At 41.1% G+C, this 135424-nt stretch overlaps 1 protein-coding gene across 1 annotated transcript; it reads right to left on the reverse strand.

Annotated features, from left to right (window-relative positions):
• Positions 1–13877: 13877 nt before the first annotated feature.
• On the reverse strand, positions 13878–119068 carry LOC121872514 (connectin-like). The gene is made up of 9 exons (XM_042375299.1): positions 119050–119068; positions 118626–118663; positions 57557–57772; positions 50732–50908; positions 48836–49144; positions 48476–48676; positions 48123–48282; positions 15791–15803; positions 13878–14004 (listed from the first exon to the last, which is right to left on the reverse strand). Exons 1-9 carry the CDS (start codon positions 119066–119068, stop codon positions 13878–13880), a joined length of 1260 nt encoding a protein of 419 aa, XP_042231233.1.
• Between the last annotated feature and the right edge of the window lie 16356 nt (positions 119069–135424).

Here is a 135424-nt window from a genome sequence, read left to right on the forward strand (position 1 = left end):
GTGTTTCCGTTGTGTGGCATTTAGGGAGGAAGACCAGGTAGGGGAGGCATAGGTGAGTTTGGGAAGTATGAATGTTGAGTAAACACTAAGTAAGAGGAGCTCGGGCGCAGGAACTCCGAGGGACTAGAGTCGGCGGAGGAGGTGGAGACGGAAACTGGATGATTTGGCAACTGTACTGACGTGTGTTTCCCAATTTAGTTTATCTATAGTGACGCCGAGGAGCTTAGTGGAGTCCACAACGTGGAGTGTGTTGGGGCCCAAATTAATGGAGGGAGGTGGGACAAGGTCGGGGGAGGTTGATGTGTATAACCATGGTTGTTTGTGTTTGTGTGTGTGTGTGTGTGTGTGTGTGTGTGTGCTAGGGTTTAGTGTTATGATATATATATATATATATATATATATATATATATATATATATATATATATATATATATATATATATATATATATATATATTCCTCGAACATTTCTTCCTCTGTCCTTCTTCAGGAATTTTTTTTAGGAAACCGAGATTATTAAGGGAACAACAACAACACACATTAGTGGTTCAACAGTCACACACAAAAACAACAACAAAAAACTCACACATTTTGGCTCACAGTTCTCCCTCGTTTTATTCATTGGAATTATTTGGTACCTTGCGTCACACCCCATACACCGATGCAAAACGATATGAAATTTGTTCATTTTTGTTCACGCGGCAGAGAGGGGCCGGAGGTCAAACGCACATAAAATTAGGGTTTTATGTTCGCTGTCACTTTATATTTTGGCCCATCTAGACGCGATTTTTGCTCAGAGATTCATTTTGACAGCCGCTACTAAACGATGCGAAAAGAGATGCGCACAAGTGAAAAAAGTATACTTTCTAGTGTGTAAGAGAGGTCAAGGTGACAAATAATAGCAGGGGGGAGACACCCTGCATTCCTCGCCATTGTTGACGCTTTTAGTTCTTGTAGTCGTTTTCAGTGTTCCCCGCTGTTTGGACCCTTTGGTATTCGATTTGTGCTTTTATGCGTGGCGGCGGCGGCGGCACTCACACCACAACCACTCTAACGGCGTGAAGACGACGGCAAGTTCAATCACCTCCCTTGAGTCTCTTGCTCCAGCCACCACTGTTAACCTCTACCTTATCATACCGACAACAGTACTGCCCCCATTCCCCCACACTTGTACTAACGTCAACCCCCTCCCCACCTGTACTAACGTCAGCCCTCTCCCCACATCTGTACTAACGTCAGCCCAATTCCTCCACCTGTACCAACGTCAGCCCGTCTTCAGTATCAGCTTAACATCCTGGTAAAGTATGTATAAACTGCCCATAACAATACGTGGATTTGCATATCCAAAACTATACTAAGTAGGAACTGGATTGATGGTATAAACAAGTATTAGAAATTATTACTTCCTGTCTTAACGTGACCATCAGACCATACTGTTAAACGCTACCTCAAGTAAGGCCATACAGGCTCACTGACCGTACCAGTATACTCCCTCCCGTGATTGGATATAAAATAAACTTCCCTACCAATGGACTGACCGAGCATACAAGATATATACCTACAAATAAACAGACAGACACAAACATTCAGACGACGTTATTAAGCATAAAATTTAATTGTTTCAACCAACTTATATAAAACAAACAAACATAATAAGAACACACTAAAAGGTTATAAAAATAAGGCATAGGGATTTAGATACTCGGGTAATCAAGCAAAATATAAAATAATCCATGATAACCTAACCTAAACTCTGTTCAAATTTATCATTATACTATCAAACCAAAGAATTAAATGGTGATATATTTCTTGTTGTCTCTATGTATGATTGTGCATTAAATCAAACGCCATCATTTGATTCTCATTTACCCCATTAAGAAATCCAGGTGTGTTCTGTACATTATCTCAACAAGTGGACGACGTACAGGTAACTCCGGGTACTGAGGTTATATCTGACTGCCAGGTGTACGATAGAAGTAATTCGCTATTAAACCTTTATTTTTCAAAGACTAGTCAACCGATCGTAACCATACGTACGAAGTTAGACAGGAGAAGTTCTATTTAGGCAGACGTTCTATTAGATAGTAAAAGTTCTATATAGACAGAAGTTCTATTTAGACAAGAGAAGATCTATTTAAGCAGGAAAAATTTTATTTAGGCAGGAAAAGTTCAATTTAGATAGGGAAAATTAAGTTTAGACAGGGGAAGTTCTTTTTTAGACAGAAGTTCTATTTAAGAGGCAAAAAATGATTTCCAAATGAGTTCGTAAACGCACCACTGCATTCAGTAACTTCTCTTGAGTGAGTTGAAATCCCTTCGTTTACACCTAATATGTGAAGAACAAGTTGGTTCATGGTGCTGATGTGAAGAAGCAGAGGAACACACACATTACCACCATCCTCTGTTGTCAGTGTTAATTACCTTTAAATTTTTACATCAGCAAAATCAACAGAAGTAGAAACCTCAAAAAAAATGAAAAGAAATAATACAAGAAAGAATAAAGATAATAAATGTTGAGGTGAAAATAGGACAAGAAAATTGTGTAAGGTGACAGAAAAGGTTTAGAAACGTGGATAGAATCTTCACTTTATAGGTACAACACATTTCATAAAATAAATCTCCGCCAAGTCACCATTTGAAGGTTAAAATAAAATATAAAAATAAGCTATATTAAGTATGACTCACCGACACAACAAGGGTGCCGCCCGGACCTGTTGTCTTCTGCTTATTAAGTCTTAAAAAATATGAGGAGAAAGATGGGTGGGTCGTCATGGTGGAGGGCGGGCACCTTAAACCCAAGGAGAGACTTCCTCCGCCACTCTCTCTTATGATACACGTTCACTCCACCACACTCCACCAAGCTACACGTTTACTCCACCACACCTTTATTAATCTACACGTGTATTCCACCATACTCCACCAATGTACACGTGTTCACCACAACTCCATGAAAGCTACACGTGCACCCCACCACACCTTCACCATATCAACACGTAAAGCAAATTAATAGTCTGTTCCACCACCCCGCCACCACAAAACATCTGCAACAAGCTGCTGCACATCTGTTCCTTCTCTCCACCACTACCAAGTTGCACAGGTGTTCTTGAAGGTCCAGAAACACCTGTCACCAACCACTAAAAAAACAGAGTGATTACAAATGTGATCTGTCTGAGCACGGGTACCAGGACCTTGATGCACAAAGATTCCTATGTTGATTTTTGTCACTTGTCATTGAAGATGAGAAAACGTAGACCTATATGGTAGAGCCCAGTAATCCTGACGCCATTAAGGGCTTCCTCCTCCGTGGCATATCTTAACCTAAATAGAACTTCTACCTAAACAGCTGAGGGGTGGGGGGGGGGAGAAGTTAACGTAAGGGTCTTTTCAGATTCAGTAAGTAAAGCGTCATCGTCCTCTTAGAAGTAACACACCCAAGACCAAATGACTGTCAGGTACTTCTCCCACATCTGATAGTCCTAACTGATAGATATATTTGATGGATTAAATAGTCAAATATGTATAGATATTGATAGATTAGATAAATAGTTATGAATAGTTATTTCTATATAATACAAATATCGTCATGCTACTCAAGATAGGATGATAAAAATATATCGTTTTTAAAGCCAATGATTGCTTATAACACACATTCACCATTATTGATGTAAAACTGAATAAATAATGCTGGACAATCTCATCAGATAATCCAGAGATGGTAATAAGAAACCATTTATATTTCCATTACTGATGTTGGATATTTCCTGCTTGAGATAGGTAAAAGATAAACGTAGGATCAAAGTGCAGTAAGTACACACAGACGGACAAACAGGGGGAAATCAACATGCCCCCACCTTTGTGTATACAGCGGGAGACATAAGACTTCAGCATACAGTATCAGTCACCTCAACTTAATTCACCTGAAGATTAATCACCCTAATGCTAACCTAACCTAACCTAACCTAACCTAACCTAACCTAACCTAACCTAAACCCACTCGGATGCAACAGGGTGGTTAATCTTCAGGTGGAATAAACTGGGGTGTCTAATCTTCAGGTGATGCGAGACAGGTGCCATCATACTTACAGTTTAACACTAAGAGCATTACTTGTCATAGTATAACACTGGATCTGTGTGACTTTTCTATTTATCTAATATTGTGAGTAAGACGAACACGACGAATACCTCAGAGAGAGAGAGAGAGAGAGAGAGAGAGAGAGAGAGAGAGAGAGAGAGCACAGTTTTCTTGTGTCTGTACCATTGACAATAAGCAACTGACCTGCTACCAAGTACACTAACCCCTTGAGTACGACGACCCAAACCCCGAGTAAAAATAATATAAATTAATTTTATTGGAATTAGTTAATCTTACCGCCACACCACCCCGTAAGTACTGTACTGCGGTGTCCCTCAGGACTCATTTAGTTTAAAACTCGGGTTGAAACACGACGACCCTCTTCAAGGGAAGATGTTGTTTAATGATACGGGCGTTATGGTCTATGTATAAGACCCACGACTTGTATCTGTACAAGGGAAGTGAGAAATGTCGCAATGGAATGGCTCAGGCTTGGCTTGTTTGAGGATTACTGGCCACATGGCCTTTCGGCTATTTGGGCTGGAAGGACTCGGACAAACTCTAATTATTTTATATCAAAATCGAAAACTCTGATACTCAAAATTATTTTGAACATTTAAATGATGTTAACTTGTGCGACTTTAATATTGTGTCGGTGAATTTTTGTTTACCGTAAGCAACCTTTGAGTGCAGCAAATGTGGAAATTCCTGAGTCCTGATGATGGTCCTATTGGGCGCAGGATCACACACTCGGAATTTTCAAGTGTGTAACATGTTATTTTGTGCAGTAATTTTGTGGTCAGTAAATATTACTTATAAAGCTACAACTACTACTACAAATTATAATAATAATAATAATATTAGTAATTATTGTCATTATTATTATTATTATTATTATTATTATTATTATTATTATTATTATTATTATTATTATTATTAGTCGTAGTAGTTGTTGTCGTAGTATAAGTAATATTTACTGACCACAAAATTACTGTATAAAATAATAATAATAATAATAATAATTATTATTGTTGTTGTTAATCCTGCTTCCCGTCTCAGCAGTGTGCTGAGGAGGATGATGGGGGTGAAGGAAGGGCGGATGGGCGGCACACATCTGCTCTCAAGAGAATAAACAGGGCAGCCGTCGCCCCGACCACGGAGGTCTTGGTGGAGAATAGCGATCATTAGGTTAATACTTTAAGAGGGTGGCCAGACGCTGTGGGGACGGTGTATGTTCCCTCTGCTGTGGCCCTGTCTACTACACCCTGGACACCCACTGTACCTCACCAAGAATATTTCATGAAAAATAAGAAGTTTCAACATACTGATTATTGTTACTGTTACTCCTAGTTGTTCATCACGATGGGAGCAACATTGTTAGAGTTGGTTTTCTTATTTTTGGGTGTTTTCAATATACCAGGATCCCGGGACAAAACCCGTCCTTGTCCAAGGAACTTGAGAAATCCCGCTTTACGTAAATAAGAATACTTAAGAGCGAAAATGAACATAACCTGTATAGTTTCATTGACAAAATAATACTTCAACACAGTACAGTACTGCATAAAATTTATACATTCAGTGTTATAATTGTGTTATTAGAATAAATATGATTTCATGAAATTTAACACAAAATATTATTATATTTCTTGGCAAAACCCCCCCAAAAAAATCAATAAATAATTTTGAACTGAGGAATAATGTTAGTTATCATATTTTCTACTAATGGAGCAAAATTAATTATCCTTTATAAATTTAGGCAATAATTTTCATATGGCACTCAGCCATTCACAGATATATTCAGAGTCAAAAGGAAACATTATTTTCTTGCCTTTGAAATGGGGGTGGGGGCGAAGTTAGGACGGCAGCTCCCGCACAAATTAGTCGGCATAGCAGGCGACAAAGGTGTGAAACGGCATCAGTGCAACACGGGCTACAGGACTCACCAACGAACGCTATGTGAACGTATTTTGTTGATTATGTGCAGTAAGAGTTAACGGGTGTGAAATATAAAATATTTGACCAGAAATATATATATATATATATATATATATATATATATATATATATATATATATATATATATATATATATATATATATATATATATATATATATATATATATATATATATATATATATATATAGTATTTCTACCATAATTTTATTTATTTTTATAATTTTCAATATTTTGCAAAAACCGGGAAATCCCGGGATTTGGGGCATTTGTCACGGGAAATAACGTAATGGTTCACCCTCCGGGATCCATGTTGAGAACCCGAACGTGGAAGGTCCCTTTACCTAAATGGATGTGCACTTTTAAAGGCTCTCTTGGACAATCCTTTGTTAAATCAACATACTCTTGGCCAATCTTTATATATGCTCACACTGTCTATATACTGTACGGGCTGAACCATCTTAAATTATAAGAGAGAATCCCTTCATATATCTCTGGGTGAGGTGTGTTAAGCCTCGAGGCACGGATATAATAGTGATGGCGGGAACAGCAGCAATAATGTATAATTCAACAATTAGGAAGCATTAAAGACCTCGAACTGTTAAACAATAATCACAGAGAAACATTATTTCATTATTTGTCTTTCATTTTACTCGTCTGATTAAGAGCAGGATAATGCGGGGAAATGTACACAAGTAGAAACTTAACCTTCACCTACACTGTTATTTCTATAAAACTCTCGAGGACACACAACCGTCATCATCATATTACAGGGGGGAGGGGAGGAGACAGGTGAGGAGGGGAGGAGACAGATGGGGAGGGGGAGGAAAGGAGACAGATGGGGGGGGGGAGAGGGGCCGGTGGGAAGGGAGGAGAGGGGGCTGGTGGGAAGGGAGGAGAGGGGACAGGTGGGGAGGGAAGGAGAGGGGGGAGGGAAGGAGAGGGGGGCAGGAGGGGAAGAGGGGACAGATGGGGAGGAGGGAAGAAGAAGGGACCGGAGGAGGAGAGAGGACAGGTGGGCAGGGAAGGAGAGGGGACCGGGGGGAGGAGAGGGGACAGGTGGGGAGGGGAGGGACAGGTGGGGGGAGGGGGGCAGAGGAGACCGGTGGGAGGGGAGGGACAAGTGGAGAGGGAGAAGAGGGACAGGTGGGAAGGGGAGGAGAGGGATCGGTGGGGAGGAGAGGGCACAGGTGGGGAGGAGAGAGGTGACATTTGGGGAGTTGAGGAGAGGTGACAGATGGGAGGGGACAGGTGGGGAGGGGGATCGGTGGGGGGAGGAGAGGTGACATTTGGGGAGTTGAGGAGAGGTGACAGATGGGGAGGGGACAGGTGGGGAGGGGAGGAGAGGGGACCGGAGGAGAGGGGACAAGTGGGGAAGGGAAGGGAGAGCTGAGAAGAGGAAGGGAGGGGAGGTTAGAAGGTAGGAGATGGGAGGGTGGGGGAAGGGGAGGGGCGGGGAGCAGTGGCCGCCTCACGTTAAGCACTTTGAAGTGCTCTAATCAGTATATTATTAGCGATCCAGTCAATGAATATCAAAGATTGTAAATCCGGGACGCCGAGCAGGTGAATCCAAGCGTCTGTAATGGACCCGACAAGTGATCAAATACTGCCAGGCTCGGAAACAAGGCCGCCGAAACACTTTGATCCGCCGCGCCGAGTGAACCACATTCTCGTTTCACTGACACTTAATTCGCTCATTTATGTTCATGAAATGGCATTAATTAACACAATACTCGGCCCTTATCCCCAAAAGGCCGCGTATCGGTATTCAATAAGATTCAAGCAGACTGAAATAATCGGATTAAAATAACGTGTGCCTGATTGAAGACCGAGATCGTAGCGTAGAGGAGAAAGGGGTCACGCCAGAGAGAAGTGGTGAGGTAGAGGGCACGGTACTAAGATTATTCCACATTTCCTCCGTCCTCCTCCCCTTCCTTCTCCTCCTGTTCCTCCTACTCCTCCTCCTCCTACTCCTCCACTAAGACACACACATTCCTTGATTCACTTCCTCGCCTGATTAACTCGCCTCAATTATAATCAAGTTAACTCTAATTACAGGCCCGTCCAGCACATCTTCCTCAGCGCCCAGGGACGGTCACCTATGGGGGGAGTTGGAGGAGATTTAAGACGACCTTACAGTAGGGAGAAGGTGAAATAAAATATCTAAATGTGGGTGAGGGGAGGAGAGGGGAGACGTCTTTAAGTATGGAGAGAAGAGTAGAGGACCACGAGCTGAAGGAGAGGGGAGGGGGAGGGAGGGGAGTGAGGGGAGGTGAGGGAGGGGGAAAGGAGGGGAGAAATGAGGACCTGAAGTTGAAAAACGGGAGGGAAAATGTTTTAACGTGGTTGACAGGAGGGAGGGAGGGAGGAGACGTGAGGGGTAGAGGAGACGTGAGGAGGAGAGGAGAAGTGAAGAGAGGAGGAGACGTGAAGAGAGAAGGAGACGTGAAGAGAGAAGGAGACGTGAGGAAGGGGGGAGACGTAAGGAAAGGAGGAGAGGAAGAGAGGAGACGTGAGAAGGAGAGGAGACGTGAAGAGGAGACGTGAGGATGGGAGGAAACGTGATGAGAGGAGGAGAGGTGAGGAAAGGAGGAGCGGAGACGTGAGGAAGAAAAGAGATGTGAGAAGGAGAGGCGACGTGAGAAGGAGAGGAGGCGTGGGGAGGAGAGGAGGCGTGGGGAGGAGAGGAGGCGTGAATGGGAATTAGAGAATGAACTGAAGAAGATAACGAAGCAAGAAATAAAAGGTGAGAAGATGACAGTTTAGTGGGAATCGGAGAAGAAAGGTCAATATATAAATAAAATAATTGGGAGGAAGAGGAGGAGAGGAAGAGGAGACCTTGCGTGTGAAGCGTAAGGAAATCTCACTCCAGAGTATGATGCAACTAACACAACCACCAAGAGGAGGAGTAAGATAAAGAGGAGAGGAGAGGAGAATGAAGAGAAGGAAGAGGAGGAGGAGGAAGGTAAAAGGGAGGGGGTGGGAGAGAATGAAGAGAAGGAAGAGGAGAAGAAGGAGGAGGATAAAAATGAAGAGGAGGAAGACGATGCATAGTGTGGTGAGTCTGAAGAGCATCAGAACTCCCTGCCCAGAAGAACGACTGTCGCAAACGTAGAGTGTAAAGTTAAATAAATAATTTACAGCTGATAGAGCATATTGACTTACATGTGCGGAGATTAAACACACACACACACACACACACACACACACACACACACACACACACACACACACACACACACACACACACACACACACACACACACACACACACAAACGATGATAAAGAGTGACATTCAACACCAATTACGTCGTCAAGATATTTGAAGACTTTCGATTGTCTTGTATTGATCACCATGAAAACAGGTCCTTAGCAACGAGAGAGAGAGATACGTGTATGCAAAGATTGGCAAATATTACATAAGAGGATCAGACCAGACGACACCCGGAGTCTCACTTGACATAAATGGCCAGTACCTAAAGTTAGCAGTATCTTGGGGGTATGTAGATGGCTTCTCAAGGCAGCCGGCCACCTCCATAAAGCCTGAATCATCAGGGTGTAAGTGTCTGGCTCGACCAAGGATGATGGTCCGTCGATTACCTCTCTGTAAATGCCAGATGACGGTCTCCGAGATGTCCACGAGCGTGCCACCACCCCTGACTGTCTCTCTTTGGTTGTGTTACATTCACATATGTCTATAACGCACGCACGGGTCAGCCAACAGCTCCGGGCCGAGGCTTTATAAGCGCTAAATAACCCAACAGGAACATTCTCAAACTATATCCGCCTCCGGATGTTGGTTTATGCGTAATAACAATAATTGAAGCAGCCATAACCAGAAATTATACAAATGATAGAAGTACTAAATATACGCCAAGGGGTCATTAATAAGAACAGAAGTGAGATTGGCAAGGAGTGAACACACAAGTTATCTACGAGTTGTTGTTGATTTTTATAATGGTTAGAACGGGGCTGTTCTTATAGTGACCAGTACGTGGTCATATGGGATGGATAAGGTTGTGGTGTGTCGAACAGCAATTCAGGGACGTGGGTTCTCAGGTGGTAGTAAAAGTTGGCGGCGAGGATGGTGTAGTAGCGTCGTGTCAAACTGACATATGAGGTCATGGTGATCAGAGAGAGTTGAGAGGGTCAGTGTAGTGAAAGCCAATTGATATGTGGTGTAAGAGATGGAAACAATAATATTGCACGCCCTCTTATGTACTCCCTCTAATAGTCCTCGTTGTGCAGTGTTTAAGGAAGAAGTTCAGACAGGGGGAAGCGTTGGTAGGCTGAGGAAGTTTCAATGTTGTGTAAACATTAAAGAGCTCAGACGCAGGAACTCCGAGGGATTTGAGACGCCGGCGGATGTGGAGACGATAGTTAGAAGACTTTGTGTGTGTATGTCATTAAATGACCCAAGTCGCACATGTAATTAATCAGAAATAATTTTTAATCCAAATTGAGTTTTTTCAGCCCATTAATTTACACAGTAAATTAGAGGATGTTTGTCGTATCGTCAAAACTCTTGGTGAGACGCAAGTGGTATACGGCAAATTATATTCTAATAAAATACTGTATAGATCATTTAAGTTAAATTTATGGTTATTTATGTTTCGGTATTCACTCAAGTGTTATATTCGAAGCATTTCACACAGAATGAATCGAAGTTATCTGAAGGCAGAAAGAAAAAAATAACCGCAGGCGATAATGTAGGAACCACTTGCAACTTAAAAGTTATTATGGACAGTAATATACCCAACCATGTCCCCCCCAAAAAAGGGTATTTTACATATCTAGGGGTATTTTGTAGTAATGATACCCTTTTCGCCTAAAATACCCATATTATATCCCACAATTTTTACAGTATGGCAACAACAATATTATACATACTACTGTACGCGACTACATACTGTATACTGAACCATCATGTATCTGGACAATGTTGACATGACCGTCGGGATTTCCAGCTCAGATAGCCTCCATGCTGGTGAACGTAGTGGCCACCGGATGTGACGTCACGGCACTGAAACAAGACATCTTTCTCGTTCAATGGAACAGTCACTCCAAAAGGTTTCTTTACGGAGGGGTCCGATGAATTTCAAAATGAACACTGCAGCTCCTGTTGTCTCGGTAGAGCTGTCAAAATCCCTCGTAGGTTGTGTTATATTGTCTCACAAAATCCTAAAGATAACCTTTGGAGTGACTATACATTAATGTAAATATTCTTCGTCATACCAGTGATAAACTCTCCATTCAAAAGTTAATGTATGTCTTTAAAGATACGCAGAAAACAATTTGTTTTGGAATATCATTATATTGACTACAAATTTCACACATATGCATAAATTTCCTGATGAGGGTCAACTCCGTCAACAATGAACTAAGTGTGAACACCGGGCAAAAGATTGATTGGGGATATAGACATACTTGTTCTTGTACAGTTAACAGACATATTGTACTGGTTTTTGTGTTTGCGGATCTGATTTTAATTTTTTTTTTAAATACGACCATAAGCTTCAGTCGAGTCCACAAACAATAATATTGATAGCTGGCGTAGATCTCACCATACGGGAGTGTATCACTGTTTGTCGTGGTGTAATTTGCGCTTTATCCAAGTTTTTGTAAGCCATAATTAAGTTATAACTTTTAAAGTAATCTCTAATTGGATGCCTAAATTTTACCGCAATAAGGTATTTTTTATCGTATTTGTTAAAATGTTGGTGTAACCTAAAGTCAGAGTCACTATCAACATAAAGGAAATATGAGACCCACGTCAATTAATTTCATGTATTTCCAGAATATATTATAAGAGATGAAATATTTCATTTGTTATAAGCAGAAGCATAAAATAACAAATAAATAAATATGAATGAATAAATGTTCTCTGCGAAGTAAATGGATCTATTTAATTTAGTGTTTCATCGTGAATAACATTGTATAGAAATTGACCAATACACCTTCCCTCCATGGAACAGGTGTTAACTCTTTGAACATTTGTGATCGTCGTCATTTAGGTCGTATCCACTTCACTCATACTTAATCAACAAAGCTAGTCAGAAACTGCTTCAATAACGTCCACTTCAGATTGTGTATCTATTTCAGTTGTGTTACTCGTTACTTTGTTTACATCGAGAGCTACCCATCGTTCATCCAGTGTCGTCACAACATTGCCGCTTGGATCAGCTGAACCATTCAAGATATGGCACGAAATGACTTTCTTTGAATTGTTTATTCTGAAACTTATAGCTCCGAATTTTACTTTAATATTTCACAGAATAGACTAATGGCTTATCATTCTCTAGCGTCTTTACGGCAGAGCACTATTCGTATAAGGATGATTCACCAGGTCAGGTCAGTATTGGAAGTTACTCTAAAATTTGGCCTTTTTCGACATACATACATACATACATACATACATACATACATACATACATACATACATACATACATACATACATACATACATGGGTGTAACTATAGACAACAAACTTGACTGGAAGGCCCATGTAAATAACACAGTCAAGGCAGCCTCGTACCGCCTCTACATGCTACGAAGACTTAGGTCACTTGGGACACCCACGCCAGAGCTGAGGACCATCTACAACGCCTTTATTCTCCCCAAACTAACGTATGCGTCACCAGCCTGGTCGTCTTCTCTCAACTCCACCCAACAACGTCAGCTAGAGAAGGTACAGAAAAGGGCCTGCAGAATCATGCTCGGCGCAGAATACTCCGGCTACACCAACGCTCTCTCCACCCTGGAAATGCCATCCCTCAGTGATCTCCACCACCAAGCACTGGAAAGGTTTGGCAGTGGACTACTGCACCACCCTCGCCATCGCCACCTCCTGCAGCCCCCCACCCAACTCGCGCAGTCCGCCACTACAACAAAATACAGCCCATAAGAGCCCGCACCGATAGATATAAGAACAGCACCATCCCATCTATTGTTAAAATAATAAACAACTCCTGATTTATGTGCTGTACAGCCCTGTAAATGTATTCAATGCATATTATATCATTATGTCTAAATCAAATGTAAGTCTGTATATTTTCAGCCACCGGCTGCAACTCTATTAATAAACCGTTTATTATTATTATTATTATTATTATTATTATTATTATTATTATATACATACATACATACATACATACATACATATATACATACATACATACATACATACATACATACATACATACATACATACATACATACATACATACATACACCAGTAAGAAAGAGACACTCGGTTATATAATAAAACACAATCATGGTAAATAACGCACAAGACAACATAAACCACAGCTACTGGAACACAGCAGCCTGTGGGGCAGAGCAGCCTGTAGGGTAGAGCAGCCTGTGGGGCAGAGCAGCCTGTAGGGTAGAGCAGCCTGTGAAAGACAGCAGCCTGCCGGACAGAGCAACTTCTACAACACATAATATGCTATACTCGTAAGTCAGTGCTGCAATGTGACGCATTAAGTAAATTTCACAGTGCCGATGTGACTATCAGGATAAACCAGAAGGTCACAGGGAAGGCCGAGAGTACACCCCCAGGTCCAAAAGCTCCCGGGGGCTGGTCAAGAGAGCACCCCCGGGTCATGAGGCTCCCGGAGGCAGGTCAAGAGAGCACCCCGGGTCATGAGGCTCCCGGGGGCAGGTCAAGAGTGCACCCCCGGGTCCTGAAGCTCACGGGGGCAGGTCAAGAGAGCACCCCCGGGTCCTGAAGCTCACGGGGGCAGTCAAAGAGCACCCCCGGGTCCTGAGGGGGCAGGTCAAGAGTGCACCCAGGTCCTGAAGCTCACGGGGGCAGGTCAAGTGCACCCCGGGTCCTGAAGCTCACCAGGTCAAGAGAGCACCCCCGGGTCCTGAAGCTCACGGGGACAGGTCAAGATTGCACTCCCGGGTTCTGAAGCTCCCGGGGGCAGGTCAAGAGTGCACCCCCGGGTCCTGAAGCTCATGGGACCTCCAATACTGTGGCGCCTCACAAAATATAGTATTGGAATATACAGGGATAAAGTGGCTCGTTTGTCTGTCTCTTAAAACGGCCGGTGCTCCAGAGTCGTATATTACATGGAAATGAGAGAGAGAGAGAGAGAGAGAGAGAGAGAGAGAGAGAGAGAGAGAGCAGAAAATAAGGTGAAAGGAAATGTGGTACACGAAACGCGACAATTTGTTTTCTAATATTACCCAAAAAACGGAAGAAGTGAGGAAGGAGAAAGGGAGGGAATGAAGAGGGAAAGAGTGAAGAGGAAGGAAGGAGTTGAAGAGGAAGGAAGGGAATGAAGAGGGGATGGAATGAAGAGGGAGGGGGGAGGAGGAAGGGAGGGGGGGGGAGTAGGAACGGAGGGAGGGGATGAAGAGGAAAGAAGGAAGGGAATGAAGAGGAAGGGAGGGAAGAAGCTGTACCAGTATACAGCAGGGCCACCATCTCCCCTCCTTGCTTCACCTTCACACACAAATACAGATCAGTGCCAATGAAAGGTGCTGTCCTGTGGCTCTCCAGTACTAGATATGACCTGTCAGTAACCCTTGATAAATGTTAACAGGTTCAACTCATGGATTCAAAGTGAGAATGACTGTTTTATTTAACCCATTTAGGCAATATACACATATTTAAACACACAATGGTTCAACTCATGGATTCAAAGTGAGAATGACTGTTTTATTTAACCCATTTAGGCAATATACACATATTTAAACACACAATGACTCCAAAAAACAGTTCTGTACCGACTCAAGACACCTTATTATGCCCGGGTGGGGGGGAGAAGATAAGCAATTGAGGCTGCCAGGGAGGGGGGAGACGTCAGCAGTTGAGGCTGCTAGGGGGGACGTCAGCAGTTGAGGCTGCTAGGGGGGACGTCAGCAGTTGAGGCTGCTAGGGGGGAGACGTCAGCAGTTGAGGCTGCTAGGGGGGGACGTCAGCAGTTGAGGTGCTAGGGGTGACGTCAGCAGTTGAGGCTGCTAGGGGGTGACGTCAGCAGTTGAGGCTGCTAGTCAGCAGTTGAGGCTGCTAGGGGGAAGACGTCAGCAGTTGAGGCTGCTAGGGGGAGACGTCAGCAGTTGCGGCTGCTAGTGGGGGACGTCAGCAGTTGAGGCTGCTAGGGGGGGAGACGTCAGCAGTTGAGGCTGCCAGGAGAGGAAGAAACCATCATCAGTACACGAGACTTCTTCTTTTAAGGCAGACGAGGAGAAAGGAAGACTTTTTCCCCCAGGAGATAAATTTACGGCCAAGATCCACCCGAAATTATGCAAATGGTAACCGTTAATTAAACAATAAATACTCTCGACTGACAAGAGCATAACCTTCCATTCTGGGACTCTAGGAGGGGGCGGCCACGCACTCGCTCCTCCCCGGGTCATCATTATGCAAACAAACTGGCGGCCACAGAAAGAGAGACCAATTTGTACAGAATATTTATAATAATTGGCAGATTTACTAGAGAATCAGAAGGTAATGCAGGGTGGTGGTTTAGCAACGGTAGAGTGAAGGGTCGTTATGTCTCTGTCTAAGGTTTACACATCATAAAGAAACATAGCTTACCATGATGGTTTACGTTCTCTGCCCCCACAGTACCAAGAGTCCCCCACAGTACCAACAGCCTCCACAGTACCAACAGCCCCCACAGTACCACCAGCCCCCACAATACTAACAGCCCCATAGTACCAACAGCCCCCACAGTACCAACAGCCCCCACAGTACCAACAGTCCCCCACAGTACTAACAGCCCCATAGTACCAACAGCCCCCACAGTACCAACATGGTCCACCTATACAAAGGGAACACTCATCAATATTACCATCTTTGAAGACGGTAAATCGGTACATAATTAAGAGAATAGGTAAATATGTCGTAAAGTCCTCTAATACGGGTTATGGTGTAGATAAATACTTCTCCATACAACCATCAATAAATAACAATTATGCTATTGAGATGTGTAAATAACTCGCATGTAAACAAGTACATCTTGGGAGGAGATAAATAATATATTCTAAACCTCAAAAAACATAATAAAAAGGATATTGAATATTTTAATGGGTTTGTTGAGGGCCCCTGCTTCTAAGTTTCCGTCAACACATGTGTAAGTATGTCGATTGTACCCACTTATTCCCTTGTATTTCTAAGAGTCACAGAGTCACACCTAACCTATTATTCTCAACTCAAGTTCCTTAAAACAAAACTAAATTTAATAGCTACAGTACTACCAAACTTAACCTAAAATGTATCACTATTATACTGTTGGCATAACGAAAATAAAATCAGTCTTCAAGATGAGAGACCGCCGTATGCACTGCTTATCTGATCACCTCAGTTACTTGGGCGATTACGTAGTTTAACCTGACAGCAAAACTTGGTGTCTTTAATGTACACGAAGTTATAAATAGCAAAGGGGAAAATACATTAAATGAGTGACGTTGTCCTTTGTATTGTATAACTTTCAATTGCCACCAGGTAAACTAAAATTAATTAACCATTGAACTCAAATCTTAGCGAAGTTATTAGCTATAGTACTCAAACGATATCAGTCATATTACTTAAACATTAACAAAGATATCAAGTTAAAGTACTCAAAACACTAACAAAACTATCAGCCATAGTACTCAAAACACTAACATAACTATCACCCATAGTACTCAAGCACTTACAAAGATATCAGCCATAGTACTAAATGCACACTATTCCAAATGCCTGAAGGCATCACCACAACACAGCTGTTATCTTGCCTAGGAAATAAAGAACACTGGGGAAGGAATTAAGTGCGTAAACATTTTACCCCGATGACGCGACGAAGAGGCGGAGGAAAGGAAGAGGAGAGACCAAGGTCTTCAAGGGCAGACGAGCTGATAAATAACAACATATCGAGGAGCTTTACAATACTGTCAGGAGTAACTTGTTTAAATGTTTCTATTTTTCAGCTTCGTCCCTGTCCAGACTAAAGGGGTGTGACAGGGGCACAATCCTCACAAAAACTAATCCATTTATTCTCAATTCCTGTCGAGTCGAAATAAAATGAACCAAGTGTTGTGCAGGATTACATGTTGTTCACCCATGTTGACCTCCGTTTAGAATTTCCACGAAAGAAAAACGGCCACCAAATCGTCATTTTTAATCTGGTCCAAAAATGCGAGTAGCGTTAATCAGAATATTATCATGCTAAACACTTGTACCAAACAGAAGTAAAATCTGTTCTGTAGTTGACATACTGACGCTGTTTAAGACACACTACTGGCTGGGCGAACGATGGTCAGACCCACAGTAAATTCTCTTCAGACTTTTCTTAACAGTGAACACATTAAGGTTTGCACATTGCTCACCTGACTATTTACAAGACTAAGTTCACTGCAGTAGTTAGCGAGGTCTCCGTCCCTACTGGTTCTGCCACACTCATTTATATTTCCTCTTTACGTCGTACCACTCCCTGGCAAACTCCCACAATTACTGAACAGTATACAACTTAACTCACCTTCTAAAGCACTCTTGTTTTATATTCACCGTCTTCCATCACACGTTCGAAAGGTTAAACAGTCTGAATTAACCTTCACCCACGAGAGATTTACCTCCATAACACATTATCGTCTTCACATCTTCACACTTTATCCTCTTATTTACCAAAAGCGAACTGAAGTGCTGCCTTTCCTTACAGAGAGTTGGGAACGAGTAACAAGTTGGGACTACTTCATGTAAGCTTCGCCGCTGTTTCGGTGGTCAAAAGGTAATTGTTCTGAGGGTTCATAGGTCCGAAGATTCACTAAATCGAAGATTCATTAGTCAGACGCTTGGGTTTAGACTAAGACAGTATACCTAAGTCAGGAACGAGCGATGTATATCGGTCATATTTCTGCTTGACACGTTTTCCTAGTGTGACGTCATTCCCCGTATAGTCCAGAATTCAGATGGCGCTTGAGTCGTACAAATGTGGCGTCACGTTGTCGTGTGTAAAAGGGGCGGACTGTTAAGATTCAGCCAAGGCCGTTAATCCCATCCTTGTGTTATATTTAAGAAAAAAAAAGATAAGCATTCTAATTTATTTTTTCATAAGTTTCTTAAAGAGATAGATAAGTAATGAACTATTATTTAACGATAAGGATGCTGTACTGTAGGTTATACTAAAACTTTCTCACTGTCGAAGCACTAACCTAACCTAACCTTATTTACTTTTATACCCATGTGTTGCGATGAACTCCAAAGTACTGTACCTGTATTTACATGAGAATAAATTTACCGTCAAGGAAGTCAGTATTCATCACCTCTAACATACACAGGAAATTAACTCGGGTAATACGCCAGTAGCCTCTGTTTGTTGGTTTTAATATTTTTTGTTTGACATGTTTGTTTCATTATATTGTGTTGAATAGTTTTTCAACTTTTGTTTGTCGTAACAAAGAACGTATTTTGTTGAATGTAGGTTTATGACACCTGTTCCACTGTTTGTTTTAACCCATTGGAAATACTTTACTGTAATTGTGCATTATATTATTTTGCTAAGTGCTTTTGTTAACAAGTGTGCATCATTTGTCTATCATTTGTAAATGTTTGTGTTTATAATTGTTTACCTTATACTATGATAGCATACACCAAAGTTTTTGTTGCTGTTGAATTTCCTTTAAACTCTGTAAAATTGCTGCAATATTTGCTGTGTAATATATGTGTGTGTGTGTGTGTGTGTGTGTGTGTGTGTGTGTGTGTGTGTGTGTGTGTGTGTGTTTTATATTTGCATGTTTAAAGTTATTTATTTATAATATACGACTGAGCATGACATTAGTGTTTGTGTGTTTGTGTTCATCTCTATGAAGGTGTTTCTTACCCAAGGATGTTATGTAGACCAAGATACTGTATACATTTAATAGAACTGTGTGAGGGAAAAACTTAAAAAACAATTCCTAATCTACAGTAATACCTGATACTGATATTGGTTAAAGAGAACATTGTTCTAGTGCAACACAAAGAGTACAACAATATTCCAAACTTTTTCACTTGTAATAAACTGTAATTCTCAAATAACATATCAGGTTTAAACCCTCATTAATGTTCAAGGATATAATGATTGCGTTCTCATATATATATATATATATATATATATATATATATATATATATATATATATATATATATATATATATATATATATATATATATATATATATATATATATATATATATGCAAGTAAATCACTGTAGGTGCGCGTGATCCAGGTATATGCTGATAACCACAAGGAAAGAAGAAAACACGAAGTTCCCAAGCGCTTTCGTGTAATTCACACATATATATATATATATATATATATAACGATAAACATACTATATTTCTGTAGCGGTACATGTGGAAATGCAACATTGGTAGTTTCAGTGATGTAAGAGTACTGAGTTTATTAAAGACTATAGCTGTAATGAAAACAATTACCTCCACACATAAAAAAATATCAATTACCTCATATGTTTACCCATTACGTCATAAGTTAGTTTTGGACTACTCCAACTGTTGTCGGTGTTATCGTGGTATTTTAACGGGACCTTCCTCATCTCCGGTTTACTGTACAGTACAGTCCTTGGGTTTAGTTAATGAACCAATGATCCTTTGGAATTTAGAGGAGTAACCAAACCAGATTATTTGAAGTTATCCCAAAATTCCGTTATAATCCATTCCAATTATCAACACAATAAGACTGTTCATCGTCCCCATGGCTAAGACATAAGCTTCACTTATATGCCGTCGCATTTAACATCCTCTTATGTACTTCACCAAAATAATTTACCAAGGAGCATAACTTATCATCTAACTTAGCTCATAAAATATTTCAACCCCGTTTGTCAGGTGACGCCCATAGGGATGCAACTTACTTTCACACGTCTTATTCATCTCACAGAAATATTTCCAACATTACTATATATCATCTCTGTCATGACATGAAACCAAAATCGTTTCTGACTCTCCATATTCTCAAGGTCCACTGATGCACCATATATCTCAATCTTTTCCGAAAATATCTCTACACATATCCTAGTGCAAGACTAACTCACGCTATCACTCATTCCTCTAAATCCTCCGGTTTCTTCAGTAATAAAGGATTCTATTATCCCTTCACATAATCCATCAGTTCCCTACCATATACAGCATACCCTGACAACTCTGATAAAACCATTTATTCTCTCGTACATAATGCTTTCAATTTTGCGCCTGTATTCCTTTTACTGCAGAATAATTGTTACCTGCGTTTAACTCCGCTCCTCACTACCACTTTACTCTCTCTCTCTCTCTCTCTCTCTCTCTCTCTATCTCTCTCTCTCTCTCTCTCACACACACACACACATAGCAGCAAACACTAATACAAGCCCAAGTACTGTTCACACTCCATTTACATAACATTAAAGCATGTCCACCCCCGCCACACACACACAGTCACTCTCTCAGGTCACCAAGAGTCTAGACAAGAACATTTTCCTCGCTATCCACCGTCAAGAGTTTCATTCATGCAACAGGACGGAGGACAAAGTTTGTATTGAGTACCATTAAAAAAAGGTTAATGTTAGCTTCATGAAAAAGCTCTTAAAAAGTTAGGTACATATATTAATTGGAAGTTGAGATACTTGAGATTAATTCGGTACTGCAGTGAGGTCTCTGGGTTTATATGCGTTTGAAGACGATCCTGTAATGCTAATTATTGCCATAGTGTGTAATACCTTAAATATTATGACGAACTATTATTTCTCTCTTGATTCATAGTCGATGTAGTATGGCAGGTGTTGTGAACAGGATAGGTGTGGTGATGAACGGGATAGGTGTGGGGGGATGAATAGAACAGGTGTGGAGTGAATAGAACTGGTATTGAGGAGAAGAGGACAAGTGTGGTGGAGATTATAAGGCAGGTGAGTGATAGTACAGGTGTGAGTGAGAGAGAAACACGACACATTATCCACACCTTTTAAAGGAACAATGTGATCCCCTGGAGATTAAATACCACAGCTTATGATTAAATACCCTAACTCCAACCTTAATCTTACCTAACCTAACTAACTTAAATATAACCTAAGCTAACCTAACCTAACCTCACCTAATCTAACCTAACTTATTATATAACCTAAAGTACCATAACCTAATCGTAATCTAACCTAGCATAACGTAACTTAATCTAACCTAGCATAAACTTACCTAATCTAACCTATCATAAAGTAACTTAATCTAACCTAGCATAACCTACCCAACCTAACTAATCACTCTAACCTAATCCCTCCGAGGTAGCATTAGGGTGTTTAATCATCAGGTGATATAAGCTGGGAGTGTCTAATCCTTAGGTGATCCGAACCCAATATTAATCATGCTTCAGGCTTATTGCTCCAGGAGACACACCTCACTCTCACCATCCACACACACACACCAGAGTGCCCCCTCGCCGCTCCCCGCATCAGCTGCTCAATAGTCCTAAATGAAGCAGTAACTAAGGTTATTCATCTAGTGAGTTAGTTATAATTACTAGAGGTATGGCAGAGAGAGAACTAGCGTAGGTGTGTCAAGTTTTTATGGCGAGCAGCACACACTTGTGGATTACATGTTTATTCCATTTATGTTGTTTATTCATTATATAAAGACAGTGTTGGTACTGAAAAATGAAGGCCTAACTTAACTTAATTTAACTTAACTTAACTTAACTCAACTCAATAATAAATATTTAAAATTCAATAAACAAAAACGAAGGCATTCTTTTTAGTACGTGTATCCGATTAATTTCTCAATATCTCTGGATGTATGTCACTAACGTTCGTATATAATTGCAAAATCACGGACAACCTCTAACGGACGGTCAAGGAGGATGCTCTCATTGACCCGGGAGCCGTAAAGTAAGCATCTGGTACTGGGTAAACACTCCATCAGATATGTAAGTTCGAGAAATTAGAGCAAACCAGAAGGCCCGAGTGCTTGAATGCATGAGTCCGTGAGTGTGTTAAGAGGATATCACTTACCGTAAGTGTTTTGGCAAGTGAGTGAGTGTTAAGACCATAATTAGTTGAGTGTAGACTGTAGAGGATGGTGATAGAGCAACACATGGGTAATGCTTGGGTAGGTCTCCTGCAGTATGACATCAAAACATCCACACGAGAGATAACAAACTGAGCGGAAAGCCTCGACCCCTGACTCCAGCAGGTGACTAGGGTGATGAACAGCACGCCGGACCCTCGCTGTCTGGGCTGCTACCCTTCACTGGCCGCCTCACCTCGTGCTTCTGTTGCAGGCAAATTACCGATTATCGTGGGCAGTGTGGAAGCCTGAGAGAGAAAACCATCACAGTGTTGTGAGTAACAACTCCGTCAAGTCGTGCCTCTACGCTGCACTTATTTGAGACGCCGGTCACGTTTTGCCAGACAGGTCGTCCAGACGGTGTGTGTTTTATAAGCCAATTAAATGGACAATGCACATAGTCGGTCCGACGAAATTTTAAAATAAATGGGAATATTATATATTATTTGTCCTACTCGAATACCTGTCGATATCATACGCCATCAACACCTGAAGAGGAATATAAACAAATGCGGCAGGTGGAGGTCAAAACCATACTGACAACTACTAAGAATTCAGGACAGGTAGGTCACCACTTAGCACTTATAATATGCAGCGCTAGAGTTAGTGTCGAGGTAAATAACCGAGGTATGGTCATCATGAAAGTTAAACATAATAATGATTATATAAGGGGCGATAAACACAGTGAGCACCAGGTGTCTGGACCCTACGGGGAGGTGCCTCAGGTACACGACAAAGAGTGAGGGTGGGAGCCGGGAGGGAGGCTAACCTCCACTACTCTTTATACCACCAGTGATAAAACACGCCGTTCTTTACACCACCTTGAACTGTTAACACTAATCCGTTTCATTTTAATTTGATCTCACCTTTGGTACAGGGAGGAGTGGAGCTTCAGATAAGCTATGATGTCGGCACAATTTGCCGGACCATCAGCCACCAAGGTACAGGTGTTCAACTGCTTCGTGATATTGACCATTAGGTGAGGCATGCAAACATTTCCTGCTCAGCTATTGAATAATACTCTCCGCCAAATAATAATTATTCTTTCAGTTTCACCAAATTTTCCAAGCATTATATATATATATATATATATATATATATATATATATATATATATATATATATATATATATATATATATATATATATATATATATATATATATATATATATATATATATATATATATATATATATATATATATATACAAAGCGCGCCAGTCTGATTTATCAATAAAACGTATCACACTTACGTTACAAAACAAGAATTAGTTCAAGGAAACTTTCTCCAAGAATTTTAAACGAACAAGTACAGTACATGTGTCACACACCAACCATATAAGGCTTGTATAAAATAAACTTAAAACAAACAAACAAAAAATCAAGGGTGATGTGGACCTCGGGCCAGGGTTACGACACTCATTATGCAGACAAGATGGCCGGGGACCAGCCTTCATGTTTACATCCCGGCCAGGGTCGAGGCCACCACCGGCACCCTGCCAGGCCACCACCGGCACCCTGCCAGGCCACCACCGGCACCAGGCACCCTGCCAGGCCACCGGCACCCTCTGCCAGGCCACCACCGGCACCCTGCCAGGGTTGCCAGGCCACCTGCCAGGCCACCACCGGCACCCTGCCAGGCCACCACCGGCACCCTGCCAGGCCACCACCGGCACCCTGCCAGGCCACCACCGGCACCCTGCCAGGCCACCACCGGCACCCTGCCAGGCCACCACCGGCACCCTGCCAGGCCACCCACCGGCACCCTGCCAGGCCACCACCGGCACCCTGCCAGGCCACCACCGGCACCCTGCCAGGCCACCACCGGCACCCTGCCAGGCCACCGACATTCTTCACTATACCCGCTACCTGTTGGTATTTTGAATTATTTCTTCATTCCTTAGAATTAAACTAAGAGACGTTAATGTTATTCAAGTTAGTCATTTTGCTGAGCGAAACAAACGACATGAGCAACACTCCTCTCGGCCTCCTGCAGGGCGTCGTGTGCACGCCATCTGTTGATCTACCGTGAAATATTTTTTTTTAACATGGAGGCGCCCATGACTCTTTAATTCTCAGTTGATTAAAGTAAAATCGTTATAACAAAATATAAGTTTACAAAGGAAGATAAAAAAATGGTTACGCCAAGTTTTGCGAGAATTCCAAGGCGAGGATGAAGGTGGAGTTACGACTGGAGAAAATCTAACGAAGCAACAACCAAAAAATCCAGACGTATGAACCAGTGAGCAAAAAAGAAAAAATACACTCCAGCCTTTGAACCGTGTATGATGCCCGGGTTAATTATAGCTTGCTTTGGTCCGTAGTGGACAGGTGCGGAGGACCTGGTATAAGGATAGATAACTAATACCGCCTTAAAACACCTTACAGTTTCACGATAATCTGAAAAATTGAACGACTAAAATTGTGAGCTGGCTACCCCGCTATGAGGCGCGAGGCAAAGTAAAGGAGAATCAAGAATTACACAACAAACCAAATTACTATTTAACTTCCGTAAGGGGGGGCGGGTGATTGATGCCCCCTCTCTGGCAATAACATCTACAATGAAGAATGTTTGCCCATTATTACAATACTGTATATCTATGAAAACCGAATTAAACAACAAGTATAAACGACAAACAAATAAATCAAATTAAGGTAGGAAGTTTCAGAAGCACAGCAAATAAAGTTAAGATAAAGAACAAAACGTCTAATTACATGTTTTGTATGTTGGACCTTGTGTGATGGAATATTTCCTTTGTCGACCACTGGAGGCGTGCGGCTGGCAGGGTGGCCACACTGACTGCCATGGCCTGCACCTCCATTACCATTGTGTTCTCACGTCAAGATGGTCAAATAAATGATATAGGGAAGGAAACAATAAAGATGGCTACACAAAGCTGGTCAATAAAGCTAAAGATATATGATTTGAGGAAAGAAACGTGAATACAAGCATAAAATAAATGTTCATATAGGTTTTATCTAACTTAAGTGTGTGTGTGTGTGGGTGTGTGTGTGTAATTAATTAAAACCAATTTCAATCTTTCTTAATCACACATCGTTATCCTTAGTTGTCTCTGGTGAACGCATTTAGTAGTTTACTATTAACTGTAACGGTAGGATGGAGCTAAAGTGTATAATCAAAAACGTACCGGAACAAACTCAGCCACTCACAGACGTCGGGGTCACACCTAGAGCAACGGTTTTAAACAATACTAATACAAATTCATGAAGATTAGTCCCAGCATATTTCACCATAAGATTAACTACTCTGACGCTGACCTAACACCCCCCCCCCCCTCCAGGTCATTGACACCACCATTGGTAGGAAAATGATACACAGTGCCCCATTCTGCCCTGCTAGTGGATGTATCTGAACCTAATTTATAAAAAAAAGTTAAATTTTCAAGCGTGTTCAGACAAAATTCAAGCGAGTCGTGGAAAACGTTATGCTCATTAGGGGTAATACTCAGGCCGTTTAGGCTCCCACACGCAAGAGCTCTTTCAGGAGAACCAACTTCTGATATGAATACATTATATACAATTACAGGTCTAGTGTAGTATACAAAAAGATTATGCTGTATTTTCTTTGAGACGTCCATTGCTACTTCTCATCACCCAAATTACACTAACCTAACTTGACCAGACCTGAACTAACGTAACCTGATCTGACCTAATCTAACCTAAATCAACCTAACCTTTTCTAAGCTAACCTAGCATCCAGGAGGCGTTAGGACGATTGTTGTTCAGGTGAAGTAAGCTGGGGGAGCGAGTCTTCAGGTGTTTTCAACATAATTAGGCGCGCTATTCCCTTTATGACGTAACACCTTCATTCACACCATCTGTTGTCACAAGAGACCACTTATAGTCAACAAAAGAACACTAACAACAGATCAACAGTATTTAACAGATAAACATTCAAACAACAGACCATCAACAGTAAATAAAATAACCCCAGAACATCAACGGTAAAAAACATAGTGGCAATATTTCCTCAACAATAATCAAACACAATAACAACAGTCTATTAAGAGTAAACAAACTTTTATCACCTAAAGATTAACCACTCAAACTCTAACCTAACCTAACCTAACCTAACCTAACCTAACCTAACCCTAACCTAACCCAGGCAGGTACATTCTCTTACACACACTCGTATAAAAAAGTCATCCTTCTTGATACTTTTGTTTGTTTTCCTCCTTCTCCCTTTCTCTCTCACTATATAACTCTGGGAGTCTCATGACCATTACCTGTGAGTCGAAGTTGATTAGCATTCCCCTCCCGGCACCAGGTAAAATCACTCCCTGGCTCCCACCAACCATATCCACACACCTCCCCACCTACCCCCTCTCTAGGCCTTCCTGCCCCGCATCTCAACGCCTTTCCCCCTCGGCGTTCTTTTTATTTCTTTTTATTTTTTTTTCTCTCCCTCAAAGTAGTTAAGATGTAGCCCATCAAACGAGGATTAAACCTAATCTTGTGAACGATCGAACGAAAAGTCATTCTGGCCAATCGGAGTCTACGTCGACCTTCTAGCCGATCACCTCTAACATTGATTTCCCTTTAGTCTGCATATTGCTGTTCGTTCTCTCACATTTTTTGTCACTGCCAGTTTATGAGTTTATCTATTTATCGACGTTCTATATCACCCTTCAATCAGGTTTATAAGTTACTTTATCTCTGTTAACGTATATAAGTATCTGTCTCTCTCTTTAAGTACGGAATATTGAATATAATTTTAGAATATCGAAGGGGATTTCGTTGTGGTGTGGATGTCTAGCTATGTTTAAATTCTTATTAAAGTGTAATTGTCTGTCTGTGTCTTTCCTTATATTTATATATTTAAAAATTGTATATGAAAGGAGGTTATTTATATTTAAATATACCCTATTTCCAATATTTCTTAATAAATTTGATTGTGTGTATATATGATGATTTTTATATTCCTGAATCTATACTTGAATTAAAATTTAAAGACAAATTTACCGACTTTGAACATACCACAGTTGTCTTTATCAACTCTATAATTCCCTCTAAAAAAGTCATAAACAAACTAAAGAAGAAAAAATCATCCCGGCTCCTTAAACCACGCTAGAGATGAGTCAGACAAGATTAATGGATCCTGGAGACGGCTCAGGTTGCTGGTTTAATTTGTCTATGGATCATTTTAGCAGATAATGATCCGATAGAGTTTCTGTTGCCGGGAGGATAATGGTGAAGGTAAACAGGGTGGCTAACATCCATGGTGTGTTCCTCTTGACAGCCAACATAAGGGATAAGTAGAACACACCACCTCGAGAAGGCAACTCACTCAAGGTGTGTGTATATGGAGAGAGCAGTTTATCCAAGGCGTGTGTATATGGAGAGAGCAGTTTATCCAAGGCGTGTGTAAATGGAGAGAGCAGTTTATCCAAGGCGTGTGTAAATGGAGAGAGCAGTTTATCCAAGGCGTGTGTAAATGGAGAGGGCAGTTTATCCAAGGCGTGTGTAAATGGACAGTTTATCCTGGTCTTATTCGCTCTAACATGAGACTTGATTCAACTAGATTATTTTTACACCTTTATTTCACGCCTACACGACCAATAAGTGTTTTTCACGCAATCATGCAACCCGTTGTAGATATGAACATTTTACGTATATTTATATTACGTAAATTGATCGGCTCTATCATTTCATAAGCATATAGTCAGTTATGCAGTTGGTCGGTGAGTCTGGACACAAGATCGAGCTATGAATACAACATTCCCTCACTGACTTGTTCCTCTAATCACTACACTGTACCCATTACCCCGTTACGTTATGTACTGAACGTCAGATCAGTGTTATCCTGACAGTGAATATCATTAAACTGATGGAAACACTGTCGATACAATAACAATTATGACGTTAGTACTTCTTGAAAGACTTAGGTTACGGTTTGAAAGTCCAGGTAGGGATGATTGTGGCGCCGCGGGCAAGTCATCGCCTCCATCTTTCCCTCAAAGAGAGCTCAGGTTCTCAACTGGCTCAGCCATGTTAATATTGTTATTATTATCCACTCTGTATCTGTGTTTTTCTGGCTAAATAAACTGTTACAATTCAATTCAATTCACACCTCTATAAATTTTTACTTTGCTAGGGGAATAAATCCCTGCCATAATTGGTCCCTGCTCACTGGTCTATAATTAACAGTACCGCCCTCCTCCCGCATCATCCCCCAAAGGACTACCTATTCTCTCCTGTACCCTTCATGGACCGCCCCGGAAGTTCCCCCCCCCCCTTGAGACACTAGCTCACGCCAACACCAGAACATGGCCAAACCAACTACGTCGTCTGGCCATGATGACCAATACGTCGAGAAAACACAACGTCTCAAGTCTTAACGAGACGATCATGAGAGGTGTTAGCACTGTGGCAGTTAATCAACACACCAGAACATTAGACTACATTAAATATATCAACCAGAGGTCATATTAGACTACAGGTCACATAAAGCACCATCAAACACATGGAAACGCCTACAACGTGACTGACAAATGTCAAATAAAATGAAGTTCATCATCCTGTTATACACTCGATGTTTCTGACCTGGTTATACCACAAAAGGTCAAATAAGGTCGGTGCCCGCCCAAAGGCAAATTCCAGCCGAGTTTAATACTCAAAAGAAAATTCCATCAGTTTTACTGAAGAAGAATAAAAACAACAACAACTGGAGGATCATCGTGCGTGAGCCTTTAGAGAAAAGGTCATGAGAGGTCATACGCTAAAGACTCCACAACACACTATTACGATATTTTGATAAATTTTAACAAACATAAAATGATTCACCATTAACCCAAGGATCATACGTGACCTTATTAATGATCTGATCCTTCATAAACGTCATGCATGATGAGGGTCTCTATAAAGGTCATGCGAGATGAGTCTCCATCAAGGTCATACAAGGTGAGGGTTGGGAGGGGGGGGGGGTGCAGGAAGAGAGGGAGGGGGAGGGTACGTGACAAGGATAGAGCTGAGGACCGTGATGACTCCACCAGATGACTCCCACCTACACCTGACTCGTCATTCTTGACTCACCGTTTCTCGTTAAATACAATTGATTCACTACCATCATCCCTTACCCACAACCACCACATCTCACCCACTACCACTACCAACACCACCCCCGACCCACTACCGCCACCACCACCCCTGACCCCCTACCAGAACCATCCCTGACCCACTACCACCACCATCCCTGACCCACTACCACCACCAGCCCTGACCCACTACCATACCTGGCCCATTGACACCACCATTCTTGACCCACTTCCACCATCCGTGAGCTATTAACACCACCCGTGACCTTCTCCCACCACCATCCCTGACCCACTACCATCCTTGACCCACTACCACCACTTACTGCACCGGCCAGCCCACTTCCCTCGTGTCTGAACCTACTATCGTAAATCAACACGGGTGAGTTAGATGATAAGCAAATGCAAATATCACGATTTTTCTCTGCATTTTTTGGGGGGCTGAATTATATGAACAACTTTCTTAATCAGCTAGTTAGAGTAATTTATTACGGCCATTATCCCATTGTTAATCATTTTACGCACAATTATAGGTCATTACGCTTAATTTATTAAATGGAGATAAATGGAGCCGTATTGTTCATTGTGTCTGGGTGTAGTGTTTCCCGGATAACAGTTGTTGTCAGTTTAGTCAGCCCGAAGTCCTCCTTTACTGATCTGACTGATGGTGATATTTCTTTAAGTGGGGTTAATGTAACCAGCCTTAATGATCGGTCACTTCCTAGCTTATTTCATCTGATGATTGAACACCGCAATGGTACCCGTGGGGTTAGGGTAGGTGAGGTCAGGTTAGCATAAGGGTGGCTATCTACAGTGAACTGAAATAAGCTGTTGGGGCCAATGTTCAGGTGATCGCTGTTTAAGGTGTTATCTCTTGTTATATTTGTTGGCGGACACATCTGTACTTTACTTGTTGAAAAATCTTTAAGTACACTTAAGTGTTTGTTCAGTAAAAAGCTTACCTGCGTTATCTCGTAATGAGATATTTACAAAGGTAGTATTTGTTGACTAATGAGAATATTGGCATACTGATAACATTACGAAGTTCATATATATATATATATATATATATATATATATATATATATATATATATATATATATATATTATATATATATATATATCACGCGCACCTACAGTGAATTTACTTGTATATATATATATATATATATATATATATATATATATATATATATATATATATATATATATATATATATATATATATATATATATTATCATGTATATACAAATATTTATGTACAGTAGAAATTCTCAAATATATAAATATTTGCTGAAGTTGTCCACTCTCATCTTGATATCAAAACACGTAACACCGGGAAGTAACAGTATAATTGACTTGATATACCAGTCTAGACCACCACTAATGAGTATAGTACCTGAGAACAATGTAAGAAGAGGGAAGTGATAAATGACAAGTGAACAAATGTAAGGACTCAGTGACACGCGAGGCTGGTTACATCATTGACGAGTACAAGGAGTCACCGTTGTATTACTGGTGCAGTCAGCGGGTGTTAACTGTGAGGTCGACAACACTGATAGTCACCCCCAGCCGGAGCAGTAGCCATATTCATTCTAAAAAAGAAAACACCAAAAAACAAAAAAAACTAATGCGAGTTGAAGGCGTGGACAGGTAGTAGGGGGGGCGAGGCGGAGATACCGTGTTCATATCCGCGCATATTAAACAAAAGCAAAATCCCTCACACACAATTCTCCACGAATAACAAAAAACAGAGTCTGTTCCCGACCGAAATAGCATCAGGATGTGGATTTCTTTTTTGTGACGACATATCCTGAACGAGGGAGGAGCGACCCTGACGTCACGCACAGAATTTAGCAAGCGGGTACATTGCCTCTTGACTTAACTCGAGAGATAGAACGCTGCCCAGGGTGTGAGGTCACTGAAATTACCATAACATTACCTGAACGATTGGTAAGCAAATATGAAGCTTAACTAAACATACCGGGAATAGGTACACAAACCGTCTGTTACGACTCTCGCCTCGTTACAATGCAAATTAAACGGAATAAAATTGATTGGAAAAAACACCCTGAGGGGGAACTGATGAGGTCTATGAAAACGGTACAAAAAGTCACGTGATTGTCGTGGCTGATGGCGTCACGGTGTCATTTACTGGGGGCGGCTCATGCTGCTGCTGCCTCTGGTGGTGTCGAGGTTAATACTGCCGCTACTGTTAGTTTACCGTTAACTATTGTTCATAAGGCTTTGACTTTAAAGCTCTATCGTTGCTGTTGTGCCTCTTGCTGTTGCTGCTGCTGTACTTAACTACTGCGTCTCCCCTTCCCCTCATAGTTCTGGACACCACGTCACCCGAGAGAAGTCCATCCAACGGTGACCGTTTGGTGTCGACTGTGACTGGGTTTGTTATACAGACAGACACAAATACATAAATAAAACACTCACGAGATATATACATTAAACGTATAAATAAAACACGAGCATTAAATCCACGAATCAAAACACATATACAAATATAAAACAAATAAAACAAATTTATAGAACACACATTATACACACTTTATATAACACGTGTAAACAAACAAACATACACAGAGTTTAGGGGTCACTTTCTTGTCTCAATAATATACAAACAGGAATTCTTCTCTGACCAATAGGTTACTTCTAACTTCTGAGTGTTCGTTGGTCGTAAATACTTAGGAGCCTCACCATACTTGCCACCACTTGTGCATCGTATCATCATCTACTATCACCATTAATCATATTATCGTCATCATCATTCCTATTGTCATCGCATTAACACCATCATCCATTAAGAAAATGGTGTTAATGTGGTGATAATATGAATGATAATGAACAATAATATGAAGGACGGTGATGATGATGAATATTGATGATGATGACACACACACACACACACACACACACACACACACACACACACACACACACACACACACTATAAAGAACTGGATACAGATGTTCAAAGAGCAATACATCAAGTCTCCCCTAAACAGAGATATGAGAACATGCCTTACAGGGCCACTTCAGCTACGCCAAAAGGATACCAACCACAATAAAATCTTAATTGTACTGGAATTACCCGGATTCGATGCCTCACTTTGCTCTCAGTTAAGAGGAAAATAATCATAAGGATCTCTCAAAATCCAACCCTTTAGTCTGCTTCTGGCTACGACATTGAGGGTGGTGAAAATAAGTCTCTTCATTCGAGAGAGAGAGAGAGAGAGAGAGAGAGAGAGAGAGAGAGAGAGAGAGCCTGGCTAACATGATCAGCCACTGAGCTGCCCTACACACCTACCGGTTATATTCCCCTCATCACCTGATCCACCTAACTCAATTTGATCAGATCCAACACACGACACCCAATACGCTGTACTCAGAATGCTATCCTGAAGGCCATATCAGCTCTGTAGACGGACGGCAGTAGTACCGACTTACAGTACATATGCATCACTTCCACCGTCTTATCCTTGTTTATGTACCAGAGTGAAGCTTCTCCCCCCCCCCTCTCACCCTCTCACTCTCTCTCTCTAATGCCAATACGACACACACTTACGTTATCTCTCTAAGAGATGCCATCTCACTTTTTTCTCAACCTTATCAGTTCACACCGACAGGAAGTTCCAGACACAGGTAGTTAATCTGGTGTTAACATATGTCGGGGGCGGAAGAGGTTTTAAAATGCGCCCTCGGCATCACCAGCAGTGATGGGGAGGCAGGAAGGGGAAAGGAGGAGGAGGAGGAGGAAGAAAGGAGGAAGAGGAAGAAAGGAGGAGGAGGTAGGGGGAGGATGACGTCTACTCCTACGCACGTGGTATTCATTAGCGAGAGTGACACAATCTTTTATCTGAATACATTATTCTTTGTGCATTAATGTGATACACCCTGCAAGTCTTCCCTTTTAAGAATGGAGAGATGATGGACTCAATGTGGTGGTCCGAGAATGTTGTCTTGAGCGACACGAGCCTGAAGGTACCTAGAGCTGTGAGACTCGCGGGGAAGATTAATTGTCATACTCAGAGGAGAAGGTATGGGAAGATCTTATAATAAAACGATATGTCTATGTTATACTGAAGGAGGAAGTTATATGTATTTATTATACTCAGTAGAGAAGATACACTGACTTGTTATACTCAAGTTAGTGTAACTTTATGATAAAACTTGTTATGCTAAGGATATGAAGTATGCGTAGAATTCACATTTAGGAGAGTATAGAACTGTGACAGTGTTATACTCAGGGGAGGATATATAATAAACTTATACTCAAAGGAGAAGATATGCGGAAGTGTTATATCCAGGACGGTAGTGAACATCTGTATGACGATAATAAGAACAAAATAGTGATTATTAACTTCAAATCACGTCGGGAGTTCTGATAGGTCGTGAGATGGGAATGACAGCTCGTATGTAAACAAGTCATACTCGAGTGGTAAGGACCATCTGAGTATGGTAATAAAACCGCAAGAGGATTTATTGGCATAAAGGTAAGGTTTTCCCTGTAGTAAATAACTTTGGTATCAGGAATGGTAGGGGATATGGCGTTCAGGTGGTTCTAAGGGAGGTATGAGTCAAGATAACAAGGGAGGTGTGTGGAGGCATGATAACAGTGGAGGTGTATGGAGGCATGATAAGAAGGGATGTGTATGGTGACATGATAACAAGGGATGTGTATGGTGACATGATAACAAGGAATGTGTGTGGAGGCATGGTAACAAGGGATGTGTATGGTGACATGATAACAAGGGATGTGTATGGTGACATGATAACAAGGGAGGTGTTTGGAGGCATGATAACAAGGAATGTGTGTGGAGGCATGGTAACAAGGGATGTGTATGGTGACATGATAACAAGGGATGTGTATGGTGACATGATAACAAGGGATGTGTATGGTGACATGATAACAAGGGATGTGTATGTGTGACATGATAACAAGGGATGTGTATGGTGACATGATAACAAGGATGTGTATGGTGACATGATAACAAGGGAGGTGTTTGGAGGCATGATAACAAATGTTGACGTAGGCGCAGAAGGATAAAAGGACAGTGACGAGGTTAGAGTAGAAGCTAATCTCCTGTAGGGGTGGAAGATCTGGTAGCAGGAGAAAGTACAACAAGAAAACACGAGAGAGAGAGAGAGAGAGAGAGAGAGAGAGAGAGAGAGTTTATAATTGTAGTAGGTTGTGCTGCTTAGACTTTGTACTTTCCACTTAATTTCCTCAACCTGAATGTGTTCCTACTCCACCCTCTTGCCTCCTCACCTACAATATGCTACTTGCCTATCATTACCTTCATATCCTTCTTAACAACCACCAATCTACTTGCACACCTTCCCACTAACCTCCTCTTTACCTTTCTAACGTCTTTCCTTGCTGGCAACTTTTTACAGGAAATCACGTGTTTTTTATTTTAAGATCATGAAGTTCTGTAAAAAGCCTAAATCAAACTAAAGTTATTTGAGTCTAACTAATGCTTACTGACATAATGGATACAATGCTGTCTATAGGGTCACTGGTTTGCACTCGGGGCACCTCCAGTCGACCAAGATGTGGCTGGGTGCTTAACTTTATAAGATGGGGAATTGTAGGCGGTCATGTTGAGTGCCATCTATAATGCTTCCTGTTATAAAGCCCTCAGAATGTTCCACAGCTTATCGGACCCACTCCTTTTACTTCTTAATTGATGATACTTTATAAATCCCGAAGACAACAGCAGTGTTAAAGTATAGGTTTCTGGATATTGAGTAATGTGACTTTGTACTGTCGAGAACACGTGGCAGTATTATTCACATATAATTAGAGAGTACTGATTCATTTACATAAGTCAAAATATTCCATCCATTTAATTGAAAAGTGTGTTAATGAATGTGGCTGCCATACAAATAAAATCAAGCGACGTCTCGTATTACACTGGCAGGGAACGAATTTATACCGTGTGATGGCGCTGTGATGGTACCTCCTGGTCGCTGGCAGTCAGGGTGAGGCTACGTCTGCCGTACCACCAAATTTAGAAAGACGGAGGGTTTTTTTTTGTACTATTTAAAGGCAATCATAACAAAGAACGATTAACGAATGGACGGACAAAGCGAAATATACATGACTCTTTCCGCTAAGTTAACCTGGAATACATTTTACACTGGACACAAAACATCTACAAGTCTGCTGGCCCCTGTTAATACTAACGGCCAGGTCGAGGTATTTGGTTACTAACAAACAGTTTCAGAATTTCAAAGATATTACCAGCACAGACGACAGGAGTCCAAAATCAATGTAATATCGGAAAATCTATCGGAACACTTGATCCCCGGCCCCGTGTCACCCGACCACCGTAATGATTAGGGAAACTTATATCCTAAAAATTAATCCCCAAAAGATTTTTTTTTTTTCATAGAGGGAAAATTATATAGGATATTTTGGTATGATACCCACGAAAAATACATAAATTATCGGATCACAAGAAGATTAACCACCCCAGCTTATTTGATCTTAAGAATAACCATCTTGACGCTAACCTAACCTAACCTAACCTAACCCCCCCATGGTAGCCTTAGGGTGTTTAAACGTCAGGTGGCATAAGCTGGTGGCTAATATTCATGTACAGGTATTCCTATATATCCACCTGTGAGACAACTAAATCAGAGGTAGTTCAGGGCAGGTCAGGTTACAGACGGATAAGATTAATCTGGCTAAATTTGATTTAGACTAGTCTAATTATTCTTAACTTCAAGGAATTTAAGCCTGGAGTGGAATACTTGATAGGTTAAGTCCGTTTAATAACCACCCACACACACACCCACACACCACCCACACACCACCCACCCACACACCACCCCCACACACCCACACAAACACACATTCTGGTGGTACTCTTGTTTGGTTCACCACTAACTGTAGAAGGGCTTGACGTGCGGTAACCCACCCGGTCACTACTCTACACCCACGGCTTTGTGTCTTAACCTGCAATGTTGGTAGTTCATGCAAATTATTAAAGAGCAGAAAACAGAGAAAAAGAGAGACTTAAAATTTTTTTTTGATGAAATGGAATTTTTATGTTTTATGTTAATTACAAAGTTAGTTTTAATATATATTTTTTTCTTTTTAATTCTTATCACTTTTTTATCACCAGTAGAGCTGTCATCAAGTAATGTTTACACCACATTCGACCTCTTCCTTCATCACCATTCATCATCGTTACTTTTCCTTGTCGTTTTTACCTTCGACTTATTACGATGATTCACTTTCACGCCATTACTCTTATCGTTTATCTACAAGTAATTTTAAAAACCATTATTCTCACACCATTTCAATATCGTCCATCTTCAAGTCACATCTATTATCCTCAAAATTTCGCTCGCTTCTTACCACCATTCATCATTCTACCATTGTAAATGTTCCTACAGTGGCTGGGCTGACGGAGGCCTTTATATACAGTTTACTGGAGGTCATTGTAGTGTCTTGTGGGGTTTGATTGCCTACAGGGAGCTTGATCCTCTACGAATCAATAGTTTACGCCGATTTTTATCCTTATTATGGTGTCATTCCTTTATATAACGTTAGCCCCTATACTAAGGGGACGCCACTTTTAATATTTTACTTTGCTAACGCCTGACGGTTTTATTCAGCTCAGCGGGGACTCCATACACAAGGGTTACTAGACTATCTCTCTATATTGTCAGTCCTCTTTACAGCGTCAATAGTTTGATAGTTATTACGAGAGTCGATTCTCTAGTATCAATATTACTGTCTGATTCTCTTCAACGTAAATCCAAAGTCACCTTAACACTATTCGATCCATTACCACCATTATAGTACTATAGGCCAGTCAATGAATATAGGTTTAATAGTTAAGGTGTCAGTGAGCCTTGTTGTGCTTCATAAACATCTGTATGTATTTTCTTCAGGTAAATTACTATATCTGACTTTCAACATTAAACTACTGTTGTTCTCAAATATAATATTTTAAGGTACAGTACGTTAAAGCACACACACACACACACACACACACACACACACACACACACACACACACACACACACACACTCATGTACGCACGCACGCACAGACAGCCAGCCAGACAGAGACATCAATACACATCCCATAAAGCAACACATCATCCTCATTAGTAACACTGACCTCGTTATCAAAACAAACCAAGGGCCGGGCTTACAAAAGACGATATTTGTCACCCCTAATTGTCTTGAGCGATCTGACCTTTGTGGGGTGACCTTTGGGGGTTTCAAACATGACCTTCCATTGATTATATCGGGGGAGGTTAGTGTGAGAGGGTGGAAGAGAAATGAAGTTGAGGAGGAGGAACAAGAACAGGTAGGAGGATGTATGGGTGATAGAGGAGGAGGAGGGGGAGGAGGACGAAAACGTAGCGAGTAAGAAGGAGGGGAAGGAGGAAGAGGATAATGTAGACTTATAGAGAGTAGGGGGGAGGAGGAGGAGGAGGATGTAGATTGCTCAGGGTGAGGCGGGGTCAGGGGAGGGAGACGTAGACGAAGGACACCTCAGGTTTATCACATCGTTGGCTGTCTTAAGACCTCAGGTGGCGGACACCACTTCACCCTTTTATTGAGTGTGGCGGTCAACCTGCTCCCCCCCACCACCACAACCACATTACTAAGAGTAGTGGTCAACCTGCTCTCCCCCACCACAACCACCACTAGTGTTACAGTAGCCTCTTGGATCACGTAAACCTTGGAATCGTTACAGTATCATCTATCAAACACAAAACTTAAACTTCACCCCCGACAACCACAATAAAATTTCAGATGTAGTTTGTGCTGAAATCAGGTGGGAAATGCTATATGTGTTAAAATCAATCAGAGGCATTATTATACTATATGATACTAATACCTTTATGCTTAACTGTTTTTGAGGCAAAGGGATGTTGTCACCCTAGAAACAAAGAATATTGTTTGTAATATTCTTTGTTATTATTGTGACAAACAAAAACAGACACATGAATATCTGAGACACCGGTTTTTACCAATTATCTATTATGTGACTTTAAGTTAAGTTAAAGTAACCATTATTTTCAGTACCAATTTCATATACACGATTACACTTAGCGACATTGTTCTAAGAGTGAGTGTTGAGACTGTGAGCGGAGTGAGGTACGACGTGTCTCTTTAAGGGAGGGAGTGAGAGGTCCTGGCACGGTGTAAATCCTCGGCCGCTACACACACGGAATAATTTAGTGAACAGTTTACCACCTATTTACTACTGAACATCATGCCTCATAATGCTCATAGTGCAGTAGTGTGTTACCGAGCAGGATATTATTCAGCTGTGGTGTTGATAAGTACAATGTGGTACAGTGAAGCACATGCACGTAGTTAGTGCCACTCTGACCATGCAGTAGGTGGTGGCGGGATGGTTATTGCACTGGGTTGTCAGTCTTTTGTTCCCGGATTCATATTTGCATTGAGGAGGAAGCATGTGGTTGATATCTAAGTGTGGGTTGCTACCATTAGTATCGCCACCAGCTTGTAAAAACCTAAGATTTAGAGGTAATAAGTAGGGACCTAAAACCTAGACAGTAATGCGTTTATGAACGAAATAAGGCTAACAGAGTACTCGTGTTCACATCTAGAAACGTTAGTCAGACCATCTGTGTTATTTTACAACTATCTAGTGTGAGTCAAACCTCTCTTAGATTATGTGGTTCAGTTTTGGTCGCCGTACTGAAGAGTGGATATAGATTCCTTGAAACTATTCAGAAGAGAATGACAAATCCTGGGCATTAGGAAACTTCTGTATAAAAACAAAATAAAGAATCTGTATTCTCTTGAGAGGCGTTGAGTGAGGGTCAATATGATCAGGGTGTGAAAATTATATTACTAAGGTACTGTACTTAAACTATCAAATCAGGAACGAACACGTAGCAATTTAGATTTGGGAAGGAATTAAGTTAACACTGGTTTGGAAACAGTTTTGTTTGAGTGGAATTAGTTGCCAAACACCATCAACAACCAACCCGAACTCGCTGGCAAGTTTCAAATATAAGATGGGCAGATATTATACGAGAGTAATAATTAGGTGTAAGCAGGATCAATAGGCCTACTGCACTTAGCTTTATCCTATGTACTTAAATATCATAGGGAGAGGGAGGGGGGGGAGGTATATCCTGGGTAGAGTCATAAGTTCCATGGTGTACCAGGTAAGTCTAGCTTCAGTATACTGTAGGTCACACTGTCAGGGGATAGTTTCATCTGTACCTCTGTTAGTCCATTACAACGTTAAAAAACAAACAAAAAACAAGTGAGTCCCTATGGAAATAAGCTTTTAGTGGTTCTCTTGGGCTATCACTAGTTGACTCGACTTATACATTGTCATTTACTTGTATATCTGCACTATCTATTTACATGTTAAACCATTGTAAACTTCAATGACGCTTTTACTGAATAAACATCCATGCACTGTACCCTTGTGCAGGTCACGACCGTCTGGTGGAGCAGGTCTGGCTGCAACGCCCCATCGCTCCCCCCTCCCCCTCCCCCCGTCACCCTCAGCTGTGACTGTCCTGACTATCATTATACCCGGGGGTGACTGATGGTCCGTTCCGCCACCAAGCTGCCCGGGTACCACAGTCACTCCATGGTGTGGCAGGGAGGACAGGGAGCACCAAACAGTGTGGGGCGGAGTGAGAGGGAGGGTAGAGAAGCACCATACTGTGTGGGAGGGAGGGGAGAGAAGGACCACACACTGTAGGAAGGAGTCTAAGGCACAAAACACACTAAAGGGGGGGAAGGAGGGAAGGAGGGAGGGAAGGAGTGTAGTACCTGTATGAGTGGACCCTACAACAAGACCTTAGTCCAGCCTTTAGTCACGCTCAACAACACAAACGACCATCATGTACACACACACACACACACACGAGGCAGGAGAGCGTAGGTTTTTTTTTCATCGTACTAAAGGGCTTAGCAACGTACTGCAAGGGGTTAAGAGGGCTAAGTGAATCATACGACCAACGAGTTTTTGACAAGATACTGTCATGTTACGTTCGATCAATGCTCATGTATCTTTCTTCTTTTCAATATCGTTATAATAAGGAGAAATTATGGTGAACGTGTGTGTCGTGTAATTGGGTTTTTATATATTAAATTCTCAGTTGTCATAAAGCCACTGTCACCATTACCTCACAGCCCTTGAAAACGTAACAGAGGACAAACAACAACTTCTCATTTTGTCTATTCCCGTTATTTGTACTCAGAATGGCTACGATTCACATTATGTCTATTGGTCTTATGTCTATAAGTTAGGTTAGGTTAGGTTAGGTCAAGGAATCATTTAACAATCTTCATGTAAAGTTTTAATGGTCATTAACCGAGAATACGTGATGTTTTCAGAGTAGACAGAAGGGGTAAAATGAAATGGGAACTTCAGGACTGTAGACGAATGGGAATAAACCAAAACAAATAATGAATGGCACAGGTGGTGGTGGTGAGGCATTGAGGACTCGCACCATATGTTTACAGTGCAGTGTGAGGAGGAGGGAAGACCTGTTGGTTGTCACGACTTCGTGTATAGGAACCAGCTTTGATGTTCCCCTGTGTCTTCTTTATCCCTATCAGCCAAGCTCTAGTACCGAGATATATATCACCGGGATGATCTATGATTCTATGTGTTCCTAAGAGACACAGCGACTCAAAACGTTCTCTGTTTAGCTACGGACATATCAATGATAAGAGTGAGTACTGACTATCCATAATACTAAACACGATTACTGTTTAATTTATCTCAACTAGATACTGTTCTCAAGAAACAGAAATATATAGAAATAAGTTCAGCACTGTATCACTATTACTAAGCAGTAGGAGAAAGATATAATATTTTTATTACCCTTGTCAGGTGTGTTTATACGTTATTATCGACAGGTAATTATTCTCATTGTAAAGTAATTTAAGCTGCGTTTACGTGTTACATGAAAGCTTTTTTTAGGTTAGGGAGAATTTTCTTCTCTGCTGGAACATTTGCTGCCAGACGTACTATCAGTCCGGCCCTAAATACCTTTGTTTCCATGGTACACACATTATACAGTTCCCTGAGTCTGTACTCCATTAGTACCTTATGAGAAAACTGTTGAGTAATAATCAACGGCAATAATCTTCACCCCCCACACCCCCACACACTATGTTCATCGTGTCACTATCGCGTGTAAGACTTACGATCAATAGAGATTACTGCATGTCATAGTGAGAGAGAGAGTCACCACCATTAGCAGCTTCACCTTCCATTTCATTTATTTCGTCAACAAACCAGCCAATCGGATAATTTTGTAATTAACCAATCAGAAGCGTTCTTCTGGGCAGTCAAGCCATTTAGTGGGTCAAGTCAAGTCACTGCTGGACGTCTTAATTTCTCTTATTGCCGTCGATTACTGTCATTTTGTCCTCTTTTCATTTTTATTCCTGTTATTCTTTTTCCTTCATTTTTCTTTGTCATTCCAATTTTTTCATCTTTTTTCTTCCGATCTTTCTTCTATTTTACGTCTTGTATTCATTCCGTTTTTCTTCCTATCTATTTTTTCATTTGTTTCATTCCTCCTTTTTCTTCTTCCTCTTTTTTGCCTTCCTGTCCTACCCTATTTTTACTGTCCTTCCTTACTTCTTCCTCATTATCTTTCTTATTTATTCCTGTCTATCTCCTTTATTTATTTCTGGGTTTTTTTAGAGCTTTTGGTACATCGTTGAGAAATATCGCAACATAAGTCAATCTATTTTTTTTTCGTCTCCCCAAAAAGTGTAAATAAATAAGGTAAATTAATATAGTACATAAATAAATAAACCTACAAGAAAATAATGAAAAATAATAATAATACCTGCGAATAAATCAGAACAGAACTAAATGTAAAAATAAATGAATATGAACAAAAATATATAATTATGAATAACTCTGAAGGAAACAAGACTAAAGATACTAATAAATCAACAAATTTATCAGAATGAGATAATAAAGCAACAAATGATAAAATGGGAAATAACGAAAGTGTGGGAAATAATTCGGTAATCCCCCCTCCCTCTCAATTTCCCTCCAACCCCTCCCTCCTCCTTCCTCATCCCTCCTTTTCTCCCTCCTGTCCAATCCTCCCCCTCCCAACCTTTCCCAACTCCCGCCACACACAGCGATACATTTTTATTTCAGGACCTCGACGGATCACCCTTCCCTCCACCACCCCCTCTCTGCCCCTCCACCTCTCCCCCCTTCCGTCCACCGCCCCTAGCCCCTCCCCCTCCCTCACAGGTTTACAAGGCCCCGGGGACTCATTCCATCTGACCCGTTATCCGAAACTAAAAGGTGAATGTTACGAGCGGATCACATACGGGCCAACACTCCCTAATATATACTCACAGCTGGGGGAGGGGGGAGGGGTGGAGGCTACTATTAAATGATACGTTATTACAATAGAGCAACAACAATTTTTATTTTAGTGTGTGTGTGTGTGTGTGTGTGTCCACGGCCACGCCCGTCTGGTGGAGGTAAATCATTCATTTGTCACAACTGACTGGGCCAGGTGTTGCTTCGTCATATTGCTTCACTAGAGGAATATTGTATTGTGGAATCCCGTGCTGGGTTTTCTACTGGGGGTAGTTACAGTATCTGAGGAATAAATACAAAATAAAGATCTCGTCCATCCTCAGTTAAAACACTAGATTACTGTTACTATCGATAAAGTAAGTCAAAACTAATTTCCTTGATTCTAAAACTTGTAACTAGCGTCGGCTCTATTAAGAAATTAAAAAAAAAATAAAGTTTGTTACCCAATCAAACTCACTTGAGATTAAGTATTAAAAATAAGCCAAGCATGAAGGTGTGGCTGTGTGGGACGCCGAGTAAATCCGCCTAATAGTGACCGAATAGTTTAGATTCAGGACGTGGGACATAAGTTGACGTAGGCAGCGAGAAGCCACTGAAACATAACAGTTAAAGTCAGTTTATTTCACCTGATGATTAAACACCCCCTTTTTTTATGGGGATTAGCCCACCCGGGCACAGGTCACTGACCCACATCAGGGCCTGAGGGGCGAAAATATAATAATAATAATAATAATAATAATAATAATAATAATAATAATAATAATAATAATAATAATAATAATAATAATAATAATAATAATAATAAAATATATTATTATTATTATTATTATTATTATTATTATTATTATTATTATTATTATTATTATTATTTATATTATTATAATTCAAAAATTAATAACAAAATACTAAAAATAATAATAGCCATAAATAAATACAAAAACGAAAAAAAAAATGAGAAACGTTATACATTATGTATGTTGTGTTGTCAAAGTAAGAGAAACAATTGAGACCCTGCAATTGTGTGTAAATGAGGCAGAAAGTCAGATCAGCAACATGGGACTTGCTCACAATTTTCGTGATGCCATACAGCAGCAGGGTCTACCATTAGACAATACAATATGCTTCTAATATCCACCCAGGTGGTAGTACCTCCCTGTTTGATAGCTGCCTGATACCTACTAACTACTACTGTAAGATAACCTAATCTACCCTAGCCCTCAGGTAAAAGTAGTGACTATATTCATTAAGAATAACAAGCTGGGATGTCTGATCTTCAGGTAATCCAAGCTTTGTAACGAAGTACCCTTGATGATAAAGAATGGGCAGTACATACTTTCGCTACATCAGCTGAGAAAATTTCGTCAACATGACTTAATAATGTTAGTTGTGGAACATGACATTTATTGGTGGCTTTTGTCAGAAGTTAATCAACAACCTAGTGTCGAGGTTTTATCAAGGACGATCGATTGTGAAAATGTCACAGAAAACGATTTGTACTTGTTGACCCTAAATAAATTGTCTCCGGATATAGGATTTATGGTTTGTTTATAGGAGAAGTCACACACGCACACCCAAGAACAGAAAATATCTCCTGAATAATTTTAAATAATCTCATGGAGCCTTAACACAAACGATAACTAATTACGGGTACCAAGTGTGAAAGATGAACGTGATCACAACTGTTACACTCTACAGTAGTATTTGTAACTAGAAGATATCAGTATGCCACAGTCTAACCTCATTTGTTTCCGTATAAATGCTACTGGTATCAACGTAAAGGACCTTACATAACCCAAAGGACCAGTTATGTCTATAATTAAGATAGTACAGAAAAGGGAATAGGAATTTAGAACTGTAGCACCCACTGTATATCCCGCCACACGAGGAACAACAGACAAAAGTAATGTCACAATGGCAAGCCTTTCCCTACTGGCACGTCTGCATTTCTTAGGAGCATTCATAATATTTCAATTTAGCTGCTTCTGATGGGCAATTAATCTCTCTCTCTCTCTCTCTCTCTCTCTCTCTCTCTCTCTCTCTCTCTCTCTCTCACATACACACACACATACACACACACACAGAAACACACAAACACACATTGAAAAAACAAACATCAGGAGTTAGCGTTCATAACTGTCGACGGCCCCGCATGTGTTGATAGCTGGTAATAAATAGGTGAGGCAGGTGTACCCAACAGGAGAGTTTATGTCCAGTCAACGTGGTTAATAACTGTAAGGTTCATCTGTATCTCTAACCGTCATCTAATATACTATAGGACTAGGCGTGTGTCTATTTGTCTGTTTGTGTGTCTGTTCTGGGCAGCAGAAACGGCACAATCGTTTTTTATCAAACTTGGTGGAAAAATTGCAAAAAAATTCGTAGAATGGAACAAAACTGGTCCCATGTCGATGTTTTCTTTAGGAAGGCATTAGTTAACAATTTTATTTACAATGGAAAACGATGCAAGTCTACGGACTTGGCGCACCCTATACGCTGTCACGAGCGTTCAAACTCTCACAAGGGCACGAAAGAGCCCGTTATCACTAGTTATCCTTATAGTCGTGGTCGGTGTGTGTTGAGTGTGTGTGTGTGTGTGTGTGTGTACATTCGGGTCTTTGAGCATGTGTGTGTGTGTGTACATGTGGGTGTTTGAGCATGTGTGTGTGTACTAATGAGTGTGTTTGAAAACATTTGTGTTTACATTTCCCTTTTATTACCAACACCACTCTCCCTCTATGTCTGTCTCTCTCTATGTATAACCTTCTCCTACTCCCCTTTCTGTCACCCACACAGCACCCATAACACCCCCCAAATTAAGGTGTCCTTCGGTGTAGTGCTACGCCTGTAATATTTGTTTTGCTTTCCTCGCCTGCCTTGTTGACCTAAGCTTAACACTTGGAAGCACGGCCAAGTACGAAAATCACCGTGTCAACACTGGCAGTATATACAAACTTCAGGGGTGTAGCCAACTGAATGCTAAATATACCTGTTGGTTTAGTCTGTGTGTACGTGTGTGTGTGTGTGTGTGTGTATGTTCTTGTGTGTGGGTATTTGTGTGTGTGTGTTTATTGGTATATGATGGTGTGTGTGTGTGTACGCGCGTGGTAGTTATTTCATTAATTATATAGCCTCCATTATATAACCTCTACTCTGCTCTATTTCTAACTTGAATTTCACGACCTAGGTACTAAATATATATCCCCGCATCCATTTTATTTCCAAGTACTCGAAGTATATTACGGTATAGTTCACGTAACCCAAATATATTTTCATTTTCACCTCACCTTCCGTTTCCAGAAATATACATATTATCATGTATTTGACCTTCCAGGGTTTGATATATCTATATTTGCATTTCACTTCTAAGAAATCAAATTACATTCCCATTCAAGATATTTTCAAGTCACTCAATAATACAATGCTTCCAGGTTACATAAAACACGGGTACATCTCACATTCATCTATAGGAGAAAAAATATATTTACCTTCATAGATTTTACGTTATTTTCAGATTTACTCTTGGTGACTCCTGACTTTTGCTTCTTCTCACATTCGTTTCTTCCTCGGGTCATTAACATGTATTTCCATATTCCTTTAACTTTCACTTAGAATATATTAATACTATATGTAAAATGTCATTGTTCCTGAGGTTATTGACCCATGATATAGTGCTAGAGCTACACTAACTCTCAAGATCTTGCACATGGATGGTTTAAGTAATAAGTGTGGAGTAAATATATTCTAGTTGCATTAAGGTGGTTTATGTGTATATATTCAGTATACTACTGAGGGGTGGTGAACGAGTGGATACAGCACTCGCATTCTGACGCAATGGTGGGTGGTTCAAGTCCCGATACAGAACACCTCAGTCGGGCGTCCTATAGTCGTCCCAACTGCGTACAAGGCTTCGTGCAGTGTGTTGTATTCAAAGTGCCCAGGCAGGATGAAATATCTCAGTCAGTCTCTCGGTCAGTCGGCCAGTCAGCAAGTCTACTAGTCGATCAACAAGTATCTCAGTCAGCCAGTAAGTCTCTCAGTTGGTTTGTGTGTCAATCGGTCAATCAGTCAAGACAAACACAACTATAAATGTGTTATGGTTAATGATAAATACTATACATGTGTTCTCCCGTGGTTGTGTTCATTCGACAAAGAGAACACAATTGATCACGAAGTTATTGTTTATATAATGCAAATTTAATATATAATATGTAACATACTGACGTAGTATAACACCGGCTCGAATGTGTCTGGTTAAATGTGTGAGGAAATATATTGTACTAGTATATGTATAAAGTATATGGAATGTTATGATATATGTATCACCAACGACATAACAGTGTGTGTGTGTGTGTGTGTGTGTGTGTGTGTGTGTGTGTGTGTGTGTGTGTGTGTGTGTGTGTGTGTGTGTGTGTGTGTGTGTGTGTGCGTGTGTGTGTAGTTCTAACAGTAATTATAGTTCCCGACAATATAATAAAATTCTTCCCAGCCCTCTAAGTATAGTATTTATATGCATATCTACCTGTCCATATCGCTATATAAATATATATTCCCGATTATCTATGCTTATCAAGGTATATAAACTAACGTCACGTATAATGTCCACGAATATGTTGTGCTGGAATAAGAGACAACAGCCGTGAGTGAGGTTCAAGCCTTGTATGTGTATCATCATTGACTTGTGGAGGTACCAGGAGACAGGGTATAATTTCGACCCCAGCTGCATTTGATAAGCCTCGACCGGAGTCAGATATACAACACGTAAAGAAAAGTCATACAATGAACAGTAAATCGTATTAACTATGTTACCTTCAAGTGCACAGTCTTTAAATAATAGTAAGATAAGATCAGTAGTATTGTTATGGATGTTTCCCAACACGGCAAAAATAAACTCGTCTATTTCTGATCGTTTACCGCATATTGTAAGAGGTCTGGTGATTTTATTATGTCAACGGTTTACAAAAAATTATTTAAAGTTCTATGTATATGATGCTGTGTATGACTCAGTTTATGTTTTTCATTGGTATTTATTTAATTCTGAATTGTTTATATGTTCGTTTTCATTTAAGAATTACCTGAACTCCAGACACCAATTACATAAAGCACAATTGTAATTTGATCCTTGACGATAATATCCCTCAATTATTAAGTCAATTACTCCCATCAACGCTTTTATTATATCAAGTGTTATCAATATTAGTACTATTAAAGCTATTATTACTTCTCAAGAGTTTTTGGCTGGAGTGGTTTTCCACCTTAACCTTTATTCACCCACCAACATACACCCAGAAGGAAGCCATAAATGATAATAACAATACTCGTAACACCGGTGTTTTGTTCCTTAGAAGAGGAAGTTTTCTTTAAAGTTTAGGGTCGTCGTAGTATCAAAGATGAAGGCCACTATTGTGCAGCCAACCGAAGAGATTTCTGGGCTCTATGCGATTCATTTTTGTTCTTTTATTGTAATTGGAAGGCATTTTGTTTTTCTCTTATTTACCACAATTGTTGCTGTTCTATTTGTTATTAAATACATCTGTGCACAGAAGCACTTTATACAGAAGAAAACAACTACATATAGTATACTTCTCTATTCCAACTTCCCACGACAGGCCGTAAACGAGACGCCTTTCCGGATACACAACCAATGCTAGGAAGAGTAAAACATGCAGGTGTACTCACCTTCCATGAAGAAGAGCATAGTGTCGTTGTTGAGGTTGTCCATGAGCGGTTGCATCGTCTCCTGGGTGAGAGTCTCCAGCACGTTGGCGCGGATGTCCAGGTGATGGATGTTGGGGGCCATCTTGAATACCTCAGGGCCCAGTGTCAGCAGCTTGTTGTCCTGGTAGTCACGAAGATAAAATAAACCCTGAGCATTAGTACTCGCTGATAGAGCCTGACATTAGTTAATTACTGGAAATTCTATGAGTGTATTGGCAGCAGCCTTTGATCTTTTTCATTCAATAATACGTGAAAGTCATGAGCTGAAGAACTTGTAATAGGAATAGGGTAAACCCTGTAAACACGTAACATACCTGGAGGTTGAGCTGCCTCAACTTTTCGAGTCCGCTGAAGCCTTTAGGAGCGATGTACTTGAGGGAGTTCTCTTGCAGATCCAACACTTGCAGGGACTGGAGGTCGCGGAAGGTCTTATCGCCGATAACTTCAATGCGGTTTTTGTGGAGGTCGAGGCGTTCCAAGGATCGCAGGCCCTTGAAGGTGTCTGGGGTGATCACCTGAACGAAGGAGAAGATAAAATATAAATTCAATCTTCGGGGAAAATAATCATACGGCAATTACCTGTACTAACAAACAGGGTTCTGCGATATTCTTTAACATACTATGTAAACAACAACATTAAACAAAAATAATCACAACCAACAACATTTCCTTACATGAATCTGGTTAGAGAACAGCTCAAGCTCAATAAGGTTGTGGAGGCCCTGGAAGGCTCGTTCATGGACAGTGGTTATGTTGTTGCGGTCCATGTAGAGTTTAGTGAGCTTGGGAAGATCGACGAAAACGTGGCGGTTGACCTCAGTGATGTGGTTCTCGCCCAAGGAGAGGATGTCCAGGGAGGGCAGGTGGGTGAAGGCGTTGCGTGCTAGGGTGGCTATCGAGTTCCTGGAGAGCGACACTTTCGAGAGGGTGGTGGAGTTGCCAAAACTGAAGGCTTTGACGGTCTTGAAGGTAGCGTACTGCACCTGGTGGACGAGGGCAAGGAGGGACAATAAGAAGCTACAAACTCTGTAAACTGTGTAACCCAATTAGATACTTGTTCTGAACTTCCTTGACAAGTTCCTAACTTGTGGGATGTTATTGATCCATTTTTCTTAAAACCTAAACTGCTAATATTAACTGTCATTAAAGTTCATACACGACTACAGCTGTTATATTTATTTCCAACGTAATGTTTCGTGAACAACTACACCACACTATTAGCATTTTAAGGGAGTTAACAATAGTCAATATTAATCTACTAACTCTGAAACAAGTCACGATAAAAGAGTGAAACTAGTTACAGAGCTCAGTGTTAAGAGAATAAATAACTCGCCCCTTCACAAGTTTCTATATCTCTCCTAAATAAAAATGCAAAACACAATCAAATGAACTTCAAAATTATATGAATGTAATATATCGCAGATCAACTTTACACGAACACTACACCAGCGTAAAACAGAAACACATTTACTCTGTCCGTGAATGAGTGAGACTTTTCTAAGTCAACTAAAGATAATGATAAAAAACTAGTACTTTTACCTTCACTCTACTTGATAACTTTTACCTTCACTCTACTTGATAACTTTTACCTTCACTCTACTTGATAACTCTTACCTCCACTCTACTTGATAACTTTTACCTTCACTCTACTTGATAACTTTTACCTACACTATACTTGATAACTTTTACCTACACTCTACTTGATAACTCTTACCTGCACTCTACTTGATAACTCTTACCTGCACTCTACTTGATAACTTTTACCTACACCATACTTGATAACTTTTACCTACACTCTACCTGATAACTTTTACCTCCACTCTACTTGATAACTTTTACCTACACCATACTTGATAACTTTTACCTCCACTCTACCTGATAACTTTTACCTACACTCTACCTGATAACTTTTACCTCCACTCTACCTGATAACTTTTACCTACACTCTACTCAACCGGTGATCACCTACTGTACATCAGGCACATTAGTTCTAGTACCAAGTTTTGTGCTTTCTGATTTCATCCATTGCTAATATTCCGAGGCACAAGGACACGGACTAACAGACAGACCTACAAACAATATGTAGCCCGTGATTTCGATTTTTTCCTCCAGAAGAGGTCATTAATAATTTGTAGCATACACACACACACACTTGTCAACCACCAGCGATACAAGACGTGCCCTTGAAGGCGCTCCCAGTTTGAGCAGCCAGGCCGAGTCTGTTTGACCCCCCCCCCCTCCCCTCCCTCTGACGTCACGGCTTCACCTGACCTAACCTGAAGGATGGAGCACACCTGCATTGCCCCAAGCTACTGTCCTGGCCACACACCTGCCCAACCGCATCCAGCCCATACGAACACGAACTGATTGCTATAAGAACAGCCCAGTCCCAACCATTATAAAAAATATCAACACCTAATTATATTGTTACTTGTATATCATTTGCAAATCAAGAGACCCATTCCCCAATTATGTAATTGTATATTTTCAGCCTTCCGGCTGCCATGCTCTTTCAATAAACCATTAATTATTATTATTATTATTATTATCACACACACACAGCACCTTACCTCGAACATCTCTATCCCGGGCAGGTGTTGGATGGCGATAGTGGGGATGGTCTTGAGGGTGCCGTCAGGCCGCAGGTGTAGCGTCAGCCTCTTGATCTTCGTCTGCGACACGAATCCTTCCCAGATAAACTCGTTCTCAGACGTGTCATTGAAGATCCAACAGTTGCCTTCTTCAGCCTGTGAAGGAGAAATACTCACGATTACATTTCTATTTGGTTAGGTTTTAGGAATAGAAGTATTCTTGTCAGTGCAGTCTTCTTGGGTTTCCCTTTGTTAAATATACGAAGTTTGGTGTTGTTTGAATACATAAACTGTTTATATACATGCTAAAACAATGTAAATTTTGTATGAATACTTTACTTTTTTTTACGGGGAATAGCCCACTCGGGCCAAAAAATAAGAGTAAAAACAAATTATTAAAAAAAAATATTATATTAATCTACACCACGAAGATGCCGGAAAACCACTTCCTTGAGATAAATGTATAGTACATATCAGGTGCCTACAGGAGAGGTCAGGTTCTCAACTGGCTCAGCCATGTTAATATTGTTATTATTATCCACTCTGTGTCTGTGTTTTTCTGGCTAAATAAACTGTTTCATTTCAATTCAATGAAGAGACGAAAGGAGATAAATGAAAGATGGGAAGACTATTAAGATGAATTGAAGGAGGGGACAAGAGAAGAAGAAAACAGACAGGCATCAAAGAAGGAAGACGCGGGAGGAAGGAAAATGACGAAAAAGGAAGGAAGGGGGGGGGGGAGGCGTGGTACTATTAGGACAGGGATAACTGGTGACGTCTAGTGTCGTCATCCTCTACGATGATGAGTGTTAAGGCAATGTGTTTCTTCATGAACTGAAATGATGCTAATCCTATGCTTCTCTGTGCCTTCAAGTGTTAAGAGAGTGTTAATTATGTTGTTTTAACACCTAGAGTTATTTGTTAATGTTTTTCTGCTCCGAGTTAAATAATGCAGATTTTTTTTTGCTCATCGCATTTTAGAAGTCTAAATTTCGATAAGAACTACAGCAACTAGGTGCCTACGATTAAACCATATAAAAACATCAACAAAATGTTAACAGCTCTCTAAATGTGAATTATCATAAGTAATTCTAAAACATACTAGAAAAAGAAGCGTAGAGACCATCCTCTTTATTGAGTGGTACACAAATAAAGCATTTTACAATTCTTTCGTGTGTTGTGTTCTGCAGTAGTTATCAACCCGGCAAAAAACACTACAGGAAAATTAGCAAGTTTTTTCATATCCTTTGCAGTATGATTCTGTTAGTTATCAGTCGCCGATTCTGAACACACGGGTGAGGTTCCCTTTGCGCTCCGCTCTCCTGCTGTTTGAGTACATCATCATCACCACAACAATGATAATAACACAGCAACCACCACCACCAACAATAACAAAGAACTTTTGGGAAATTATGTGAAATATGGTAGGTACAGTACCCATTCAGTGCTTCTTTATGTTACTTCTAAATAGCTTAGAGATGTACTGTACACGAAATCAGACAGGCAGGCAGACAGACAGACAGACACGTAATGAATGTGTGTGTGTGTGTGTGTGTGTATGTGTATCACACTAGATACTGTAAATGATGGATAATTACGATATATATGGACTCATGTGATACATTCAATAGACACGTTAGACATGATCAACTTCCCTACTCGATACAACATTCATAAGTATAAAGAGAAAATTAATCGAGTCACTACGGCATAAGATCATCATCTGAACTGCAGGGTGAAAAACGTAAGAATGAAGAACAATTAACCACAAAACTTCCTCGAACACAATGATAAACAAGTTCTTTCAGTTAGTCAGTCGGGATCGGTTTTCATGGAACTGGAGAGCAGTCAAAAAAATTAAAAGTCAAAGCGCCGCAAATTATAACTTTTGCAATTCAGGCAGATTAAATCCTGGGGACTGAAAATTGCACAAGCAGTCTTCCCCTGCCTCTTGCATGTCTCCCTCGTTGGAAGTTGCAGAACTAATACAGTCGTGCATAGTTAAGACCCGAAGCGAAGCGTGTGCTGCGAGTCGCTTCCCGTTTATGAACACCGTGAAATTGTCATGTGTCACAACTGCGGCCACTAGTGAGGGCATCATGGCACACCTCAAAGGGCCAATTACAGTCTCCTCCCTGGGGTGGTCCCTGGCCATGCTCCAGGTGCTCTCATGACCCTGACTGAACTAACTTTACCCACAAACGGTACACCAGGCAGCCGCCGTCATGGCTTGTGTAACTTTCATCCAAAAAGGTTTGTTTCCAAGTCTTCAGAGGATTTAATCAGTGGGTAAGATTATCCTCCTAACCACCAATGAGATGAGATAATGACTGAGCGTTGTTCCTGCAATTGAATATTAAAAGTTTGTCCGCGGTAAGTTACTGTGACTCTGTGTTGACCATTAAAGGGCTTTTGTTTTACCCCTTAATTATTATAGATTAAATCGACATCCCTAAAATGTTGTACCTTAAATCATCGCTCTTAAAAATGCTAAAATAAAGGGAGTCCAAGCATGCCTTAAACTACCGTCCACAGAGAGTTTGGTTAGACACAGCAGCTGAGACACTTAAAACAAAAGCACTAACGAGAGAGAGAGAGAGAGAGAGAGAGAGAGAGAGAGAGAGGAGGTAAAATAACACTACTACAACAAACACAAGCAACACTCTCCTCCACGTACACCAATACACAAGGTGGAGGGAGACACACATCTTACCCGAGGCTGTTGAAGGTCAAACATTCATCGTTAAAAGCTCCTTTCATAAAGGATACACACTGAAGACCATTCATATATATATGTGTATATATATATATATATATATATATATATATATATATATATATATATATATATATATATATATATATATATATATATATATATATATATATATATATATATATATTCAAGGTAAATGGTGGTTGGGCACATCCGAATATAAATAATATTTACAATTATTTACACAGATTTTCATATATTACACATAATTACACATGAGCTAGTTTCACTTATTTACACATTAACACATATTTACACATATCCCATAGTAATTTATGGTATTTAACCTAAAATCTTTGTTTCATAATTGATAATGAGGACGAGGCAGTGTGCAATTTTTATATATGAGAAGAATTTGCCTGTGCGTTTTGAGAGGTGGTGTCATTATACTGTATATGATTCGGCCACAATAGATAGAAAGGAAGAGGATAAGGAAGAAAAGGATAGGTATAAGGAAGAAGAGAAGAGGGACAAGGGCAAAGAAAAGAGGGTAAGAACTAAGAGGAAGAGGATAAGGGAGAAGAGGAAGAGGGCAAGGAATAAGAGAAAGGGAGAAGGAAGAAAAGGAAGATGTTAAAGGAGAAGAGGAAGAAGATAAAGAAAAGGAGGAAAGGCATAAATAAGAAGAGAAAGAGAATAAAACAGAAGAAGAAGACAATAAGGGAAAAAGGTGGACCGTGTATAATGAAGAAGAGGATGAGAATAGAGAAAAAGAAGGAAGAGGAGAAAGAAGAAGAAGAAGAAGAAGAAGAGCAATAAAGGGGAAGAGGGGATGGACCGTGTATAATAAACAGATTTAAAAGTATTAATTTAAGCCTCCAGCACAAATACAGTTATACAAGACACACGTTTATACAACATACATTAACTCTATCTTATCAAGGACGACTGAACACCAAGTACAAGTCATACTGAATGAATTACAAGAGACAAAGTTTAAGAATGTATAAAAAAAATTAAATATAAATATATATATATCAATCGTGTTTACAGGGAAAAAGATGTTTGTGACCTTTCTTAGAGTTTTCTAAGTCTTAGCGAGGGTGTGAGTTGTTGCTTCAGTTATTGTGAATCCTTCCAGGTACAGGTAGGATGGAGGGGGAGGACGAGGAGAGGAGGAGTGGAATAGAAAATGAAAGGAGAGAGTGAGGATGGAGGAGGAGGAGAGGGTGGAATAGAAAATGAAAGGAGAATAGTGAAGATGGAAGAGGAGGAGGAGGAGGAGAGGGTGGAATAGAAAATGAAAGGAGAGAGTGATGATGGAGGAGGAGGAGAGGGTGGAATAGAAAATGAAAGGAGAATAGTGAAGATGGAAGAGGAGGAGGAGGAGGAGAGGGTGGAATAGAAAATGAAAGGAGAGAGTGATGATGGAGGAGGAGGAGAGGGTGGAATAGAAAATGAAAGGAGAATAGTGAAGATGGAAGAGGAAATGAGAGAAAGAGGGCTCGGAAAGGCTCGGGGGAGAGAGATGATAATAAAAAAAATTAGATCCATGGAGGAGAGAAAATAAGAAGGAAGAATGAAAAAACAAAGGTTGGAGAAGAGAAACGAATTCTATGTACAACTGTGACCAAAATTTCCTTAACATTTATTGGAAATATTTGGTAGCTATTAATGGGTTAGATGACTGGTTTGAACATGGTGACGCTGCTTTGTATTATCAAGTCCGTCAGAAAAAATTACTAACATAAAGAAGAATCGAGTAAATAGACGTTTAAATCCTAATCACCCATTGCAGGTCACCTAAACTACTGTGATGGTTTAAAGAGTATATTGATGTTTACAATTCTAATCTCTCTTCCATACATGATCCCTTAAGCAGATACCAGATATTATACAACAACAAAAACAACAACAAATTATACTACTACTAATACTAATACTGCTACCACTACTACTAATACTACTACTAATAATAATAATAGTGTGAATGTTTGTCAGTAAATGAACATTAATGGGAAAAAAATATATATGTAATAAAAATAAATATGAATAGCTTCGCCGTCTGTTAAATAAAATTGGCGATATTGTGGGAACACCGCATAGAGGACAGACACGAGACAAGACACAAAGGCCGTCACTCAGATAATAAAACTGGCACTAACTCACCTAGCAGCTCATGGTGGTCATCCCTAAATATACTCGAGTGCCAGAAATAGTGCCAATGGCTTATGCGGCCGCTTGTCAGTTTATACCAGAGAGGATCAAATCTGCAGTAATCCAACATTTCAAAAAGTGGCACTACTGCTGTGTGTGTGTGTGTGTGTGTGTGTGTGTGTGTGTGTGTGTGTATGTGTCTGTGTCTGTCTGTGTGTAGTTGTGTCTGTGTGTAGTTGTGTCTGTGTTTAGGTCTGTGACTGTGTATAGGTGTGCCTGTGTAGGTTTGTCTGTGTAGGTGTGTCTGTGTACTGTAGGTGTGTGTGTTTAGGTGTGTCTGTGTGTAGGTGTGTTTATGTGTAGGTCTGTGACTCTGTGTGTAGGTGTGTTTATGTGTGTGTACTCAGTCCAAAATGCCTCATATTTCATAATCACTCTCTGTTCATCACTATCACTTACCAGTTCACAAATAACTTGGTCGTGTTCACTGTAACAACACCATAAGGGCTACATGACAATTAACGTCACACAACGAGACCTTCACAAACGGCAGACAACCAATCACTCAATAGACACACCTTAAAATGTCTCCATTAGTTTAAAAGCTAAAACAAATACTATTACTTTATGAAAAAAACATTAGGTTGAAATTCTATTGGGAAAATAATATACTGTCCACACACACACACACACACACACACACACACACACACACACACACACACACACACACACACACACAAGGGATAATACACTTATTCCTGCTGTATCCTCACCACTACAGCAGTATGGAAATGAAAAGTTCAAATCCAATTATACAGTGACAGAGCCCCGACACCCTTAGCCTTGTGTGGCCTGAAACAGATCACCCTCCAAAAAATAAATCGAGTGGGTATATACTGACCAAAGAGCATAGTTATGGTGACCCTGGTATACAAAGCTAAGGCGCATACTGTATATTCCTCAGCATACATCGTCTATGGTGATATCAAGCTGTTATAATAAAAGTTTAATGGCTGGTTTGAAAATATAGATCACATAAAAGGGTTATAAATAGCAATAGCCTCGACATCTAGAGTCTGAATTCCACGGTACGAACAAGAATGATCCCACAGTCTCTATCTAAACTCACCTTATACAAGACAGAGGCGTTAAAGAAATAGTAGATGACCGTAACATGACCTACACTTACCCTGCCGGAATAAAAAAGACGTCACAAAGGTAGTTAAATGGCCTCAACGTGTCCTATACTGAACTTGTTGGATGACAATCTCTGTTATAAATGACCCAAATATGACCTGTGTTGCTGCCACAGTAACAGGAAATTACTGACTGGCCGTCTTAGTAAAGAAGATGCGGCAAAATATAACCTGAACGTGACCTCTATTGATCTACATGTACCACGTAATGATCTTATTCACGTTCAGGACTTTGCAGGAAGAGTAGAAAACCTTAGGTCTTTTAATTCAGAGACACAGGAGACAACTAGAGCGTGACCTGTACCTTCTCTACACAGGGACACACAACAACAGAGCACCTGATAATGACATGTTCTTGTTTAAAACGCTGTCTAGGAAGCTGTATGGAATGACAATATCATGTCTGGGAATGACCTGCACAGCCCTTGCAGAAGAGGAGGACAGGGAAGGACGGTAACAAACAAGACATCTCTTCATAAACCACATTTACCTGATCTACACGAGGAGCATCATATTATATACTGTATATGGTTGGGTTTATAACTGACCTGAGAGCGACTTGGTGTCAGCCCAGGAGAGGCTTGAAGTCACCTATACTAAGATAAACCATTTCGAGGACTCCACGAGAACTACAAACACCCTCATAACGACTTGTACTAAACTTTCTCTTTGCAAAGTCGTCACAACAGCTGTAGATACCATTAGAATGACCTTAGGGTGACCTTAACTGACCTGGTCCATATCGAGGACGTCACAGTAGCAGTAGATGACCTCTGGTGTCTGGATATCGCACATGTTGAAGCTCGGGTCGAGGAGGGATGCAGTCTCTGGCTCATCGGCATCCTTGCGGTTCTTTTTCTTCTTCTTACCCTCGGTGGCCACTACCACCATGCAGAACAGCAGCTTCACGTGGAACAGAAGTTTCTCCGGCAGCATCTTGGCGGCGAACTGTAAACAACAACGGATAAAGAGTTAGTCTCTACCATTTCATTATGGGTCCCCCCCCCAAAATACAATATAGACAAACCTTATCAAACTAAACAAAAACAAATATCATCCAAATACCACAAAACACAAATATTTGTCCGTCTATAAACTTACACTCTTCAAAATTGATAAAACTACCAATCAGTTACAACACAAATTAATGAAAACAATAAAATATTTCCAATCACATTTTACATAACAAAATATGAGTTGACGCGTTACACCAGAGTTACTTACATAAACTGATTTATACATGTATATATTTTCATTTTGTAATCATAAAACATATACAGTATAGGGCAAAATTCCCTGGGCACTTTTGTCACTATCTGACATGTACTTCTGGATCACACAAGGAGGAGTGGTTAGATTTTAGTATCAACAGATACGCAATTAAAATGCCCATAGTGTTAGCTGATATAATTTATAGTATAGAACACCGGTCACCAGCTATAAGCCATTATATATATATATATATATATATATATATATATATATATATATATATATATATATATATATATATATATATATATATATATATATATATATATATATATATATATATATATATATATATGGATAGTGTTTGGTAACTTGCTCTATTCATCCACAACTCTATTTCCAAACCAATCTTTACTTAATTCCTTCCTAAATCTAATTTTATATAATTTAAAACCATCACTAAGCGTTAACTTCTAATTTGATAGTTTAAATACCTTAGTTAATATTACCTTTATTTAACTCCTTCTTTGCTTTTATCTCACCTCACTGTACTGTATGTCTCAAGAGATTACAAATTCTGTTTGTCTCTATACTCAAGGTTCATAATACTCAGAATTAACTTTGTCATGGTACCAAAACATTGGTACCAAGGCACTGCTGTTCTTCCCTAACCACACACAATAGCGAATATCACAGTTCCCTTCCTCATAATTGATACGCCGCCGCCGCTGTTAGCCCAGCATACTAACCCCGTGACCTGCAGCAAGGCGTGGGTAATCACACGAGTGGAGAGTGTCGTGTCAGGGAAGAGGGTGAGCAAACAGTGTTGTGTGTAGCTGCCCTCGTGGGTTGCTCGGCACAAGCGTGATAACAATCTCACGACCAGATAATGCAGCTGTACACCGCTCCAGCCGACTGCCCCTCCAGGCCAGGACCTGAACCGCCACTAGTCACACTAAGATAAAGACTTACCGCTTTAATTATCATCTTTGAATCACGACCTGATCAAGTCTGATATAATTGTTCGGTAGGTTATATCAGAGATCATCTCTCCCCTTCCTCACCTAATCCCCTTCTCTCTCCATCCCACGCCGACCAGCCTTCCTCCCCAACGCCCAGTGAACATCACCCCTGAGTGTAAACAGAGACAACAAATACACATCATGGCCGAGTAATAAGTACAAGATGTTGCTACCAAAATAATTAATTGCAACTATTATAGTCTTCGAATATATTTGTCATCTCCATAATTATAACACACTAAATACTGTACATCGACACGGGGTAGAGACCGTCCAAACACGGGGCTGTAAATGGTACAAGTACGTGACGTCATGTTACAAAAACATTCTAAACATACTAGCCAAATTGAAATTTACTCTACTTAAACCTAACATTAACCTAACCTAACCAAACATGCTCTGGAGATGCTAGGCTAGGTGCACATGTTCATCGTGTCTCATTATCTTGAGAGACGTTGTGTAGAATCCTTGATTTATTTCCAGCAACAATTTCATGGGCTACAGCCAATCACAGCCTGACTGAGGGGGTCCCACTAGTCGGATGTAATATATTATCCTGCCAGAGGAGGCACTTCTAATGCATTTCAAGAGGCGTCGAGTTACCCCTTCCCAGAGGTCAAAACTGGAATATCTTAACTGAAACCGCAGCCACACTCAGGAAAGGAATATTTTCTAAACAGAATCTCGTGAAGATTTTTAGCAGCCACACAACAAACCATGACTCTCACTGATGGGAGCCATGCAGCTGTCGCCCAAGATATGAAGGTAAACGCTGCCCACGTACATTGAGCGTTGACAAAAGAGAGTGATGTGTGGCTCGTACTGGCGAGATACGGGTGTCAGGCCTCTGTTCATCACGCGGCGGGTCTCACTCGGAAGACTAAAGACTTTTTTCTCGATTCTGGACAATATATCTTAAACGAAAAACTAACACAAGAGACAGGAAGTTAAATACCTCATGGCTTTTAACTAAATATTATGTGCACTACAAACGAGGGCAGTCTGTCTCACTATCTGCCTGTCTGTTTATTCCTGAAGCTCCACAGGAGGAATTTGTTCTTGAATATGAAAAATTTATCAAACTGAAAATGAATTTGTATATAGAAACAAGGAAAATGCGCCTATAAACGCAAGTTCTCGTTATGTCTGTTTCAGATTAACTAAAAAAAAAAAAGAAAGCTGATATTATATATTCTTCATTAGAAAGGTCTTGGGCCAGGAGGGGTGCGGGGAGCGGAATCGGCTTTGTTAACAGTAGATCAGTACTTGAGAATACTTTGCATACACACATCATAATACTCGACATTTCTGGAAGACGAAACAGCCTAAATTACCGCACCTCAACTCGAACACCTCCACGACTCAGGGATGCATGAGAAAGTCCAGGCAGCGCTAGCATGGATACTTGGATAGCAGCCTTCTTACTATACACAAAGAAGAATTAATACAGACCCTGAATCCGTATACCCCTTAACAAATTCACTCACACAAACAAATACTAAAATAAATATAAGAATACTGTCATTCTTGGAGCTACAGAACACAGAGGAATTAACAACGAGGCTTAAACATTACTCGATACACATACCACGATATACAAGGATCATCGAGTACTCGTCGGTCTTCGAGAGAGCTGATGAAATGTTCCTTCAAAGCGAATCTGATGAACCACGTTGAGGGTGATACGCGGACCGACGGACCATGAAGACCAACAACCAGCAGAACCCGTGTTAAGTCAAAGTAATTTCACCTTCAGCTTTCTCTCTCTCATTATCAGGTCTCACATCTTCCTTCCTCCTCCCCCCATCCATCCCTCCTTCAAACCCCATCCTCTATCCCATTCTCCTCTCTTCCTTCTCCACTCTCTCCCTCCATCATTACCTTCTCCTCCTTCTTGTCTACCCTGCTCCACTTCTGTCTCGCTTTCTCTTCTACCTCCTCTTCATCTCCCTCCTTTCCATTTCCTCACTCTAACTCCAATTTGTCTTTCTCTTTATACATCTCCCTCCCTCCCTCACTCCCCTTTCTCCTCCATTTCATCTTCCATCGTCTTCCTCCCTCCCTCCTCCTTCTCGTCTCCACTTCTATTAATCTTTCTTTCTCTCTCTCTCTCTTCCATATTATTCTCATCTCCCATCCTCTTTCTCTCCCTTACTCTCTCTCACTCTATAATTACAATCACAGGCAGCACCAACTCGAAGCAAATTACATCTGACTTATTACTTGTGGTAATTTTTTCTGCGGGTACATTAACCTAGAAAATGGTCGTTATACCACTATGTATAATGGACGTTGTATTTCCATGTATATTAGTTGTTGTATTACCGTGTATATTAGTTGGTGTATTACCGTGTACATTAGTTGCTGTATTACCGTGTATATTAGTTGTTGTATTATCGTGGTTAATGGTTGTTGTATTATCGTGGATAATGGTTGCTGTATTACCAAGTATATTAGTTGTTGTATTACCGTGGATAATGGTTGCTGTATTACCGAGTATATTAGTTGCTGTATTACCGTGGATAATGGTTGTATTACCGTGTATAATATGGTTGTTGTATTACCGTGTCTATTAGTTGTTGTATTACCGTGTATAGTAGTTGTTGTATTACCGTGTATATTAATATGACTTAAAACACGAATATATAAATGAGACTCCTGATAAAATATTATGAAGACTTAAGACACGAATATCAATAAGAATCAAGGCACTACAGGTAATATTAATAAGACCGAAGACAAGAAATAATCCATAAATGAATATTACTGGAGAAGGATAAAACAGTCTGACAACCAAACACGAGTTAAAAGCAAAAAGAAAGTTACATAACCAACTCGCAGAACAAGGCATAGAATGATTGACTACTCGGACTCACCATTATAACTATACACATGAGAATCAACCACATTTAACTTGAAAAGAAAGTTACATGACCTACTCAGAATGACTGACGACTGGGCCATTACATCTGAAATTCATTTTTTTCTACACTCACGCCAGGTAGTGTGTCAAGAATATCGACGGCTGATGGTTACCACATGGAAATTCACGATATATGAGTCCAAATTACCACCTGCCACCCCTAACAGGATTTGAACTCCGCTCCCTGAGGTGAGGGATGGAAGCGATTTCTCCTAAACCAGTGCAGGAGACGTTTACTGGAGGGGAGTTGGGGGTAAGGAGCAGGCCAACATGCTACCTTCTATACCTGACGTCACAAAATCTGCCTTCCACACCTGTCATCTCACACCTGTTCTCCACATCTGTCATTCCACACCTGCCGTCACATACCTGCCCTCCTAACTTACCATTATACATCTGCTCCCTCACCTACCAACATAATCCTGTCTTACACACCTGCCATCAAGCACCTGCAACTAGGAAAACCCACAAAAGGAAATGGAGAAGCTCCCAAGCTACAGAAACTCGTAAGTAGGCAAAAAACACCTCAGAGACTCGTAATAAGAACATAAAAATGAAGGAAACTGGAGTAGGCCTATTTGTCCAGACAAGGCAGTCTTATTTACACCCAGCCAATTATTATTCATATATCTGTCCAACTATATTTGACGTCTCCCAGCAACTTCAGGCTATTGATAGTGTTTGGTAACTTGTTCTATTTTAGATGATTATCACCCTTGACGAACAAGATCTTCACAAATTTTAGTGACTCAAGGAACGCCCTTCAAGCTCCAGTATCTTTTAACCCACTCCACCCTCTGCTTCTTGAGATACTGGTATGGCTCTTCTTAACAGGGCAACATGGCCATCGGGTCAATTTGTGCTAGGTATCGGCATATGCGAATGCGTCTGGAAATAAAGAAAGCAGGCAAGTTGGTCATGGCTGCTATGTCCCGTCCAGCTTCGGTATCTGAACTATACTCCCAAATTGGGATATGCGTCCTGGTATTATAACTGCCGTTTGTAATACCTGGGAGCGTTGTTGGGATATACTGCTGGCCGAAGAAGCTCAAGGAGATTACAACAGAAATTCGACCCTGGACCCAAATGCCACAGAGATGGGAGACAGCCCTGGTCAGAATTGCATCGGCTACTCTAGGCTGACACATGGCCACCTGATGGCCCAGCCGGTATGTGACGGCTGCCTGGTCCCCTTGACTATAAATACTTCTTGGACGAGTGTCCCAGTCTGTGGGACCTTAGGAGGCGGCATCTCTCCAGGATCTCAGGGAGGGGATAGTTACTACCGCCTATCCTTGGTTCTGGGAGCAGATGTCTCATTTCTAGAGGACGAAGTTTTTAAGTTTATCGAGGAGGATTGTTTCCTCCAGAACATATGAGTTAATTGTATAATATCTAGTGTAGTTTTCAATATTGTAAGTATCATTTTCAAATAGAGAACCATTTTAAATTAAATACGGCGTCGCATGATTATTTGTTACGATGTCAGATGAACTACATATAATGAATAAATAAATTATCCATAACTATTTCTAAACTAGTGTTTACCTAATTCCAGCCTAAATCAAAATTTGTCGAATATAAAATCGTTGCTGCTTGTTCACTCCTGATTTGATAGTTTAAGTATCTTAGTTATATCACCATTACAGTAATGAACTATGAGCATATAGCCCCTCACTCTATGTCTCTCAAGAGAATGCAAATTCAGTTTTCTAAATCGGTTTCTATTATCAAGGTTGATAATATTTGGGATTAATTTTGTCATCCTCCTCCGAATGTTTTCTGCAGTGACCAAAAGGGAGCCGCATAAACCACGACATATAGTTGTAAAATAACATTGTTTCTCCTGTGACTAACGCTCCTTATTTCGTACGTGAGCACCTTACCCTTTATGGTTTAGTCCCCAACTTTTCATTACCCCTAAATCTTTCTCACAATCATATTTCTCTATATCTATGTTGTTCAGTTGATAAGTTTGTTACCGCTCACTGGCCCAACAACATTACATTTATCCACATTGAAATATTAATAATTTTGTTGACAATTTAGTGTAGTTATTGTCAAGACAAAATTTGGTACCCATAATAGTTCAGTGTGTTTTAAAAAATACAGATACCCTAAAGATTATCCCCTAGCCAGCCTAACCTAAGATAATTTAACCTAGAACCCCCCCCCCTCCCCCTCCCTAGGTTGCGTGAGGGTTGAGGGGGGGGGGGGAGTCTTCAGGTGATGCAAAACTAATATTATTTTTGAATAATAAAATACCTGCAACAATGTCTAAGTTGTGGCAGAAGTAAGTTTACATGTATTCAGGCGTATTATAATCTCTACCACAACATTACATCAAAACTATGATACAAAAAACTAAAACTAAAACTAAAACAAAACAACGCAATTGGTAAAAAAAATACTTTTCGTTGTTTACTTCACCCAATATAGGAGGTTTAAGGGGAATTTGCACAGAATTGGAGGTTCTAAAGCACGAAATTTAGAGCAGCTTGGAATGGGAAAAATACCTTTCCAATACATGTAAGTGTGCAATGAAGCAATTTTGCCACTAACCTCTACCAACTCACTGAGAAAATAACGAGGCGGCCAACAAGAATGGATCAGGAGGTAACAGTTCACCCCGACACCAGAAACCATTTGACCAAGTCTTAAAATCAGAATTCCCATTGGAGTTTCAGGAAAGTCGTTTGCAAAAGCTGTGAATTATTAATCAATAGCAGCATGAGTAAAAGTCGGAATACTTTTAGGTAAAAGTTGGAGGAGACACATTCTTTGTGTGAAGTTGGGGGAAATTTCGTTCGTTGTAGAATTTCAAGCAAGGAGACGCCAAGTGGAAGCATAAGATATTTTGCCTCATAGTTTAAGAAACAATATTTTTATACATGACAAAGATATCCAGGAGCCTCTGAACTTTGCTCCCCGGCTTATTTCACCTTATGATTAACCTGGGGGCTTAAGTTAAGTCAAGTTAGCTTTGTGGTGTTTACTTATCACGTGAAGTAAGCTGGGGGGCTTAATCTTCAGGTGATCCCCACAACACCCGGAGCAACACAGACAGCCGTGGGAGAGTGACAAACAACACACACTACCTGGAAGAGACAAAGCCCAAAGATATAAGAAGGAAATATGAACGAGTATTACGGATGGACGGAGGAAACAGTAGAGATGGAGAGAAGAAAAAAAAAATAAAGTGTTGAACCCAAGTGAAGACCAAAGAAGACACTAGGGAACCATCGGCCCGGCGGCGCACCTCTTCTTACTCCTCCTCCACCATCACCTCCTCTTCCTACTCTTCTACTTAATCCTTCTCCATTTACTCCTCCTTCCTTCTCCACCAAGTCCTTCTCCTCCTCCACCACCAGCAGCACCTCCACCAACACCTCCTCTTCTTCCTCCTCCACTTCTTCCTCGTCCTCCTCCTCCTGCTCCATTTCCTCCTTCTCCTTCTCCACTTCCTTCTTCTCTTTCTCCTCCTCCTCCACTACCAACACCACTTCCTCCTCCTCCTCTTCCACCTCCTCCACCACCACCACCACCACCACCTCCTCCTCCCCTTCCTCCTCCACCATCCTGCGCCCCAGTAGCCAATGTGAGAAACCGTAAGGAGTACTCAAGAGAGCTCAATTTAGCTTCTTAACTATGCAGTGGTTATTAAGCTTACGAGCCACATCCCTTTATTCTTATTGCAGGTGATCACGACCAGCTCTATTGTTTTAATTCCCTGCTCAACAACTACACCAATTCGACAAAAATAGTTAGGTTTCTCCTCACAAAGTATTATTAAATGTTAGTTTCTTGCATAAGGGGACAATAATATTCACTAGTAAGCAAGATTTTCAGTATTCAATAAAGGATATTAGAATATTCGACTCCCCAGCTTATTCCGCCTGAATATTAATCACCTAAAAGTTAACTCAAACTGTCTTGATTAAGCAGGTCGATTTGATAGATTAGGTCGGTAGGTCAGACAGGGTGGATGTAGTCTATTGTATATGATTTGATTGTGTTTTGACAGAGTGAGATAAAATAGAGAGACAGAGTGCTTGAGTGAGTGTGTGTGTGTGTGTGTGTGTGTGTGTGTGTGTGTGTGTGTCCCAGGGTTACATCGCCTAGGGGTGCCTCTCTTTCATGCTGGCTCACCAGGACAAAAACCTGCACAGAAACCAGCGAGGGGTCGAGGTGATGTCCTGGTGTATCCCGTCGAGACAATCTGGTCAACGCTAACCTTTAAAATTAGTGAATATAACTTGTGCTCAGGCCAGCCAGTCGCTTTATCTGCATATACTGTATATACCTCAAACTTGTACCTGTACCTTTTCTTGAAATGTGTACCTGTACTTGTACAGGTGTTTCTGATAAAGGGTCTGAATTGAAATACTCAGAGAATGAAACCAGTCACGCATCTTAAATCGCAAATTAATATTCTGTTTAAACCAACATTTAATCTGAAAAAGAAAATGGAAGCAACTTACTAATTTTCACAAAGGCAGAAGTTGATTTTTTTAGAAATAAGTTATAAGATGATTTCTTGTTTATCCAAAGACAGAAAAATATTAGATGTATATCTGGCAGGTTAATATTTTGAAAATAGGTCAATTCTTCGTTAAAAAGAACAACAACAATAATTTCCGTCGAGATATATATATATATATATATATATATATATATATATATATATATATATATATATATATATATATATATATATATATATATAAATATATATTGCAAAACACTTCTAAGAGATGAGTATGACCCAGGATGACCTCTCTCAGCCACGGGGTATACCAGGTCATCTAAGGTCAAGACAAAGGCTCCTGTCCCATAAGCCAAGTAAACTGGATTACTTGGCCAAAATAAACCATTATTTTTTCTCTATAAAATGTTTTAAAAATTATGATTTCCCCGATAACCCAACATCTCGACCTGCTAATACTTGGCCAACTTCACGTCTTGGGCCAGGGCCAGGATATTCCCCCAGGAAACACCCTGCCCAGTGTGTGTGTGTGTGTGTGTGTGTGTGTGTGTGTGTGTGTGTGCGTATGTAAGTGTGTGTGTGTGTGTTTTTTTTTTACGGGATTAGCCCACCCGGGCACAGGTCACTGACCCACATTGGGGCCTGGGGGGCGAAATTATTATAATAATAACAATAATAATAATAATAATAATAATAATAATAATAATAATAATAATAATAATAATAATAAAGAACCACAGAGAAATACAAAAATGAAAAAAAGATCAGAAGTGAGAAACAATATATGTATGTTGTGTTGTCATTGTAAGAAAAAACAATTGAGTCCCTGCAATTGTGTGTAAATGAGGCAGAAAGTCAGATCAGCAACCTGGGACTTGGTCACAATTTTTGTGATGTCATGTGGCAACAGGGTCTACCATTAGACAACACATTATGCTTCCAATATCTTCCCAGGCGGTAGTACCTCCCTGTTTGGTAGCTGAACATATGTACGTGTGTGTGTGTGTGTGTGTGTGTGTGTGTGTGTGTGTGTGTGTGTGTGTGTGTGTGTGTGCATACATGTGTGCATACATGTGTGTGTGTGTGTAATGAGTACGTGTGTATGTGTGTGTGTGTAATAAAAATAATGATAATAATAATAACAATTAACGGTTTATTGAAAAAGTTCTGCAGACCGAAGGCTGAAAATATACATTAGACAAAAATAACTTATTACATACAAAGACACGTGTACGTGTGTTCGTGTGTGTGTACGTGTGTGTGCGATTACGTGTGTACGTGTGAGTGTGTATGCGTGTGTGTGTGTGTGTGTGTGCTTATATTTACCACCCATGGATAAGAATCTCCCAAACTGTCACCAGACTGCTTCAGATGACCTATCAAACATCTCCACAGTCACCACACTCCTTGAATTATTGTAACCAAGAAAGATCACAAGTCATCTACAATAATAAACACACAGCTGAAATGAACCGCCTCACCTGGAAGAGAAGAGTCCGAATGAATCAAAACAACCACTGTGACCAACTCAGAAACAACAACTGCTCATCCGTGTGTCGCTTCGTTACACTTCCTTTAATGATAAGAAAATATAAATAAATAAACTAGGGGGGTCGGTGCTCAGGGCCAGGTTGGAGTGTGGGCAATCGTCTCTTGTTCCTGTTAGCTGGCGTAAAGTCACGAACACAAGTACTACACGATGTAACCTCATGATAATGGTTTCTGGATCACCTGAAGATTATCACTCAAGTTTATTTCACTTTAAGACGGTAACCTAACGCTAGCCTTACATAACGTAACGGGGAACCTCATATAACCTAACCTAACATAATATACACTATAATATAACGTAACATAACTTAATCTAGCGAAACATAATCTAAGATAACCTAACCTAACCTAACCTAACGTAAACTAACCCCCAGGTAGTGTTAGGGCGATTAATCATCAGGTGAAAAAAACTGTGGGTTAACCTTCACGTGATTCTGTTCTTATAGAGTGTTAACAATTTAAACTGTATTGTAATATCAGTGAGATTCTCCTTTCTTATGAGGCAGTAACACCCAACAGTTTATAAATGTTGTTTCTCGTAAGAGGGTGAGAGGCCAGGTGGAGGATGAGGTGAGAGGGTGAGAGGCCAGGGATTGTGTCTGAGGTCAGTGAGTAAGAGGTCAGGGAGTGTGACTGAGGTTGGAGGTTATAGGTCAGGGAGTGTGACTGAGGTTAGGATGAGAGGCCAGGTTGGCAGGTATTGATGGATTTTAAATAAAAGCAGACAGACATAACTATGAGTTCATGGCTATATGATATAATCGAAAATAAATCCTACCACTTGCCATGTATCATCCTCTATATCCATATAACAAATTCACTCTGATTAAAACTATCATTCAAGTTAAAAGAAAATTAAAATCTTGCCAAAAATAAAATAAAAAATGCATTCTATCAATTAATTCGTCCAATGTTATAGTTTGAATTTCGGTAACAGTGAGGCCAATATTAGCATCATGTCTCCCCCTAAAACTCCTTAATAAATAAATTTCACGTGTTTGTGGCGGCAAGGAACATAGTTATACCAGGAAGGTCAGTAGGAGAAGGCGGCGTTGACGTCTAGTGGTGGTTAAGTTTCAATATGGACTCACTGATGACAAGGCTCCAACACCTACTAATGGATAATAAATTTTCTTTCAGTACAAAAATCCAAAACATGTAATTAACGCAATTTCTGTATAAGTTACTAAAAAAAAAAGAATCATATCCGATAACCAAAAATTATTGTTAATTCTGCAAGTTACAACCTTAACTCCCTATTGATTAAACCCGTGTGGCTGAGCTCACGGTGAAATATCACAAAAATTATCACACACACTCGTTAACATAAAAGCAACAGTAATATAACCCAGAAAAAAAAAGAAAGAATAGTAATTACTTAATTATGATACAGAACCCAATCAAGACGGAAGATTTAAGACGAAGAAATACCAATTAAGGAACCCCAGGCCACACTAAAGGTAAAACATCTCCCCCAGCGGCCGTATATATCGGGAGTGGCCTATAATTACCATCCAGATTATAGCAACAAAACATTTAATTGGGGGAGAGGCGGCAGGAGTATCGGGAGCTGAGAGACACCCCTCCCTCCCTACCCCACATGTCGGGAGCTGAGAGACCCCCCTCCCTCCCTATCCCCCATGTCGGGAGCTGACAGACCCCCATCCCCCCACCCCCATGGTCCATTATACTCTCCCTTGGTATATCTCAATTTTCTGACCTCTCTCTCTCTCTCTCTCTCTCTCTCTCTCTCGCTTTTAAAATATCTCTTAAATATAATCCCCTTCTTGTTATACTTCAAAGAGTATATTTTCTTCTCCTTATTTATGGTTCAAAAGATGTACGTCCCCTTTATATTGGCTCAAAAGATATATTTCGGCTATTTAATGATCTTTTCTGCCTCCTACCTGTAAATGGTCTCAAAATATACCCATTATCCCATTTAATTGCCTTAATAGAGTATAATTCACCTTTTAAATTGTCAGAACAATTATGTTTCCTCGTTAAATTATCTGTAAAATTATACTTCTTCCTAGGTATATATTTCCTATTTTATTCTCACTTAAAACTACCTTTCCAAAGTGTATTCCCTCTCTTATTACTTCTTAAAGATGGCTCTGCGGAGTATACCTCTCTCTAAACTGTCTCGTAAAACTATACTTCCTCTCTTATCCTCTGTAAATATGTCATAATATATTCTCCCTCATACTCTCACTTTAAAATGTTTCTACCCCACACAGTAAACTACTTTTCTTATTGTCACCTAAGAATGTATTGCCTGATTTATTCTTTGTAAAATACATATTGTCTCTTTCGTTAAGAGTATATTGTATGGCATATGTTCCTCTTGATTTATCTACAGTATTTCCTTTATTTGTTTTCACTCAATAAATATATTGCACTTCATTTCCTGTATTCTTCAAAACGAAAATATATTCCTTGTTTTCCTCTCCTCTTGTGATACACTCCCTGTTTTAGATGCAAAAAGTAAGTCATTCAGATGTATAACCTGTTTTTTTTGCGTATGATTAGATTATACATAAAGTATTTATAATGTTGCTTGTTTACGCACGCACGCACGTACGCAAACAGAGGTGGTCAGAACTTTAGTAAATATTTGTAAACACAGTCCTCCCTGTCCCATATTGTTGCTGTGCTTTGACTGTGTTCCAACTAGCTTCCCACTTCCCACTGATTGAAATGACCTCGTGCTGTGCTGGGCCCCTACTGGACGGTCGTGTTAAGCCCGCCAGTGGACGAAATTCAACACAGTATAACACAGCGCACTAAAAGTAAATAGTCTGTGCTAACCGAGGATGAGCCCTCAGCCAACGAGGGGTAACAAGTTATGCAGATGAGGTGGGCGGCTGGTTTGCAAACTTCGAAAGATACTGCACGTGTTCGGTTCATGGAGGTTCAGAAATTAAATGGTTCCCAATGGTTATTTGCCTTCAGCTGGGAGAATCAAATGGATCGTAAAGTTAATATAGTGACTGACAGATAGACTACATGGATGGACAGACATACAAGTAGGCCTGGGTGATGACAATACCTCTGGAGCTCTAAAAAATCGTATGAGCAAATGAGACAAGTATCTCTGAAAAAAACTATGATAATTATCAGGTGAGGAGGATGAAAGCAGGTAAACTGACGGGAGGCCTCTAATTGGTAGCTCTTAGTGCCGACACAAACGATCAACAATGGAGTTTAGTGATAGGGGGCGGGGATGGTGGAGGGCAGCAGTAGGCGGAGGTGGTGGGGTGGTGGAGAGCGGCAGTGGGCGGAGGTGGTGGGGTGGTGGAACGGCAGTGGGCGGTGGTGGGGTGGTGGAGGCAGCAGTGGGGAGGTGGTGGAGAGCGGTAGTGGGCAGGGTGGTGGAGGACAGCAGGGCGGAGGTGGTGGGGTGGTGGAGAGCGGCAGTGGGCGGGGGGTGGTGGGGTGGTGGAGAGCGGCAGTGGGCAGAGGTGGTGGGGTGGTGGAGAGCGGTAGTGGGCGGGGGTGGTGGAGGGTGGCCGGTGGGGCAGGTTTTTGTGGGCTCTGCCAGGTCCATTTTTTACATTTTTTAACCCAGGCCGGTCAGAGTGACTGGATGCGTTAATTAACTGGTTTCCAATGTACTGGAACAACAGGCTAGGACGACCTCACGGAGAATTTACACACACGCACCTTATATATATATATATATATATATATATATATATATATATATATATATATATATATATATATATATATATATATATATATATATAAATCACCGTAGTTGTGTGATCAGGTATATGCTGATAACCTTGTATATATATATATATATATATATATATATATATATATATATATATATATATATATATATATATATTGTGTCTGTGTGTGGAGCTTTTTCAACATTATTTTGATCATTAATACTAACGTGAAAGCTTCACGTGTTTATCTAGTTTAACCATTACTTGTCATGCGTCATTAGATAATGTTTATTAATCTCACGATCACGGAATTAATCTATATTTAATAATAATAATTCATGTTGCAAATAAAACACGCAAGCGAAATTAAAGAATACTATTAAATTTCAGCCTAAATTAGGATTGCAACATAATGACCATGATACATCCCCAAGCCAGGATGGCCAGAGATTTCTTTGTTGAATAATCCTCGTAAGTAGAGATGAACCATGTACAGTGTACTTAAGTGGGTGACCTAAGATATAGCACAGACAAAATGACATTAAAATTGCAACGAGAAGTTATACGCTAGGATCCGTTCACTTGACATCAGTTAAAGGACAAAATTAATGTACAAGTCCTTCAAGAATACGACCCAACACTTTGGTCGGAAATTCTAACACTAACCACCAGAGCTTCGAGATTCTCCTTGTCAAATAAGACCTCATAATCCCGGTCAGACGATTTAATAACTTTAGTACACTCCCAATTATACTTCTGGTGTTGTCTTGTGATTCCAATTCCTTTTACGTAAAGTTGAGTGACCTTCGCTATGGTAGGAATCACAACAAAACACAAGTGACTAAAGGAGACATTGAATAATAACTGAATATGATGACTATATGGTACAGTAGGAGTAAGGAGAAGGGGAGGGTGATAGAAGTCTCGGCAGGAGAGGAAGGGCACGGGGTGATGGGACTGGGGGAAGGAGGAGGTTGTAAAGGCATTGGAAGGGAAAGGAAGGAGGTGAAAGGAAGCGATGAAGGGAGTTGAAGGCTGTTAGGGAAAGACGGGGGGGAAGAAGAGGGAGAGCAGACTGTAAAAGATGGTGGGCAGTGTAAAGGTGGAGGGAGTGTTCACCTGCACACAAACATATTCCACATTTACGGTTATGACAATTCACCCAGCAGGTCTTACAAACATTAGACTCGTTATTTTAACTGAAGTAAATTTCAACGAAAGCTTTACTACGATATTCAAGCAACATTACAACCTGATGTCTCTCTTGATAATAACAAAACTATTTCATCAATTACATTAACACAATTTCAATTCATTGGTAATAATGGTGACTGAATCTTTGGTTAATAAAACGATGTTTGGACATTATTAATATGTTTTAACTAAGACTGATTGACTCGCCGAAGCGTTAAGACAGAATCCACAACACATCACAACACATGGTTGGGTCAAGGAGGAAGCGTATTTTATAGTCCATGGAACTTAACCCACAATACCTATCAATTGTTCATCCAGTGAATCATAGTCGTTCATTATTTAAATACAATCAATCAACTGGAAAATCTAGCAGTGCCGATGTATTATTAAAAGAGATATGTTGCACGGAAACACAACAAAAAGAGAGTCTGTATAATGTAATATTTCATACTGGCATGTGATCACGAAACATAAAATACTGTTTTATACAATAATGAAACAAATAAGTTATCTATATCTAAAACAAACATCGCAATGTACTGAATAAGTTATGTCTTGTCATCTTCACTATTCCATCTATTACAACTGTAGGTTTCAGAAACTAGTTAACTCTATATAATACACCTTTTCACATATCCGTTGAGACATTGTTACATAACTACACCTTTTCACATATCCGTTGAGACATTGTTGCATAACTATTTGACAAATTTCATAACCGAATGACAGAACACATATCGAATGACAATCTAAAATAACTGTTGGTGGTATGTCATTCTCCAATTGTTACATTCTCAAACTATATGTAGACTGTCGGTTTATTGTTCACGTCTGTCAACTTAATAACTTATGTCAATCACTTCCGTTAGCATGAACCAACAGTTATTTTAGATTGTCATTCGATTTGTGTTCTGTCATTCGGTTATGAAATTTGTCAAATAGTTATGTAACAATGTCTCAACGGATATGTGAAAATGTGTACTCAGGCTTTGGACTTGGGTTGACTCTGGAATGGAGAGGATTGGACCTTCGCCTGGAAACGACCTGATTGATTTGGGTACGACATCACTGGCCTTAGGGTGAACCGAGTCAGGTTTAGGGACGACTTGACACTCGACATGAAAAATAAATTGAGTGGGAGCGACGCGATTGTATTTGTAAGCCATCTGGATATTGTCAAGGTTATGGAGACGGAAGAGGATGGAATAAAGGGGCGCCCGGGTAGCGGGAGGGAGAAAAGAAGGGCAATCCTAGTAATGGGGATTCTAAATTGGGTAGGGGGAGGGGACGTACAGGTAGAGCGCTTTCGGATTACAGGAAGGGTTGTCCAGTACAGACAGGATCGAGAATGTAGGGAAGGGGGGGTGTTGTTTCTGAGCAAAGAAATAGCCAAAGGTGGGGAAAGGGGTGTCCATGTGTATGTGGTCAACATTGTATATGTTAGACAGAAAGGAGGGGCGCCATTCAAATAGAAGGTGTCAGAGTGAGAGGAGGGATGTCCAGGACGAGAGAGGGGAACAGGAGAGGTGGGGTAGGATGCGGCACTTTCTAGCAGAGAGTTCAACTAGAAATTCGTCAGCCATTTGAGTAGGGACGGAAGTCGCAGATTGACGGGAGGGGTGTCTAGGTCGGGGAGGTACAGACTGTGGGTAGAAGGACTGTCCAGGTAGACATGAAAGAGACAGACGAGATGAACGGGGAGTGGAAAGAGGAGGGGACAAAATTATGAAAGGGAAATGTAAGCAACGAGTTTCAGAGTAAACAGACCGAGGTTCAGGTTAGAGAGAGAGAAGGTGTATGTGTGTGTGTGTGTGTGTGTGTGTGCAATACTTGCACCACTGGATCAGGAAAAGGGAGAGCCAAGATTTGTGGTTGCAGCCAGTGCTCCTGCCTCACCACACAAATCAACTCACGCGCAGCCATCATCCAGTTCATCATACCTCTCATCATCATCAAAAACCCTATACCCCCAAAAGTCCTATGGCGACGGGGACAAGCAGAGATGACTACCGGGAGTCTCTAGTCACAAATCTGCACATGGGCGGCACAGATAAGATGGTCGTTTATGCACTGGGATCTAGGCAGCATTGCAATCCGGTCCTGTCTATGCGACTGAGCAGCCCTTTCGAAGAGCCACTCTGCTCACCCCACATGGGGAGGGGGCTAGAAAAGGTGCTCTAAACATAGCCTGCCTAAAAGCCTAACATGACTGGGCAACCGCACCCAATAAGGTCATCCTTATGCGGTTGAAGACACAACCAAAATCAAAGATCCACACAAAATAAACCATACAACCTCTTATGGTCGCTGCAGGGAATGTCAGGACCCTTCTGGATACTGGCACAAATGCGCTTCCGGAAAGAAGAACTGCCCTTGTGGCAAAACAGCTGGCTAGGTATAACATCGACATAGCAGCCATCAGCGAGTCCCGGATCCCAGACGAGAGCCAACTCACAGAACTGGGGTTTGGCTAAACCTTCTTCTGGCAGGTGAGCCAACTGCGGAGAGAAACCGCATTTATGGAGTTGGCTTTGCCGTCCGCCAACGCATCCTACACAGGCTAATTGAAATGCCTATTGGGATCAACGAGCGCCTCATGACAGTTCGAGTCCCACTGAATCACTCACATCATGCCTTCTGCATCAGTGCAGAGGATTTTTTTTTACGGGGATTAACCCACCCGGGCACAGGTCACTGACCCATATCGGGGCCTGGGGTCGAAAATGTAATAATAATAATAATAATAATAAATATATATATATATATATATATATGGGGGTGTACAGGTAGTCTGTGGCGTACAAGTGGTGTGGGGCTGTCCAGTTGGTGCGAGGTTGTTGGGTGTACATGTGGTATGGGGTGTGCAAGCGGTGTGGGGCGTACTGGTGGTGTGAGATGTACAAGTGGTGTATGGGTGTACAGGTGGTGCGGGGAGTGTACAGGCGGTGAAAGTACAGGAGATCTTTTATCCAGATGGTTGGGGGTGAGGGTGTTCAGGTGTTAAAATTGTTTAGATTTAATACATTTGATAAAAAAAAAGGGTTGAAGGAGGTGATGGAGGCTTGGCCAGGTAGGTCGTGGAGGAGCAATGACAGGTGAGGAGTGGAGGCAGCACTCACCCACGGCAGTAATATGGCCGACCCCGGTCCCTCCATCAACATCGGCGGCGGCAATACGGGCCCCCAGAGAACATACGGCGGCTGCTGGGGCCGTAACATGGTCCAGATCACTCAGCCCACCCCTCACCCCCACACACGACCAATGGCTCCACCATCCTCCACTCTCAAACTCGTGGCTCATCGACCAGCGGATATCCTCGCCGACGGGAGGAAATAACACATTCAATATCATATGTAAAAAAAAAAATCGAAAATAACTTTGCTAAATAATCAGTTACGGCGCACAAAGTTGTATTCTCCAGACCTAGAATATTATCAAGTGTTAATTAAATGGGCCTTTCACTAGCTAGTAACCCTTGATGTGGTTTCCTACGTCTCAGTGGGTAAGAATCAAAGGACGTGTGAGCTATAAAAAAATTCTTGAATCAATGACTAGTGATCTGGAAAAGTTACTCACTAGTATAAGATTCTGGCTGCACGACTCTCCTCTAACAGTGAGCCGGACACATGGTAAACCAGAAGTTAACAATAAACAACAATATGCTAACAATATCCCGGCACTCCTTTAATAACAACAACAACACAAGTGACCCCTACCCTCGACAATGAAGTTAATATAGACATAATAAGATGATATTACTTACCAAGAGCACTAACATACAACCTCAGGTGAAATTAATGGGCGGTGGTAATCTTGTGATCACGCTATACTTTATGTAGTCACCGAGAAAAATACACTCGAATAGGTTTAGGAGGTTAAAAAGAATAATGAGTTTACCAAATTTGGCTGACGGGGCTTTTGAATAAAGACTTACACACGTCAGGACCTCAACCCACCTCTTGTAAGTCACTCGAACCCTCACGGGACTTGAGCGGAGAGAGAGAGAGAGAGAGAGAGAGAGGGGGGGTAGGGAGGAGGGATGGAGGGAAGGGGAAGAAGGTAAGGGGAAGGGGACAAGGAAGGAAAGAGGGGAGGGGGGAGGAGAAGGAGAGACAATATAAGATATAAACGAAAAAATGCTCTGATTGATCCCAATATCTATTAATTTACAATGAAAAGACTTGACCATAACATACACTGGGGAGGTGTAAGCTATAAATGTATTCCTTTAATAATAAAGACGATACACAAGACAGCCGTGTTGAACCCATGGGCGGGGCAGACTACGGCCGTCCTTGTACAAACACACCACACCACGAGCCTAAAAGAAAAAGACTTGGTGTGACTAGATGCTTATCACCTCAGTCAACAAGGCTGTAGAGTGAGTCTTCATTAATCAATAAGTACATGAGATATCCCAGGCACTACACACACACACACACACACACACACACAGACACACACACACACACACACACACACACACACACACACACACACACACACACACACACACACACACACACACACACACATTCATTAATCTCATAGCCAAACAGGAAGACCAGGGTCACAAACACCTGTGTAAGGCCTCTCGTTCACAAACAAACCGCTTTGTGGTGATCTCCCGCCCACTGGCAGCGAGAACAAGACCTAATCTCTAACCTATGCGACTCAAAAACCTCCCCCGACTCATAATACACAGGCATTAAAAAAGCAGGGTTGGCTTCCCACTACCACCAGCCAACCCACGCTGACGACGTCCGGCCGCCCGTCCTGAACTCGGGGCAAGACACATCCATACTCCCGTGATCATAAGTCTGGCTTTATTAAGCAATACCATTAGCACGGCCGTCAGTGGGTACAGTAGGCTCCTGGGTAGTTTGCAGCTCGCGGTATTTTCAAAGTCGTGAGACCTTATCGTCAAGCTGGGCAAGGCTGGTGATCCTTGTCTAGTTTCTTCAGCAGGTGATGATTGAAGCAGAGGGGTATAGTGCACCACTACACTTTACATTTATCATCTCTCACCTAGGCGTGAGGCGGTTGCATCACGATCCTTGCTATAAATAGACAACACAACTCTGTATCTCAAAAACTCAAATTTTTACTCGGCTTGTGTTGTACCAACTTCAAAGAAACAAATTGAGAGAAATAAAGAGAGAGAGAAAGGCGTGCAATATGTGTTGTACTTATTAAATAATATATATATATATATATATATATATATATATATATATATATATATATATATATATATATATATATATATATATATATATATATATATGTATATATATATATATATATTCCTTATTGATTAAATTTTATTTACTTGATATTTCTGTCATACACATAAAAGTCAGATGAATATATTTCATCTACACAGAAAACCTTTATCTTCAACTTGGTTTATTCTTTCACATATGCCGAACATTTATACGAAAGGCACAATATTTGGCTCTCAGGATGCAAAACTCATGATTTTCTTGTTGTTATTTTCACTTCTGTGTTCACCTCACCTAAAAATCCGAGATGGTGGTCTGAATACCCGTAGGCGAGGGGCAAAAAGAACACACACCGTTTGGAATACGTTGCTCAAAGACAGAAAAGCACACCGGTATTCAAATACATCCAAGGAAAGAAACGCGCCTTTGGCATGGATAAAAAGACACACAAGACGAAAAAGAAGTTCCTGAGGCACTACAAACACCCAGACCGGAAGAGAGCGCCAAGTTGTGAAGGATAAAATACTGTTAAATATTGCAACACCAGGATATTTACAACACATTTTATCCACGATAATATAATTTACCTGCAATATTTACCATTTTCAATATAAAAAAAAAATTATGGTAGTTTTTGGAGGTTTTAACATTATTATTTTATGCTTTTCTATGTCTAGTTTACCATCTCCTCTCTTTCTGTTCTCTCTAACCATTTCCCCCACATCATCATATTGTTTCTGCTCCCACAATCATCCTTTCTATCCCTGGCGTGTATGTAGACTATCCCTAGTGTGTATGTTGACTATCCCTGGTGTGTATGTTGACTATCCCTGGTGTGTATGTTGACTATCCCTAGTGTGTATGTTGACTATCCCTAGTGTGTATGTAGACTATCCCTGGCGTGTATGTTGACTATCCCTAGTGTGTATGTAGACTATCCCTGGTGTGTATGTTGACTATCCCTGGCGTGTATGTTGATTATCCCTAGTGTGTATGTAGACTATCCCTGGCGTGTATGTAGACTATCCCTGGCGTGTATGTAGACTATCCCTGGCGTGTATGTAGACTATCCCTGGTGTGTATGTTGGCTCCCTGGGCAGTATATTGACTATTCCACCGATGGAAAAAAGACTCCTTGCTCCTTTGCAACATAAAGCCATACACGTGCCACCTTTTAAAGACTGCACTTTTCCTCCCACATCTCCCGGGCGCCGCTTACGAGTAAGTCACCTCAAACCCGATATAAAAACCTTATCTTTTAAATCTCCCCCTTGTTGTGACTGCCCCCCCCCTCACCTGAACGAGAACACAGGCGCTAAAAGGAGGTAACTGGTCGAGAAACTAAATATATTTATCTACACATACCAATATGTACAATACTAATATACATAAATTTTTTTTACACTACACATATGATATTTATTCATTTCTATGGCACGTAATCTTCTACAGTCGAGTTAATCTTGTGAATAAGACATTACAGCTGGCTTTTGAAAATACACACATAATCCTCGACACTTAAGAGAATTCAAAACATTTACAAGTATTACCGACCTGTAGTCTTCACCAATCACCCTGACACACCTACACTCCTACCAGCCATCCTTCACACAGTGGTACAAGGGGTCACATACCACCACCTGCCTCATCTCAGTCATTGCAACACTTTTTCTAATATACTGAAGATAATTTTAGGACAGGTAAACCTTTAGAGGGCGTAAAGTGTGCAAGTAGACATTATCATATGACCTCAATCCTTCAAATTCACTCTTGTGTGTTGTGTCTTGTGTCTCTCTCTCTCCTCCTCGCCTTTTACCAGGCAAGTCGAATTACCTGGAAGCTTTTCGGCACAAATTATCTCGGAAGATGTTTCTCTGAGCGTTACAAGACGAGATCTTTACGCTGCTCACAACCTGAATGTCTCGATCACCCCACCTTCTCTGCAACCACAATCTTAGCAATAACCATCCCTACCGCTATCTAACCAACAACCATTCTATCTACTAATCAGACTAGCAAACTAGTTGTGTGTGTGTGTGTGTAAACAGTAAGATTGGCCGAGGTGAGCGTCCTTTATTGGAAAAGTTTTTTAGATGAGCCAATTTGCATGTCCAAGAGCGTAATAAGTCTATGTTTGTTTTGACACGTCGCTGTACCGTCGAGTGTTGTTCGGTATGATTGTTTAGTACAGTGCTTCTTAAACTGGCGAATGGTTCACCCAAGGGTGAATGTAACTTGAGGGGTGAAGGATGGGTGAAGAAAACAATAAGGGTGAATGAGATAAACTAGACTGTTCTCAATGTTGTGGAGGGGTATGTCTGCTGTCTGGGAGACTCCTCCTGCATCCTGACTCTGAGTAACGATTGCTTGTGTTTTTTTACTGAAGAAAATGGCGTGAACGCAATACTTGACGTCGAGTAGCATTAGGGTGGTTAATCATAATCTGGGGGTTAATCATCATGTGATCCCAGAGGATGTATTTCTAGGTATTTTACTAGAATCATAAAATAATAAATATACCAGTTTTCGAAAAAAAGTAGATAAGCCTTTAGATTATTAAAAATGTATAAAATCAGAATGAAGATTTACTTTTGTCATTGACTAGCTGCACATCAGAGAGCTTGTGTCATTAATCGTAGAAGTCTGAAAAAAATCTTATAAAAATGTTCTGAAAAATGTATATAATGTACACATAATCTTTGTTTTCTGAAAATGAAAACATGTATTATTTATATCTATAACTTTGTGACCTTTGACATTCTACTGTGTCGTTAAAATTAAATGAAACTTCATCAAAATAACTGCTCCAACGAGAGTCCTGTAATAGGCACATTTTGTTTTTAACCTTCAGCTGTGACCTTTGATTTTAAGGTTGTACACTTTTTCTAGTGAGATTACATAATTCAGGAAGCTTCGTTAAAACTATCTACACTGATGAAGAAGATGTGATCTGGACAAGCTTTGAGTTTTGACTTTCCTCTGACCTTCAGTTTGGACTTTAACAACAATCACCGCACACAACCTGATAATGTCGACCCACCTCATCCTCCCTCCCTCACTACAACCCCTCTCTCTCTCCCTCACTACAACCCCTCTCTCCCTCCCTCACTACAACCCCTCTCTCTCTCTCCCTCATTACCACACCTCTCTCCCTCCCTCACCACAACCCCTCTCTCTCTTCTCTTACTACCACCCCTCTCTTCTCCCTTACTACCACCCGTCTCTCCCTCACTACCACCCCTTTCTCCTCCCTTACTTTTCTTGTCTCTCCCTTACTCACTACCTTAGAGTTGTCCCATTAGCTGATGAGCGGAGCGGGGCAGGACCATCCGTCTTGTCCAAACAGTAGTTAGGTGTTTATGGAAGACCGAGCCAGCCTTGTTCAGCTTGTTTATGTCCGTCAATACAGGCGGGGATTTTACGGTAATTAGGCTTTGTTTGCGGATAATCTATGATTGGTGGGCGTCTTTCCACCGGATTATGGGTACCTGTAGTGATGGTTCCTGCGGCAGTGAGGAGGGTGGTGGTGAAGATGATGATGATGATGATGATGATGATGATGATGATGATGATGATGACGGTGGTGGTGGTGAAGATGATGGTAGTGGTGGTGTAGATGGTGATGTGGTAGTGATGGTGATGATGATGATGATGACGGTGGTGGTGGTGATGGTGGTAGTGATGGTGATGGAAGTGAAGATAGTGATGATGGTGATGGTGGTGAAGAAGGTGATGGTGATGAAGATGGTGATGGCGGTGAAGATGGTGATGGCGGTGAAGCTGTTGATGGCAGTGAAGCTGGTGATGTTGAAGCCAGCGATGGTGAAGGTTATGGTGATGGTGCTTATGGTAACAGTGGTGCTGAACGCTGTAGTAGTGACACTGTAGTTGACGACGGTGGGAGAGGTTAGTGGTAGTGTGTTTACGATGGTCGGGGTAGTGACTGTGGTAGTGATGTTGGTGGTGATGATAGCGACTGTATCAGTGATTATTGTGGTGATGCCAGTAATTGTGGGGGTGATGGTGATGGTGGTAGTAGTGGTGATGATGGAGGTAATTGTGGTTGTGGTAAAGGTGATGGTAGTAACTCTGAGGGTAATGGTGAGAGTAGTAATTGTTGAGGGTGATGGTGGTAATGGTGGTGATGATGGAGGTAATTGTGGTGGTGAAGGTGATGGTGGTAATTGTGGTAATTGTGGTAACTGTGATGGTACACGAGGTGGTTAAGAAGATGATGGTGATACATGTCACTATGAAACTGACAGTGATGGTGATGTATGATACCGTGAAGGTGATGATAATGATGGTGATATATTTAGAAAGGGAAGCTTAAAATATAATATAATGAGTAGATACATACACGATAATGGATGGGTGTAAACACGATTCGTCTCTCATGGTCCAAAAGACACCATATGGATTCGTTTACCCTCGTGTTATTAGTGTGTGTCTCGGGGTAGCTGTGTTAAACTCTAGGTCCCCAGACAACTGTTGGTCCTGGAGGAATAAGAGATAAAGCTGAGGTCCCCTAGGCAGTCATTTATCTGTCTCGAAGGATCAGAATTCTAGATGAGATCCCCAGACACTCGACTGTTTGTCCCGCAGGATGAAGGGGTACAACTAAGGCCCACCAGACAGCCATATGTCTGTCCCCGAGGATCACAGTTACAGCCAGATGTGAACTGTAGCGAAACTCTCGACTGTCCGCGGGAAGTATGACGCACAAACACTCTTGTTCGGAATTCCAAATTTATTTATCAAAAGAAACAACCTCTTGGGGAACACTAACTGAAATTGAGAAAACTTTAACCAAAATTATTCACGCATTGAGAAATATACACTGAAGACATACAAACACTTTAAATACGTCGGGAGCATAAAAATGAGGAGCAGTACCCGGGGGAGTAGTGCTGGGGAGGAGGGTGTGGTGGCTGTTGGAGAGGAAGGTTGGGGTGTTAGAGAAGCAGGTATTGGTGGGATGGGTTTGTGAGGCTGGTGGCGGTGGGCGAGGGGGGATTTAGAGTGGCTGGTGGTAGTGTAAGGGGATTGCAGTAACAGGTGGGGGTTGGGGGGAGTTTGGGGGTTAGTGGCTGGTTTAGGGGGTGTTTGGAGTGGCTGGTGGTAGTGTAAGGGGGGATTGCAGTAACAGGTGGGGTTGGGGGAGTTTGGAGTGGCTGGTGGTAGTGTCCGTGAGTGAGGAGTGTAGCAGGTAGATGTACGGTGGAGAGGGGAGGGGCTGGTAGTTATGGGGGAGGGAAGCGGGAATAAGATCAATGAGACAGTTCCCGGCACTACACCACAAACCAAATTCTTAGCTTACACTGAGTCAGCCAGCCAGTGAGCCCAGTGAGTGGGTGGGTGGACTAGAGGATCAGAACAAGAATTTAGTGAATGACGAAGAGAGGAGAATATAGTCCCACAGCCGCTTGATATCAGATAATATTTGTCTTCGAGTTACAGAAATATAAACGTTGATGTTTCTAATATGCAAAAAAAAAAAAATGAAGGAATAACAAGAGCGGTGTGTCGACAAACTGAGCCACCTCTTATATTACAGACAGACAGACAGACAGACAGACAGACAGACAGACACTAAGGTAATAATAAGAATCCCCGAATTACACTTAACTATCAAACAATATTAACAATAAAAGAGGTAACATGATCTTCAGAAAGTATCAGCTTAAGCTTCCCCAACCAACCACCACTGGCATTCTTAATAACTGCACACCAGTAAGAGTCTCATAACATATATACAACTTGACCACAAATTACAACCTCAGCTGAAGGAAACCATTATGGCCATTATGGATTAGTTACGAAGTTTTTAAGGTCGACCATCTTACATAGTGGTTAAAAAAAAAAAAGCTTCCAGGTGACGAGGAACTTCTTCAATTTTAGGTTATCTGCAGGGACGTGGAAGAGAGCTTATGGTACAGGGTCAAGGTGTCGGCATCGTCATCATCGTCGGTGTAAACAATGATGAGTTTTATATCCGAAAGTACCTGCAGGTGAGCTTCGTTCTGATGTCTTATGGTCACTGATGGTATTACTGAACCACTGTACCATTAGGATGATTCTGGAGAGAGAGAGAGAGAGAGAGAGAGAGAGAGAGAGAGAGAGAGAGAGAGAGAGAGAGAGTTGCACCTAATAAGGATAACGAGACAATTAAAAGTTGGTGTAACAGTGCACTAACAGCTCACTATAACGACCTCGTAACACAAGACAACCGGGAGAAAAACTAGATTCCTCGGGTAACCACTCGGGAGGGTTGTAGGAGTCACATTCAGGGTTTGTGTGTGTATGTGACTAGGCTGTTTGTGTGTAAGAGTATGTGCGGCTTTGTATACCTGTCTTCCAGAGTATGACTGGATGTGTGTGACTGTGTTTATCTGTGACTGTATTCATCTGTGCACCAAGTCTTCCTCTCAAACAGGACGCACCAGACCATACTAGTGCCACGATTACCTCATTAACCCTCACAAGCTGAGCGGAAAACAATGGATATAACTGAGTGGATTCTAATTCCCTCATTACGAGTTAACCCGTACATGATGTTGGTGTCTTATCAGGAGTCCTTCATGTTGCATCTCACTTAATTATATCTCACTTTATCCATCTAACGCTTTACCCCCCATCATAAATACTTTTATTTCTATCAACAAAATAATCCCCGTCGTAAGCTGGTTTTAGTAGCCCCCCAACCAACATGTTTACAGCAGCTGGCTCACCTGGGATGGTTCACGTTACAGTACGACCCAGCCAGCCCAGCTGTTATTACCGTGTTTACATCGCTATGTGGACAATAACGTGCGGTGACGGGCAGAGCAATACTCACCCTGCGAATATCACTCAAGTTCCTGAATAATGAACTAAAGGATTGTGTGTGTGTGGGGGTTAGCTGTCTCACGTGGACGGTGGTACCATGGTGATGCAGTGAGTCCAGAAATATCGGGTCTCCTCTCATATTCTATAAAATATAATACGAACAAACAGACAAAAGATTGACACAGACAAACAAATACACACACGCAAACATATTATTACGGAGACACTGACCTTTTCTACAAGACAAAACACGAAAATAAGCCAAATGCGGATGGGTGGACCTGCCATCACATGTGGTCACTAGAGGACAGACGCGACGGATCAGTCCACCCGCCCGCCGCCACAGATCTCTTTACCCGATAACCGGTACTTAACGTCCCACGCCCGCCTCCCACACCTCACAACCATGTCCCCCGCCCACGCGCCCCGCCACGCCTGGCAACACATCGCCACCTGCCCTCCCCCAACACACCTCACATTTCCTTAAGTGGTTCCTCCTTCTGCCAAGGGCACTACTTTCCTCCACCGCCATATTCATTAGCAGCACAACTCGGTGGGTCTAGACATCACCATCGAACCCCTTACACATAGAAAAGCTCGTTGCTTCCACCCACTAGAGTATCTACGGACAAATTTCATTGATACAAATAAAATACATTTTCTTGATACAAAGTGTAGGTTTATTTTTTATTATCTTCTCCGCCACTTATCAGCTTAATAGCCGTTCGGACGGTTGGTCTATCCAGTGTTAGTACAGGAGGAAACCGGGGACCGGGAAATCTGTGCTGTTTGGTAGGTTCACACTGTATAACACCCTTCTCTCGTGTGTTCGGGCCGAGACTCGAAACCTTGACATATTGTTAAGAGACATGTGCGTTACTATTGATAAATTAATTTAACAGATGACGTGTAAAGGATTCCTTTCCAATACTTCAGTGGGAAGAGGAGGAGGACGGAAGGACGGAGGAGACGAGAGGAGCTAAAACGAAATTCTGAGAAAACTCTTGAGGAGCACTAGGACGTGAGGGTGTATGAGAGACTGGGTTTAGAGGTTCTAGAGCTGGGAAGGCTTACTGGGACATGTTCGGGGGAGGCTGTCTCTGCTAACTCTACTTAAGGTTTCCAAAATACACACAGCTACTTCTAGTTAAGTAACATGAGTTATATTGGTGATGTTCCGTAAATGTATGTAGACCTGTATGATGAACATGACAATCACCCATGTGATAAATGATGTATAACAGACAAACCACTCTTCTTGGTACCATGTTTACTCTACGTACATGTTTCAGTGAAGTACTCACCCTTCTCAACACAGAGCTGCTACAAACTACAGTAAAAAGGGCGAATGATTCACCGAAACATGTACGCAAAATAAACATTGTACCAAGAAAAATGACGAAAAGGATTCCGGGACTTAGAAACCTTTCATATCAAGATAGATTAAAGAAACTAAACTTGCATTCCCTAGAAAGACAAAGAGTGCGGGGAGATATGATATGATTTAAGGTGGTGAAAGGAATCAATAAAGGAGATATAGATAAAGTTCTTATAATATCCGAACAGGATAGGACTCGTAGCAACGGACTTAAGTTGGATAAGTTTAGGTTTAGGAGGGAGATAGGAAAAAACTGGTTCATAAATAGGGTGGTGGACGAGTGGAACAAGCTTAGCAACTTTGTAGTAAGTGCTGGGACGCTGGAAAGTTTTTAAAGGAGGCTAGATAGATTCATGGACGATAGAGAGTGGTTGTAACTCTCGACAGGAGCTGCCATGCACAGGTCAACCGGCCTATTGCAGACTCCTTATTTTCTTATGTTCTTATGTATACCTACTAGGAGTTAGGTATACCTGCTGGGAGTTATGTGTACCTGCTGGGTGTTATGTATACTTGCTGGGAGTTAGGTTTACCTGCAGGGAGTTAGGTAGATGTGTGTGTGTGCTAGCGTGCGAGCATGTGTGTGTGTGTGTGTATGTGTGTGTGTGTGAATGTGTGTGTAATAATAATTCACGGTTTATTGAAAAAGTTCTGCAGCCCGAAGGCTGAAAATATATATGGGACATAAATGACTTATTACATACATTGGTGGTTTAACAAAAGCCTTCATTAGAGAAAGGTACAGGAACATACAGTGTGTGTGTGTGTGTGTGTGTGTGTGTGTGTGTGTGTTTTTCGGTGTCTGGCAATACTTATGAACAAATAAAGTAACTCCGACACAATTGTAAACCTGGAAAACACTGACCAAACCCATCCAGAGCAAGCAGAGATTCATCCTCGCTAAAGTAACACTGACGGAGGTTCTGGAACAAGAGAGAGTGAAGCACAGATCTGAGGAGGTTGTTAATTTCAATGATGATTTATGTCGAAATTTTATCAGGAGTGTGGATCAAATTTAAGAACTAAATTATTCTTATACCGCACTGGAATGGCATACAAATAAGTAAAACAAGGTGAACGATTTGTGTCTACTCATATGCACTTGGAAGAAAATTCTAGACCACTACACCACGAACGTAAAATAAGTTTTGTTAGGCAAGGATGATCATGATAACCGTAGCATGTACTGTACCATTCAGCCCAAGACTTTAGTGTCACATTATGAGACAACCACGTAACAGTCCAACCAGAGGCCAACAGACACAACAAGAGTGAGCACTGGAAGAAGATGCCGACGTTGATAATCTTCATGCTGTAGTTAGTGTAGAGGTTAAGAATTATGGAACCATGCGTACAATACACATCTACTCACTCAAGATACTTATCTCTGTCTCGGTGTAGTGAAGGTCGCCTCAGCTGGGACCTCAAACTGCCACGATTACAAGAACAAGTGAGACGTAGGGAAAATTGATGCCGACACCTTATGTACGGCAAAGCTGAAGTCTCAAGAGTGTGGCGAGATTTACCTAGACCATTCGCTCCGACAGAGTGGATTGCGACACCGCGGTACTTACACACACGAGTCAAGAACACAACTGCTCTAGAGAATTCTTAAATGTTATCATCAGAATTATCAGCGATCTTTAAGAACAAGGTAAAATATTTGACGGATGTTAAGGAGTTTACACCTAAGATCTCAGCTTCAGAAACACACATGTCAACAAGATAAAATGCACCGAATTTATACGTTAAAGCTGCTCAAGCCAGGGCCATGTTTACAGTAATTCCCAACTATTCAGAAGTAACGTGTCTGTCGTACTCATATTCAGTACAGTCCATTGGTTCAAGGTTTCTTTCTTCACTAGATCTTACTGAAGTCGGTGCAGTAATAGGAAAGTTAAGATAGAGCTCGAATATATGGACTGTTCATAATTCCACCAGCTACTGAGGAGTTGGTTAGATGTTCATAAGGAAAAGCTAGGTATACTTGAGAGAGTTAGGTATATCTGCAGGGAGTTAGATATACCTGCAGGGAGTTAGGTACACCTGCAGCGAGTTAGGTATACCTACAGGGAGTTAGGTACACCTGCAGCGAGTTAGGTATACCTGCAGGGAGTTAGGTATACCTACAGGGAGTTAGGTACACCTGCAGCGAGTTAGGTATACCTACAGGGAGTTAGGTACACCTGCAGCGAGTTAGGTATACCTGCAGGGAGTTAGGTACACCTGCAGCGAGTTAGGTATACCTGCAGGGAGTTAGGTACACCTGCAGCGAGTTAGGTATACTTGCAGGGAGTTAGGTACACCTGCAGCGAGTTAGGTATACCTACAGGGAGTTAGGTACACCTGCAGCGAGTTAGGTATGCCTGCAGGGAGTTAGGTATACTTTATAGTTTGAGCTTAAATGTTTGTGGGGGTCAAGTTTTAAGTGTTGGTGATGATAAAACTTCCGAACGCTAGAGAAAACATGAGGGTCTGGGCAAAGATGATGTTAAACTGAAATAGTGATCTAATATCAGTTAACAGATGGGGCTTTTCGTAATCTAATTCATGTCTATCTAAGGTAATCCTTTGAGTGCAATGAATTAATCCCCATGAATACAATATATATCATCTTGCTTGAAGAATAAATTATCGTGTTCAAAGGGTTAAGGCACCGAACTCAAGGGATGAGGTCAACGTTCTCAATGAATTAAATCATTATATTCAAGGGATTAAATCATTATAATCAAGGGTTAAAGAGATTAAATATTCATGCTCATATGGTTAATATATCTCAATCAATGGACTAATTCACTGTACTCAGTATCTGGCATCAACATCAACGGAGTTAAAAACGAAAGAGAGACAAAGCTTTAACCTTCGATACACAATGACCCAATAATTCATCATTATCCAGGAAGTCAGGAATCAATTGGTTGGCACCGTGATCGTCATTGACCACCACCAGTATGCGGATTGAACTATGACCTTTCCTTGGAGGCTGTATCACCCCCCAAACAACACAACACCCCAATGGTACTCCACGTGGGTTCAACATCTGAAGTATACTAGCCGTCAAAATATCTTTGGATACACTGGTAATCTGTATTACGTCAGTCTGGAAGGGTCTTAAGACTGGTCATACTGTTGTAAGTTTTATAGTTTGCTGAGTTAGATCAAACTGGATTATTACTGACGGTTTTATGTTGTGTAGTAAAAATTAAAGCGACCATAAACACGACTTAATGGATATATTATTAATTTCTCGCCTCATTTTAAGATTTCGTGAACTGTTCCATGAAAGGACGAAAATATATCCCTGTATATATTCCTGTTTCAAGAAAAAAATTCTAAGCAAATTCAAGTACAATATTTCTTGTAGGATCTTGAAATACAAAGTAATGACCAAATTTGTTACTTGTCCAACAGGCTCCCCCGGGTTGGCTGACACTCTCATGTTCAGGGGACAGTCAATACACCCTGTGGAAGATGTCACGAATATACAATGTTTTTTTTTTCTGTCCAGCACATTGTTGTGCTTTAAAAAACTTTACCTCTACTGGGGGTGACTAATTTCAGAATGAACACTACGACTCCTGTTGTCTCAGTAGGGTTGTCACAATCCTTCGTCCATTGCGTCATATTGTTTAAGACAATTTTGAAAATATAGTTTTCGAGTGACTGTACGTCTATTAAGAGCAAATAATAGTATTAAACTTTGATAAACTCTTAGTCAGCTTTTTCACCAACTAATTTTCAGAACGCTGTTTATCTTCCACTAAGAGACCTGACAGAACAGTATATATAAATAATATCAGAACCTTAAAGCCACCACACAAAATTCTGGTGCCCGGCCAGACAACCCGCCTCCCCAGTCCCCACAACAGTTTTCATTAGACCTCGGTCTACAGTGGCGAAAGGGTAACACTTCCCAAACCAAAAATGAAGGCATATTGCTCAAGTACCTGTTCGGCAAGTTTTAGGCTTGTATAAACAGTTAAAATGTATGCAGATCGAAATGAGAATAGCTAGAACGTTGATGCAAAAATCAAAACTTTCAACCAATCTCTCGAGCAGCTGAGGATATTGTGACGACTCTGTCCCCTCCTCACTCTACCACGAAAACCACCACTTGCTCCAACTTGACACCAGGAAAAGAAATTGCTTCACGAAGCTACTCGACCCCAGTGAGCACCGATGAGAACCAGTTTCCCATCCGGCACCTTTTTTCTCTCACAAAAATTCCCTTCCATCATCCCCTTTAAACTTCCACTGAACCTCCTTCCCCCCCTGTCACTAGCCTTTATCCTATCCTATGAGACCGAGATATCGAGGGAAGTGTGTCTGCCTGGTTAGCTCTACGGCCTATGGCGTTCGTCTTCTCCCGGGGTGTGGACGAAGAATTGTATTCCGGACTACTGCTGGTGGTGGTGTGATGGTTTGATGGTAGTGGACTACGGCGGTAATCCCTGGCTCCTTGTGGTTGGCCATCGTAAACTAGACATGCTACCTGAGCTGCCATTTCTATCAGGTTTTTGTGTTGTATATTATAGTCTGTGTATTTAGTGTTTAAAGTAAGAATAATTAATCAGGTATTATTTTGGTGCGTTTTGTTAATTGCATATTTGTGTTTTACTTGTGTTGTGTAATGTACCTAATTTACTATATTAATGAATACTTAATATAAATGTCATTAAATTACTCAGTTTGCTTAATAATCTTTTTGTCTCTTTCATAACTTAAATTTGCCTGTCACGATAACAGTGATTCTTGTATGTGTGCTCCTTACTTGCTGCATCCACGTATTTCAACCCCTAGATTATCCACTTATTATTTTAACTTGTCAACTTTGCCTTTCCTCAATGCTGTGGGTAGCAAGAAGGGACGTCACAATATAGAGCAATTGGCAGATAATCATTAAAATAGTACTTTATTAGATTATCTTACACATACATAATTCATTCAAGAAAAAGTGGTCAAAATTTGGCAACATTAACTACTGGGGAAGTTCACCGTATACTGTCAATGGTGGTGGAAAGGCTCTGACACCACTGTGGCAACCCTACTCTGTCAGGCACCTAGGTGGTGTCTCCTCTCTGGCAACAGTATTATCCCTGATCCAGGTGAGGAGGTCGACCACATCTACACACTCTGAGCACACACTATCCCTCAGCGGTCTCAGCCCAAGTCTCGGCTTTACTAAAATTATATATTGAATGTATTTTACACACTTCATAGAATTCCATTTATGTCCCTAACACACACACGCACACGCATACACACGTATACACACACGCACACGCATACACACACGCATACGCATCCACACACACACGCATCCACACTATTAAACCAGCCTCCCCCATTTTGAAATTCATTTGTAAATTATCTACCAAAAGAAGAAAATTCTAACTCCACATTGTCGTCAGTACACAAGAGAGAAGGTAATACAGAGGAAGTATTCACAGGTAAGATAGATGGACTGCCAACCAACACACCTGGGAGACGCTGTTATCGGGAACCCATCAATAATATTACGCCTGTGTCTGACAAGAAAGAACTTACCGAGTCTTACCTTCAGTTCTGGTGTCGATTTCTGGCATATTTAATACAATGTGACGATAAATAAACAGTTTATGACACATTAATGACTCAGACTACGTGACTGTTGTAATACATCAACGTCATGAAATTCAGTAGTCATAAACATACTCGGATAATGTATTGAAGTTGTTATACATCACACTGAAATGTTCTACCAATGAATCTGTCGTGAAAAATCATTAATGAAGGCTTGCTTTTTATAAAATGTATAATATCTGATATCACAGTAATACTTGTCCTCCAGATAGTATTACCGGGAAATAAAACAATATTTGTGTTTATTAAATACGGCCTACAATCGACCCCAACATAAGATAAGTCAGCCAAATATGTTCAAAATATAATAATATAATACCAGGAAATATATAATGGCAATATAATTTCATTGCTAAACTAATTTTTATTTAACTTTGCTAAGACGCTGGAGAGAGACGGATGGATATAAAGAAAAGAATCAACGCGGTTCCCTGAGAACATAATTACAGGTATATAATGTTGAGAGTTAAGACAGAGGCGTCATGATACGGTATAACCCACACTATTGACCACTAGGTAGTCTCCCACATGTTGACAGTTGAACGTCGACCGAGTAAGGCGTCGTATAGCGAGCAAGGTGTAGAGGAGAGAGTCGAGCAGGGTGTAGGGGAGGGGGCCGAGCAAGGTACAGATGAGAGTCGAGCAGGGTGTAGGGGAGGGGGTCGAGCAAGGTACAGATGAGAGTCGAGCAGGGTGTAGGGGAGGGGGCCGAGCAAGGTACAGATGAGAGTCGAGCAGGGTACAGGGAACAGAATCAAACACGAAAATGAGTGACAAGTCAATCGTGGTGTCCATCAAAACATCTAACGAGGTTTTAAGCAGTACGTCGAGCAGGGTGTTAAGCAGACAGTCTAGCAGGGAAACGAGCACGGTGTTAAGCAGGGTGTTAAGCATGGAGTCGGGCAGGAAGACGAGCAGGATGTTAAGCAGAGAGTTGACTAGGGTGTTAAGCAGGGAGTCGAACAGGGTAAAAGCAGGGAGTCGAGCATGGTGTTAAGCAGGGAGTCGAGCAGGGTGTTAAGCAGGGAGTTTAGCAGGGTGTTAATCAGGGAGACGAGCAAGGAGACGAACAAGATTTTTAAGCAGGGATGACGAGCAGGATGTTCATAAAGGAACAACAGATGGAGAGTCTAGCCAGCAAGTGAGAGTCGAGCGGGTGGGCGTCAGGCAGAGGGTCGAGTACAGGGTCGTGAGCAATGACTTCCATCGCAAGGTCTGGGCGGGTCGACAAGGCCTCGTTACCCATCACTATCCATAATGAAATTGGATTATAAATTCTCCAGGCTGGCCAGCACCCCCATGTTAAGAAGCCGGGGCGGGGCAGGAATGTGTCAGCCGTGTTGGTGTATTTCCTTCACCATCTGCTTAAAAGTCACCCCCAGTCTCACTACAACACACAGTCATTCCCCACAATATTATTTCTCTACAAAGTATAAACAGTCCGTATACAGACTACAGCCTTCAGATTGATGCTCTCCCATAACCCTCACTCTTAAAGTCCCACGGCGTTATGTAGAGGAGCTTACTCGGTGGGTTCCTATTAGATGTTGTTAAAAATTCATTCTATAACGCAGCGTAAACTATCTATAGAATCTGACGTGGATGGAAAAGGAAATGTGATACATAAACGACAAAAGTATTAAAAGTAAATAAAAATATGAAAATTTGTCTTATATCAAATTCGAAAAAGGAAAATACAAAATATACAGACACTAATAATCTACAGGTTGACATTTTTCTGTGAATTTATTGGGTTTCAGACTATTGAGAATGAGGTAACATAACCTGACTTGTGATCTTGGTTTGACATCACCACCACCACCACACAATACTTAACATCTGTCAATAGAATAAAATCTTCACTTTATGTCTAATTCAATCTGTGAGCCTAGTGGTCGCCTTGGCATGCGAACACCACATAAACATTGATTTCTATTAAGAGCATTTTCTTGTTTCTTGTAATAGATTCTCGTTTACGTGACAAAATTCACTTGTTAACAGTGACAATGATCTTCCTCCCATCCCATAAAAAAATAATGCTGTGTAGTACTCGGCAGTATATTGACTGCGAGGCAAGAAACCTTACCCAGTCAAACTGCTCCTCACTATACCCACAAAGTTGGTGCTCCATAGGTGTACCATACACTTAATTAATATCATATCATGTACCATACTTGGCAGTCATACCATACATTATTATCAACCCTCGAAGACTAGCCTCAATATCATGTTTTTCTACCAGTGCGTCCCGTCATAGCACATAACTGAGAGTCACACCGTGGAGTGCAAGGAGGCGTCACGAGACGGCAGCCTGGCTTACGATCTCAGACCACCACAACCTGCCAACACCACAGCCACAACACACACACATATATACCCTCATAAAACGGACTGATAAAGGTCATGACCACTCCAAAATTAACATGACTTCAACTTTAATAGCATAGACGGGTGTCAAGCTCAGTTTGTAGCCAACCATTCGGTGAGTTTATGTCGAGTTCAGAGTATCATAGTTGATGTTATATAGTCCCGAAAAACAGACTTGAGTTGACACAGTACCCAAACCCCTATCTCACTTCATGCCGGAAACAGACGATCTTTGTAACAAGTGTTAAATAACGACGGAAATGCTCCTTGACATAAAGTGAAGAATTCGCAGACATAAAAGGACAAATGATAGAGTTTCTCTTGTCACTTGAGACGGGAGGGCGGTGGCTGGCTGCCTCCGTCACAGAAGCGTGGGATAACTTAAGCTGGGATAGCATCTTGTTGCCTCCCACACTGTCAGTTCCGTGTCCGTGTTCACTGTACTCCCTCACACCCGCCAGGCCCCGGTAGGAGATTGGCTCACCATCTTGTTTCTCTAATCTTCCTTATCAACTGAGAATCATGATTAATTTTTTTTCAGGGACAAGCTGGCACCTCCTCGTCCCTCACTCATCCTCTTTATGCCTCTACTTCCTGCACTTATTACCTTCTCTATTCTTTTCTCCTTTCCTTCCTTTCTCTTCAACCTAATATAATTTCGTCTTCTTTACTTTCCTCTTAACCTCCGTTCTTCCTTCTTCCTTATCTTATATTTTCTCTCCTCCTCCTCCTCCTCCTCTATATTCACTGCTCTTAACACCAGGCTTTCCTTCCCTTGTTTATTTTGATCCATTTTCAGGTGTTTCAGAGATCAAAGGTGAAACGTTAAAACAAATATGAGCGTCAAGATCCCGTGAATACCAATAATTAAATGTGAAATGAGTTTTAACAGGACTTGGTTCTGTTATTGTAGGAAAAAAAAAAAAATACAAATAGTAAAATAATAATAATAATAATAATAATAATAATAATAATAATAATAATAATAATAATAATAATAATAATAATGTGAGTACTTTTTCTCTTGCTTTTAAATAATTTCAACTTTTTTTTTATTAACGCTCTAAAAATATCAAGGAGATTATTAAAGACATGTTGGAAATAATAAGCAATCATAAAACAGCGTAGGGTCACGGGTCAACGAGGTGCCTGGGAGGGGACATGGTGAGTTTACTCGTGTCTGTCCGACTATCTAATTAACCCCTGCCCGGAAAGTGAAGGACTCTCTCTCGCTCTTTGAATTGATGAAGTACGGTAAGTGAGCTCAGTTGATGGCCGAGTAAAATGATTAAAACCGAAGAATGAATGAATGAATATATATAATTTTGACGACAAGTTGGAAAAAAGTAGAAGCAAAAGAATTTGTAAAATAAATAAAAATATAAATAAAAACCGTGGGGTCCAGCTCTGAAGCAACACAACAAGTGGTCTGGGTGTTGGTCTAAGGTGGCCTCATTTACATATGGAGGCAGTAAGTGAAAGGTCAAGATCACATGCCCAGGTGATGTTAGATCAGGGAGTGCGTGTGTGTGTGTACTCCATGTAAGAGTATTAATGCTGTAATAACCAAAGAAAAGCCAACAGTTAGCAGTGACGACTTCATTTTCTACTTTCAGCACACCTTCCAACAATACCCTTCCTCACAACACCACTACCCTCCCTCACAACACCACTACCCTTCCTCACAACACCACTACCCTCCGTCCACAGCACCACTACCCTCCGTCTACAGCACCACTACCCTCCCTCACAACACCACTACCCTCCCTCACAACACCACACATCCCCCTCTACCACAACTACCATATCACTACCTCTCCTATCACCACCATCACCATGTCTCTCTCCTGATGATACACTAAGGCTGTATCTACACTTCGCTTCTAGTACCTAATCGAAATTCTATGCACCGACTTAAACAATGTACTGAAAATACGCTGTAACATTCACTGCCATAATGACAAAACACTGGGGCCTGATAAACACCTTTGTGGCCTATACTCTGTAATCCTTTTAGCGCTACTTTTCACAGGATGAGTGTGGGGTGCACAATAAACTAGCTGCTGTCCGCGGCAAAATTCAAATTCAATTCTCCTACCCCCACTCCCTCACCACCGCTACCACCACCACAACTAACAGCGTAAACTAATTCCTGGTCCCTTAAGAAGTTGACTTACCTCAGGAGATGTTTACCACCCACTTCTCTAATCTTTTTTTTTTTTTACCTTTTTTCTGAGTTAACGCCAACATTTGCGTCAATTGCTGCAAGATTTATACGCCCGTTAACGCGTCTACGCTCAAGTTTCTACATAAAACCTGCGCGTGTAAGACAGATTTATGGCTGCTGTTCGCGAAATGTACGTTTACAGGAGTTAAGAGAGTTTCACTTCTCGCCTGTTAAGACTGCTGCTACGCTCCCAGACCCTTTGTCAACGTGAAAAATTTGTTTAGGACAAATGTTAATGTAAGCGTGAAGACACCCTAGAGCGTGAAGACACCCTAGAGCGTGAAGACACCCTAGAGCGTGAAGACACCCAAGAGCGTGATGAAAGGCGTAAATGAGTGTTAAAGAAACGAAGGAAAACGAGTAGCCACACCTGAGAGTGATGCAAATATATATGAATCAGCGTCAGAATAATAGTTCAAATTGAAGGGCCACGTGAGAGAAAGAAGTGAGACACAGATGTGTGATACAAAAGTGAGAAACAAAGTGTGATATAAAAAGGAGAAACAGGTGAGAGGCGCAGACAGAAGTGAAGTTACAGGTAAAGGTCACAAACGCGAGAACAAAATGCACTACAGAAAACTGACAGGATATAGACCAAGTGTCAAGCCTAGAGTGACACAAGTATAGCTTCAGTAGGAATCAGTCAAACAAGCATGAAATCAAGTGAGTGATTTAAATATATTAACAAGGGAGGCCTTACGAACAGCATGAGACAACAATGAAGCAAGAAACAGCATGAGAAAAATTAAACAGCATCACACACACACACACACACACACACACACACACACACACACACACACACACACAGGATGAGTACAAGACAATGTATCAAACAGCGTGAGAGGGAGAACGGCCAAGCGACTATAGCAACATGTTTGGCAACACCAAATAAGTTAATACACATGACCTTGTTACATAACAGGGCAGGGCAGGGTAGGGCAGGGCAGCAGCAAAAGCCATGCCCCGGGTCCACAAGGCATCATTACATAAGTTAGCAAGGCAAAATAGGACAGGGCAGTGTAAAGACGAACAGGACAGGGCAGGGCAGGACAGGGGAGGAGGCGCCACACCCCAGTCTCACACGACCCCTACTTGAACAACAATCTCAGACACTAGTGTATTATGCTTGACAACAAGCTGCTTGACAATCATTCATCACCGTAGAGAAACAACACAGATTAACACCAGCTACCATTACGGGGGCCAGAGAGAGAGAGAGAGAGAGAGAGAGAGAGAGAGAGAGAGAGAGAGAGAGAGAGAGAGAGAGAGAGAGAGAGAGAGAGTTTTAGTTTAACAAATTTATTGGCAAAGCTTGTAGTACAGTTTGCCTATTATGAGTAATTCAGTCAGGTCTTGACACTGAGGGTGGTATCACTTCTCACTGCCACACAGGACAGAGGTTCATACACAAAGAAATACAACATATTCATTAGCAGTATATATAGTCAGAGTCATGAGGGTGATGTCACTGTGAACAAGAGAGAGAAGGAGGAAGAGAGGACACGTGGGAAGACGAAGAGCGATGACCAGAGAGAGGCGGAGGAGGAAGAGAGAGAGACAATAGAGCAAGAGAGGAGAGGCGGAAGAGAGAGGACAAGAGAGAGGGGAGGAAGAGATAGAACAAGAGAAGATGAGGGGAAGAGGGGAAGGAGAGGAAGAAGGGTGAAGAAGATGAGAGGATAGAAGAGGAGGAGAGCACAGGAGAGAGGAGGAGAAGGAGGAGGAAAGAGGACGAGGAGGAGAAAAGAGGACTTAATGAGCCGTGAAGGCAGTTTAGTGGCAGGAAAATTCACTTTTGACTTTCGGTGATCAGCTGAGTCTGAAGGCCAACACAGGTTGCCTTAATTACAGGTGATCAACCATTAATTTATACAGTTACTGTAGTCAGGTGGTGTGTTGATGTAATCAGTTGGTGTACGGTAAGCCGCTGAACACTGTAGGCAGGTGGCGTACATGCTGTCAGCTGGTATTCAATATTTAGCAGAATCAAGATGGTTCATGAACACAGGTGGTTAAACAGCGGTAGCCGAGTGATGTCTTGGTGGTAGCAAGCGACGTCTCGAGGCATTAGGTGACGCCTCGGAGTATCAGGTGATGTGTGAGAGTATCAGGTAATTTATGATAGTCACCTACTTTACGAGGCTGGTTTAATTTAGGAGTTCCAGGTGATTTACGGCAAACACTTGATTTATGGTAAGGAGCTTGGAGGGGACAACCGAGAGGTGTTGGCCAAAGTATCATTAAACCGAATAAAACAATTCTAAGCTGTGCCACACTAACCCCAGGTAATATTCAGTTGAGCTGTGCCACACTAACCCCAGGTAATATTCAGTTGAGTTGTGTCACACTAACCCCAAGTAATATTCAGTTGAGTTGTGTCACACTAACCCCAGGTAATATTCAGTTGAGCTGTGCCATAACTTGGAGGTCACCATTTGAGGACGAAGGGGAGGAAGGGTTGATGTACTGTAGTCCATCCCATAACATAACAGTCGTGATAAATGTCATCTGGGGTGTGAAGGATCGAACTAGGGGGCTCTCAACACTCTGTAAGGATATTTACCACTATACCACGTCATACATCACATTGTTTGTGGGTTTACGGACAGGGGAAAATGTTTCACTTAACGAACGATTAAAAATTTATGTAAGTTGTCTGGTTCGTAATGTTAGTTGTGTGAAGCTTTATGTGGTAGTCATTCACTGCTTCGTTTGTTTGATGGCACTGGCCTTAGAGGTGCTTATCTAACATCAATGATTATGAAACCTCTCCGGTAACGTTAACACATAGAAAACGTTAACCTCCCGGTAACATTAACACATAGACAACATTAACCTCCCAGGTAACGTTAACACAGAGAGCGTTAACCTCTCAGGTAGAGTTAAAATACTGCTTCTTGTATTCTAAAATATCCTAAGCTTTAGAAAACAATCTTATGCACCGTAAATAATGATCGACTCCAGTACTTATGATGAAAAGAAAGATTTCTCGATAATAAGGAAATGTTAAGGAACCATATGAATACTTCTGGAAACGCCTTAATTTTTACCGGCTGAGATTGTCGTCAGGTTACCTTGTTTGTGGCTCGGTACAGCGACACAAACCTCTGGTGGGACGACACCTGACGCTGTGCTTGTTACTGTGTTGAGAAGATTGTCATCATTTAATACACAAGACTTAGACGGTAAGACGTCTTTCCCACTTGTCGTCTACTTCCGTGTTAGTCCGTCCTTGTGTTTTTCTGTGAGTACCGTAAGCGGCTCACTGATGATGCCAGAAAGTTACATTTTATTCCAGGGATGGTCTTTGACGTACTCTCTACCAAGAAATATCTTAATGTCTTTGAAGTCGTAAGATCAAAGACAATTCTTACGAGACAAGTTTTCACTAGTTACTCGCCAGTCCTCGAGGTGGTATACCGACTATGTCAAGCAAGAGACTCCTTCTGAACGGTCTTGAAAGTCACGAGAGTCTACAGGCAAGATAAAAAGCAAATGACATCTGCTGAGCAAGGAGGAATCTCAAAATTATACATGTACCAATCAAAGACAAAAGTCGTGTCGCGGTTTTGTCTGAAGATTAAATATAACTCGTGAAACATTATGAGAGCCCCACCACAAGGCAGAGCGCACCAAAAGTTTAGCCCTTCAGCATATGTTTTCACCAAATTTCACGACACGACTTTTGTTTTTCATTGTAAACCAGGGGAAAATGTATGGTTAAAAAAAAAAAAGAGAGAAGTCGTTGTACACCCCGTAGCGTTATGCTCCGAACCTCATGACAATGAATTTGGGTAAAGTGATAACGAAGCTTTGAGGTTCGAGTCTGAACGTAGAACTTTACACAAATTCTTTGTCAAGGGTTTCAGAACATAAGGCACGATAAGTGTAATGCAACTTTTTTCTTTGACTGCACAATATCTGGACGCGTCTTATGTAGCGAGAACAACATTTTGAGGGGAAAGAGGAGTAATAGGGACACCTAGTAGTCACCCAAACTGGTGTTACAAAAAATCTAATTGAAAATATACTAGTATGTGCCATATAATTAATATCCTGAACTCACATTGGACATACGGAAATTCAGACAGACAGAGAGACGGACAAACAATACCTTTAGGTTATGGTAATGTCATAGAAAATGTCTAAACTATAGAGATTAAAATAGCTTTACATGTCAAAATAACAATATGTACATTTCTCAAGGTTGTCGAAACATTACATACTTTTAAAACAATTCCTCGAACAAGCAGCGGATGATGATCATGGCTGCTCGTGAAGAGGATTATATCGATCTGCTGTCCAACGCGGAGGCTGAATGTACAAGTGTGTCGTTATTACCAAAACTTTTTATCCTCACGTAAAAAAAAAAAACACCCGTTAATTATTTTATTACCATTACTTTTATTACGTTTATTATCATTATCACCCACATCAGAATTTATATAAGTATTAATTTCCTTTTATGCGTGTGAAGGGTAGACGCCTCACACTATAACGTGCTGTCAGAATATAATTTGAGTGTGGCAGCGGCTTATTTTAAATGGTTATTGGCGATATAAAATTCCCTTTCCGCTGTTTCCTATAATAACCCGTTAATTAAGGAAAAAATTGAATACGCCATCAATAGCCTTAGCGACTCACAGCACGTCGTGGAGGCTGACTGACTGACTACATTTCGCTTTATTATGGTATCTGGCGGCCACAAGAACTCAAAATACCATTAGTTCTAGTTGTTCTTATTTGAGGCGAATATTTTCTATAATGGCTTTAAACCACACAAACACACTAAGCTCACAGAGGCCAACAGGTTGTATATAAACACTTCCACTGTCCTAACTAGATACATTCTCCTGACTTAACTTGTGTGTGTAGAGGAGGAGAATATTTAACGTGCGAATCTTAAAAGGATATTTACAGGTTTTGTAAAGTCTTACGTAGAAGGATGAAGCTTAGTTAAATGCCAAAGGTATTTAACTTTATCCCCTAATCCCCCCCCCTAAAAAAAAACAGCTTTGTGCTCTTATCTCCAGACACCTTTTAATATATCTGACTGGAGCTTATCAGTGGGTAAAATGTCCCAGGAGTTGAGCATAAAACAATATTTTTTTCGCTCAACACCCACTTCTATTCTGCCCTTAATTTTTGTCTTCTTCTAAGAACCTTCCTATCAGTATTGCAGCGTCGTAAAAGATATCTGTCCGGCACCTTACACCATCACTATGTCAGGGAACTAATTGTGTCCATATAGGTCAGTTCTCGTTACTGCCTCTTCTCGTAAAACCTGGTTATCGCAACTCTTCCAAGACCGTAAACTGTAGCAGAATAAAACTCGGTAGGTATTATATGGGGACCGCAAGGAGGTATACATGACTAGTTAAATTTTTTTAATTGGTTTTATATCTTTTTTGTGTTTTTTCCAACTACTTCGTAATGTCGCCTTTCTTAGTAACAGGCACCGTCAGCACCTTGGGTCAGCTTACGTGTAATTATCGTACAACTGTGTCTGTATTTCAATATCATGGTGTTTTTTTTTGTTTAACTAGTTTTCTGTCATTAATTTGTAAGGTTTCTTGTATACAGTCATCAACACTAGGATGGGTGATCTCTCAGCGTTGGCGACTCTTACAATATTGGAGACGGAGAGAGTTGTGTTGGGGGACACTATTCCTTATTACTTGTTCATCATTGTTTTGGTGTTTCCTCACTACCGTCTAAAGTTTCTCACGCACTCTACTACTCAACACACGTCTTGCTCGATGACAAACACCATCACTAATCGTAATAAGTTGTCACGAACAATAGTTGTTGACGGTGAAGCCATGAGACTCTTGTCCTTTATTGCCTTCTGAGAGACACCTACATTCTTCACCGAGTTTAATTTCGTTGCGTTAATAGATGTACTGTACACGGGAGCAACTCCTACAATGTTTAGCAAAAGTTGCCAAGTCTCCTACAGAGTATATAAAATGGACCGTTGTACCTCCAGTGTACAGTAAGTGTAATGTGTAATATATATATATATATATATATATATATATATATATATATATATATATATATATATATATATATATATATATATATATATATATATATACATACATATATATATATAGTTTCTCATGACGAAAAACATTATCAAAGAGCACTTACTCAATTTTAATAAAGAAAATTCCTCGGGATCACAAACACTGCCTTAAAATTCAGGTGATCGACCAATATCACCATATCTAATTTTGACTTGTGTGAACAATTTGCATCGAGTAATATAAAGTTTCCTTATAATTATATTTACATTCCAAAAATTATATTAAGAGTTCTGTTCTAAAACTTCAAAATTATACTTTCGAGGGAGAATCACTACAGCCCGCCACACTACAGCTGACCTGTGTCCTGGCGAGGGGAGGGTGGCGGAGCGTGTGAAACCAAGGAAGTTACAAATGAATATGAATACAAGTGCGGTGGTTGTGTGGGCGCGGGAGGGCAGGGAATGCAAAATATGGCTAAACGTGCAGAGGGACGACTGGCTGGAGAATTTTAATCACCCCGGCAGGCAACATGTTTGTGAGGACGGAGGACTGCCAAGTAAGGGGGCGAGTCATAAATGGTGGGCACTCGGCTGGAAAACTGGAAACTGAAATTACGAGGGGAAAATGGTCAGCTTACAATGTGCAGTTGAGGTTGAGGGAGAGGGAATATGGTCAGCTTACAATGTGCAGTTGAGGTTGAGGGAGAGGGAATATGGTCAGCTTACATGTGCAACTGATGTTGGGAGAGGGAAAATGGCCAGCTTACTGTACATGTGCAGCTGAGGTTGCAGGGAGAGGAAATATTGTCAGTTTGCATGTGCAGCTGAGGTTGGGGGAGAGGGAATATGGTCAGCTTAAAAAAGCTGAGGTTGGGGGAGGGAATATAGTCAGCTTACATGTGCAGCTGAGGTTGGGGGAGAGGGAATATGGTCAGCTTAAAAAAAGCTGAGGTTGGTAGAGGAAATATGGTCAGCTTACATGTGCAGTTGAGGTTGGGGGAGAGGGAAATGAACAGTTTACAAATGCAGCTGAGGTTGGGGGAGAGCGAATATTGTCAGCTTACATGTGCAGGCGAAGTTGAGGACTAGGATAGGTTAGAAAATTGCTCAAAATCACCTCAAGTAAATTTAGCAACTTTTCAGGGTTAGATCAGGGATATAAATGGCCGAGGACCAAATACTCTGACAATCAGCCAGGGGTCCAGGAGGTGGTATCAGGGGTCCAGGAGAAGACTTCAAGGATCCAAGGTGTGGGCGGGGGGGAGAGGGGAGGCATCAGTCTCACTCCTTCCTTTCCGAAAATATCAGAATCAATTGATATTTAAATTCATTTCAAACCTCTAGGGGAGGGAGACACATTTCAAGAGTAAATTCAAAACAATAACCTCGATCTAAAATTGAATCGTTGGAATGTAATAGAGTTTCAATTACATGTATTACAGACACATATTTTATGGAGTTATTTACAAATTGATGTTTAGTAATTAAAGAGAAAATCACATCTATTATTATTATTACATTTTCGTCCCCTAGGCCCTGATGTGGGTCAGTGACCTGTGCCCAGGTGGGCTAATCACCGTAAAAAAAAAGAAAAAAAAAAAAACTGGCATAGATGTGGACACTTACAGTACACGTAAGCTTTAAAAATACTTCAACCACAGTTTTGTTTTATTTATTCTTCCATTTAGGAAATCAAATTTTATCTAAGCGCGTTTCACGATTCAACTGCCTTTGTTATATTGTTTACATACACGTGAAACAGAATACAGCCATACTGTATCTATTTTGGAGCACAAATTGTTCTTCGATATTTCCATGCACTAACTAATTTATTTCTTGTTATTTTGCAGAATCGAAATTTCAGAAATTTTAAACCATTACAATTAATTCGTTTCTTATCATACCACAAAAATAAATCGCAAATGCCTGTGTAAAAAGTTTAATTAATGATTATGTAATTTTAAGTAACTTATCTGATCAATAACGTAAAAACATATAATTTTATATCACCAGAAGATTAACCGCTTAACTAAATCTAACCCCCAGGTAGCTTTAGGGTGTTAGTCTTTGGTAGGTCAAACCGAAGGAACAAACTATGACACTACTAAGGAATTTACTCATGTTTTAACCTCTGGTCAAACTCAAACTGATGAAATATAAAACAAGTGTTAATATTTCACTTCACTCTTAATGTAAATTACACAATGTTACCTGACAGCCATCAGGAACACTACCCGAGAAACCGATAAGGCGACCTTTACATACACACCTCTGGGTGAACTTGATAGCAGAAAGGCAATGAGGAAAAAATTCAATATACATAATTGTGGTGTTACGTGTTCTCGTGTTTGCACGGCTGGAGGCGTTACAACCATAAACAAATCATGCGTGGCTCAGTCGGAAAAATAACAGTTACTTTCTATGCTCCCTGCTGATGCGAAATATTATTCATATATACGGAAAAAAAATGAAACCAAATTGATTCCCTCGTAATCTGACCTCCCTACGCTACACGAGTCCTCACATTTACCGCTTAGACTTAGAGGAATACTTGACCTCCGAAAACTCGACCTCGGACTAATAGCAAGTTACGAACAGGTGCACAACCCTTCCCCTCCCTATTCTTATCAGGCGCTATTAACCCAACCTCACGTGCCTTTATGTTGGAAGATATTTTTTGCGACCAATTATTTGCAGTCATGATATTTATACAAGTAAATGATCCTCATTTATTCAGTTTGCTTATAAATAATAATACGCTGCATATTGGTACGCTAATGAGCGGAAGGGGAGAGATTCTTTACGCCCAGCAAATCCACATAACTCACATAAACGGAGGAAAAAATCCGGGGCGAGGGTGTACGGAGTCAAAAGTGGTGGGCAAGTTCAACTGGCTGTCTTTACACTGTGTTAGTTCCACTATCACTTCGCCATGCCACCAATTTACATTGTTTACCTGCACCGCCCTTGTTGACACTGCTATCTCCGGCAACCAAAACACAGTCCAGTTTACATGTCGAGATAATAAACCCGTGTTATCGCATCAGCTGTGAAAAGCAATGCAACATGTTCATTAAGCTTCATATCCTGAGTGTGAACAACAAAACAATGTAATCTCACTGTACACACTCTGATACAACAATGTTACCAGATTGTATACATTATAACACAACAATGTTATCAACACTAACTAACTAATGTAGCATGAAAAAGGAATTCCTTCCTTTAGCCAATAAAAAAATAAAAAATACAGCTTAGTAACAAGACCTGAATATTTTCTAGCAACCTCATTCTAATTCGACCGGGCAGAAATACAGGCACCTTCTTCCTATCGCCAACTATTTATCTTAACTCTGTTTAGTTTTAGTTTAACAAATTTATTGACAAAGCTTGAAGTATAGTTTGCCTATTCTGAGTAACTCAGTCAGGTCTTGACACTGAGGGTGGTGTCAGTTCTTACTGCCACGCAGGACAGAGGTTCATACACAAAGAAATACATCATATTCATTAGCAGTATATATAGGTCAGAGTCATGTGGGTGATGTCACTGTTCACTGCCATGCAGGACAGTGGTTCATATACATTGGACGTCATATTCTAATTGAAGACTAATCAGTCTGTGCTTGCAAATTTGGGATAAACAGCAAGAATGTCCTCAAGCACCCCCGATTCATTGTAGTAATTACAAAGTTCATGATACAATAAGCCAGGTGGGCTGAAGTCTTTGACAGTGTCACATTCAATAATATAGTGTTCAAGTGTATGCTTTAAAGGTTTATTACAAAGTTTACATGCTGAGTGTTCCGGTATGAGTACAGTGTTACTAACTTGCCAGATGTGTCTGTATCCAAGCCTAATTCTGGCCACAACTATATCACATTGTCTAGTTCTGTCCTTATGCTGGCCATACCGGTATCTCTTGTCACAAAATTTGTCATATTTACTAATGCTACAACTGTCAGGTCTCTCTGCATTTCTCACTTCTTCTAGATCAGAGTTCATGATTCTGACTTGAATGTTTTTAAGTACAGCATTGGACAGGCCAAGGTCACGGTCAACATTTCTTTCTTATATGCTTCATTGGCCAGTCTATCAGCACGGTCATGATACCTGATTCCAACATGGGATGGAATCTACACAAATTCGATGCGAGAGTTGTTCTCATTGGCAGTTATCACATTCCTTTTAATATCACATACAACTTTAGACAGAACCTGACGGGCTGTTCATTGATTTCAAAGCACTTTGAGAGTCACAGAATTTCACCCCACCTCCATTTTCTTTGAGGTAGCCTGTAGCTAAGTAGATTCCAGTTAGTTCAGTTTGTGTTGTGCTGACCCAGTTGTTCAGCCTTTGCTTGCTTGACACTATCATCTCTTTTTCTCTATACATTACAATTGCACAGCCTGTTCTACTTGTGTTTGTCTGCACAGAACCATCTTGTTAAATTCTTGTTCCCACCAGCCCAGTATAACCACCGTAGTTGCGTGAGACACCACATGAAGTCATTAACACGTGTGGTAAGCGCCAACCATCAGCGGAGCGAGGGGGTGGGGGGCGGGGGGCGTGAGGCTGGGAGCCACATGGCCCGGAAGTAGGCTTTGCGGGCACCAGGGCACTGTGGATGCCAGAAGCTGTCACATTGATTACTACACTACACCCACAAATACCACTTTGCACATGGGCATAACTCACTGACATTGATTTGAAGTCACTAAGTATAACGCTGTTTCACAATGCACGAAATACTCTATAAGTTAGTTTGGTTATCCTTAGTGTGTGGCACACAGGTGGTGAACGGTGGTTTGGAGGCGCAACCCTCATATGATGCGAGGTAAGTTGACCTTTATTGTCCCATACGTAAGAGGTAGGCAGGTAGGCTGCAGCAGGCAGAACGCTGGCCTGGCACCTCAGTGTCTGACTTCTGGGTTAAACCAGTGATTATCAAACTAAACCCGACTAGACTGTAATTTATTTATTACAACGAAACATATCCATTTATTAAACGTCACTTTTTGCAACAGATCATGTATCATAGATGCGAAAAATATATGAGTTATCTAAGGAAGAGTGTATGGTATATTGTTATCTTCATTATGAATAGGTACTAGTGAGTGGAAACACGTAAGTCCTCCCATGAGTGAATCTAGACAAGCATCCACTGACATGTGAATGGGGACACGTAACTCTGCTGACAAGTAACACGTAGCTTATCCTGCAAGTAAACAGAGAAAAAAAAATCAAGAGATATGCGAATAAAGACATGTGTGGCTCAACCAACAAGTGAAAAGGAACATGTACCTCAGCTGACATGTGACAGACACAACCACTCGTACGGGTGAAGAGGGACTCGTACAGCTGACACTTGCAGTATCTTGTAGTATTACATAGTAAACTCTCAATTTCATATCAGGAGAGTGGAGGTCACGACGTGTCCACGACGTGTCCTCGACATGACACCACACCACACCTCTCTGCACGCTGCATTGTTGTGGGTTCGACCTTCATGACCCCCCCTGACCGTACCTGGCGGCGTCTTCCAGTATAGGGCGGTGATGCCGTCCCCATCTGCAGGGCCTGTGTTTAACAGCCGTAAGTCAACATCTTCCCGACCTCCTCAGTACCCAAATATTATCATGCTCTGTGATTGTGAGTAGAATTATTGTTTTTACGAAGTTAAGTCAATGTAGTAATGGTTTACCTAGAAAGTCATTGGAAGTACAAAGTAATCAGATAAAAATAAATAATAGCAAGAACAAATTAAAATTGAGAGGTTTGATCCAATTTTACAGTAAACAAAGCGCTCCTATAGTGATAAATGACAGTAATTCATGATTTCAATTTGTGTACGGACAGTTTGACTTTACTTTATAAAGGCCAAGTAAAAACTCTTGAAAGTTATTTCAATGGAATGAATCTGGTGGTTCTTGTAGCCCTGACATTACCACTTATTAATATATTGTCAGAATGATAGTTTGGTCAGCAACGTTGTGGAGGTAACTCATCTGTTTATCGTCGATCTGATCCTCCACAAACACCATTTTCAAACAGGTTTCAAGGCTTTAACGGCACGTCTGCAGCATCTACTGAGGAGTAAGAAGGCTCTTGCTGTTCACGGCTTATCTTCCACAATGATCGTATCTCCAGTGATTAGTCTCCTCCTAGTAAGTGGTTGCGGTGCCGGCGGTGGCGGCGTTGGGGAGGAGGTGGGGGAGCTTCCTAGACACCTACCCACCTGATACACTCCATCACGTTCGGTGAAGTGGTGAGGGTTTGTATAAACAAACCCCCGTCGTCATCTGGTGCCAGACTGGATAGTTCTTTTGAGAATACTGAGAATACTCCTGCTCCCTTGGTCTCTCTGACACCACACTCCCGTTCATGACCCCCCCCCCCTCCCTCACACCGCTGGTACGCTGTAGACTCCAGTTTCCTGTAAGAGGGTTATGCCTCCCAACCACCGCTGACTTCCTAGGAGTGCCAAGCAGTCCTCGGCCCTCTGACGCAGGTATATACCTGTAGGTCGGGTCCTGTAACTCCACCATGTCTGAGTTAACTGGAGATCCAGCTACCATCCTCGACACCGGCTCCTACTACCACCTGAGATCCCTCGCCCGAGAATTGCTGTTCGACACCACAACCGCATCCAGCCCATACGAGCACGAACTGATGGCTATAAGAACACCCCAGTCCCAACCATTGTAAAAATTATCAATAACTTGTAATCAACCAGTGTATTCATTCCAGTCAATCTAACTTTTTGCACTGTCACTATGTTGAAATGCCCTGTAGTTTGAGCTTCTCCCCACCTAGTTATTATATATCACTTATGTTACCTGTACATTATTTGTAAATCAAGAGACCCATTCCCCAATTATGTAACTGTATATTTTCAGCCTTCCGGCTGCCATGCTCTTTCAATAAACCGTTAATTATGATTATTATTTTATTATTATTACACACACACACACACACACACACACACACACACACACACACACACACACACACACACACACACACACACACACACACACACACACACACACACACACACACACACACACATCCCTAAGGCTTTTCGCACACGATTTAAATTATTTTCTATATAATCTCGGGTTCGCTCTCGAGGCACAGTCAGTTTATTAAGCTGTAAATGGGAACTTAATTTTATAACTGGGGTGAGTGAAGGCGGTTGCGTGCAGTGCCAGCCACGATGCCCTTAACGGTCCCTTAGATCTACGACACTCACTTTTACAATCTTTCTTTGTATGTTCTCTATAAACGACTTTAAGACACATCTTAAATAATCACTCATACTTTTATACAGACCAGGGACACTGCCGACATCCAGTGACAGTGTTTTAACTCAGATGCCGAAGAGAGACTGCTAAGGGTTCACCTAGAGACTGTTCAGAGACAATTACACCGCTCACTGCCACGCTTCTGCTCACTCCTCCGGCAGGTGGACCAATCTAAAGAAAATCGATCAGCCTCCGAAGAAAAAATATGCTTCACTAAAATATCAGGTGAAGTTGTTATCTCTGTCGCTCTTATACAACCAGGTTCATATCCCGCATCACGAGGGGGGAGGGAAGGGTGACGCCTGTCCTGCTTAATGGCGGACATTTGTCAAGAGAGATCTGGAGCATAGTGTTAGGGATATTGATAGCCATACGAACGCGTCATCATCATCAATATGATCATCGTCATCCACAAATTTGAAATGTACTAAAACATGAGATATATACCGTGTATATTTTGAGAGTTGTTTAACATTGCTGAGGTAAGCTTAATGAAGCAAGACGTAGGACCTACCTGTATACCAGACGTATGCACCTGCAATGTATACCACTCATAATAGTGTATACACACCTGTATACCGCAATTGAGTATGCATCTATATACCATACAGAGGAGTACGCTCATAGCTGTATGCACACACCTGCATGCCACACAGAGAAGTACGCACACAATTGTATGTACACATCTGTATTCGACAAGAAAGAGTCGCACTCATGTGTACTGTAACAAGACTCAACACAACATGTCCAGGACACCTAAAATACTATAGAACACCGCAAATTATCATAAAATATAGAGTTTTCGAGTTATTCACCCTTGTGTATTTTGTTTATAGACTGGCGCCCTTGTGACCTTCTCATCATTTTTAGACGCCCACACATACGAGCGAAAGTCTGTACCCACATTCTCGGCTTTCCAATTTCGGGGAGCGGTTGTGAGGAGTTGGCTAGACACAGGCGGGATGTATATAATACAGCCACTTAGGGACCCAGGGAATCAGGGACACAAGGATTCAGGGACCCAGAGATTCAGGGATCCAAGGAATTAGGGCCACAAGGATTCAGGGACTCACTTAATGATGAGGGATGTAACACGGAAACCAAAAAAATCATGAACAGAACAAAAGAAAGTTACATAAAAATGAAAGAAAAATGTCTCACACTCGCACAACGTCTGGAGGAACATTTCCCTGATCCACTTAACGGTGAGGAATTAAAAAACTTGTTGCATGGTATTAAACTCACTTAACTCCGCTTCAACTTTTACCTTGCATGACAAGATTCAATGTGATGAGGGTGAAATCGGACTACAGTACCGCTGTATGTGGCTCAATCAAGAAAACAGGTGAACATTGCAATGAATTGACCTCGTCATGAATTATGATGGGATATTGGCTGTTGCGAGCTAATGATCACTATCTCAGAGATGATTTTGGCCTCACATCCACGGCTCAGCTCAATATTCTGTGTTCACTTATGGTCTGAGATTCCCAAACTATATTTTGATGAAAGATTTTTTCCTTCTTTCTATCGAACAGAAGAAGGCGTGAGCAGACTTTTATTATTTAACATATCATTTTGTTCCTTCGACCTGACATGTACAGTATATATCGTGTGTCTGACGTTTTAAATTCGACTTATCTACTCGTGTGAGGTAATGAGCTGTCCAGAAATGAGAGTATAACTGTTTTATAACAATATCACGACAGGAGAGGATTTTTAAGTCAAGGTGTCCCATTTCGATACGTTAATTTTGTAACACTAAATAATCTTCATTTCTTCTCTGATGTATTTTATGGATATGAGTTGATACATAATGGTGGCCGAAATGGACATGATCTCATCCTAGTCCTCTATCTATATTCACCAACCACAAATAACATCAACAGTGAAAAAGAATTCGCATCTTCAATACACATTTTTTGTCGTTGTAAATTATAACCATTTCACATATTATATACAGTAAATACATGAACGTTTTGCTGACAAATCGTGCTCTTTTAACCAGCACTCAAGAGTTGAATAAATGAGGATGTCATTTTGCAACACTACTGTGTCGACCTGAAGTTACGATCCAACTAACACTGTGTTTTGTTTATATACAATTACGTTTTCATTGTTTAATAACGACCTATATAAGGGGGAGGGGGGGGGTGGAGATCAAGTCACGAGTGTACACACATTATTAAACACAACAACGCCCTGTAGTGTAATTTACCCCCCCTCCCCCCACCACACACACACACACACACACACACACACACACACACACACACCTTAAATGAAATAGTCACAGAAAATGTATTTCAGTGACTGCAAAAGATGTTACAGTCATTATTGTAAAAACACTACTTGAGCCACACTTCACTTAGTTGGCAATGACAGACACATGCACACACATTTACGTTATCCTTTACTTGTATATATTTCTCATACAAGCCTCTTAACCGTGAAAAAAAGATCATCAACGTAAATACTTGATGGTAAAGATGTACAGGAAGCTTCTAATTAGCTAATGAATCGAACGCTGACATCATGGTGTGCGTTATATGAATGACTCAGAGAACGAGACGGAGGACACTATCACGGTCATCAAGTGAAGCTCACGGGGGAAAGCTGAGGAGGAACACACAGCCAACCACTCAGTAATATTTCACCACTCATACTGAACACCTGTGGCAATCTGCTCATTATCCTCAGTCTCGATGAAAGAGAAGAAACAGCTGTGATGATGTGGTCAAGATAGATGGTCGTTCGTTGTGTAGGGAGGCTGACATCCAGGTGTAGCATCCCTAATCCGGGTGTCACGGAGCAAACTTTACTGGCGTTATTTTATTAAGAAGAGTCAAGGAAGAGCAACTAGAAACGCTGCCTGTGTTCTAATTTACGTCGCAGGTTAAAAACTAAAAAATAAAATAATAATAATATTAATAATAATAATATTAAGACTTTTAGCCAAGTAGTGTAGTGACGTAAATTCAGTATATTGAAAAAACAGCTCACGAGCATTACTGAATTATTTACCCATAACACTTTAATAAACTAAACTACTCTGGGAACTCTCAGATGCTATATTATCGTAACCAATTTACCAATAATACCATCATATACATCCTACATTTTTCTAATCGGACAAACAAAGTAATCAAGAATACATTCCGACCATCTGTAGTTTTACCCTTATTTCTACGCCGTGTCTGTGTACAGTATATATCATTATTATTAAGGCGTAGATCACTACAGGTCACGCAATCTACGAGGAGGTCTTCTGCCATTACTACACACACTCATCGATATACAGTACTTGTAAATCACTCACATGGATATTTATTTACAACGATTTATTTTGAAAAGTTCGTTCTATAGTTACTGCGTCATCAGCATTGGGTTGTGAAGGAAAAGTGGCATTTAAAGAAAGAAAACGATATTTACTGATCTCAAGTCCTATACATGTGCATTAATTGGGTGTTATAGATGTGATTAAAATTAATTCATTATTATGGATTATTATCTTAATATTTTCTTAACGAGAGTCAAAGTCTGATGGAAAAAATATTTAGTGGTCGGTGTGTAATGAGTGAAATGGTAAGTTGAAGAGAGACAAACAAGCAGAGAGACAGACACACACACAGCAGTTCCCTTGATAAAATAAAATGTTAAACTTTATGATATACCAAACACAAATGTAGTCAATGTGGTGACCTGTACAATAACCACGTCATTATGCCATCACCACCTGTACAATAACCACGTCACTGTCATCACTACCTTAACAATAACCACGTCACTGTGTCATCACCTCTACACTAGCCACAGCTGAGTGTGTCGTCTACACCTGTATAAGCTAACACGTCCTGCAACATTGGATCGCTCTCCTGACTGGCCACGGGTGTCGACAATACAGCAGGAAACGGTCGCCCATCTGTCTCTCCTCCGCCCCTTAACGTTTCACCAAGCTGTGCTCAAATGACCACGGCCTTTACGAGACGGGGACTGGAAGTTAATAACCACTGACCTTAACTTGTTGAAGATTACTGTCTAGGTCACTGGGTAATTAAGAAAGCAAGTGAGCGTGTTTGTCGTAAGTAACCCTGGAAGGCGCCGGCAATGGACAGTGACCCCCCCCCCCCAGCAGACACACATATGGCACTGGGAGTGGGGGGAGGGGGGGGTCACTTCTCCACTGTGCAACTTTTGACTCTTAGTTATTCTGCTGTTGAAATTTTATCTTATTATGATCGATACAAAGCCAGTACTACGTACATCTACTTACACTAATATCTGGTAGTTCCGTTATAAGCGAATGGACTTGTTCACTAAACTGAGCCGTCTCACAGAAGCCAAAGCGACAACTTGCCTGTTAACGCCGTCAGCTGCTGCCAAGAGTGAGATATATAACTCACTCTGGATTTTTAGGCAGGATATGTTTAGAGCACCTTTTCTAGCCCCCTCCCCATGTGGGGTGAGCAGAGTGGCTCCCCGAAAGGGCTGCTCAGTCGCACAGACAGGACCGGATTGCACTGCTGCCTAGATCCCAGTGCATAAACGACCATCTTTTCTGTGCCGCCCATGTGCAGATTTGTGACTAGAGACTCTCGGCAGTCATCTCTGCCTGTCCCTGTCGCCACTCGTCCGTCACCATAGGACTTTTGGGGGTATAGGGGTTTTGATGATGATAAACTGGATGTTGGCTGTGCGTGAGTTGATTTATGTGGTGAGGTAGGAGCGCTGACTGCAACCACACACACACACACACACACACACACACACACACACACAAAGGGAAATACACAATAGGGTAAAGTGAGGAGACGGAACGGAGAGAGGGCGAGGGAGGAGAATACAAAGAAAAACAAGAATATCAAATACAGAACAAAAGAAACATGAACGAACAGCAGGAAGGAGACGAAAGAAGAGAAGTTGGGATTGGTGTAGAAAAAAAATCATCACAGTGACGTTCACCAACATGAAAATAATCGCCACTTTGGCTATTTATTCGCCAAATACTTGATATATTCCTGTATTTCGGTAATTTCATAATATTATCCTATTTTTCCAAGACATTCGCCAAAATTAAAAAAAAAATCGCCACCTTTCACTGTTTATTCTGCAAGTACACAATTAAATAATATTCATTGTGAAAAATCGCTCCATTCTTTCATTTAGCGTAATATTAAAAGAGGACTTAAAAGGCCTGATTCCTATAAAAAAAGGAATTCCCTATAAGTAATTTCGTGCTAATTTCATAAAAAAAATGACCAACGGTGAAACTGTTGATGAGAGGTGAGAACCAAGAGCATCACATAGACTAGTTGTTGACAGACAATATTATAAAAAATACAAAGTGTTCTTTAATGTATTGTAAATCAGACCATATCTTGGCGACATCCACGCCTTTAAGTGCCACTATAGTAACGTAGGACACTGCTACTGTAAGTACTACAACAATAACGAGACGCTGTGCGCCTTTAAGTGCTATATTAATAACATGGTGCACTGTGTTTCTGCTGGGGCCATTGTGCGCCTCAACGTTCCACGATAACACCGATGAACATCATGTGCCCTTATGTGCCACAACAGTAACGTGGGACACTGCGCCTGTAAGTGCCACCAGGATAATGGAAGGACATTGTTACTGTAATGTCCACTGTAATAATGGGGACGTTGCGCCATAATACTAACTATCTAACTAAACATTCAGTATTTCACAGTGAAAGCGGTTTTAGGAGAACCCAGGAAGAGTAATAATAATAATAATAATAATAATAATAATAATAATAATAATAATAATAATAGTAATAATAATAATAATAATAATAATAATAATAATAATAATAATAATAATAGTAATAATAATAATAATAATAATAATAATAATAATAATAATAATAATAATAATAATAATAATAATAATAATAATAATAATAATAGTCGTAGTTTCGATTTCATTATTTACAAGGCACATATATCGAGATTTCATTTCAAATAAATCAATAACTGCATTTGTATCCAAAATCTGCAACAAATTGTAATTAAACGTCTTGACAAATTCTATTGAGTGTTCAGAAACAATAATTATTATCAAACGTTATGAGGAAAGCCTTAGCGAAGTATAAGAGAACCTTCCCTAATACTTGAAACTAGAATTAAACGTTTCAAGGTAATTTCTAGTTCTGAGGCAAATATCCCTAACACTACAAAGGTGTATTTAAACTGAGGAATTATAAAATGTTTGGAGACAAATGCTTACAAGGCCTTGAGAAAAGCCGAGGAAGAAGAAGACACTGCTAACACGGTGCCTTACTTACGTCCTCTTGTTTCTCCTGCTCGTCGTGGCGGAAACAACTTCCTGTTAATATCTCGCACGACCCCTCATGCACGAAACTGGAATTGAAATTGTTTACACTGTCCAAATTACAAATTACACTAATTATGTGACGCTGGTGCCTGCCCGCCGGCTCCCTTGCTGCACCCTGGTAGTGTTCCTTGACCTACCTCCCCTTCCCTCCCCAACCCTACCCGCTCCCTTCGCTCCCCTTCTCTTCCCCTTTTCCCTCCCACCCCTTTCTTTCCCCTTCCCCGGGTTTTCGTGCGATTACTTTCTTCTATCATTTATTGTTACTAGATACTTCTGTTACTTATTGTCTTCATAGCGTTATTATATTCTCCTCTCATTATATTGCCTTCGTCTACCACTTAATGTTACTGCAATCTTCTATCACTGTTACCATGGATATTTTCACACTAACGATTATTATGTAGCGTTTTCAGACTTGTTAACTGGATGGTGGACGGACACAGAGAGTACAGCAGCACGGGGAAGTCAGACTACACGACCTTTACTGTGGTTATGGCCAGGAATACGTGCTGCCAAGGTCGTAAGAATGTCTTAACTACTGCTATTACTACTACTACTACCACACACACACACACACACACACAGACAGATACAGACACACCCATCAACACACACGCGCACACACACACACACACACACACACACACACAGACAGACTGGCAGACAGACAGACACACACACACACACACACACACACACACACACACAGAGCGAGACACACACACACACACACACACACACACACACACACACACACACACACACACAGAGCGAGACACACACACACACACACACAGACAGACTGGCAGGCAGACAGACAGACAGACACACACACACACACACCAACACACACACACACACCAACACACACACACACACACCAACACACACACACACACACCAACACACACACACACACACACACACACACACACACACACACACACACACACACACACACACACACACACACACAAACACACACACACACACACACACACACACACACCTCAGCCTTCTTCGGGTAAGGACGTGTGCAGTCGGCGCTGCCCGCTAACGCGGCCGTGGTCTCTTGACCATGGAGACAGCTGCCAGCCCGGTCTGTCGGGCTCTCCCCTTCCCCATCTCCTCCTTCCCATCTGGATATATCAACAACCTCACACCAACAGTACAGTGCAAAGATTGACGATTAACCCACAAGTGATATAGAAAAGTGGCAATTTCAACTCGAAGGAAAAGCTCAAAAACACAGCAATACTGATTGTGACTGGATCTGACCTAACCTGACCTCACAGCTTCACCTGACGTAACCTGAAGGATGGAGCACACCTGCATTGCCCCAAGCTACTGTCCTGGCCACACACCAGCCCATACGAGCACGAACTGATTGCTACAAGAACAGCCCAGTCCCAACCATTGTAAAAATTAGCAACACCTAATTATTATATGTCATATTTGTATCACTTATGTTACTTGTACATCATTTGTAAATCAAGAGACCCATTCCCCAATTATGTAATTGTATATTTTCAGCCTTCCGGCTGCCATGCTCTTTCAATAAACCGTTAATTATTATTATTATTATTATTACACATCACACACACAGACAGACAGACAGACAGATACACACACACACACACACACACACACACACACACACACACACACACACACACACACACACTCAGACACCAATACACAGACACAGACACCAACACACACATCCAGCCCATACGTGCACGAACTGATCGCTTTAAGAACAGTCCAGTCCCAACCATTGTAAAAATTATCAATAACTTGTAATCAACCAGTGTATTCACTCCCAGTCAATCCTACTTTTTGCACTGTCACTATGTTGAAATGCCCTGTAGTTTGACCTTCTACCCACCTAGTTAATATATATCATATTTGTACCACTTATGTTACTTGTATATTATTTGTAAATCAAGAGACCCATTCCCCAATTATGTACCTGTATATTTTCAGCCTTCCGGCTCCCATGCTCTTTCAATAAACCGTTAATTATTATTAATATTAATATTATTTTATTACAGACACCAACACACACAGTCACCAACACACACAGACACCAACACACACACACACACACATATATATATATATATATATATATATATATATATATATATATATATATATATATATATATATATATATATATATATATATATATATATATATATATATATATATTTATCAAAACCTGCCTAATATTATACATATTTTCCTTACCCAAATAATTCACCTTTTATCAATAATAGGAATATAAACACTCTCAAACCTCGGAAAGGTCTGGAAGTAAGACCGGTCATTTTCCGGTGGTGCACGAAACAAGAAAATGTAAAACAGGCGAGATAACTCACGTGGAATCCCAAAACGGCCGGAGAGCCCCAACACCAACCTGCAATTAAGATAAGCATATTAGGAAATTACCCAATACACATTCACAAAGGCTGTAGTCCGGCCAGAGCTATGTCAAGCCCATTGTTAAACACCGACAACCTAATACGCTGACTGTGTTCACTAAACTAATGCGGGGGATAATGTGTTGACCTGGCGGGATTTTTAACACCAATATTCTTCATTGAAAATTACACCCAGCGCCCAGTGATTTTGTATCTTTAACACACGCCATATCTCTCTGCCTTTCTATTTCACATTACAAACACGCTATTTCTTATTAAAGGATATACTTAACCTGTATACTCATATAATGTACTCTCTCTCTCTCTCTATATATATATATATATATATATATATATATATATATATCTTTCTATCTCTCACTCTCTGCATCAGTCTCCATTACCCATTAGCTCTGTATCTGTCTCTTATGCACGCAGGTGCGCGCAAACACACACACGTGCATACACTCGCACTCGCGCACACACACACACACACACACACACACACACACACACACACACACACACGATATAAAATAATGAATTACAAATAACATTACCATATTTACATAAAACCTAAATAGTGTGTAAATATTTTGACAAAGCTCTCATTAATACTTCCGTTTAGGTCGTCTGATAAACTGGTAAATAGGCTCAGTTATTCCTTAATTGGGAGTTTACTTTAATAATATGTTTGGCTACTCTCTTTGTTTCATAATATAAGAGCAGTTGATAGGAAAGGAAGTGAAGAGAGTGGGCGATTGAGAGGTAAGTGAGTGGGCGATTGAGAGTTGTGTGAAGGACAAGTGAGTGGGAGTTTGAGAGGTGAGTGAGAGAGGGTGAGTGGGCGATTGAGGGGTTTGTGGAGGACAAGTAAGAGAAAAGTGAGGCGAGAGAGGAAGCTGAGGTAGTATCGAGTACACCTGTATGAAAAGAGAGACGGAGTGATAACAGGTGTGTAAATACAGACGCTAATAATAATAATAAGAAGAAGAATAAAATAATAATAATAATAATAATAATAATAATAATAATAATAATAATAATAATAATAAAATAATAATAAAAATAATAATAATAATAATAATAATAATAATAATAATAATATTAATAATAATAATAATAATAATAATAATAATAATAATACTGATGATGATGATGATAATGATGATGATGATGATGATGATGATGATGATGGTGGCGGTGGAGTGGAATTAACACTAAACATAAAAAAACAGATCGATATGAGGCAGATTAACTACAATCTATATACGTTTCTAAATAAATCCAGGTGTTGTCATCACCAGTATCACCACGAAGAGACAACTTGAACTTGTCCTTTATAGTTAAATGTGAAGCTGGACCGAATTTTTTATTAAACTTCATAGAGCTAAACACAGTGTAAAAATATGTGGAAATATTATACCAGGAAAAGGAAAGTGGAAGAGATATTATGGGGGAGAGGCGCTGAGAGTCTTCCTCCTTGTGAGAGGCACTAATGATGCTCAATGGTGGATGGTAGGTGGTGGTGGTAGGGCAGCCCATCAGAGAAAGTGGTGGTAGTGGTAGCAGTAGTAGTGGTGGTAGTAGTGGTAGTGGTGGGGGATATAGTGGTGGTGATTGTGGTTCATTTGTCCGAGTACCGCCTGTTAGCGCCTCTGGTTGACGTGAACTAACTGCTCCTGAGAACGCCCCCTCCTAATATACTTATCTGGGTTCTCCTTCCGCCCCTCTACTGCTTTTTCCTCCCACTGCTGCCATTTATCACCCCTGGGTCTCATACAGCTACGAGCGTCAGCAGAAAAAAAATGTGGAACAAAAATGACTGCTATTGGTGTAATAATAATAATAATAATAATAATAATAATAATAATAATAATAATACGAGTCTCCGAGAGGCAATTTTGTCACCCTGATGCTGACGGCTAAACATATGAGATTAAGATATGGATAAAACCTAACAAGAAGAAGTTTATTCTGGTGAAAATGTGGATGTGTCTGTTGTCTCCTGTCACCCACTTTATCAAATTACAGAGTAACATATAAAGAACCACCCGAGGGATTAGGTTAGGTTAGGTTAGGTTAGGTTAGGTTAGGTTAGAATTGGTTTATACAACACACACATGACTTGGACGCTGTTTATTTACTTACACACAGAGCCACCTGAAGAAACATACTTTATCTACCGAGGTGTACAGTACAGTGTACAACTACATCACTTCCAGAGGAGTTTTAGTGAACTTCTGGCCATGGTACTGACATATTAGGAACTGAAACTAATACTCAAAGTTTAAAAGTGTTGAAAAAATATATTTGTTTTCACGTTTGTGTAAAAGTATCTTCGCTCACACAAAAAATAAACAAACTCCACGTGTATAAACAAACGTGTGTACAGAACAGATGCTCAGATTATAAAAACAATTATGTTCTCATGTGCATGTAAATATTCGCGTCGAGGTGTGAAAAATGTTATGTTTATTTATATGTTCAAATGTGTTTAATATCTACTCATAAAAGTCCTCCACATTGTTGCCACTACGCTCTAAAACATGTAAACAAGATTTTGAAACTTTTTCAAATACAGTCGATGGTACACACCTTACTTGTGTATATGTATGTATGTGTATATATGTAAACAAACACACACATCTTACCAAATATGCACACACACACACACACACACACACAAACACACACACACACACAAACACATTTACCAATATATACCTAAGAGAAACACACAAGCCATTTACACCATTATTATATAAGTATATACATAGACCACTAATAGCATCAATGTGCAGTTATAGAAACACAGGTCACAAACACCATCAATATGTAAGTAGCTACATATAAGCCATTCTTATGTCGGTAGAGACGCAGCCTACCGTCAACATACAGGTCATCAATGTACAGGCAGATGTAGAGGCCAAAAGAAACATTAACACAGCCTTCTTACAACATCAACATCAGAAGTACTTCCCACTCACGCCGTGAAGAAAAAAAATCGTTATTAACTCAGATAAACTCGTAGATGACTCATAAAGCTTTGGTACAAGACAAACACCCGGCATAAAACACATCACCTCCACTGATGAACACTCAGTGAAAATGTGGTGAGGACGGGTACACAAACTTCCAAAGAGATTTCATAAATAAAACTAGTTTCAGTGAGAGGGGCTGTTAATGAAGTCATATTTCACCCCTCCGTGGCTGACAGTAAGGCAAATATTCCGTGGCCCCCCTAGGCACCGATTTGTAAACCTGCCTGATATGCACTCCTCCCTTCCCTCCAGCAGCACAACAAAGAGCATTGTCAAAGTCTGGGTGATCAATGGAGCTATGATACGGTTGTTATTTTGGCTCCCCGGCTCGACCAGGGACCAGGCACAAAAGACTACTCGATGAGGGATGTAATAGCCGATACCTGGTTATTGATCCTCCGGCTTCACACGCCCCACAACAGCCAAAGACGCCGCCGCTCTACTAATCATCGAAGTAAAGTTCTTTTTTTTCGGGTGTTTATTTCGTTGATATTGAGCCTGGATGGAGGGAGGACTCCCTTGGTTGTATTGTTAAAAATCTGATGAACGTGTTTATGTAGCTGCCAAAGAAAAACCACTCGGTATCATTTGGATGCTCGGTCTCTGCCTCTCACTCTCTCTCTACCTAACTTAACAATGACAGGGAAACAATTCTTTGGAAATCTTTACACCTGCGAGCATTCTATATTTCAACAATGTGATCGGGTTTTTAATTTCTTGTATATTGTTTATCAATAAATCATCGAGAGTGGTGGGGAGCTAGAAGAATGCGTCCCAGAACAATAGGCAGCAAGAGGGGAAGTATGAACACGTGGAGAAAAGGGGTTCGCACATAGTCACTTGGGGCCTGAATCATATATTGACTAGGATCTACGCATCACTACTTGGCTATCACGCACGAGGATAGGATAAGTCAACACGTGGCTACTCTCAAAACCCATGACCACTACACTAATGACAGCATTAAAACCCTCAAAAATCTTGAATGAAAATAAAGTCCATGAACTATCCCGTACGTTCCCTATAAATACACAGAAGCCACGAAGTGAACGTGACTGATAAACAAATATAACAACAACGGCAACCAATACAACTACTACAACTCATAATAATAAAATAACAATACAATAATATTAATAAAAATAGTAATATCAGTAAAAACAACAATAATAATAATAACTTGTAAAATTCTTTCTGGATCGTACACAATTTATATGCGAGTCCAGGCACTGTCGACGATGTTAAGTGTTGGAGAGGAGTGTGATAAAATAAGGAACATGTTGACAATAAAGAGAAACTGGTACGGCGATTGATGAAACTGTAGATTCAAATGATGATGAATCGTCCATCAAGTTCCTCAAGGTGTGGAGACTGACACCCGTCCACCCCGTCTTTACTAGGTTTAACTCAAAATATGTTTGTCCGTCAAATTCGTTTCGCTCTCTCCCTCTTCTGTCTAATTTAACAGATACATATACAAGTCAACCTTCTAAGCATTCAGCACGTTAATCTTCACTATGCATGTGTTCATAACTTATATTTTTATAATGTTTTTGGCCAGTTTGGTATTTCTTTGGTCCCCACCGGCTAAAATTTTTGTCTAGGTTCTCGATGTCTGGGTTGTAACTCACCTGTTACACATCGACTCACTCATCACTCACCTGAAACCTTGAGTCTCAGACAAGCAACATCAGGTGAGGACTGTCAAAGATAGCTACTCTTGTTGGTCATTTACTCATATAAACCAGTTGGGCCTCACTACAAGGTGATGGGGTAAGGAAAAGGTTATACTCGCTAACACTATTTTATAGTCGGGTAGACAGGCAGCATACTGTTTTTTCTTCTTTTCTTGGAGGTAGTTGTAACTTTATGCATCAAGAAAATGACGGATGTCACCCTTGTAATATTGAGCATTTTTCAGCATAGCCCTTACCTCAAACTCCACCCAACTGAATTAGGTCGAATTTGAAAGTTTCTGCAAACCCATCAAGTAAGGTATCAAATTAAAGCTTAACGGGTGAAGAATGCAAATATGCCATGTAAAATTTAATATTTATTTCTAATGTATTCAAATGTACAGTTGGGGACATTTCTGACTAGAACATTCAGCGTTGTCAATCCACTCTTTCCGTGAGGTGCACACAACTAGCCTGGGACCATAATAATATAATTTGATTTATTACATGGTCCGGCAACGTTAATAAAGATTAATTGATGTAGTATGGACGCTTTTCATTCCTGTAAGATGGAGTGAATAATACCTGTCCTGCAGTGGACAATGTGAGGCTGAAAAAGTTAAGTTACACAGTATAAACCTACCACTTTATTTATCGTAAAGTAAAGCACAAGAGACGTTAGTATAGTGCTGGGCTTTATGGGTGTGATGTGGGTCAAGTGTTGTGATGCCTCGGATTCTGAGATAAAGTCAAAAATCTGATCAGCCGTATTTCTGGCCGATCACCGAATTTACTACTATTTACCAAATATCACTGACGTGACGGGAGAAGCATCATCTCCGAGCATTACACACATATTTACACCATTAATGTGGTATAATATATTGGTGTAACATACAAAAAAACGCATATAAATACCATTTCTCTTCATGCAAAGGTACATTTCGTCATGGTCCAGGTTTGGCACAAAGTTGACATGAAGAGCATGACGTATGTCCACATACGATAGCAGACATGCTGTAATAATGTTTTATTTATCTCAATGACACTATAACCAAATGGAGAGTATCAGAATGCAGGTATTTAGTGTTTCTTACTTAACACAACAGTGTGGAGACGCAACTGTCCCCTGTCCTCGCGCAGAGACCTTCCCCATTCCCTTCGACTCACGTCACATCACCTCGCTATGACATACCCCGACGTCATTTCAATTGTTTACAATAAGACTGTTATATAAGCTGTATTAAAAATGTATTTGAAGGATACTTTATCGTAAAAATTTTGACAAATAATGTTTGAAATGGCACTATCTATAGTTCTCAGTTATCACAACAGAAAATATTTGAATCTTTTTCATTATTTATCAATTTATTACTTTATTTTAGTTTTTTAAGATCATGGTGTCTATTTTGAGTTTATCTACTGGACTATCAGACGGAAATAACTCCCCATAGCTGACAGGTTTACCCTAACCCCTTATACAACAACCCACACTCGACTTCCCAGAGACCGTCGACAAAAGGCATTACTTTAAGCGTTGAATAATAGTCGAAAAATGTTTCACGTAAACGGTGAAAACTTGCCTTAAAACACCTTGGACTGATGCCAATAAACTGAAAATCTAAACAAACATTTCAATATTGGAATTAAGTGGGCTTTGTTGACACACACACACACACACACACACCACAGGTACTACACCACAACACACAGACGTACCGCAACACCACACAACACACACGTACGTAATGTGCCGTGTGATATATCAGACAGGGGAGTCACTTGCAGCGGTGTCACGGTGCTGTAGTGCGATGTGCTCACACCACGCCGTTGATCATTAATCCCTGTCTCCCAGTCACCTGAAATTAATACACACACTCACCAAATTCTCTCTCTCTCTCTCTCTCTCTCTCTCTCTCGCCTCGTCTGGCTCTCGCCTCGTCTCCCTCTCGCCTCGTCTCTTTCTCTCGTCTCCTTTCTCTCTCTTTCTTTCTCTCTCCTCTCTCTCCATATCTTTCTCTCTTTCTTCTTTTTGTCTTTGTCTCCTTAATGTTTTAATCTCATTCTCACACTCTGTCTTTCTTACTTTTTTTTAAGGTTCTTAGCCTAGGTGAAACTATAATGTAGGTTCTATCAAAACAATAAGTGGCTTTCACTCAAAACTTTTAACTGCAGACTAACACTTGGGCTTGGACTCCTAAACCATATCGCAGATTTTACTTATCTATGGAATGTTCACCGAGTATTGAACTAAATATCGCCTCTTCATCACAGTAAAACTTTATATTGTGTTCCGTTTGAGTGATATTCTTGGGATTCTTTGTAAGATTTTCAGGGACTGTACCATACTGGGTGCGGGGCGGTGCGGGGCGGTACGGGGCCGGCTAGCACACCCGCCATGACTCAGGGCGGTGTGTTAGTCTTGACAGATACGAGACCCGGCGACTCGCAGACTTAACCCGTGGGTATCACAACTTTGTGTGAAGTGAGAAACTTTTCCCTTTTTTAACGGCTTGCGAGGAAAATAATACCATAACTCCCAAATGAGGGCGGCACACAAGTGATAAATAACACTACTGATGAATGATGTATCTGGAGTTAATTCAATCATATAGGGTCACAATTTACGTGCGTGGAAGAGTTGATAATACTACCACCACCCCTACCACTATCGCAATGACAATCAGCTTCATCTAACAATCATCACTACCACAATCGCTATCATCATTACCCGGATCATCAATCATTACAACCACCATACCCAGTTATCCCAACCATCATGAAATACATTACTGGATACGACCAACACTGCTCTACTACCAATACAGTTTTCTTCCCAACCACTGCCACTTACAGTTATCGCCACGACCACCACCACGACTCAGTCACCACCATCACAACAACACACCACTGACAGAAATAACCACTGCCATCTCTGCTACCACTACTCACACCAAAGAACAGTAATTATTAACACACTACCACATGTAGCACTTAACTCACGTGAAATAAACACACACACACACACCACCACATATGATTCGGGACAGACAACATCACCTCCTACCCTAACTTACTCCACCTCACGACCCACTACGAGGGCAGGTAGGCAAGTGACCGCTCATTACCAACACGAAGGTCATATGAACGAAAAAAAAACACCCCAGCAGATAACCGTGAAGAAGTAACACTCACAGCGTTCCGATACTCACCTCTCCAAGATAATATCGACGGTCACACATATAAACGGGTCACCATGTGTCGCGGTCCGTCTAGCCTAGCTATTTAAGAATGTTGCCTGCACTGCCTGTCCTTGTCGCTCATCTCTCCTCATACAACACGGGACTTCTGCACCATCCTGCGCCCTGCAGTTACGCCACTCCTACTGCCTTAAGTGCATAGAGACTGCTCTCCCTGGTGTTGCTGCCTCAAGTGAACAACAATCCTGTTATTGCTGCTTCAAGTGGACAATAGGGAGATATACGAGAGGAGGAGGCACTGTCGCAGGGAGATAACAGGTAGAAGAAGAGAAAATGGTTAGATCAAGAGAATGTCTCTCAAAAGATTCGTAGGGAATTCTCTACGCGGTCGATGGGGCGTTTACTTTCCTTGGTTGACGTAATGTGGTAGGAGGGGGGAGAGGCGTATGAGGGTGTGTTACTAAAGCTGAAAGAAGGAAGGAAGGAAGGAAAGAAGAGAAAGAGATTGAAGTGTTCTAGTGTGAATTTTTAGTTTGTCCTCGAGTCCATCCACGGAGTTGAGATGATCTCCTGACTCGGCCCGGCGATGAGGGGTGGTGAGTGGGGGAGGAGGAGGGGGTGTGGAAGAGCGTGAGGGAGGGGGTCTGGAATGAGAGAGAAGACGTCTGGAGTGAGAGAGAGAAAGGAGGTGTGGAATGAACATGAAATAGGAGGTCTGGAGTGAGCGTCAGGAGGTCTAGGGAAAGCATGAATGAGGTGGTCTGGAGTGAGCGTGAGGGAGGTGGTCTGGCATAAGCGAGGGGGAAGGAGGTCTGGAGTGAGCGAATGGAAGGTGGTCTGGAGTGAGTATGAGGGAGGTGGTCTGGAGTAAGTGGTAAGTGTGAGGAGTAGGTAGTATGGAGTGAAGGAGGGGGAAGAGGTCTGGAGTGAGGAAGGCACGGATTGTTGACGTAGCCACTAGCAGCCTCCGAGCACCCGAACTTTTACAGGGCACCAATTTTCATCGGCCCAGTCCAGCAGACGGTCGGAATTTTGAAAGAGGGGTCAAGTCAGGCGGATTTTTACACGCTATTTCTAGGTCGACCCTCCCCCCCCCCACCCCTCCTTCGTGTGCTTATCAATTCTATATTTCCCATCTAGTCGAGTACCTGTGTGTAGTCGAAATTCGTCCACTAGGAGAACATTAGAGAAAAAGGTATGGCAATAATAATAATAATAATAATAATAATAATAATAATAATAATAAGCAACAGCATCAACATAAAAAATAATGATAATAATAAATGCATAAAGAAAACAGCAAATATTTACACGAATAAAGTAAATATAAAGAAAACTCACATAAGGAGTCGTTCAAGACATCTACACCCACAGGCAGACACTTCAAGATATCTATGAACACACTTGCTTCTCCTCCACCCCCACCCGCTGAGCCTCTCTGGTGAAGGAGGTGAAACATACAGGATACAGCAACACACATACAGGATACAACACACATACAGGATACAACAAACATACAGGATACAGCAACACACATACAGGATGCAACAACATATTTGTATCTATCCCCCTGGTAGTCTCAACACCAGTGGCCGGCAAGATGGCCACCTTTTTTCTTTAACTAGAATTCTGCAGTGGAGAAGCACTACAGGCTCCTGTATCATAGATCGAGCTTATAAGTGTGGATCCCATAGAGGCAGAACCAAACAAATGATCAATACTGGTCTGAGAGCATTCCTGGCTTGAATTGACCTGTACTGACCTAACCTAACTTAGCCTAAAGACTGTCTACTCTAAACTAACCTAGTTTAATCCAGTTTAAACTAACCTGTCTAATCTCACCGTCTAGTCTAACCTAACCTAACCTAATCTAACCTAACCTAACCACCGCTTATCCAGCCTTCACCTTACATAAAACAAGACACATGGTTAACACGGTGGTGTGGGCTTCACAGTCACCGGGCTCTCACACCGGGTCATAGCGACTCTGTGGCGCCGTAAATATACCGAAGTGTAATTAAATTTATATATACTGTCCATTAAATACATATGATGAGCCCATCTGCTCCCCAGTGTGCCACAGGGGGCGTGACGTATTACTGGTGACTACGGGGGTTCTGTGAGGTACTCTGGACCAACAACTGGTGACCATGGAGGTATTGTGAGGTACTGGAGACTGGAGACGTGATGGGTGGCCAATCACCATGGATCGTCATCCCTCGGTCCGCACCAAGTCACCAGAAGATTAGGCACTCCAGATTATATCACCTGATGATTAAATACCCTCACTTTACCTGGGGGAATTAGGTTAGGTTAGCTACAGGGGGATATAAGATGGGGTGCCTAATCTCCAGGTCACCCTGATGATTAAAATTCTCGTTGTGGTGTGACCATGGCAACATCGCTCTAAGATCTTATAAACCTCAGTGTCAACACCACGTGAGTTGAGGTGTTACAGCAACAAACGTGACACTTGGGGTGGCGCCTCCTTAGTGACCTGAGGAATGTCAAGTGTGTGTGTGTGTGTGTGTGTGTGGGAGATGTGGGCTATTTGTGGGTAAGGATGGAGGGGTTATGTGTGTGTGTGTGTGTGTGTGTGTGTAATAATAATAATAATAACAATAATAATAATTAAAGGTTGATTGAAAAAGTTCTGCAGCCCGAATGCTGAAAATATACATTGGACAAAAATGATATTACATACAAAGACATGGGGTAGGTGGGTCGTTTAACAAAAGCTTTCATTACTGATAGAAGAAGGAACATGAATTGAACATACAAATTATTATAGTTTACAGTTGATGGCCCGGGCCTGGGCTGATCATTGAGACACCAGGTGGTGAGGTGTTCCTGTGGTGAGTGACACGTCCTCGGGTGTTGATATGAATAACCTCACGTGGTCATGGAGACACCAGGTGGTGTGTGTGTGTGCGCATTGCCCCCCAACCCACACACCCACATATATACCCCTGGTCACGAATCCACATACCTGTACCTGTATATACCTTGGACACCATCAACCCACACACCCACACAAATGCCCTGGACGCCACCAACCAACACACAGAATCCAGAAAAAAAATCACAAGAAAAAAAGGAACAGAAAAAACCTAACCTAAACTAACTAAACCTAACCTACGTGCAATGCCATCATATATATATAGTGTGTTGTCAATGTGTACAAGTCATGTGAATTTTTTCCTGTGACTTTATTTTCGTTCACCAACACATATACCCTGGACACCATCAACACACACACACACACACACACACACACACACTGGACGCCACCAACCTACACATACACCGGGCAGACATGAGAACAGTAAACCATTCAGGTGTTCTTTGGGCCATATATCATGTGGACTCTCCCAGGTGTGTTGTCTACAGCCAATCACTACTCCAAAGCTCTCAGTAAAATATTTGGGTTGGTAGTGCGCAGAAAAGATAACTGCCGGGAGATACACCAGCCAGGAGTATTAGTATTAACGATATTTTTGTCTAAGTTCAGTAAGGTATGAAATATAATATCAACAAGAAGGAACATGTGTCAATAAATGGCGACATGCAGGCAATAATAAATAACTAAATGATAAAATAAAGAAGAACATCGGAAACTGGATTGAAATAAAAAATAAACAAAATTTTTCAACGCAGGAAAAAATACTTTGGTCTTTTTTCAACAATATCCACAAGGACTTTATCCACCTCTCTGGCTACCCAAGTATAATGTCAAACTTTTATACCAAACAAGAATTATCAGATATTGTGAGAGAAAAAAACGATAAATCTTGGGAGCAGCATTAACTATGAACACACCTGACCAACTGCTAAGAGAAGTAGTGAAGACTGCTGAAGTAAAAAAATGTTAATTAAACGACATTTTATAGCAGACAAAATATTTCCATGTGAAGCTCAGTTTACTTTATCCTAAAATAGTGTATATATTAAAATGGGTTAATTATAATTTATGTATTTATTTTACTCAGACCTCAGCACGCAGCCTAAACACACAAGACAAATCGACGTCTCGGTGAATCGTCGACCTCTTGTTATTGTTGGCCTTGAACCCATTCCTGCCACTATCACAAATGTCTATTCTTATTTGCCTTCATTTTACTAACCAATTCTTGGATTCACCCAATCATAAATAAGGTTAGCTCGAGCTACGTTTTTGCCAGTAGTGAATCCTTACTTGTTTATACCTTTCACTTAATCTCGTCAATCTTACAATTTGTATAAAGTGTTTACTTGACTCCTACTTACGTTTGTCTACAAAACTACTGTTCCTTTCATTGAATAGTAAACCTATCTCTAATTGTTCAAAATATACAATTACTTTACCCCAAGTCGATATAGATAACCTGACCAAGTTTGTGAGGTGGACTACGAACTTAGTGGGGTTCAACAATCTACCTCCCGGAGCCCATCATCACGCTCCACCCATCGCGGCCACATGATGTTGCTCCTTCACCACGGTGCCCGACTTCTCAATTTGCTGGATTACTGAACCAAGACAAACCACGAGAAAGAAGAAGACGCCAGCTGAACGTTAAGTAAAGTACTCGAGCGTCTCTGGATAGTGCTTCAACTTTATCTCCTGGACTGAAATTTACTCAACACATTCCTTAAGGTTCTCTGGTAGTGCAGTTGTCAACATTCATTCTCATAAAAGTGAGTAAATTCTTAAAGCTGAATAATGCTTATGAAAAAAATGTCTAAGTTTACGAATTCAAACTTTAGTTACTCGTTCATGCCAGTCACACTCAACAAACCCAACAGAGTTGAGGGAGTGAGGTGTCACTGTCCCACACCACCACCCCTGTTAAATTTACTCAGCCCACACTCAAACCATCAGTACACAATACGTCAAATAAAGCTGCTTTTAATGTAATCAACAGTTGTTTTATTAGGTAAATGCACATTATTTAAAATTAAATACAAATGACAGACCAATATTCAAATTTTAGTGCGCTGTTAATCTTAATTAAATAAACATTTCTTGAGCCAAAAAAAAAAATCTGTCATATTTTGACAATTACAACTTTAAAAAACATTGTTTGGTATTACAACATGATAAAAAAATAGCACATGGAGGACGGGGAGGAGCTTGAGGGAGCACATGTAAGGTGGAACATCAGGAGAGGCGGCCACCAAGTACTAAGTTGACGCGACTTGGTGCAGCCCCTCTGGCGGTGTCTTGATGGCCATACTCGCCCCTGGAGGAGTCTTGCAACTCTCAAAAGTGGATTCTTCCTCGTTTTGTTTTATGGGCGCTGCAACTCGGATCCTCAGCCGGGTGTTTTGCCTTCTTCATATCGACGCTGGTTCCCGCGGCTGGTGTTACGACCGTTTTAGAAGCTCTAAAGTCTGCCGGAAAACTAACTTTTTACATACGACTCAGCGTTATTCACGTCCTGATGCGTAGCGCTCACTGTTCCCCGTCACCGGCCACTCTCTCTGATCAATACTACAGTGTCTGTATCTAAGTATTTATGCATGTATATTTGTATACACAGGTATGTATAAGGGCGTGATATACAGGGTGTCCATATATGATTTCCCTAATTAAAGCATGATAGCATACTGTTTTTATAGGGTAATCATTTGTGGACACCCTGTATATGTAACCGTATTAATTGCCATTTCCGGATGAAATCCAGCACACAAACACACATACACACACATCATATATATATATAACTGAGAAAGGGTGTGTCTAGTCGAACGCACAGAAACACAATTATGCTGCACCGTCTGCAACATGTTTCTTTTAACCACACCCCACCTCTCTCTCCACTACACCCCTCCCCCCCCCCACACAGACGAGTATTCAACTGAAAGCTCTCGTTAATTTCCATATGTTGATAACACGTTCAACACACAAATCTGACCTTCAGATCTTAAGGTTACAAGGTTGAATTTTCTTCAACCTCAGGTAAGATTTAAGAGGCAGGACAGCTGCAGCGGTTTCAGTTCAGCAAATTCGAAGGTATTTGCTAACCAGTAATTAGTGTCCATTAAACCAAACAAGGGTGTATGGGCTATGTTTCGTTCAAGAGGTGTTGGGGGATATGAACCTTGAGCTCCATCCCTCCTGCAAGATGGTTAGTCTATCGTATGTCAGGCTCTTCTGGAAGTTCCTGGGTAATTGGGAACCTTTAATAGATCTTGTGGTCTCTGACAGGTGGCGTACTTCACCCACGTATGAAATACTTCACTCATGTAACGAATATATCCCCCAGCACTTCAGTACCACATACAGCACATTCCAAACCTGTCCCTCTCACCCTGTACCTCGTCTACAGATCTCACATATAAGACTTCTCCGTTTTCCTCTCGGCAACGATATTGTGTCTCTTCCTCTCCACACAAATACTGATTCCACAATGTTTACTTCAGCCAAGAGTCGCGAGACAGACGTCCACAACATAAGAAAATAATGTGAAGATATGCAGGACTAAAATAAAATAGATTTTACACTATTTCTTTAACTACATTCGATAAATAATGAAATTCACTTCCTACGTCTTTCTATAGTCTTCCTCCTACCCAAGACTACCTACATCTCACCAGTTGCTGAAAACCAATATCAACATGGAACTCATAAACCACAATATTACCTAAAAATTTTCATGACAGTCTTGCAATATGTTCTCAACTCTCTTCATTAGAAAATTTAACAAGTTTATATCCCTGTAGTTTATGTCAATCTATGTATAACAAGCAAGTGCCAATCGTTCATCTCCCACCAAACTATAATAATACTGACGAAGAGTACATTGTTTTGGCTTTTTCTGATGTATTTGTGTTTTAGTAAATTTAAGAAACATCCTAATGCTATCTGGGGATGAGCTAGGCTAGGCTAGATTAGATTAGGTTATAATAGATTTAATTGCTCTGGGTTGGGTTGGGTTGGGTTGGGTTGGGTTGGGTTGGGTTGGGTTAAGGTTACGGTCTTTAACCATCAGGCAAAATAAGCTGGGATGCCTAATCGTCAGGTGATCCGCCATATATAAGAAAGCCTCTCTTCAGGTACAAATGGCGCTCATTAATCACCCCACAATGGAAACAGTAACCCCCTGCCGGTCCTCAGTTCGTTCATTGATTCTCTAATGGGTGGGATGAGTCTAACTGGCCAGGTCAGATGGTGGGGTTGGTCATGTTGTGGTCAGGACATGTTGGGAGGTGGGGTATGTTGTGGTCAGGACGTGTTGTGGGGTGGGCCATGTTGTGGTCAGGACGTGTTGTGGGGTGGGGTATGTTGTGGTCAGGACGTGTTGTGGGGTGGGCCATGTTGTGGTCAGGACGTGTTGTGGGGTGGGGTATGTTGTGGTTAGGATGTATTGTGGTCTGGTCTAGGTGATGGTCAGGACTAGTTGTGGTGTTGAGCAGTACCCAGACAAGCGTGGTTGATCTGCCGACTGGTTCCTGACTGTCGGGTATTGGTTCACGGGATCCAGCAGCTAACTTATCCTCTTACACCATTTTATAGTCTTTATACAGGATAACGATGTTTCAAGTTTACCTATAAGACGCCTTTATAGCAAAGCTCAATGATCGTCCGCCCCTGATGAGGCTCCCAGTGTAATATTTACAGTGTGTGTAATTGTACAGCCGAGGAAGATATTACCTGCGGAAGGTCTGGAGTTTGTGTCCTGGTGTGGTCAAGGCGAACTATTTTTGGACATCTAGCGCGTCCCTTGTAATTAAAGAGACGGCCAGTTCATCATCTCCCAACAACAGGAGCCAATTATTACATTAAGATGATGAATGACGCTCTCATCTCTCCTAGTCCGTCCTTGAAACTCGTGGGTATTTCACAGATGCAATAAGGGGAGGGGGGTACAAAGGTGGAAGTAGGATGGGGAAAGGGGGAGATAGGAAGGGAGAAAAGAGGGATAAAAGGGGAAGGGAGAGAATGAGAGGATAAAGGGTAGGGACGGAGGAGAGATAAGGAGGAAGTGGAAGGAGGAAGGAAGGAGGGGGAAAGGAAGAAGGGCAATGGAGGGAGGGATGTAAAATTGGGGGGGAGGGAGGGAAGGGGAAGAGAAGGGAGGAAGGGAAAGGGGGAGGGGGAGAGGGAGGGAGGAAGGGGGAGGGGAGGAAGGAAGGGGAAGGTGGGAGTGGATGACCCAAGCAAGAGAGAAAAACATTATGGTGTTTACAATTTTAGTTGACGGAGAAAATTAAAGAAGTATCGTATAAATTAAAGATAAATACAAACCAGCTTCCTTTAGTACCCCACCCATCCACCCCGCCCCCCCCCCAAAAGACACGTCATCAGCCAATTAAAATTTGATCAGTAACCCATCAGCCTTTTGAGTAAACATGTACACAAAAACAAGTCTGTTATATCTCAGCTGGACACAAAGATGCTCTGATATAATGACCGCTCTGGTGGTGGTGAGAAGCGTGGATACTAGAGGGTGTGGATAGAGGTGGGTGTGGGTAGGATTGGGTGTGGGTAGGATTGGGTGTGGGTTTGTAGTGGGTGTGGGTTTGTAGTGGGTTTGGGTAGTGATGGGTGTGGGTAGTGGTGGGTGTGGGTAGTGGGTGTGAATAGTAGTGGATGTGGATAGAGATGGGTGTGAGTTGTAATGGGTGTGGGTTGTAGTGGGTGTGGGTTGTAGTGTGTGAATAGTAGTGGATGTGGATAGAGATGGGTGTGAGTTGTAATGGGTGGTGTGGGTGTGTGGTGGGTGTGGGTAGTGGTGGGTGTGGGTGGGTGTGGGTTGTAGTGGGTGTGGTTAGTGGCAGGTATGAGTTGTAATGGGCGTGGGTTGTAGTGGGTGTGTGGGTTGTTGTGGGTTGTTGGTAGTGGTGGGTGTGGATAG

This window comes from Homarus americanus, unplaced genomic scaffold, assembly GCF_018991925.1.
Source record: "Homarus americanus isolate GMGI-L3 unplaced genomic scaffold, GMGI_Hamer_2.0 scaffold52711, whole genome shotgun sequence".
NCBI classification, from domain to species: domain Eukaryota; kingdom Metazoa; phylum Arthropoda; class Malacostraca; order Decapoda; family Nephropidae; genus Homarus; species Homarus americanus.

Coding starts and splice junctions, on each gene's coding strand:
- LOC121872514 (XM_042375299.1), bottom strand. Junction 57,773..118,625: donor CGGCCGTTTTGGGATTCCAC/GTGAGTTATCTC, acceptor TGTTGTTTACAG/TTCGCCGCCAAGATGCTGCC. Junction 50,909..57,556: donor ACGTCCTCGATATGGACCAG/GTCAGTTAAGGT, acceptor TCTCCTTCACAG/GCTGAAGAAGGCAACTGTTG.